Here is a 144179-nt window from a genome sequence, read left to right as displayed (position 1 = left end):
CATGCAGCAGAGACAAGCTAATACAACATTATAGGAATCTAAAGAAGTGGTTTTAATAAGGAAAATTATGGAGACACCACTGGGAAAGCTCAATATTACCATACCAAATGGGATGGCTAACATAATCTTGTCACAATACATTTGTTGAATTATTCTGCTGGAAACCAGACTGTATTTTCAAAATGCATCTCATGAGATTACGGATAACATTATTACAGTGGCCTCACTGCATAAAAGGACGTCTGTGACTCAAAGGTTTCCTGTACAATCTAGAGGAGGGCTGCAAGTAAACAATAGGTACTACGACAGTAAATGATATTACTGTTGCATGAAAAAAAGACTTTAGTAATATAACATACGCATTCAAAGGAAAAAACATTATACTGCCTCGGGCTCCCTCAGTACTCAGGTGTGGGACACAGAATGCTGTCTTCTATAAATGTTCCCGCTGCTCCAGTAAATCAGCAGTGTCAGAGCTAATATGAATAATCAGATCATTTTGGGGATGACAGTTTCTTGAAAAAGGCATTCTCCTATTTGATAACCCTCATAATGCTCCCTGTAGTCTTTGCTTAGACAAGACTTCCATTAAAATCAGTGGCACTGCTGTATGAACCAAAGACACCAGACTGAATCAGTCTCCAAAGTGTGTTCAGATCACCTGATGAAAGGCGCCACGTATGTGCCACATGTGGTTTATAGATTTACTAGGGGTGGCAAGCAACGCATCTTTCAGAGTGCAAGGTAGAGAGCACTGTAATGGTTTGTAAATGATTTTGAAAGGCAAAAATGTGAAAAATAGTTGTTCTCTCTAGCACGGTCTTGCCCCAAGATCTTGCTACATTCATGCCTTTGTGACCGCCCAAAGAGAGCATTCAAAGAGTGTTCAGTAACTCACTTCCAAAAGATATAAGAAAGACCACTAACTTCTCTGCATTCAGAGTTGAACGCAACCCCCATTTCTTCACCCAGGCTTTCCCACAATACCTTCCTTCTCACTGATTCATTCAAGAAAAAGAAAACCACCAAAACCTCCGAGCCCTTTTTGTTGTGGCAGGAGAGAAAGAAAAGGATTACATTTGTTGTTGTCCATTAGAGCTGCTCTCAGAGTACTGAGATACTAGAAAGTGTTCAAGGCCTGTCAGCTACAGACCTGGGTGAATTCTGCGGTTGCACTATGAATGTTTTATACAAACTAAATGAAGAACCAGTTAAATATCCACTAGTGAAGTGAGTGCTGAAAAAAAAGGAGTGACCACCCAAAGCAGTGGGTAGCATGGCAGGGCCTGAGAAGGGGTGGGCTGCGTGCCAGTGCAGGGGGTGGAGCATTGTTCTGCATGTGTACAGGGGTAATAAATCAAAAAGCAGGAACAAAGCAGCAGAAAGCCAGAGAAGCTTTTACAAGTGTGGGCTAGAGAAGAAAGAAGAGACAGAGCTGGTTGGAACACAGGACTAACTCTATAAAACAGTCTTGGAAACTGAGCCAGGAAATTGTCTGCTGCTCTGTTCCCCCGTGTGTAGAAATAGGACTGTAAGCAAAAAAAAAAAAAAAAAAGGAAGGCAGGCAAAAAAGTTATCCACTCATATCAAGATATGCTAATGGAACAATCCTGCAAGGCTCTGCATGTTGGCTAAATACTCAAGACAAGGGGCAGTAGTGTGATGGTGATGGCTGCATAAGTGATTAGACAGAGACCAGGTTGCACTTGCAACTCCCTCAGAAAGCTTCTGTTAGTATAGAATGCTGTTGCCCAGCCTGTTTAGGGTGCTAAATTACAGATATTATACAGGTTGCCCTCAATTTATGCGGGTTCAATTTATGCGAATTTCCTCCTACGCGATGACTCTTTTTATACCAAAATTTGTTATATGTGAGGTAAATTCATTGTTATGCAGTTGACATAGTTGTGCTCCTGCCTCCCCCAAGGAGGTAAGTCTGTGAGTTTGTGAGGAGAGGGAAAACGGCTGTGAGCAGAGGGGAGGGTTAAGAGGAGGAAAAGGGCCGTAGGGCTGGGGCCCCACTCACCGCAGCCCCTGCTGCACCTGCTCTGGGAGTGGCCGATGCCAGTGGCTTGCAGCCACTGGGCTGCACCATGCACCAAACCCCTTGGGGCTCCACTTGCCCTGGGGCTCTGTGCCCTGAACCCTCCAGCACAGCGTAGCCAAGTGGCTGCAAGCAGGCAGAGTCTGTCGCTCCCAGGGCTGCAGTAGAGGTGAGCAGCCGCCTGCAGCAGGATGAGAGCTGGCTGGGGCTGGTGGCAGCACCAGGCTCTTCCGGGCACTCTGGGTGGGCTGCGGCGATAGGAGGGGGGCTGCTGCCACCCCAGAACTTGCCATAGTGCCCCACAACCTGCCCTCCCAGTACCGCTGCTGAGTGCTGGGAAGAGCCTGGAGCCGCCACTGGCCCCAGCCAGCTCTCATCCCACTGCAGGCTGCTGCCTTCCCCTGCTGCAGCCCTGGGAGCAGCGGATGCCACTTGCTTGCAGCTGCTGGCCTGCACTGCGCTGGGGGATTTGGGGCACGGTGCAGGCCAGTGGCTGCAGGCAGCTGGTGTTGGCCGCTCCGGGGCTGTTGCAGCAGGGGCTGTGGTGAGTGGGGAGAAGCGGAGCAGTGGGGTGAGTGGGGCTGCTGCCCACACCGGGCACTGTGAAGAGCCCAGTGCTGTCCCTGCTTCAGCCTCAGGAGCGGCAGATGCTGCCTGCTTGCAGCCACTGGGCTGCGCCTTCCCTAGCCCCAGCCTCACTCCCTCCATCTCACACCATCGTAGGAACGCATCCCTATCTGTTTCATTGCAAACTGGATTCGCTTTATGCAAATCTGATTTATGTGCCATTCCCTGGGAACACATCAACTTCATAAATCCAGGGAAATCTGTATAGGACCTCAGTCTCCCAAGGCTGCTCTGTTTTCCTGTTCATTTTTAGATTAAATTAAAGGTGTTGATCTTAGTCTAAAAAAATCCTTACAAATTTTTTGTTTCTTATTACTCTCTGAGAGACCTATCCCTTGGCTTTACATAAGAGCTGAGATAAGCTAGGGTGCTTTCTCTAACAGACCCCAGTTTTAGACATCTCAGGGCTGAAAACAAGGAATTCATTAATAGAAGACACCTGACTGGATTTCACTTCTTGCATAGGTCTACCAGCACCTGTTTATGCTGTACTTCAGGCATGATGCAAGGTTCTTTTATTCAGTCCAGGCTTCTGCCTTGGGAATGGCTACAGGAAGATTTAAGATGGATTTCCCCTTCCCAATAATGTTAAAGTTTAATAGTATGTTTTTGATAGCTGTTTACAGCTTATACATTTATCCTCCAGGTTTTCACCAGAATGTTTCAGATCAGTGATTTATGCCTATAGTTTATTTGCCCAAATTGTTTGGCAAGTCATTACAGATGGGATACAAACTGCATTTATACATACAGATTGGATGGACATCTACCCTTGCATCTATGAAATCTATGAAACCATGTGGCGCATTCACAATTTAACAAAACGCATTAGGTTGGTGTCTTGTTCTCCAGTCTGGACTATGGCAGTCAGCCACTTTCTTGCCCTACTATTGTAAAGCACCACCCAGTGTACTTCGCAGCTTTAATAACTTCTTATTGGCCTGTCTGTTCTCATATTTCCTATTCAGATCTCTCAGTCTCTCGCCTTCTGTTGTCCCATTCCAGCAGGCTCCTTTCCTTCTGCTATGTTTTGCAGCACCTCAGTACTTTGCCACGGCAGACTCCCCTGATTCCCTGCTCTGCCAACTTTTCTAACACTGCATCAGCAGCTTTTGGTCCTCAACTGTGCTTTGCAGTCTGTTTCTCTGGCAGCTATCTACTGTGCTCCCTGACTGGGAACTCTTAACTGAAGCTATGACCAGGGGTGTCCCCCAAGGCTCTGTCCTTGGACCCATATTGTTCAACATCTTCATTAATGATGTGGACATTGGAGTCAGAAGCGGACTGCCCAAGTTTGCCGATGATACCAAACTCTGGGGCAAAGCATCCACACCTGAAGACAGGAGGGCGATCCCAGCTGACTTGGACAGGCTCAGGAAATGGGTGGATGAGAACCTGATGGTATTTAACAGTGAAAAATGCAAGGTTCTCCACCTTGGGAGGATAAACCTGCAGCATCCTTGTAAGCTCAGCAGTGCTATGCTGGCTAGCACTATGGAAGAAAGAGACTTTGGGGGTCATCATTGACTACAAGATGAACATGAGCCTGCAATGCAATGCTGCGGCTAGTAAAGCAACCAAAACGCTGGCTTGCATCCACAGATGCTTCTCAAGCAAATCCCAGGACGTCATTCTCCCCTTGTACTCAGCCTTGGTGAGGCCGCAGCTGGAGTACTGCATCCAGTTTTGTGCTCCACAGTTCAAAAAGGATGTGGAGAAGCTTGAGAGAGTCCAGGGAAGAGCCACGTGCATGATCAGAGATCAGGAAAACAGACCTTACGACGACAGGGTGAGAGCCATGGAGCTCTTTAGCCTGGAAAAGCGCAGGCTCAGGGGTGATCTGATGGCCACCTATAAGTTTATCAGGGGTGACCACCAGGATCTGGGGGAACGTTTGTTCACTAGAGCGCCCCAAGGGATGACAAGTTTGAACGGTTATAAACTACTGCAAGACCGCTTCAGGCTGGACATAAGGAGGAATTTTTTTATTGTTTGAGCCCCAAGGTCTGGAATAGCCTGCCATCAGAGGTGGTTCAAACACCTACATTAAACACCTTCAAGAAAAATTTGGATGGTTATCTTGCTGCCAGCTGAATTCCTGCCACTCGGGCATGGGGCTGGACTCGATGATCTTCTGAGGTCCCTTCCAGCCCTGATGTCTATGAAATCTATGAAATCTATGAAATCTATGAAACCTCTTCACAAGTCAAACTGCAACTGACCCTTGCTCCTGGATTTCTAGTTTTTATAGTCCCTGGTACAGGTGGAGCCAGAAATGGATGTGCCTGTAGCTTTAAAGAGCTAGGGATGTGTTACTATCCAGGCCCAAGTAATGGAATAAGAGAATCCATTACAGTGAAGTCTTTGCAGTAAAGTTCTCTAGAATTTAAATAAAAATGTTATTTTAATTCTGTGATGTTATTATAAGAAAAGCACTTGCATTTGCCAAGGGGATTTTTGTGTGTCAGATTCTCTGTTGCAACTTGAAAGCTTTAGATGTCTATTGTAATTCACTTATACTTGCAGATGAATGTTGCCTATATACTATGTCTTTTGCAGGAACTAATGATTGTACATAAAGACTGCAGATATAGATTTATGGTCATATTTAAGTGTACTGTAATGGCCAAATTTTTCCCCATGTACAACTCTGCTGATTACAATGCAGTTACATCTACTTGCACTAGAGCAGAATTGTCCTATATATATTGAAGTTGTTGATTTCCCCTATAGATTGTGATGTGCTCTAATATTGAGCATTATATATACTCGGTTAAGCAGTTAGTATAATAATGGGGGTTGCTAGAAAGGGGGTTGTGTCTATTTTACTCATCTTGTCATCTCATTAAGGCTGACATTGGATTAGCATTTCCTGAATGAATTTCTGCAGATTTGAGCATATCTGACTAAAGTGGTGGGTGCAGGAACTGGTGAATAAAGTGTGTATATTACTGTCTTTTGAACTTACTCCTCCTTAGTTTTATAGTCATTCATAGCCTCCACCCTGTCTCTGCACAAAGTCAGGCAATTGGAGGGTGAAAACTGAAAAGAATTGATTGATCAGAGTGAAAGAAGAGCTAGATTTCAAGTCTTGAAGCTTGGCAGAAACAATATAAGATAATTCACTTTCTGAAAATTTCAAACAAGGGAAAGGGAGGTATTCTTGGGTGGGGGTGTTGCTTAGGTTTTTTGGGTTTTTTTGTAGTACAAAGACTTTTAAGAGTTCAGATGTAGATCGATTCATCTTTTTCCCCTTCAGCTAAACACTGAGGCATTTCAGAACTCTGCATTGTGTCTGAAATTAATCTTTCCAGTGTTAAGAACGTATCTGAGAAACAAGGAGTAAACAAAATCCTCTTCTAATTGCTCAGCATGTATTTAAGATACTACAGTAGCAAAAATGTAGCTCCAGAAAGGTCAGGGACACCAATGGATTTACTATATATCAGGTATCATGTACACGTAGCACACAATGCAAAGCTTTGGCCTATACAGATTAATTTATATGTTTAAAACTTATTGCATACAGATATCGCTGTATAACCACGTTACATGTGGATAGTGCACTGTGCCAAGCTATCATATTACTTAATGGATCTCTTTCAAATTGTTTAAATTTTAGAATGGATTTGGATTAGTATCTATCTACATTGGCATTCTAACATACACCAAATGTCATTTAAAAAATGTAAAACAACCCATTGTTAAAGCTGACAACTACAGGCCACCACGCTGGTGGTTTTGATTGTAATGGATTCTTGTAAGAGCATCATTCTGAAAAGTGAAGTAGAAATCTTACTTTTCGTCCTTACAGCAACTTCATTCTGGTACTTTCTGCACCCTAATATTTAGGGTTCTGAATCAATGAACCCTCTGCAAAAACTCATGTGTTTCTATTACCATCTTTTTCTTCAGATACCAGATTATCATCTGTGGTTGCTGACACTAACAGACATAAATCATGAATTTCCACCAGCCAGAATTCCTACCTGTATATGCTCATGCTGCAGTTTTCCATAGAAATGTAGCCAAACATAGGATACCTGTGAAAGAAGTAGTAGACCCTGCATCTTTTCAGTCGATTGAATTAGGTGATCCTTGAAGTCCCTTTCACCACTATGAATACAGGACAGGTAGTTTGATGTCCCCATATATACATAGCGTAAATGTGCCACTGTTCCTGATTGTTTCAAAGTCACTTTAGTGTCATTTTCTAAATGACTGTCTGTTACGCAGTGCAGTGGAGACGTGTGCAGTACTTGAAGAATATGTTAGTGGTCACATAGCTCTATGCCCCCTCCTGAATTGCTGAATCCTCATATGTGGGCCTGTTGAACTTGCTACATATTTTGTATAGTGTGTACATAACCCACAACTATTGGATTCCCTCTTTTGTGGGATCAGGATCTGCCTCAGGAAAACCTATAAGACCTGATCCCCCTTTCATCTGGACAGTTTCTACATTAGTATAATTGTAATGTATTGATTTCAGTTTATTTAATCCTGGCTTACAGCTATGTAAGCATGAGGAAAACCAGACCTAGAATGTGCATAGGCAATCCTCTCTTGTTACAAAGAACTTGAGACTGTCAGTAGGCTCTTTGTGAATTTCCAAAGACCCTACTCTTACAGGCTTTACTTTTAATTTGCCCCGGTGGTAAATATGAACAAACTCCATATCTTACTTGCTTCCAGTACTCATTCTAATGTAGATAGTGCTGATAGTCATTTTATGATACTCATGCCTGGAGATCACATTAGATTTGTTGCGAAAGGGGCATCAAACTAATCCTTTATGTAAGCAAGCCATTATGTGACTGGGTCACATTTTTAGCTACTATTTTTATTTCCTAACCTGCTTCAGTGAGTTGCTTTTATTTTTAAGTTTACTGTTTGTATGTGGCAAAAAGTCCCTGGCCTAAACAATTTAGTCTTGTTTGATTAAACATTTACATTTTGACTCAGAAAAATATACATCAAAAAGTAGTAAATAAAGGCAGTTATATTCGCATGTGTGGGGACTGGAGGACTCGAGGCATTTGTAATGGGATGTAAAGGCTTTTAAGTCTATGTAGGCAATTCAAATTCAATTCAGGTCAGTACTGACTGAAGGTTTATTCTATCAACGGTTAGTCAGGGGCCAATGTGAAATTAGTTGACAGTATAAAGCCTGTTAAAGTCAGTTCCCAGTGGACACTTGTCCACAGTGCAGGAGCCAGTACAACAATCAGAAGCAATGTGTGGGGGGCGGCATGTGCCCGCCAGAGATTGGCTCACTGGCGGGTGAATGTGGGGGGTGATGGCCGGTGCCCACCCCTGAGATTGTGGGGGCACTGAGAGACGCGTCAGTGGCACTTCCAGGTTTGCTGCCAGCACTTCTGGTTTGCCAGCAGCAGTGATCAGACTCCTCCTGGTAGACAATTGGCTGCTGGTGCCCCCCCCAGGATCAGGAGCCACCACTCGCCCATGACAACAACTGACTTTAATTTGTACCTATCTATATAGTTTATATCTGTATTCAATTTGTACCTATCTATACCTATCTATACAGTTTGTGACCAGTGGGAAACTCTGAACCCGCTTGCAGTTGTAGCATGCCTGTCCTCCTCCCTGCTCCGTGTCCCCCACTGCCTGGAGCCCTAACCCAGAAGCTGCCAGCCACATTTGGGCAGCTGTCAATGTGGCCAGCAACTGTTAGGTCCAGGCTGAAGTTTGGGAGTGCTATAGCTGCAGGTGGGCTCCTGCTCCTGCTTTGGCACCTGTGGCAGCCCTGACCTAGAGAGAAAGAGAGAACTGCTAGAGCTGCTGCCTGACCTGGGGCTGGATCCATTCACTTGGTGGGCCCTTGCCCACAGGGTGGATCCAACTAATGGGCAGGCCATATCTGGCCCAGGGCCGTATTTTGCCCACCCTAGGTTACCAAATACAGTTTAATTGCTAAGCAACTTAATTTTCTAATTTAAAATCACATAAAATAACAAAATAAGGTAATGAAACGTTTAACACAAAGTTTAAGTTAATATTTACTTTAAGCAATACAAATTAATATACATATCTACATGTCTTCTACATTGCAGGAACATATTCAAATGAAGTCAAAAACACTGTGCTCAATTGAACTGTGTTTTTGAAAGGTCCTGAAGAACTGGGCTATATATTGGTACAGTGAAGTACATGTACTATATAATAAATGTTATTTTATGATATACTGTTATGACAACATCTAAGTAATCTTTCTAAATATTTAATTGAATTTCACTTCACATAATTTCAAAATTAGTGTGAAATTCTTTTTGGTTCTACTGTGAGACAACACAATAGAATCTTTGTTTTGTTCACAGTGGAGAACAATTCACACACTGTCATTTTGCTAAGCACTTCTTCCTCCAGTCATGTCCTGTTATAGTCTCAGAAGTCTTCTTTTCCCCTCCATAATAATTAAATCCATCGTTATTTAAATTAATCAGTGCAGAGAGTGTTGAGACTAAAAACAAAGCAAAATCCTTGATATAAATTGGATACTAAATTAATTTTAGTTAAAAACAATAAGCCAGACCCTCAGTTGGTATAAACTGATATAACTCCATCCTAGCCTGCAATCTTGCCATGCTGGCAGCAGTGTTTTCAAACATGCTGCACTGATTCGCTTGTATTATCCCGCCCCTTTTATTCCTTTAAACAGGAAGCAGTGCAACCTTGTCTTCATGACACTGAATATAGGCTAAATAATAGGCCTGTGCAAATAAAGAAGTATTCGATTTGGATTCTGCCAATTTGGAGGACAGTGATTCAATTTGGTGATTCAAATCATTGTTCCCATTCAATTCAGCTGAATCACAATCGGAGATTTGGCACTGATTTGGCGATTCGGATCGGCTGGGGAGAGACAGGCACAGCTGGGCGGCTGCAGGTTCTCCCACAGCTCCTCCAGCTGTGCCTGACTCTCCCTGGCAGGGGGAGCCATGGGAGAAGCCCCCATGGCTACCCTGCCCAGCCCTATCATGGGGTGGGGCGGGGGAAGGGATGGACATGATGCAGGCATGGCTCCCTCCAGGTGGCAGCAAGGCATAGCTCCCACTCCCAGCACTACCACACCTGCATCAGCACTGGGAATGGGCACTCTGTCCTGCTACCACTTGCCAGCCAACGCTGAGGGCACGGCATGTGGGCACAACAATGCTGGGAGCGGGGGCTATGCCCTGCTGCCATTTGCCCGGCTGGCATGGGGGGGGCACAATGCAGGCGCAGATTGCTCTGGGCAGCAGCAGGGCATAGTTCCTACTCCCAGTGCTACCACATCCACATCAGCACTAGGAGTGGGGGCTCTGCCCTGTCGCCGCTTGCCAGCTGGTGCAGTCAGGTGCGGCAGTGCTGGGAGTGGGGGGTATGCCCTGCTGCTGCTTGTTCCCTTCTGCCTGGAGCAGGTTGTGCCCACATCCTGCCCACCCCCCCGACTCAGCTGGGCAAGTGGCAGCTGGGCAGAGCCCCTGCCCCCAGAGCTGTCGCACCCACATCCTGTCCCTCCGTCCACCTCCCCGAGTAACATGCCCCTCCACCCTGGTTGGGCAGCTTTTCCCAGCCCTAGCCCCAGCCCCTATCCCAATCCCAATCCCTCCCTCCCCCACACCCCTTCTCTCCCCCCTCTTCCAGCCCCAACAGATTTACCAGCTGGAGGCAGCTGTGTCAGCTGCCTGTTTTGTCTATGGCCAAATCTCTGAAGCGCCCGAATCTTTTTCAAAGCTTTTCCAAACCAATTCTGATGCATTGAATTGATCTGGAGCTTTTAATTGGTCTCCTGATTCGATTCAGATTCAGAGATTCAGTTCCCGAATTCTCCTCTGAATTGAATCACTTACTGAAGCTTCGCACAGCCCTACTAAATAACACTACTGAGTGCCAGTTAGCGCACCTCCCACATTATGCAGATACAGTTACACTGCTTCTGATTAGAGGTAGGAAACACTTTGGGAGCAATGTGGTATATCTGAGGGTATTCCTACTGCCTGGACTATATCCTGGCCTTGATGGAACTGATTTGCACTGGCTGAGGATCTGGCTCAAAAATATAGGAGAAGATTCTGACCTCAGTCACACTGAAGTAATATGATAAACTTTAGAGTGGTAAGTGTAGATTTACACCAGTGTAAGTAAAGTGATATCACAGTCTGGCTTACCTTCTCCTGAATAAGAAACAAATTATGTTACAATGATGCCCAAATATCCAGTTGTGGTTGGGTCAGCATTTTGCTGGGTCCTGCAGATATAGAAATAGCATCGTCCCCAACCTGCAGCACTTGTAATCAAGAGGATCTATTTTACTTCTTTCTTTATTACACTCATAAATCCATCCAGGAGATATATTGCTAACATTAGGATTATGCACTCAAAACATTCTGGAACACATATATAATTCAGACTTAACTGTTCTCCACACCTGTAATTTTGAGTAAGTTTTAAAATCATGTTGCAAAATCCACATTGGAAAATACCAATGACTGAACCTCAGGGCAACACAAGGTAATGTATTTTATTGATTATTGGAACCAGTGTTTAAATAAATTAAATAATGGGATTTTACCTCCATTAGATTATCCACATAAGCAGACCCTTATTTGCCCCCCTCTTAAAGCAGCAAGATAAAAGGTATCTCTAGAGTATGATGTTCATCATTGCCACTGAGCTCCATGAACAAGCAGGGATTTTCTCTATGATGAGTCACATGGTGGCACAACATTGAAAACAAAAAGGATTGCTATAAACTGTGAAAGCTGCATAAGGAAAACCTATGTGGACAACCTAATTCTGATATTTTAGTATGCTTAAACAACTAGAACTCTAGAACCAGGACCTGAAGCATTAAAGAGGGGATGATCTCATCTATCAGTGATGAATGGGTCAGGTATACACTAATACACTAATCATACAACACTGACAATGCAGACAAGTGCAAGGTACTGCATCAAGGAAGAAGGAACCAGCAACACACCTATAGGCTGGAGAATACCCTTCTTGTTAACATGGTGGCAGAAAGGGATCTTGGAGTCATTGTTGACCCAGGATGAACATGAGCTGCCAATGTGAGGAAGCAGTCAGAAAGGCTAACCACACCTTGTTGTGCATATACATATATCTCACAAGCAGGTCCAGGGAGGTGATCCTTCCCTTTCCCCTCTATTCGGCATTGGTCAGGCCACAGCTGGAGTACCGTGTCCAGTTCTGGGCGCCACACTTCAAGAGGGATGTGGCTAGCACTGAGAGGGTCTGGAGGAGGGCAGCTCTCATGGTCAAGGGGCAGCAGGTCAGGCCCTACGAGGAGAGGCTAAAGGGCCTGAACCTATTCAGCTTCCACAAGAGAAGGCTGAGAGGGGATCTGGTGGCTGTTTATAAACTCACCGGGGGGGCCAGCAAGAAATGGGGGCAACTCTGTTCCCCCCCCAGGACCACCCAGGGTTACTACGAATAATGGCCATAAATTGTTAGACAGAAGGTTGAGGCTGGACATCAGGAGGCAATACTTTACAGTTAGGGCTGCCAGGCTCTGGAATGGGCTCCCAGGTGAGGTGGTACTCTCTCCTACCTTGGAGGTCTTCAAGAGAAGGCTGGACAGAAGGCTGGGGTGATATGACTGCAACACCCATTCCTGCCCGGTAGGGGGTTGGACCTGATAATCTGTTTAGGTCCCTTCCGACCCTAAGCACTATGACACTCCTGGAGACCTAATCCAGAATTAAACCACCCTACAATTGCATATCTAATACTTAACAAACTTGAACATTTCCATTAACTATTAAATCAGCACGTGTAAAGTTAATATAATAAGCATAGTGAGGCTTGGGAAAATGAAGATCAAGTGGAAGAAAACTTTGAACAGTAATTCCTGAGATCCAAAACATCCAATCCTGTACTATTTCACACAATTTATGTTTGTGATCTCCCTCTGGGAAGATCCATGGACACACTAAATCTGTTCATGTTTCCCCTTTCTCTCTGTGCAAAACATGTTTTCTGCTTGTTCTTTCAATTTCAGCTCTGTTCTTGCTGTTGGTAAATATCCTCTTACAGAGACCAAGGAAGGGCTTGCAATGTAAACAAAGGTTTACATCACTGTAAGCTAAGTGCTGTCAAGTTAAAACATGAAAAGGTAATTTAAGCAAAACCTACCACTCTCTTTTAAAAGTTTCAGTAAAAGTTAGAGTAAACACAATATTTTTATATTATTTGTTTAGATTAACTGTATGAAGTTTGAAGACTTGTGACTGTGAATTTGCTCATTCAATTATACCATAACTAGGAACCAACTGTTTCCTATGTACAGGAAAAGCTGTGTTAACCAGCATTTTACTAAGTGGAATACTATATTAACCAGAATTTCCTATATCCCCCAATGCAAATCCTCACTTTAGCAACTGGAATCTTTGCTGAGTCTACCTGGCATGTGCATCAAGTATTTCTGTTGTTTATATTCGTTAGTGATGCTGCTGATAGAGGAGCTGCTGGGAGCCCTTCTAGTTGATATCTGCATAGGCAGAGGGGGAAAAAATACTGGGGGGACGCATGTGCATACCCTGCAAGTGGGAAAGTCTGCATGGGAAAGCGCAGGGGGAGGGGACAGGGATCTGTACAGGGCAGGGCAGGCTGCTGCTGTGGGTTGGGGCCAGGGCAGTGCCGGGCTCTTCCTAGCAGGGGTGGCCACACTGTGCTCCTGTCTTCCTTGATAGGTATAACTCTCAGATAACCAGAATTTTTAGATAACTGGAACCCCCCCTTTACCAGACTCATGCCAGATAACAAAGCTTTTACTCTATCTGGTTCCTCTTTAGGCTGTAAATTGTGAAAAAAAATATCACCTACTTTGAATAAACCCATTGAAATCAAATGACACATCAACACTGCAAATGTTAGCCTGTTTGAAATAGTAAAACTTAAACATCATGAGATTTGTTTTTTAAATAAAAAATTGTGCAGCTCTATATTTGCCTTTTGAATTCGTGTTATTAAGCTTTTGTCTATAACCATTTTTAATGAAAACAAAGATTCTCACAGAATCACCTAGGTGCCCTTAAGAAAATATCAACTGTGAGAGACTTGGGGAAAAATTCTGAGAGTTGGCAACTTTTCATGTGTGTAACTTTTTTAAACAGCTCAAGTCTTACACTGAACATTTTTTCTGAGATTTTGTAAAAATATGTAGAAATTAAGCTTGGCAAGCAGTCCTAATACAGGGAAGCTTTTAGTTTATTCCTTCCTACCTTCATACCTTTGGTATTTATGCTGTTTGCTCAGAATTTTGTGTTATTTTATATAGCAACAATTAAAGTTTTTATGTGAGAAAGACTCAGAAATGCTCTAACATATCCACATGCATAAGCATATCCTAGCTCAGTTATCTCATCTGCCTTCAAAGAGCTACTCAATAACATACAAAATATTTAATTGAATAGACCTTTTGCAGACAGTACAAGTGAAATAATGTGGTCTACTTGAGAGAGATTTATCATCCTGTTAATCAGTATCAATGAAACCCAAAACACTAAAAATATTCATGCATGTTTGTGAGTTTCTATCATCTTCTTTTCCACGATACCAGGGGACAGGAACTGCAAAAACCATCATATGGTTTATACCATGGGCAATTTTCCAGTTATATGTATTGTTTATGGGAAGGATATTCATTAGCCAGAGTAAAACAAAGATAAACTGAAAACATATGGGCTTGCCTTTTTGGTAAATAATGTACCACTTTGGAGAATTAGCTTAAATATTACCTGAGCTTAGTACTTTTCCCTGCAGAATAATACTGTGTTCATCTTTTAGATCAATGGATGACCTACCCTTCCTATATGTCCAACATCCCCCTGTAACAGGGCACCCTGGCCCCGACACCAGAAAGCAGATCCACTCCTTTAAGGACAAAACTTTCTGGGCACGGAGTGCTGGTAAGGAAGGGGTTAAATGCTGAGCCTGGCCAGCTAGTCAGCTGACCAAAAGGGGCAGGACTATAAAAACCCTGGGCAGAGCTGGCAGTAGGGGGACAGTAGCTGAAGGGGAAGGAGTGCCTCTGAGGGCTCCACAGAGAAGCTGGGTGAGTGTTCCAAAGGCGGGAACTACGGAAGCTGTGGAGAGATGGCAGACGCACCACAGCAAGGACTGTAGCTGACGGTGGGGAGCTGAAGCACAAACCCTGCGACTGTAAGTTGACATGCTGCTTTTCTTGATCATATTTGCTGGTGGCAATTATCACGCATGGCCAGGACTGTTTATTTTTTCCCTTTTTGATTACTGAATAACACCGGTGCTTTGGTTGAGGCTATTAGGGGAAGGAGGAGGCCTCATTTTTGGGGCCTGCTGCAGAGTGGGGACCTCGGCGCCAGCAAGGGTGCAGCTTCTTGGGGCACAGAACCCAGCACCAGTGAAGGCATGGCTTTTTGGGGGTATCTAGGCCCTGGAGCCAGTGGGGGTGCAGGATTTTGGGGTGCTCTGATACTGGCACCTGAAGGCACAATCTTGAAAGGCTGGGGAGGCCTGGTGCACCTGAGGTGTGATTTTGTTTTGAGTTTTTTTTGGACTGGGAGAGGGCAAGTTTGGGGCTGTCCCCTGGCTTTGAATTTGCAGCCGCCCCTGGCTGTGGGGCTGGTGGCCTTGCCTCGGGGCCAGAGGGGGCCGGGCTTCAGACTGGATCTCAAGACACCCGAAAAGGCTCAAGCCTCGGAATCAAAACCTGTTTGGTGGGTTTTAGACGGGGAGGCCTAGCTAGAGAAAGACAGAGTTCAGGCCCGTGTAGGCAAAAGGCCCCAACGTATAAAATACAATAGGCAGTCTCCCGCTCGCAAGAACATCAACAATAACTTCCATCAAGACGTGGCAGGCGAGTAGAGGGCGGGACATAAGAACTACAAAGAAGACTCCAAGGGCGCCCCACATAAGGCGTGGATTACTAGGAAAGCTGGCACTGAGGAGGGTGACCTGTTACATCCCCTTAGCCCCTTCTGCCAATATGTGTCTTTCTAAGGTGGATGTACTACACTACCTTCAATAGTTCCTCTTCCTCATATGCTTCTCAAGGAAAGCATGAATTGGATACGCTCTATCTTCTTGGGTGCTCAGCCTTAAAATCCTGTTAAACACATAACTAAGTTAAGCATGGAGAATGTTCCCCAAACCTTCAGGGGTACTATTCACAGGCTTAATATTGAACCATTGTGCAAGTGTTTTGTTTGATTGGAGTTAGTGCTCATAACCTGGAAGGACTGAGCCTAATGATGATTGTTCAGAAAGCAGGAGGCTGGGCTTCCACCCAGCAGCCGAATCCAACCACAGAATCTGAGCATCCAGCTCACCAACCATTCACCAACCACATTTCTCAACCTCAAACAGTAAGAAACCTCAAGACAAAGCTGCCAAGTCTCATTCAGAGTTGGAAAGAGACCCGTTTACTTGGACTTAATTTTATGATGCTTTTTAGAAGTATTTCATTCTTGCAAAAAAAGGACTTCGCAATGTATTTTGCTTAGACTTTCAAAATCACATTTATAGAAATTGTCCAGTGAATGACAGTTGTGAAAGGTTTTAGTAATACAAATGAGTGTAAATGTCTTGATTCCTTTTAACTAATTAAACACAAAATTATAGTACTTGTGAAGAAAAGAATGTTCCAAAAATCAGAGAAGACCAGCATAATGTATGATCTTGTCTAAATTAGTTAGATCAATGCCTCAACATACCCATCTGCATAGAAGAAGTGACAAAATGGATTCAATTTAATGTTAGGTTTACTGAACCGATTTGGTGATATTTAGGAAAAGAATTATAAATACAAATATATGTTAGTGAGAATTCTGAAAACTATATTTATCCACTAATGACACATACTGATCAGACTAAACTGAAGGTTCACAGATGTACATATTACCCACTTTCATAGTGTTACACTTTTTTACTAAAACTATATACACAAAAATACTCTCATGAAAAAGCAATTACTAAAAAACTATTTTAAAATATAATTTTTGAGCATATGAGCTAATATAGGGAAACTAATCCAAGTAAGAAGTATTTAATGAAAATCAACTGTCTATGTCAGGTAAAGTTGATTATGACAACATGCAATATGACAATAAGAAGATTTTTCTTTTTAAAAAGGGATAAGGGGGACCCAAATCTACATTGTAATAAGATCAAGTTGAAACCTGGACCCACATCCTGTAAACAGTTATGAAGATACAGTGTATATGTTTTTCTAGGATCATGATCCTAGTGCCACCATCCCATATCAAAAGGTACACCAACCATCCAAGGTGGAACAAGAACTCTGGTGCTATATCTAGAAATGCCAACTCCTACCATTGGAAATAAAAAAAAAAAAATACTTGTTAGTTATAATCTATAGAGTACTCCTTTATATTCTAATTTTTAACTAATTCATAGACCAAAATATATGTGGAAATGAGTGACCATAGCCCCTGCTAAATCAATGAGATTGATTGCCATTGTGTTGGTACCAGAAGGGGCTCTCAACTATCTGCAGGAGATATCATTAATAACTTTGTTTAAACACAAATTCTATTCTTTAAACATTTTTACATGTATATTTTCAAGGAAGTTTAACTGCATGGAATACTTCAATAGACAATAACAAGGCATCTTTTAGTTAGAAGGAGGAAAAAATGGTTAAACAAAAGTCAATCATCTTTTTCCAAATCAGAGCAACGTGGAGAGTCTGAATTTCCTTGGATGTTGCAGAAATATGGTCCTAAGTCTTTATATTACATCTTGTAATTTTCAGGCCAAAATAATTTTTTTAAGCTGAAACTGTGAGGCTTTAATAATAGAAGCTAGTTGCAACCTTAACCATGGATGGATAATGACTGCACCAGAATATTTACATGGAAAAATTAAATGGTCACTATATAAATACAAGTTTTGGAGAGAACATGGTGCGTTAGTGGACTTTCAAGATGTGCCTGTGGAACAGATGGGAAAACCCTGTAACAACACGAGGAAGAGACTTATAAGAAGTTGCCTTAAAATCAATCTTAAATGTTAAGAGATTTCTAAATTAGAGTGAAGCTTGTATATCAAAAGCAACAGAAATAAATGCTTTCTGGTTGCTGAAAGGGATCCAGAGGCTACTGAAAACCACCTGGTTAACAGAAGTCATTTAAAGTAAATCAGGAATCATCACAGATATATGTATTTTAACTATTTTATTGACAGCTGAAGGGAAGAACACTTGACTCTCCTCTCCCAAGTGGCTGAATGGCTTCTGGAGCCATAAAGAAAGGGGGTGATTCAGCAAAGTGTGTGCAAACAAATGAATAGTTTTTTTTTTTCATTATGATTGCTCACCTGCTGAAGAAATATGCAGGTGCTTGGGACATTTTGCTGGACTGGGTCCTGAGGTGAATCAGGCAAAGTTTGTATTTAGTGAAGAGGCAACTGGCAAGATCCTAAGCCTGCCCGCATGCCCAGTTCACTGTTAGGGTTGCCAACTGTGTTGGAGTCTATTCCTGGAGGTTTCTGGAACACAGGGATGCCGGGAACACGCAAGACGAACATGCCCGCGTGCTTATGTACATCAGTTACAGACTGCGGCGAGTAGATTTGATTCCAGGAAGCCAAATGCACATTACTATTACATTTTAAAATCCCCACTGGACTACTGTATAAATCGGATTCAATGTGCAATATTTATTTTAATGAATGCCCTATCATTTATATCCTGGGTGATCCAGCAGGAGACTCCAAGGCAATGCTACAGGGTTGGCAACCCCTATTCACCGTGTTAACAGGAGCGGCCCCTCGTAGTTGTGAATACGCTCCAGTGATGGTAGTGTGGCTCATGCTTTTAAGGTCCTTACAAGGCTTGTCAGGTTCAGATGGAAGTGAAATCAGAAGGAATTTGACCCCTACTTCTTGCTAGAGAAAGACACAGCGCAGCAAGCTCAGCCATGGAGAAGCAGGGCCTGCCCCCGCTGCCCGTGCAGTCAGCGCAGCGCCAAGCAGCCTGTCCACGAGGGCTGAGACAGGCTGCTTCCGCGAAGTGAAACCAGAGGTAACCACAAACAGAGGGGACAAGCCCCGCCTGCGATTTAGTCCCCGTACGGTTCTTTTAAGGGAGCCGGGGCTGCCGAGACAAAAGGACGCGGGGTCCTGCGGGCGAGGGCGGCGGCCTCCCCGGCGCTGACACGTCCTCACGCCTTCAGCACGCCAGGCCCGTCCTCGGCCGCGGCCTCACCGCAGCAGCCCGGGACGAGCTCAGGGCTTGTCCCGTGACGGTGCGCGGGGCGGGGCGACGGGGGAGCCGCAGGGCCCCGCTGCAGCTGTTCCCACGGGGTCTCTCCGCGCCTGCGCAACCGGCTCCGCCGGGGGAAGGGGCCTGCAGGGGGCGCGTGACGCTGCCGGGTGCGCGGGCTGCGTGCGCGGCAGTGGCCGCCGCCGGGGACGCGCCTCGCTGGCAAGTGCGCGCTCCCGAGCGGCGCGTCCTGGGCCGGCGGGAGCGGTAGCGGGAGGCGGCGGCGCGGGCGGGGCAGGCGGCGCGGCGCGGGGCGGGGCGGGCGCGTGCCGGGCCGGCTCTGAGCGCGTCCGCAGCACCTCGCCGCGCCGAGCAGGGAGGGGGAGCGGGAGCGGGACCAGGCCGCTTGCAGCGGGGCCGCGCAGCCCACCCCGGCGCCCTCAGGTGAGTGCGGCGGCCCGGTCCGGCCGGCCCGGGGCTGCCTCCCCCACCTTCCTCCCCCCACGGAGCAGGCTCTGGCGCGGCCTAAGCGCGGCCTGGCGGCTCGGGTCGCGCGCGCGCTCGCTCGCGGGTGGCGAGTCCGGCCTGGGCCTTTGTGCGGAGCCGCGGCCACGTGCGGCCCGGCCCCGGCGCTTTGTGCCCGGGCCCGGCCTCAGGCGGCGCAGGCTGCAGCGCGGAGAGGCCGCCATCTGGGCCCGGTCCGGCCCGCCAGGCCTCTCCCCTCCGGCGCGGCTGCAGGGGGAGCAGCCCCGCAGCTGCGCCACCCCCACCCCGGCGGCCTCCCGGCACGTTCCCGTTGCGGGGGCAGCTCGGCCTCTTCGGGCTCGCTGGGTTTCAGCATCTCCCCGTCCGGTCCCGGCCTCTCGCCTTCCTTTCCCTCAGCCGCCCCTTGCGAGCTGCGGCCGCGGCCCGCTGGAGCCTGTGACAGACCCCGCGGATCTGACGCAGCTGATCCCCTGGCGCCACCGTGTCCTGCTCGCCCGCCGAGGTGTCGGGGGAGGGCTGCGGCTGCGGGGACAGGGCTGGGGCGGTGGGTGCCTGCAGGGCCGAGCTGGAGAAGGGTCCCTGCAGCGCAGGGAGGCGCCAAAGGAGGAAGCCGGCGCCTTGAGGAAGTCTTGCCTTGCTCCCAATCTTGAATTGGGGTCTGAGGGGCCTGAAGGTAGGAGACATTTGCCTGGCCACCCTCCCTCTCAGTGCAGTTCTTGCCGCAGGACAAGCTGCACTGTGCTGTGGACATCACTTGCCACTCCTTTGGGGGTGGTATTTGGATCTTGGCTTCCTTGGCTAGAAAATAAGTTGAGAGAGTAGGAGGGGCCATTTCCTCATGTGGGCTGTTGACTTTTTGTTGTTGTTGACATTCAGTGAATAAATTAAAGGAGTGATGGGTTTGCTGTTTGTTTTATGGTAAAACGTTGGGTGCAGAAACTGAGCTATAGTAAGATACTTGCGTTCACCTATGTGGAAGCCGACTTACCCACTTGTAAAGGTGGTTATAACAATGGAAAATATAGAAATCTTAACTTGGACAGCTAGTAATTCATCTCTTAAGAGAGAGCTTTTATTAGTTCAGGCCTGAAACTTTAGGGAAGTTTTCCCCCCCACCCCTCTTTCATTTATTTTTATTTTTATTTTTTAACTTCCAAAAAAACAAAAAGAGCAGAGAAGATTTTAATACATGGAAACATTGGCCGTAAATTACGATAACTGTTTTGATCATCAAATCTTAAAAGTAAAAGCAACATGTTAAGTGTGTGCTGTAAGTGAAATTTCATGCTTTCTAGCACTCATAAGGAAAGGTTTAATTAGCCACTAAAGTTTGTCTCTTAAATATATCTAACTGTAATGACTATTTCGCATAATTTTCTATTAGAAAGCTGCAAACTTCTGAGGTGTATATATGTTACATCTTTTGAAGAAATGTTCACTTGTCTAGGTTCATGAGGAAAACTTTAATTTTTGCTTTACAGATCAAACAATAGAACTAGACCATGCAAAACAGCACTGGGTAGGTGCATTTCCAGGTAACAGTAAGGTTTACCTGAAATGTCATTCTGTTAGCATGTGTTTGTGGCAAAATTGCTTTTAATTCAGTGACTCATAATGTTCCTTACCTTTCTGGAAAATATCTTAAACCCTTTTGTTCTGGTTACTAGATAGTGTCAGTGCCAAAATAATGGTGATGCATAGTTATCCAATATTTATATAGCACTTATTTTGTAGCAGTTGCCCAAGTTCTAATTCTGACTCCATAGTGATGTTCTTCATGGCCTCAGGTGAGTCATTCCAACTCTGTGTGCCTTATTCTTCATAAAACGGGGAATCTTAGTTCAGCTAACAAGAATGATGTGAGGCTTGGTTAATGTTACTACAGTGTTTTCGGATAAAGTGCTAAATAAATACAGTTCACCCTAGATACAGGCATTTAGTAATGTGGATAGTTTGTTTGGTGGTGGTATCAGAATATTTTTGGGAGTGCTGTATATTGAATTTGAGATTTCTTTATTTCTCCCGTGAAAATGTGTTCAACATCAAAATGGCAGAGTGGAACTTGCTTTAAAACTGGAATTGCTTTAAATATTGTACCTACTGCTTTAAAGCTGGTGCAAAGTGTGTGTGTGGGGGAAAGCAAGCAGTCAGGCAGTAGATGTTGAGACCTGAAGTGAGAGTTTGTATTGGTGCCTGCAATAATTGATGACCTTGCTAAGGCACAAAATAAGCACAGTGGTAACACCTTATATTGCTTAGGTGACATTGATGATGTCATCTGTTTTTGAAAAAGAAACAGAACTTTGATCTTGGCAGGTATAAAGCCTTTTAGTTCACCTTTCAGGGTTCTTTTTTTGTCATGGATGTGTTACTAAATGGATTTTAAGTGTACAAGGGATCCTAAATTGGGTTCTGGGAATGGTAAGACTGCTACAGGGATTAAAATTGGTCTGTTTGAGTGTTTGTTTTGAATATTGCATGCTCTGTGTTTTGGATAATATTGAAATGGAGGTCTCCTTCTGAATGGCATGTCAATGTTAAGGTGTATTTTCATCAATTGATGTAAGCCAGTTGCAAGCCCACTGGAGAAACTGCAACTTGTAGGTGGCCAAGCCTAATTCTATTATTTTCCTCCCCCTCCAAAAATAGTAGTGAAATAATTTTTTGGTAAGAGTGAAAATGGTAATAGGTTTGATCGAAAGATTTGATCTTTATAGACAGCTGTTTATTTTAATATATTGATTTACCCTTTAATTTCTTCTTGAGGCTGGAAAGCCAAGACCTGTATTGGTTACATTTGTATAACGCCATTTTACAACCATGGTTACACAAGTAGAACTGAGGATGTAATTTGAAGACAGGTTGCACAGGTGTGACAGAGGGGTAATTTGTCTAGCAGAGTAGTTGTTATACTGATATATTTTAAGGTTGTAGTGTGACTTTCAGAGCTAAGGTTGAGCATAGGGCTGGCAGAAGAAATATTTCACTTGTAAAATGAACACATTGGATGAAATCCTGATAGACATGATGTCTCGCATACACAGTCTTTGTCCTTACTTTTAGGGCAGAATTCTTAGAAGATATGTCAAGCATTTAGATGATAAATATTTGTAATACGTTGTTCTGTGTGTAGCCTTAATTCTCCTAATGTAGGGGCAGGCAGAATATGGCCCGCAGACTAAATATGACCCACCAGGCCATTCTGTATGGCCTGTGGGACCCCTAAAAAATTTAGAAAAGGTAATATTTATCTTTCCCTAACTGCCTGTCAAAGTTGACAGAAGATGGGGGCAGTAGGACACAGGGGAAGCCACTGGCAGGATAAAGCAACTGCAGAAGCAAGGCCCAGCAGCCCCCAACCCCAGACAGAAGCCCTGTGTGGAGCATAGGCTTCTGGCCTCAGCCCCTGGGTCTGTTCCTGCCTCCCTGTGCCAGAGGGTAATTCAGATAAGAAGTGGGAGAGGCAGGAGAGGACTGCAGGCAATTACCCCAGTCCTAAGTGTTGGGCCAAGCTGGTTGCTGCGGTCCCAGCACTGCAGCCAGGAGCCGTGTGGAGCCAGAATGGCCGACGGGGTGGAGAAGAGTGGTAGTAACTGCAGGCTGGGAAGCTGTGAAAGAGGCAGCAGGCAAGGAGGAAGGGCAACGAGCAGGCACATGGAGCTCAGCAATAGCTGGATAGAAGTGTGGGGTCCAAGTAGTGCGCTGGGGCCAGGGCCAGCAGGGTCTACAGTGGGGCGGCGGGAGCCGGGCTGGATTCCCCTCTCCCTGCTGGCACAGCCTGGCCTGGCTTCCCTGCTGGCCCCTGCCACCCAGCTCTGGGCCGTGCTAGCACTGGCCTTGGCTCACTGCATGCACCCCATGCTCCCTCCTGTCACTGCATTCCGTGTGCCTGCTTGCTGCCACTTCCTTCTGCTTGCCACAGCCACTTGCCTGCTGCTGCCACCACTCCCCTCCACCACCCTGCCAGTCGGTCTGGCACTGCATGGCTGTTGGCTGCAGCACCAGGCCACAGGACGCAGCAGGAGCCAACCCGGCTCCTACGATTCTCTGCTGGCCCTGTGCCATGCTGGCTGGGCCAGTCTGGATTCTGCTGTCTCGGTCATGCAGCTGGAACATGGTTTCGGAGTGGGGAGGGCAGGATGACGGGGAAGTGGCAGAAGGGCAGCTGGGGGGAGGGGGAGTGGCTGGGAGTGGGAGCATGGGGCCATGCCAGTGCCCCGGGGCCAGGAGCCCAGAGACTGGGCTTGGGGCAGGGGGTGGTGGGGAGGCTCTGCCTGCCGCAGAGGTGGACAAATCCTCCCCCTTTACTTGTGCCATAACCCTTTCCCAGCACCCTCTCCCCACAAACCCCATAGCCACTCACACCACATATCCACATACACCCCTATAATATACAAGACTAAAACTTCATTTTAAGCTATTGTACTATCACGCCTATGTACATTGCACAAACACATGTAAATTGGGCCAAAATATTTTTTGAAATCAAATTAATGAATGTTGTAGGAAATATTTGATTTTTAGAATATAACTTTGGTATTTTTCTGGTTCCAAGATGACAAACCCTCCCTGAAAGGAGCACTTCAGGGTGTGGGGAAAAAGAGGAACTTCTGGTGGCAAAGGTCAAGGGCTAGGGGTAGGACTTCCGGTCACAAGATGGTGACCAGGTCAGGACACCTGTCAGGGGATGGGGCTCCCCTTGTGGCCCTTGCCAGCTTGCCAAAACTTGGTAAGTGGCCCTCCGCTCAAAATAATTGCCTGCCCCTGTCCTAATATATCCAGTTAGTCTATTGAATAGAGTAGGATCCTGGAAAAGAGTAACGTGTGATTCATGTAATTAAAGGATGTATCATAATACATATGCATAAGGGAGAAGAATTAAGGTTTCCCAAGTATTTAACTTGTGGCCTATTCAAAAGAAACACAAAACTATTTTAAAAAGTTCCTATGCTCCTTAAAGGAAAAATATATAATTCTTCATATCTAAACAGCCTGCAGTTATAGACATGTCTATAACAGTTTCTTGCATGCATCGTCGCAGGGTTTGAGATCTGTGTTAGCTATCACTAGGCAAAGGTTGTTGTCCCAGATGATACCAAAAATCATCTTCCCATGTGCTTTCTGTGAAGAGTTTGGAGTGAACTTTTAAAAAAAAAAAAAAAAATTGCTTCTATATCTGCTATGGCATCTAGATGTTCCTGGCTTGGCTTGGCTTGGCTTGTCTGCCAAAGCTGTGGTAATAGGGCTAGTCTCTTTAGAGTGGTTGCACTCAGTTTTTACTTTGGACATGTTATCAACATTTTCCTGAGCATTGCAAAAAGGGAATTAAACAGTAGCTTTGGTCAGTTGATAATTCAGCTAAACTTGAAAAAATTAGGGGAGACCAAAATAAAATACTTGCATAGTCCCACACCTTTTTCCCTGATGAATCTAAAGGGCTTGCTTCAAACAGTGCATATGTTAGAGCTTCACAGAGAAAACTGCGGTTATCTTTTGGAGTGAAAAATGTTAGGTGACCAAAATGCCAAGGATACTACTACTACTAGTGTTTTGTAAGAGAGGGTTCTGAATAGGCAGACTTGGCAATTAAAAATCTTTTTGAGGTGGTATAGTTGGTAGGGAAGGAGCTGCATGATGCCTATTTCCCTAAATTGCCTCATGACTTGAAGAGAGAGATGCCTGTTTAAGGCTGAACATAGTTCAGTATCCATCACTATTCAGATCTTGGCTTTTTTCTGACCAAGGGGTATGCCAGCTTACAGCACTTGTAATGAGGATACCTCATGTAGTAGTAACAGGATGAAAACCATCAACTAATTCAGCATAAAACTGGCTGCACCAGCAGATCACCCCTAGGGGAGGAGAGAGGGAGGAGGCAGCCAGTGTTGCAATGTGGAGGAGGGGAAGGAGCAAGAGAACTGCCTTCAGTAAACAATACCTGCCACTGATGACAAAGAGTTAGCAGTACCTTTTGTAAGGGAGGGAAGAGGGACAGCAGGGTGGGCTGTGGGGTGAGGATCACTGACATGGCATAGGACAGGGGAAGGGGATGCATTGCGTGTGGTGATAGAAGCTACAGTTTAGAGATGTTCCTTAACAGAATACTGAGGGAGTTTGGAGATGCTCCCTCACTCATCTAGTTAGGGAGGTTGAAAAACTGAAGGTCTGCTAGTCTGTGATAAACAAGAATCCTGGTTTTCTGTGATTAAATAAAATTGGCAAATTCTCTGATTTAAAAACCTCAAAATCCATGATTAAAATGAAAGCCCCCTTACTCTCCCCCAGCCCTACTAGTATCCCTTGCCCCCCCACCCATAGCCCCTGCTCCTTCAGTCCTGCTGGAGGTGCCCCCAGGTGCCAGGGCTATGGGGCCAGGGACCTGGGTCTGCAGCCCCCTGCCTGTGGCAGGAACAGGTGGCTGCTGCAGCCAAGTGGAGCCTGGTGTGCTGTCCTGTCTTGTCCCCGTCCCCGTCCCCCAGCCCCCCTTTGCAGGCTTGGGAGTGGCTCCCCATGACTGTGCACACTCCTGGGGGGCTGGGGGAACCCATGCCCTTCAGATCTGTGTGTGGGGTGGGTGCATGCTGCTTACTGCGGGTTCAGGCTCCCACCCTGCTGTCTGCCCTGGTGCCTCCAGGGCAGACCTGGCACTGCAGGGCAGAGTGGGGCCACTCAGGAAAGCTGCTTGCTGCTGCCAGTGCTGTGTTGCCTTGGCAAGGTGTCCCCTGCATGCGTGCCAACAGTGAGGGACACAACTCTGCACTGCTCCTACCGTGTGTAAGGCAGTGCATAGGGCAGTGTGAAGCTTGCAGCAGCAAGCAGGTTTCCTGCGTGGCCCCACTGCCCTGCAGTGCCGGGTCACACCTGCCAGGCTGTGGAGGCACTCAGGGAGGGCAGCAGGACAGGAGCCTGAGCCTGCAGCAGGCAGTCTGCCTTCACCCTGCATGCAGCTCTGCGGGGGACAGGTCCCCGCTGCCCCTCTGGGGTATGCGCAGCAGTGGGGAGCTGGCCCTACCCTTAAGCCCCCAAACAAACTGCCTGCAGTCCTATCCCACTCCGTACTGGGGCCGTGCCACTGTGCATTGCAGCCCTGGGCCCTAAGGCACACACACTGCCTGGCTGGGCAGTAACCCCAGCTCTGCCCAACTCCCTCCCTTCCTATGGGGACCTTGATCCCCACCTCAGCTTACCAGTGGGAGCTGCTGTCCAGGCTGCCTGACATGGTGTCCCCTTGCCTGACTGCCCTCTTCTTAGTCCCTCCCAGCTCTTTGCAGGCTGGAGCTCCTGCTATCCTGCAGAGGGCTGTTGCAAAACTGCGAAATCCACAAGTTTCTCTGCTAAAATGAGAAATCTGTGTTTTACTCTGGTAAGGTGGGAAATCTGTGTTTTACTCAGTTTTCCCATAGGAAACAGAAAACCTGGATCCCTGCTGATAAAACTTGTTAGTTCTTCTCATTCTTTATATGTTTATGTTTGTTGAACCTGGTGATTACTGCCTGGTATCAGGAGTGGCAAATGAGACAACTTGAAAAAATCTGTGATCTAAACTGAAAGCAAGTGGAGCAGCTTAGCTCTGTAGAAGGACAAGGGCTTCTGTAAGTGATCTTTCTGCTGTTAGTTTAAGGACATTAAGTCATGGAAGTTTTGCAACCTCCACCTGCTCTTCTGATGTCAGGCAATATGGCAGAGAACTGGAGGGTGTTCAGACAAAGGTTTGAATGGTACCTAGTAGCCACAGGGGAGAAAAGAGAAAGTAACGAGAGAGTCAAATTCTCTGTCATCTTCCATATTGTGGGGAAGGAAGCCCTGGGTGTTTATGACATGTTTATCTTTGAAGAAGGCCAAAATATGCAGTTAAGTGTAATACTGGCCAAATTTGAGGCATACTGCATGCCAAAAAAGAATGAGAATCCTGAAAGGCACAGATTATTTTTATGTGCAAATAAACAACAGAATGAAGTACAATTCAGTATGTTACTGAGCTGAGAAGAGCTGTGCTCTTGGGAACTTGACAGAATTTCTGATTAGAGAGATGATTATTTGTGGCATTGCAAGCACTGTGTTACAAGAAAGTCTATTGTGTGAGGGAACCTTACCCCTAGAAAGACTCTCTGAATGTACTGGGCAGCAGAAACTGTGAAGACCCATGCTGCAGAGTTGAATGCACCGAAAGGAGTTGTCTATATCATAGGTATGAAAGAGTGTTGCCGGAAGAAGTGGCTCATCTATAGATTGCCCTCTAAGGGAGGGAGAACTCACAGGCAGACACACACCAGATGTGGAAAGCAGCATGGCTCCAAATGTTGTGCTGCATTTGGAAAGCTGTGTTTCAGCTGTACCAAGAGGAGCTGTTTTGCCAGGTGTGTTGCAGATGCCAAGCACTAAAACCTCAAGTGCATGCAGTTGAGAGCATCCCAGAAGAATTTTATATCAGTATGGTAGAATCAGGCTAAATGTATGAGGGGACTAAATTTTGCCAGAGACAGTAGAATGAATAGTGGTGTCATTTAAATTGGACACTGGAGCTTAGGTTAATGTTTTTAGCAGAGCATGAATATAGAAAATTTTAGAATTGAAACCAAAAGTGAGTCCAGCAAACATTGGCAATAATTGTCTGTTCAGCAACAAATGTAACAGCCAAAGGAATATTGAATTTTCTGTATTCATGCTCTGGTAAAATACTGATCTGAGGTCCAGTGTCCAATTTAAATGAAACCATTGTTCCTTTTCCCATTTCATTCTACTGCATCTATATACAGTTCCTCTGGCATTGTTACTATCCAATATACAAATAAATATACACAGCATCCACAGCACAAGTAAATAGTATACAATATACAGCTGGTATATTGAGGGAGGTGACACCAGTTTTGGATCTGACAGCTTGTGAGAAAAAACGTGGTTAGGTGTGTGCTTACAGTAGAAGAAGACCCAACATTAATGTGTCTTGATAGTCATCCTCTAGAGCATCACAGCCCAAATCTGGGGCATCTAAGAAGAAACCAGTTGTTCCAGAACATTAGAAGCACCCATGTCCTCATGGAAAGAAACGTACCTCTGGACACAAATGTAAATACCACCATAAAAAAAGAGGAAATTGGCCTCGGTGGCCTGGAGTTAATTAAGTTTGTGCTATGTGTAGAAGCACACCTGCCCAAAGTACAAGTCTGTTGGATGCCAATATAAGGACTCAAGTCTATCTAGACTTGGAGGAAAAGCTTCTCACCAAAAACAAATGAGAAACTGAATCTAATACTTCAGACATGGGGTGAGGTGAGCACAGCACGCTAGTAGGGAGAGAGAGACTGCAGCAAGGCCTAGATAGGTTACAGGGGTGGGCTAACAAAAACAAGATGCGTTTCAGTGCTGACAAGTGCAGGGTGCTGCACTTGGGTGGCAGTAACCAGCGGCACACTTCTTGAAAGCATGGAGACAGAAAGGGGTCTTGGAGTCATTGACTCCAAGATGAACATGAGCTGACAGTGCGAGGTCACAGTTGGCAGGGCTAACCAGACCTTGTCGTGCATCCACAGGTACATCTCAAGCAGGGCCAACGAGGTGATCCTCCCTCTCTGCCACACTGGTCAGGCCACAGCTGGAGTACTGTGTCCAGTTCTGGGCACCGCACTTCAGGAGGGATGTGGACAACATGGAGAGGGTCCAGAGGGCCACCTGCATGATTCAGAGACAGCAGGGCACAACCTACAATGAGAGACTGTGGGACCTGAACCTGTTCAGCCTTCACAAGAGAAGGCTATGGGGGGACCTGGTGACCGTCTATAAACTCACTAGGGGGGACCAGAAGGGTTTGGGAGAGACCTTGTTTCCCCTAGCACCCCCTGGCATAAAAAGGAATAATGGCCACAAGTTGTTGGAGAGTAGGTTTAGATTAGACATCTGCAAGAACTACTTCACAGTTAGGGTGGCTAGGATCTGGAACCAACTTCCAAGGGAAGTGGTGCTGGCTCCTACCCTGGGGGTCTTTAAGACGAGGCTTGATGCCTACCTGGCTGGAGTCATTTGAGCCCAGTTTTTCTCCTGCCCAGGCAGGGGTACAGACTTGAAGATCTACAAGGTCCCTTCCAACCCGACTTCTGTGATTCTATGATTGGTCTGAGAAGAAAATGAAACCTGAAAAACTCAGACTTGTTAAGAGCTGCAGAAGAGGGAAAATAGGAAAGTGAGTGGTGAAGACTTACTCCAGCTTGAAGAGCTAGTAATCTTTCTGTTGGGGATTAATGGATTTGGGGGTTAATTGATTTTTTTTGTGTGAACTGACATTTGTAATTATTGTTAAGATGGCAGTTGAATTGATAGAAGTTAGAGATGCTGCCTAACAGGAGACTGAAAGAGTTTGCAATCTGAAGGTGGTCCCTCAGTTAGGTATCACCTAGTTAGAGAAACTGAAGGGCTGTGGAGGCTCATTTACTGCTTTTCAGTAAAACGTGTTAGTTCTTCTCATAGTCTATATGGCTGTATTTATTGAACCTGGTGATGGCTACACTGGGCTGAGCTGCTTGCCACTGATTTTTTTCCCCTCCAGATTCAGGCTCTCCAGGAGCTGGCTCTGGCCCATGGGCTGTAGGTTGAGCACCACTAGCATAAACTATCAAATGGCAGTAGCTTTTGGTTACTGCTTAACTGGGCCTGTCTTGAATAGGACCTAAAAAGTTTAGAGGTTCAGTTTGTCAATATAGTGAAACATGTAGACTCCTATACTTTTGTCTTACAGTTCCAGTTGCTCTAGCATCTAAGTCTCTTGCAAGGAGGTTCAGATATATAAGTTAAGACAGGAAAGTGTCTTGTCAGTATTTTATTGCTGGGGACCTCAGGTATAGCTGTTTGCCCAAGGTCACACAGGAAGTTTGTGACAGAATAGGGAGATGAATCCAGGTCTCGCAAGCACTGTTATCATTAGATCTTACTTTTAATGCTACTGCAAGAAACTTGTCTGACTGCATGACCTTTAGGTTTCAAGAAATCCTAAAACTTTTCAGGTAAGGTTGGTACTCCTTAGGAGTCAGCAGTTGAGTTTTTTGTCTCCTCTTATTTATGAGGAAATGCTGTATTTTTTACAGCATTAATTTATGGGAAGCACGCTCTGCAACCCAGCAGGCACTAAAAGAGCACTCCAAAAGTAGTGCGCTCAGGACTTAAAAAATCATAGTTACCTGAATAACCTCAGTTTAGTGGGTTAAACAGCAGCCCTGGTAACTCGGAGACAGGCAGCTAGAAATACTAGGTACATGTATGTAGAAATTTTTAAAGGAATGAAATGCTTAAGAATTTAAAACTATCTGGGATGTGGAAATACCAGTATATCCTCATCTTTATGGCAGAAGTGTTCATTTGTTAAAATAGGAATTACTGAAGTGGTCTTGATATTCTACTTGTTGCATACCAGCCAGATACGAAGTGTACTATTTCTTTATATAAGGAAGTATTTCTCTTCATTTCACAGCAAATGCCAACATTTTTTTCAGGTATATTTAGATGTATTAAGGAATGTAGAAATTTATTCATGTGAAGCTTAAAAAAAAGTATTTTAAGAACAAGACATAACCTCGTATTTAAATCTTTCCAATTTGTCCTTTTTCCCCCTCTTTCAGTTGTATGAAAGAAAAAAAGATTTTTAACATTATTTCTAAACTGTTATTTTTGAAGAATAAATGCTCTTCTGAATTGTTATTTTGAATGTATAGGCATCTCTAAAATTATCAGCTAATTTGTGTTATCTTGTTTGGTTTAGATTCTTTTTGTATTCTGAAAATAATAATAATGGCTAATATCTTTGATTAAGAATAGATGTTGATTGCAAATATAAAATATTTAAATGACTTAAAATATTGTAATTTAGATTAGGCTGTGATACTTTAAGCTTGTTTTATGTTAACACCAGTCTGTTGCTGTTAGGTTGATCTTTCCCATAAATCTCGGGATCCAAGGATTCGACTGAGCACTGTTCCTGCTCTGTGGTGCTTGGGTCTGATGACTTTTAGCACCTGGGACCGCACCATCCAGCTATCCAGTTAGACCTATGAAGCAGTGCATTAGTCATCCCAAGTCCCCACTTCCTTCATTACACTCGTCTCAGTGCTCCCTTCACTCTGGAACTACAGTTCATATTTTAAACCTTCAAAGGTATGTGATACAGAGAACAAAAATAAGGAAAAAGGGTTGGCAAAGGAGCTTCTTAAATTCACACACACTTCATTTTTAGACAGTACAGGAGAGAGATCTCTAAAAACTAGTAACAACTGCATGCAGTCTTGTTCTCACTCCTGCCTGAGATTAGTCAGGGTTTTAAGTGGTATCATTCAGGGTCAGGTCCTTCAGTTCCTCCTGCTTAGCTGTCTGGTTCTGGCAATAGTTCCCCTCCTACCCTGCCATTTCTTTGGGCTGGTATATATGTGAAAAGTACTTGGAATTAATATAGGCTAGGTATTTAAAATGGAATAGATATTCTTGAATAACTCAATTTATTCCATACTGAGGTCTTTTTCTGGATTAAGATAGACACTCCTCTGCCACACCCTTAGCCCAAACACAAATATGATGCAATACCGTATGGCAGTTACAGCATACAGTGAAGGACATAATCAAGGTTACCCTCAAAATGGCACATTCACTATGATTTTCACAAAATGAGACGGGGAACACACAGTTCTCAAATTTTCACATCTATTCAGTTTTCTTAATTGAAACTTCCAACTTGTATTATTAGTCAGTAAGAATAGCTTTATGGCTTCTAATTGTGACTTCCAAGAGCAAAGTTTTATATAGTTTGTTCTAAGGCTTACTCTGATTGCTAGTTTGTTAGAGTGAATAAGATATTAATGTATGTTTGTTTGTTTTTCTGATAAACTTATTCTACTTGCAAAATTATTAAGATTCTTAGTTAAAACTGGGTGGAATCATAGTTCATACGTTGATATTGGGGAATCTTTGTTTTGCAATCGTTGCCTTTATACATTGTCATGGTGTACAGATACCCTGTATTGCAACCAACTCTGCCTGGCACTTTGTATGTGGTAACTGTCTGCCTTTGTTTACAGAAATTATTTGATTAGATTTGCTACTGGAAGGTTATCCTGATTTTAATATTGTTATAGCTCTGAGTGCTCAGTGCATAGAGGGGAAATGACCTTTATTATGCGGAGGAAGTTTTAAATATTTTGGAGCAGTCTTTTTTATAAATCTCAGAAGTGTATATTTTTCTCCCTATCAAATTTACCTTGATTTTGGCAAATTTTGTGTGGGTTCTGGCATAGCATATATGGTGAGATTTGTGCCTTTTAGTGTTTCTTGCCAAATAAAGTGTGGCAGCTGAAGATTTTTTTTTTTTTTTTTAAATATGTATATCAAGTTGAGTGCAGAGTATCTGATTGAGTTGAGCACATTTCTAGGGGAATCAATAAGTTATGAACTTTTTGGCTTTACATTAACTTTTGACCAATATAAAGCTTTCAGATTTAAAAGTTGACATCACTTGTCTATTCTTTGTTATGGTTGTCACATTCTCAAGAACTTGGAAATTGGTTGTAAAGCATGTTCTTGTATAAGAAGTAAAAAAACAGATAGACACACAATCTATTACAGAGCAGTGGATGAGGGGAGAATGGGTGAATTTTTATGTTTTGAAATAAATGTGTGCACAAATAGGCTTAAGAATAGCAAGGCATCGTTTTAGATATGATTCGGTAATGTCTTGATATAGAACTTCCTCAAATGAGACAAGTTATCGTCTCAATAAATGTATTGGTCTAATTAAGGTATCACCGTAAGAAATCCTTGCCTCTCACAATATATTGTGTTAGAGTTCATATCAAAGGATAGGAGAACCTTCATAGAACTGTTGATATAATAGAGAAGCTATTGCAGTGCTAGAGGTATGAACCTGTGTTCCCTAAATTTTGCCAGGAGATGCTGAAGAACAATAGAAAAATAGGAAATGGATATTAATATACTAGCTGTCAAGCTACTTGGCTGAGATTTTATGAAAACATTCTAACCATAGGCTGTAATGAACACTGTTTTAAGAAGAGTATGCACCGTGGAGATGTCAGATAATGGCAGTATCCTCACTAAGGTAGTAGGAGAAATACAAGGTGAAGGTAGGTCAATTTATTTAACCTCCCATAACATCCTTTCAAGTGTTTTAAAGGAAATCTTTAATAAATTCTCTTGCATTTCAGGTTCTGAAATAAATTTAAAGTACAATGAATGAAAATACATTTTCTTCCCTCCCCCCTTCTCTTTTTTTGTTTTTTAAGTTGTATTGCTTTTACTGGGTATGGGGTGGTAAATTTAGTTAGGTCACAGACAATATGGCAGCAGATGATCCAGAATAACTTTGGGTGCAAACAGGAGTGACAATTCTTGCCTGATCTAGCCACAGAAAGCAGTTTATAGCTGTGACCAAACACATGTGAACAGCTTCAGAAATGGCTGATGTGGTGAAAATCTGATCCCTCTTTGCACAAGGTATCAGATGAAGACGTTTCAAAATGTAGTATCTTTGTAACTTGTCTTGGGAGTTCCCAGCCTGCTAGTGTTTTCAGAATGGGAGGTGGGGGAAGGGAGCAGAGGGAGTTTAGTTTGAGGTTTTTTCAGCTCCTCTGGAGGGTATGGCAGGTGTATTGGAGCCCCTCTGAAGTGGGGAAGGAGGAGGGCTCCACTTCACCCACCCTACCCTTCAGCACCAGCGGTGGAGCCCCAAGAATAAGCTCCCTGTGCTGTCCGTCCCACCCCCCCCCCCGCAAACTCTGAATACTGGCAGAGAGCCCTGGCTGATGTGGCTCTAGGCTCACAGCTAGATTCTCTTCCGCCCCCCAGAACCAATAGCAAACTTCTGTTTGCTCTGGGGTAACATTACTCAAAATGCTTTGCAAAAATCATTCTGAGTTACAGCTGGGAGCTGCAGTTCTGTCTGCACGCTCTGTAGGTGGACTCTCTTCTTTTGGCATAGAGGGCCATATTCCTTTTTGTTTTAATCCACTTTAAATGGAATAGGTGAGGCCAGGTAACTCCTTATGGTCCTTAACTTTGTTGAGTAAGTGATATAAACAAAGGCTCTTCAGCAGTCATAGTAGTGCTGCAAAATGTATATCCCAATAAAATAGATAATGAAAATTCTTATTTTTCTGAATGTGGGGTCATTTTTGCAGCAAAGTTATTAGTTTGTATTTCCTAATATCATCATATCTGAGCCCCATAAAATCTTGTGTGTGCTTTCTTAATTGGTGTATTGTCCCAGTGAGAGACATTTTATTAGTAAAGCCATATACCTTCATTTGACAGCACTGCAGTTGAAAGTATTTTTTAGTTAGCCATCTTGCCTATATGTTCTCTCTCTACATATAGTTGGTTATGCATAGGAAACTATATAGCTAAGAGAAGAAGTAGAAGTGACAAATATTGATTACTTCAAAAAAATATGTAATAACACATTAGCAAGGATGCATTTCTCTCAGACAAGGGAGAAAATACTTTTTTGAACCAGGTTAACTTTGTCACCATTGAAAATGAAGAATGGAAGTAGTTGGTTAATATTTATTGGGACAGAATTACAGAATTTGTGTACCTTATTTACATATGTAATCTGGAGTCATCACAGTTTTTATCAGGTGTCAATTACCTTGCCTGCCAGGTGCTGCCACTCCCAAGGCAGTGAGATGCAGAGCCCATGCTGCCTCCCGTCCCATGCACAAATTTAGAGGGACACATGCCCCATGCACTGCAGGGAGTTCTGTGCACAGACCCCCCAGAGAAGCAGCGGCCATTGGGCACTTGGGGCCTGCTGCTGGCAGAGCCTACCCCCCTGCAGTGTAGCCCTGGCTGCCTGAGACCCAGCTCTGCCTGTGCCACACTTTGCGGGTCTGGCCTGGACCAGAGATGTGTGCTTTCAGGCAGGACCAAGCTGTTCTTGCTGTCATCTGGGATCCCGGCACCCCATACAGGGGCCATGCACTGGGCTGGGTCTTGCCTCTAAGTGCCCCATACTCTGTCAAGCTGGGCAGGCTCCATGGAGGCAGGACCTGGCCCGGTCTGGCACACAGCCTGTGCATGCTGTGCCAGGAGCCTAAATGATGGTAAGAGTGGCTTGGTCCTGCATGAAGGCACACGCCTTCAAGCCAGGGTCTGGCCTGCGATGTGGCACAGGTGGTGCTGGGTCATAGGCAGCCAGGGCCCCCCTGCGCTGCAGGGGGTTCTGCCAGGAGAAGGCCCTGGGTGCCCAATGTCCTCTGCTGTGGAGGGGGGAGGCGGGGGGGTGCAAGCGATGTGCTGTGCAGGCGGGGGGCCCATCCCTCCTAAGCAGTGTCTCATTTCCCCCCCCACACACAATGGTCCCTATTTAGTGGGGACAGTCCCTGGATCTGGGTTACTGCTGCAGGCTTGTGCAGCTCCTATTTGCTCCAGCACTGGGGCAGCAGGGAAAGGGGGCAGGTATAAAGATGCTCTGGCTGGGTGCCAGACTGTCTCCTTGGAGGTCCTAGCCTCCAGTGCTTCAGGGTATGCTCCAGGGCACCCTGCTCTGCTCTTTTTTCAGCAGGGGCTTTTTTTTTGGGGGGGTTGATACTGGAATTTCCTGGTATCAAATTTAGTCTGTGCTGCAAATATGCAGCACAGGGAACACTTTTTTTTCATTCATGGTGCATCCTACAACATGTTAACTTAGTAGTAATGGTGAGGGTTTGCCCTTTGCACGTTGTAAATTTTAATCAAGTTTGTTTACTGCTTTTTTGTAATTCAGTTACATGGGGTCATATTAACTGATTTGTGTCATGCTGTTCAGTTTGTGTTCACACAGCACTTTTTGTACATCTGTATTTACCATGTAGCTGTGTTTTGCATGTGTGCATTCTGGGAAAATCTGTATCGGTTCTAATTGCATTTCAACAGGATATAATACCTAGAGGAACTATATATAGTAGTATCATCAGTCCATAGTGCAATATGCAGTACTATATGCTATTGGATAGGCAGCTGAGAAGGGTAGGAGTAGCCAAATCGGTTAAATCTGGTGAGGTTTTTCTGACCACTAGGTAATCTCCCTTCCCCTGCAACTGCCACCCAAAAAAAAGGGGAAAAAAACCAGTCCTAGTTGCTTATCTAGTTACAGAAAGATAATGCACTCTTAGGCAGGCTGAATAGCTGGCGTGGTTACTAGCTGATAGCTGCATAGTAGGTAAGGTTTATCCATGCAGCACAAGTGATCAGCCACACTTAGTTAAAATTTGGCAGGGAAATGGAGTTACCTGTTGGTCTTTTCATTAGCCTGCTTAAATGGATGGGCGTAAAATTTACACTTCTGCTGCTGTTTTGGTGTGTCTGTAGAGTTAGTGAAACCTGACATTTGTTGTCCACATTTAAAGAAAGCTTTAACTCCCATGAAAATTTTCAAAGTTGATATTTTATAACAGTTGTTTGGTGTAGGGGAGAGTGGTGGGTCAATTAATAAGGCTATGAGATTGCAGGATACACCAGTCCCAGGAGCAGGTGATGGACCACTCTGTATAACTGGATGAAAAATGTAAATGTTCAAAGTGAATTGGGTAAGTGGTGTGAAGAGGGTGGGAAGTATGTTTAACTCTGGATTATTGTGGATTTTTTTTATATACTGTGGTAATCAGGACCCCATGAGGTTTTTTAGTTTAGTGGGTTTTATTTTGTTTTTTAAATAAAGATAGTGAATAGCATATAGCTGCTAAATTAAGGGCAGAAAGTGATATCCTGAAGGATTGGAAAATTGGCATAGTACGCAAACAAGAAATAATTAAAGATGGCTATGCAGTCTAGATTTTATTATACGATGGGTTAATAAGTCACATTTTGATTGGTATTGTTCTGCTCAGTTTGGTTAATGCGTGGTCAGGTTTCCAGGAAGCCTTGTGAACTAAATCTTTCAAAATAGTTATAGACCAATGCAGTGTTCATGGCAGACCATGAAAAATGGCAGTCTCCTTGAGTTACTCTACTGTCTGATGCGCCAGAGCAGGGATTTTCAACCTTTTGTTTGGTCCCTGGCAGCCAGTCAAAGTAGGTAGTCCCCTGGTGGCTAGTTGACAAGCTGGTGGCAGGAGGTGTAACTCTGGTTGAAAACCCCTGTGCTAGAGCAGTGATGCTCAACCTCCAGCCTGTGGGCTCCCTATGGGTCCAGAAATTTGGTGGTGGATGAGTAGTGGCAGCATTGTGGTGGCTCTGGAAGTTGCCACAGTTATTGCCTCCACTTCCCTGATAAGTATGGCTGGGTCAGTGCTAGAGGCATCATATCAGCACTGATAAAAGGTCAGTTTATATTATCGGCAATGGACTTCTTTTTTTGGCTGATGAAGCCTGTAAATGCCACATGCATGCACACAGCCACAGCATGCATGTGGCCAGCTTGGAGAACAGCGTTCAGCTGTTAAGTCTGTGGGGGAGGAGGGGTGGCAGATCAAGGCCCCCGCGGTGAGTGAGGTAGTGGGGCAGGGGCAGGCGCTGTTTAGATGGGGCGCAGGGTGGAGCTATGAGTGGCTCGTCGGGGGAAACGGGGGGACTGTTCAGGGAAGGGGGGGCATGTACCCCCTGGATCTGTGCACAAGGTGAGGGCAGGCTGCTGCTGTAAACTGGGATGTTCCTTGTGGAGGGGGTTGGGCTGGGGCTGCGCTCAGGGTGGGCAGCAGCAGTGCTGGATACTGTTGGTATCAACCAAAAAAATCTTTATTGGTGCACTCCTAGTCAGTGCATGAGGCTATGCCACAAGGCAGAGTGCAGGGATAAGTTGCTGCATGGTGTCACTCTGGGCTGGTCCTGCGTCACTCATCTGGTCTGTGGGATTGGATGGCTTAGCACCACTGTTCTGGTGGCATTTACTTGTCACAAAGTTCATTGTTTCAGGACAGGCCTGCCCAACTGGCAGCATGCAAGGGGCCAGCAGCCATGTGGATGAGGGGAGGTGCATTGCAGATGCATCACAGATGCCTACATGGTGGGGTGCAGCGCAGCATACTGCCCTGTGATGTGATTGGCGTATGAAGTGTGGACCCTGGTTGTAGGGAATCTGAACAACCCTGTTTTGCACTCTAAGGAGACCTACCAGGATAGCACTAGAGAAGAACTTTTCTCCCCATTTTGAAGTCTAGCTTTTTTATTCCCTAAACTCAGGGTTTTAAGAAAATCCAAATTATGAATAGGAATGATTCTATATATTAAACTGTTCTAGGTGGCAGCTTTCTGAAGCATCTACCTCTAATGTGTTTTAAAGTAGTCTGTGTTTGATTTTGCCCGCTGGTGAGCTTTTTAGAAAATCATGAATTAAAATTTTGGCAGATACGTAGGGCAAAATCTTATTTCACTTTGTGCCCAAATGGCACTTATCCAACCATGTGATTGCCATTTTTGGCGCTTTATGCAGTTTGTGTTCCTGTTCCATGTTGTAGTGTGGCTGGGCAAATGTCCACATAGCTATTGAACATGCACATTGGCTGCACAGTGGACTGGCATGGTCATGTCCACAAGTACCTGAGTCCAAATTGCAAAATCCTTCAAAAACAGAGGATGGACCAGCCAATATGTCACTTGCCCAGGAAGTGGAAGATTTAAGTTTTAGGCCTCTCTCCTCACCCAGATGGGATTTGAACCTACTTTCTCTGGCTTTCAAGTCGATTTGTTCCAACCATCAATGCACAGGTTAGGCATTATCAAATCCCCACTCCAGCCCTGCATTTGAAGCTGAGCCTCTTCTCTTTTCATTTTCTTTTTTTTTTTTTTTGGTGGGGGGAGCGTAATATGTATAGAAAGGTTATGTAAAGGAAGCTTCTGTCTTGCTGGGAATAAAGGCACAGGGTCCCCTCCCCCCCCCCACAGCATCACTGAACCACGCACCTTCTGGCTTCTTTTCTTCCTCCTGGCCCCATGTGTCTTTCTGTATTTGATGTCCAGGGGGCAGTTCCAACAGGAATGCTGGAGAGTGCCTCTCCTAAATAATGCCTAACCTACAGCCTGCTGGCTAGAGCACTGTGCATGTGAAGTCAGATATGTATAGGTTAAGACTCTGGGTGTAACAGGTCCTCAGCTTTGTAATCAAGTGCCCTAGCTGCTAGGCAGTGGGCCAAAACATAGGAGGGTCCTTCTCTGGTATCTGTGTCATCATGGATCATAGTTTTTTCTGGCTACAAATTTAGTCCTTATACTTGATTTGGTGTGCAGATGCAGAGCCTTATACCTGCCCCGCCAGCACATACCTTAGTGCATATGCTCAAGCTGTGGACGCTTGCACATCCATGTTGTGTTTAGAATAGTACATAACTACATAAGTGCATGGGAAGGCTGGGTAAGTGCCATTTGGCTGTAGAGGGTATTTTGTTACCCCGTGCTTTTAGGTTTTGCCAGTTGCTGCATGGTAATAAGAAAGCAGTTTTCTCCTCCTGTTTTTTGTGGGGTTTTTTTGCTTTCTTCAGAAGCATTGAGTGTTGGCTCCAGCCAAGGCTGAGGATTTGATCAGGTGTGCATGATGGTCCTTCTGAGACTAAAAAACCCACAGGTTCCTAGTTTGAGCTCCTTGCTCCTCTACAGAAGGTCAGACTGATTACTATGTTTGGGGTCAGGGAGGAATTTTATTCCACAGTCAGATAGGCATAGTCCAGGGGTTTTGGCTTTCTTCTGTAGTGGGGGTATCTTCCTTGGATTTTTTGAGAGAGTATTTAAAAGCTGTTCCTTGTTGCAGTTTCAGGGCATTGACAGTGCCCTTGACCCCCTGCTTTATTTGTGGCATTTTGGGGATTGCACTTAGGTTGTTTGTGAGTTAGGGAGTTTTCAAGAATAGGTTAGATAAATACTTTTGTAGCATGGTATAGTTGGGAATGGTCCCGTCTTGAACAGGGGTTGGCAGCCTACAGCCTGGGAAGGTCTGACCTGGCCCAGGGGATTGGGTAGCATGCAGCACCAAACCACCTGTCCCCTTAGCAGCGCCCTCCTGCTGCTCTCATGCTTGCACTTCCCCTTGTTGCAGAGGGGCTGGCTATGTACGGCAAGGGCAAGTGCAGGTGGCTTGAGCTCTGTGGGGCAAAGATTTACCGTCTTTTCGGCCCATCCTGTGGCTTCTGACTCCTGGACTTAGTTGACCTTCTGAGGTCCCTTCCAGCCCTACTTTTCTGTGGCTCCATGTAAAGTGAAGTAGGATTCTGTCCATACTCCTACGTCAGGAGTGTACATGATGGTTGTAGTGGGGAAGCTCCTCTAAAGATATTCTGACCCAGGACCCCATGTTTATGGAAACAATGGTGTGAATTTTAATTGGTATTGTTCTGTTTAGTTTGGTTGATGCATGATCAGGTTTTCAGGAAGACTTTTGTTTGACTTTTTTAATGCATATTTGAGAGCATGGTATTCTGGCTTCAATTTCTAGCATGATTTTTCATCAGGTTAATATGACAGGACCCAGCCTTCTTTTCTGCCAGGAGAAACTTTTGTTACATACTTTTCTCATTGAAATGTTTATATTTAGTTTGCTTTTGGGGAACTCGCACTACCTACTTTAAAGGAACTGTCTGAATATTTTGGCAACAGCTCAGAATATGCCAACATCTACCTTACACTCATTTCTTGACTCCTTGAAAAACAGAGTAATTTGTCTGTTGCAAAGAACTCTGAAGACCCCTGCTGTCAGAATGTTTTTGACCCTGTAGATTCCTATTTTAAAATCTTTGGGTTGTTGTGCAGTGATTCTCAATCTTTTTGGACTCTTTTCAGAATTTAGCAGCACTCTATTTTGAAAAGCTATTGTAATATGAATATTTTATAAATTATATATTGATACAATTAATAATTGATTATTTTAGTGCATGATGATATATGCAAATAATATAAGTATACTATGCACCCCCTTAGGTCTCCACAGGGGAGCATTCCCTTGGCTCTGCCCTGCCCAGAACATGTTTACTCCTGTCATGGTGCATGGATTCCCTATATATGGCTTCAGGTCTTGTCTGGGAACTGTCAGGCTAATTTCTCCCCTTAGCTACCCCAGGATAAACTCTAGGTGAAGGGCTCTATCCCTGGGTAGAGCCTGGGAATGCCTGTGGACAGGACCTGGCTCTACCTGGCCAGCAGGGCAGAGGTGCTAGGCTTCACATGTGACAAGTTGGAAGATGCCAAGGGGTTTGGAAAAGAAGGGGATGGGGCAGCAGGACACACAAGGCCTGAAAGGTGGCAGGCCTTGGGGCCTCTGCCTGGGGCAAAGTAAAGAGGGAAGGTTCACTTGGGGGACTGGTAGCAAAGCCTGAATCTGCAGGGGAGCAGGCACTGAACCCAGAGTTTGGTAGTCCATGACTTGCCTGGAGCTAGCTGCTCTGGTGGCCTTGATAGAGTTGATGTGGAACTGGTTGTCTGTGTCTTCAGGGACTGTGGTGACCTCGTCTGGACCTGGCTGGGCAGTGGCAGCAGCCTCAGAGCAGACTGAGGGAAGAATCCATACCACCTTCCTGCCACAGAGACAGACACAGATGCCTGCTTGCTTGGCCACAGATGAGCCACACAGGGGAGGGGCATCTGTAGCAACCTTAAAAGGATCTTGCTGTACCCCAGGGTGCTGTGGAGCCCTGGTTGAGAATCACTGATCATATGTAGTACATCTAATAGTGCTAATATTGAGTGCTGCCCTGTGGCACTTTACAGTGCCCTTAAAAGGATGCCACAGCACCATGGTTGTGAATCACTGTTTTAGTGATCTCAGAGAAACAGAACTACAGGTAAGCAATTTCTTCTTATGACTGTACAGACAGACTGTGAAATCAGAGAGGCTTGAGCAGAAATGTTAACTCTACCATCTGCCAGGTATGTGTTTTTTTTTTTTTGTGTTTTTTTTTTCTGTGTTTCTTTGGGTTTGGTTAAACTTGTAGCTTTAATGTTTTGCTCATTGTTGTACACCAAATATACACATGGTATAAGTTAAGGTTCTGAAGGCAATGTTACTTTTTTGCATGTTTCTTGACTTCTTGAAATTACTTGTCCATCCTTAACATTGTATATATGAGATTACAAGACAACATTCTTTAGTAAAAAAGCTTCACTTCATTAAAAGCAGGCAATATCCAGTTTTGTTTACAGTTTGCACTTCTACTTTGGGTGGTGAAAATCTATTAAATAGTTCACTGGAACATTAACACTTCTGAAAACTGGAAGAATGTTTAAGAGCTTCAGTAACAGAGTAGACTAAGGCCCCTGGCAGTTCTTCAGTTTAAGAAGTGATGGGATCTCTAATCCATGATCCTATCATATATGTGCATGGCAGGACATGTGATTTTGGGTTTGGAGATTAAATCCCAGCACCTCTGTATGAGCAAGATGCAACCCGGATGCTTACAACCATCTGATTGTCAAAACCCCAGATGAAGGGCACAGGCACCTTGGGATTGGTTGCTGGGAATTCGTTGCTGCAGTCCAATTCTGGGGTCCCTGTGAGATGGGGACTAGTAAAAACCCATGTGCTGGTTGGCTGTGGAGCAGACATGGTTGCTTTTTTTTTTTAAGTTGTGACACATGGGGAGCTGGGCATCAGGCTTCTGCACCCTGATACCAGGTTCTGTGTGAATGGGGAACTGTGTAAACCCTACACGCTCCCCAGCTGGGTGGCACATGGGGTTTTTACTCCTTCCTGGAATTTGGTTGCAGCAACTGATGACCAGGTTCCCTTGTGCTGGGATCTATAAAGCCATGTGTAGTGCCGTGCACAGGGTTTTGACAGGTCCCTGGGTACAAGTGGTCACGTGTTCAGTTTAAGGCATGATAGAAATGAACCACAGTTATGCCAGTATCTCTTAAATATCATTTGCACAGTTGAAGAACTATCCCAATGCTTTTTTTTTCTAATGTGAAGTCATAACTTCCCTCTCTTCATTCCTTATAGATAAGTGACTCCCAAAACAGTATCCCTGAAACAGTTTTTCTGTTGCCTGCCTCTTCTGTCTGATTGATGTCTTTTGTACATGGGCCACATGTTACCCTGTTACATTCCTTTAGGAACTGGAAAATTTATTATATAAATACAGCCTTTAACAGTATTTAAATATCAAACTGTAAAGACTGCATGGCCCAACACACCCTTTTTAAATGTTTTCTACCTTTATCTCACTGAAGTTGCTTTTTAACTACTGTCCAAAGTCTTTTGTACTACCAAATTGGATAGCTAAAATGCAACTTTTTTTTGTCTTGAACTTTAATATTGTCAGATGTTTAGCAGTGTACAAGTTTGTTTATATTTGAGTGAGGAGATGGGTGGGAAGGGTGTGTGTATGTATGTGTGTGTTGGACCTCTAGAAATTGCAAACCAGGATTATCTTGGTCTATGCATGTATAAAACTTCCAACTTTGGAGGCACAGGCTATTATCTTTCCTAGCTTGCTTCCTTTTTCATGTTGATATTTGTACTGCAGTTTAGTCTTCAGTGGGAATATTCCATCTTTCTATCCAACCTCTGGCTCCCTCCTACTGTGCATCTGCTTTAACTGCTTTCTCTGTCTCTGACTGCTTCTTTACATGTGAATATATACATGTTTCTCAGTTTAAGGGGAAAAAAACTGAAGTCCAGCTTCCATTTTGCCTACAGTGCCCAAGTGGATCATTTCTGACTTATTTTCTCTCCCTTAGTTCAGTCTCCCATTTGTAGAGGGCTACATTATTGGACATTCATACTGGCCCTTAATCTGGTCCTTTCTTTTTTTTCTTTCTTGAGGTGCATGAAGGTGTGTAGGGGTGTAAGTTGTAGCTGTGATGGTTTAAGGACATAGGCAGGCAAGGTTCTTTGGATAAATCCAGTCTCTTATTAGACCAACTAAAATATCTGGAAAAAAGATCTCAGATTTTCCTGAAGGTCTGTACTGTAGGGTTTTTCTGTTTTGTTTTTGCTTGCTGTTGACCTTTTTTAGTTCAGGGCTTGAAGTATAAAAATGATGTTGCAAAATTAATTATTGAGAAGCTGAAAGAAAAGAGGATCTTTCTAATTAGGCTTTTAATGCCATTTCTTTAACGTGTATCTAACGTGTATGTCTTAACCAGCAGTAAGGGATGAATCTTGAAGCTGTTTGCCTTTTCTTTGCAGGCAGGTGATGTGCTTTTTGTTAACTTTGTCCTGATCAAGTTAATATAACACAATTGGAAAAAACTTGTTTAAGGTCCTGCTTATGCTGGGATTTAAGGTGTGGTATGAACATGTTCTAAAAACCCACAAAACCTGCTGAGGGGCTGTGCATCTCTTCTGGGAGAAGCTGCTTTTATGATGTATTGAAAAGCACAAGAGTTACTTTAAAGAGCTTTTTAATGCATTCTTCCTTAAAGTATATAGAGGATGTCAGGTCTGAGCTGCTCTGGTCTGCTGGAAGGCTCCTTGAACACCGAAATAATTGGCAACTTTCTCAGTCCTTAGCTGAACTGGCTAGATGCTGTTTTCCCCTTCCCTAAGCGTGTTTGGGTGTGTTAGGAGTACAGTATTAATAAAAGCCCGCCCTTCTGTTACTCAGACTTCGCTGGATTAGATGCTCAGAGGTCATAATGTTGGTGCTATCTCATTGGCCTCGGTTTCTTATCACTGGATTGGTCCAGCTTTTTACATCTGGAGTTTTTGTGTCCTACCTCTGAACTCGGGCTGTTCTCTCCCTGCTACTTGGGCTTTGCCTGATGAAGTCCGCGACAGCTTTTATTTATCCATTGATGTAACTCTGGGGGAGGAGAAGCGTTCGCACTGTTCTGGATTGACACTGAATTAGATGAAATGGTTGATGAGGTGGCTGTCCCGATCTTAAGCAGAACTAGGAAGCGAAGGGGGAGAGAGAGGCCCCTCGGTGCAACTGCCGCTTGTAATGGGTGCGGAGTTGCCGACAAGTAGCCGGGCGATGGGCCTCTGCGGCCGCGGGCCTTGTCCTGAGCCGCCCGTGGCAGTGCCCCTTCTCCGCGGCGTCTCCTTAGCTGTGACGGGTGCTCGGACCCGCTGTTTGTTTGCTCGCCGGATCATGTGAGCCCGGCGGGGTGGGGTGGGGTGGGTGCCGCCGCCACTTCTCCCTCCGCCGCCTGTGCTGCCAGGCCGGAGCTAGGAGGAGCTCGAGCAGCGTAGGGAGCCGGGCCGGGCCGGGCCTCGGGAAGCAAATGGCTTTTGCGGCGCGGGACTGCCCGGCTGCGCTGCTCCCTCGGGCTCCGCGGCCCGGCCCGGCTCCCGGCGGGGGGCGGCGCGGCCGGGGCCGGGGGCCGGGCGCCCCGTAGGGGAGGGACGCGGCGGGCGCGGGGCCGGGAACCATTTTGGGAGGGAGGCGGAGGTTGTGCCCGGCGGGGCGGACGCTGCTCGCTGCGCGACTCGGGACCGGCCCGGCTGCCAGGGAGGCCCGTGTTTTTGTTTCTATGGGGAGACGCGATGAGCTGTTTCCCTCCTCATGACGGGGAAATCCGCCTTCAGCTTTCTGTACCCGTGGAAGGGCGTCCTCTCCGCCTGTCTGCCTGGAAGTAAAGCCGGCAAGAGGAAAGGTAGCAGCGAGCTCCGCGGCGGGACGTGGAGCCGGGCAGCCCCAGGCTGCTTCCCAGCCGGCTCCTAGCCCGCTCTCTCCCCTGTAATTGCATTAGGAGCGTTGTTTTTCTTGCTACATGGCTACAAGGCTGTTTGGGCAGATGTGAGATCTTCTGAGACCACCTACATAGCTGGAAAAAATCGTCCTTTGCAAGCTTGAGGCACAAACACCCTTCGGGCGCAGGGCGAGCCTGCTACAGGCAACACCCCCGGCATTTGTACAACTCATTTCTTCCCTTTACTTGCCCCCCCCCCCGCTGATATTAGTTCCATTTGAAAGTGTTTTGAGTTGTGTAGTTTGTTCGGTAGAAACTAGGCAAAATATTTTTGGTGATGACTCAGTACCTCGGTTTGTTGGTGTTGCTTAGAGACTAATTCCCCCACCCCCAGCGAGTGGAGACTCCTGTGGTATCTCATTCACGGGACAAACCAAAATAGCAATTACATTTTTTTTTTCTTTTCACCTGATCCGGATTTGCTGTGCAGCTTAATTTTATATCCAGCCTTGTGTAACTGCAAAAGTTGTTTGCATTTGTTTTCATTTTTCTGCCGACTTGTGGCGGCTTTTCCAGCTGTATTTGACTGTTTACTGCAATCTACAGAAAAATATAGTAGGTTAACAGAAATGTTAGTGCTGGCTAATGGGCTTTCAAGATTTAAGTTTGGGAAAACAAACTTGACCTTCTTGCTCTGTTCATTGTTTTGTATAACTTTTCAGCTTTTTGTAATGGGAATGGAGGTCGGACTAGTTGGGCTTCCATGGTTTGGCCATCAGGCTGCTTCTTGAATTGGAGGCGGCTGGCTTCACTAGTTCCCCTGGAACAAATGTGTTTCTAGGTTGCCTGTTTAAAACAGTGCGGTAGTTTAGTCATCTGTGCCAGCATTTCTCAACCTGTGGGTCATGACCCAAAAATGGGTCTCAAGAATATAAGAGAGAATTGTGAACAAACTTTAATAATGGATTATCCTTTAAAGGAGAAGAGTGCAAGAAACTGTGGGTTTTCCCTTGCAGGCGGGCAGCGTCCCAGCCTGCCAGGGCCTGCTTGGCGCTGCCCTGCCCCGCCCCACACTGGGGGGCTGGGGCCTGGGGCTGGCTACCCATGTTTACAAATGGGTCCTGGTACAAAAGGCTTTGTAACTTTGACTTCTGTTCAGTTTTATGAACTCTGGTTGTGATATGCAGGATGTTTTCTTTTGTTTTATGTTGAGAGAGTTTGAACTGGCTGTGTATCCTGTTTGTGATTGTATACTAAGGCCTGAGAAAGGAAAGGCTATTTTTTTCTCACCTTGTGTATAGCTGAGGAAGGAAGGAAGAGTTGCAAGGATTCACTTGCTAACAACTACCATTTACTGCTCATTTGCTCTCCCTTCATCCCCACCCCAAGAAACTGTGGCAGTGTATGTGTGAGCTCAGCATGTTTGAGGTGTGTAGGATTTCTCCCTGGGGCTCATGACTAAGGTTTGGTTTGTGAGTAATATTGATTCTTCGTGAATGGGGCTGATAAAGGGTGACAAGCTGTTGCAGGGAGACAAGGGAGTTGTCACCTAGCCTGAGTGGTAGCAGATCTCGGGCACATGCAGCTCTTAAGAATAGTGGGAAGCAGAGATGGGTGCTTCATGTTTGCATTATAGATCTGTGACTCTTACCAAGACTTCAGCATATGAGTGCATGCAGGTTCCTTTTACAAAGCCTTTGTGTTTTTCAGCTGTCCAAAGTGGATTTTGGAGGGAATGGATCAAAGCAACTGGGAGGCTTGGAGGAATGGGGTTGGAGGGAGGTTGATGGATGCTGGTTCCAGGGCCAAGATACTGGACTGTGGGCCTGCTTTCAAGAGAAGTGATAAACCTGAAATATTCACCTGAAGTCTTAGTGACAGGCCAGAAGCAGTGATGAGTTAGTTGCTCCATACCAGCAAAGGGAGCTTGGCTACTCAAAAGCTTTCAGAGGTACTGGATTCTCTTGCAGTGAATTGATCTCCATTTAGAGAAAGGAAGCCAAGGTCAGGTTGAGAGATCTTTAATTTCCTTCTCTTTAAGTAAAAGTGCCTCAGTGGGAAAATAAATCCAAATATGTAAGTCTTACGGCTAGCTAATAATAATTATCAACTTAGAGTCCCAGAGATCCACTACTGAGGGCCCCATAATTGTAGTTTTGAACCACTGAGAGACCCATAAAAAGGTAAGGATTGTTCAGTGCTTCATCATGTTAGTACAGTACATATCGGGATCCCAGTTAGTGTCAACCCAAGAAAAGTCAAACAGAACAAGGACTATGGGAGCCGTGTATGTGAATTGGATATGGTGCATGGGTAGCAAGGAAGTGGTTCTTAGATGAGACATTTTCCAAGCTCTGGCTTTGGCAGAGATGAATCCCAGGCAATGACTCTGGCTATCTCGGGGACTTGTTTCCTTGCCTTGTTCTGTCCTCATGGTGTGCAGCTATCAAAGGTGGATACTTGAACATGTGCAGTCCAGACCTCAGTCATGTTGGAGCTGAGTGGGATTGTGATAACAATGCTTTGCTTCTATGTTTCTGTAGACTTCTCTTGCTATGAAAAGGAGGACAAGAATCAGGTTTAAAGGTTAGAGAGCTGATGTGCTGAGTGTTTACCATGAAATGGGCATTAGTGTGAGATGGTCCATTCACTCCCCTTACCTGGTGAGGTACAAGAAACTAGGCTGTCATAGGCGGTTTTTTGTTCTGTGTTTTTCCCACTGTAGTGTTGATTTCATTTGTATGAATACACATTTGATGAAGCTGAAGTGTACTTCTTTTTGTAGGGTAGCTGTGTTGGTCTGAGACAAAAAAGAAACACAAAACACTAAAAATCTTGGTTCAGAGATAATATCTTTTATTAGACCAACTAAGAAATCGCAAAAAAAATTATCTTTGCTCTCCTGTTTGTCCTTTCGTTGCATGCCTTTTTTTATGTTCCCCTGTGATATTGTTGAGTCTCTGAAAATAAGTAGCAGAAACCTAGCCCAATACCTTGTCCAAAAAAAAAAAAAAAGTTTGAATCGGATGTTAACAGGAAAAATTTTTAAATTGGATGGATTTTTTTTCCTGATGTATTAATAAGCATAGCATTTGTCTTGCTGTTCAAGGGTCTTCCTGGTTTTTCTACCTAAAAAATCTATTCTGTGTATATTAGGAAACCTGGCTCATTTAGTGTTTTGTGGGTTGTTTTGAACATTTTCAGGGTAGTCTATTAATATAGCTAGACTGGGTAAGTGCCTTTCCACTGAGGTTGCATCAAAGTGACAAGTTTCACTTAACAAAAGTAAATTTCATAACAAGTGCTTTTGAAGTTACTAGAAATATTTCTGCACCTACCTAAACAAAGAATAGAATTAGTAGTTTTCCTTTTTGACTACTTCTGCAAATAAGGCAAAAAAAAAAATTCCCATTCCACTTTCTGAATGACTTTGGTGTGTTTTCAGCTTGCTGAAATAACAGAACCCAAGAAGACCAGGGAATTTTGAGAGATGGATAGGAGCCAAAGGAAGGCCTAGACCAGTGGTTCTCAAACTTTTAAAACTCCAGGCAGTCCCCAGTATGAGTGCCACTCAATTCACTAATAACTTGTGAATTGAGTGGCACCCCTTATCAAAAACAAATGTGCTTCTCTCCTTGTGGGAGGGGTGTGGCTGGGAGGAGGAGTGACTGGGTAGGAATGTGTCCTTGTACCTTACAGCACCTTTCAGAGGCGCTCAAGGGATCTCTTCAGCTTTTTTCTACCAAATTGGGAAACAAAAGCACTGACAGAAGGTTTGAATATTGAGTTCAACTCAAAACTATTTGTCATGAAAAAGTAATATTATCTATCAAATCTATGATGTTTCTGACAATACAGTCTGCCTGGTGGTGGTGGTGGTGGTAGGAAAACAAAGATTAATAAAGACCTGTTACCAAAGGTGTGGTACAAATGTAAAACTTAAACATCTTTTGGGCCTTTTTGTTTTTTCAGAGTGCCAGTACTGATAACATTTCCTCCTCCTTCTCCCGCTCCCCACCTGCAACAAATGACTTTTCATTTTCAGTCTAGAAACTTTTAATAGAACTTCTGATCAACCTTTTAAAGGGCTGGCTGCAGTAAGAATTCTCACTCCTTCCCATCTACAAATTATAGATGATATTCCTTAAAATGGAAACGGATTATGTTTGCTCCAAATAAAAATTGATTTTTGAAATGCACCTGAGTTTTTCTATAAACAAAACTCTCTCTTGAATCCTCATAGGGAAAACTTAGAATGTGTCAGTTCACCTGTTTTCTGAATAACTACTGAATACTGTTTTTTCCCTTTATTACAGAAATGAGCCGTCAGACTGCTACAGCACTCCCGACAGGTACTTCAAAGTGTACGCCATCACAGAGGGTGCCTGCATTAACTGGCACTACAGCTTCCAACAATGACTTGGCTAGTCTTTTTGAGTGTCCTGTGTGTTTTGACTATGTGCTGCCACCTATTCTTCAGTGTCAGAGTGGCCATCTTGTTTGTAGCAACTGTCGACCCAAGCTCACATGCTGTCCAACTTGCCGAGGCCCGCTGGGCTCCATTCGCAACTTGGCTATGGAAAAAGTTGCCAACTCTGTACTCTTCCCATGTAAATATGCCTCTTCAGGATGTGAGATAACCTTGCCACACACAGAAAAAGCAGACCATGAGGAGCTGTGTGAGTTTAGGCCTTATTCATGTCCATGTCCTGGTGCTTCATGTAAATGGCAAGGTTCTCTGGATGCTGTAATGCCACATCTAATGCATCAACATAAGTCAATAACAACATTACAGGGAGAAGATATAGTTTTCCTTGCTACAGACATTAATCTACCTGGTGCTGTCGACTGGGTTATGATGCAGTCTTGTTTTGGCTTTCATTTCATGTTAGTGCTGGAGAAACAGGAAAAATATGATGGTCACCAGCAGTTCTTTGCAATTGTACAGCTGATAGGAACACGCAAGCAAGCAGAAAATTTTGCTTATCGACTTGAGCTTAATGGTCATAGGCGGCGATTGACTTGGGAAGCAACTCCTCGATCTATTCATGAGGGAATTGCAACAGCCATTATGAACAGTGACTGTCTAGTCTTTGACACCAGCATTGCACAGCTTTTTGCAGAAAATGGCAATTTAGGCATCAATGTAACTATATCAATGTGTTGAAATGGCAATCAAGCATTTCCAGGCCAGTGTTTTAAAACCATTGCATTTAATTTTGCAGAACCTAGGGTAACCATCTGACTGCCAGACAAATTATTTGGTAGATGGAGGCTAGACATACATGAAGGTAAATAAGAGGAAAGGCTGTTAAATTACAGGAAGCAGTTGCATGTAGTAACACTAATATATTTAAAATAAGTTGACAGTAAACCACTGAAATATATACACCCAAAATGGGCATCTTTTGTATTAAGAATTGATTCTACAGGAAATGTTGTAAAATAATTCTAAAAACTTGTTTGTAGATTGATTGTACTGTTGAAAAGGATACTGTTTCGTGTTTTTGTGGGTTTTTTGTTTTGTTGTTTTTTCTTTTGACTGACAAGCCATGTTGAGCGGTCTGGTCTCTGGCCGCTGCTTTTTTTTCCCCCTTTGTAAGTCACTACATAGTATTGCTGCTGTTTGTGTATATTTTTTGTGTATTTGCTAATTTTTATTAACTTCTAGTTTTTCATTAAATAAATATGACTTTTCTGTAATTCAGGTTTTTCTCTTTTTTTGTACCTTTTAAAAATTAATTACAGGTGTCTTATTTGATATGCATAATTGCTTATGGTAAAAAATATAATTCTGTATATTTGGTAAATTTTGTCTCTTTCCAGTAGTCCATTCATTGGTAATACTGTTCTTAATTGAGCTATTTTGTGAATGTATTAAATGCTAAACTAGTATGTTGGAAGAAGTACCAGGAAAAAAAAGCTCCTTTAAAAACAGGTCTAGATTTTTTTTATTTTATATTTTTTTTTGATTTATACTTCCAAACAAAGTAATGAATTATTAGGGGAACATTTAAAAAAAAAAATGAAAATTCAGGCACAGTTTCAGATTTCAAGAAATGTAGAGACTCAATCTCATCCTTGTATTTATTGTTTTTGCAGTACAAAGAAGGCATTGTTTTATGCAGTATTTGTAACTCTAAAAACAGGCCATTTGCTTAAAGGCAGTATCAGAATAAGATGTTCTTGGTCTTTTATAATTGTCATTAAACGAATACCTGGCAAATTAAAAACTCTTGGTTTATTCCTTTAGCACAAATTTGGGTAAACTTAATGTTGTTTCTCAGTTTCTTGTTTTCTTTGGTTGTGGTTGTTACTAGAGAAAACAAACTTCCTTCCCTCACCCCTGGCCCAGTCATACTAAGCTTGTATATCATTTTAGTGATGTGGTGTTGGCATACTTTCAAATGACAGTGTACATGCAATTTGCCTACGTTTAAAGGCGTAAATGATCTTCTGGTCCCTGTGCAGGTTGTCTGAAGTCATGGAACTTATTTCACTTTGACTGTGTATTGCTATGTCTTTATGAAACACCTAGAGAGAACTGATACAGGAAATAACAATTCTTTTCCCTATTATTTAACATTTCAAACTATTTTAAAAGTATCTTGCTAAATTTAGTAACTGTAAACAGCTGCTCTTGGGAGAAATGGCCTTCGTATCAGCTACTTTTTCTAGATATTTACTATGCGTTGTCTGTCTTACCAGAAATAAATGCATTAAGGGGCTTTTGCTTTACTCTAATTATTATTGGTGCAGTGACAACATGATTGGGGTAAGTAGTTCTTTAAGTAAGGAATATGAATCGGCATTGGCTTCAGACTGACCAGATCAGCACAGAAAGAGTTCACTTTATACAGTGAAAGCAGTCAACTTCAGAAACGCTTTGTGGTGATAAACTGTTTGAGGAAGCATCCCTGAGAAACGTACTGGCATCTTATGCCAGTAGGGGAACTTCAGGGTCTGTAATCTACACTATTATTTCAAGTGAATACAATGTTATGTAAAATAAGCAGTTGCCTTATTTTAGATAACTCTTGATTTTTGTCAAAGCAGTTACAACATTGATTGGCAGGTTTAGAATTAAAACCATATTTAAATAATGCCTAAGTAATGATAGCTTTTCTTTCTAAATCTTGCCAAGGTGTTGCTGATTTGCTATATAGCTGGAGTTTGGGTTGAATAACAGCCTAGCTAGTGTAATGAATGCTATGTAATTGTAGGAACTTGCCTAAAACTCTAGAGGTTTTCTAATGTGCTGCTCAAGATTTAATACTTCTCTATAACTGTAGCACTTGAAATACGAGCAAAAAAACATGTTATTTGGAATTTAAGTTATTTTTAATTAACATTCTTGCATGTGCAAAAATAGGAACACACTGGTTCCTAAAGGCTTAATGCATTGCACCTGCAATGACCTGATACTGAGAAAGAGGCACTTCTGAGCTGAATGTAATTGGGGAGATTGTGCAGATCGATGCACTTTGTCTCTATCAGCAGTTACTGAAATATTAAGGAACAATTTTAAAAAGGATTTTTTTTCATTGTATTTTATGGGTAATGTATGCTATAGTGCAACTAATACTGCATGCTAGGTTTTATTAAAATATAAGCTAGTACATACTCAGTGTGGTGTAAGAGCCTACATAGTATATTTCAATGTAATTTATAAGACGGAGCAGAGAATCAGATGCAAGGGACATTTAGACCCCGATTCTCAAAGGTATTTCAACACCTAAATATTTTGAGGATTCAGGCCTAATAAGTGTATGCTTTTGTGATACAGTAAGACTTACTAATGACCTATGTTTAAAACAAGTGTACTGTCTGCTATCTAATCTAAAAATAAATGGTACCTTTAAAGTGCTGGAAATGCTTTACTAACACTGACTTTACTTCAGAAGAGTGTATTATTTTGTTACAGTAGAAAAAGTACTCCATTTACCTTTACTTACAAAATGCTTATTTCAGTTATTTTTATATTTATTTTCATAAACTTTGGGGACAAAAGTAGAATCACTTGTCACTTCCCTTTAAATACCTATTTTTGGAGGGGGACTTTTTAAAAATCTCAAGGGAAAAACTTGATCAAATGAGCCAGTATAACATTTAATTGGCTTCTCTGTTCTGACATTCTGGTGTGCATTTCTTTATTTAGGATGTCAAGTTCTTGGTCATAATATTCATTTCAAACCAAAGTAAATTTACATTTTTTGCACTGTTCCCTGTGATGGTACTATATTTGAAGCCATATTTTAAATTTAACGTTATTGAATTGATTTAATATTTGTTGCAACTTTTCAAATCTAGTCTGATTTGAAACTGACTGTTAAAGTTATGCCATTTTTCATGCATAAGCCGACTATCAGATAATGCAGTTCATAAAATGACTTGAAGTTTGAGAAGAAAAAAGCAGCATCAGTTTGCAAGCCTGATTATCTTGTAGTCTTAAGTCTACAGTCAGAGGCAACTGCATTGTGCAATTTCAAGCATGAGTATCTATTTACAACTTGCATTCAAATAACCCACAGTGCAATGAAGTTATGACTTTGAAAGTCCTTTACTATTCAAGTTGAGACTAGGAATCATATGATAGTGGCAAAGAATGAACAGCTGGGTACTACAGAGCACAGAAAATAAAGTGCAGTGAAAGGTACAGATGGAATCAAGTTAGTTAAATGGGTAACAGCAAAAACTCATAGTAAAGAACTGTTCAAAATATTATTATTAAAGCAAGAAATGCAATTTGGCTCCAAGCAAAGCTTTCTAGCTACCTCCCTACATATAGCCAGAAAACAGTATTTACTCATTCCAAGTTCAAAGAAAATGCTTTTGCAGTTTAGTGTTTGCACAGCTAAAGTAATTGTGTGTTTAAATTTCTTGCCTGGCTCTTCTAAACCTAGTTTTGGCAGTGGAATGCATTTGTGCAACAAGCATAATTATGTATGGGACTCAGCAGAGCATTTAGGAATTGGAAACAGCCCTTCATGTAGCTGTTCTACACCCCTGCCTTCTAAAGCTGATTTCAGCAGCCATGTTGCTACAGAAACTGATATGCCAGTCACCATACTCAAACTCTATAAGCACCTTTTTCATAAAACTAATAGTTGGGCTGATTACAAAAATGCATTATCAGAAGAAGCCAACCCTTTCCCAATTTAAATGGGTAGCTCCTTCAGTACCTTCAGGTTTCATACTGCTCTGTGGTCCCAAAAGTTGGCTCCTGCTAAGATAACAAAAAGGAGCTGAGTCTCAAGGTAGAGTAAAACTTTTCTATGACTGCCCCTCTGGTAGCATGGAGAGAATGTGGAGTACGTAGTGTAGTGCAAAACGTTCTTCTCATCATGGAAATGAGAAACTAACCCATTTTAAATATTCTCTGGCCTTTTGACATCTGCTGGCTTTGCAAAATGTTACAGGGCACAGCCCATTTACTTGGGGAATCCCTTCAGAGGAATGGAATGATGGACCTTCTTCATGTTCTGAAGCAAGTACACAGGTAAGGAAAAGAATGTGTGTATGTTACATTGGAAAGCATTAGATTGTGTACAGCTGTATTCCAAAACCTTAGGAGGGTTTCTTAATGCAACATGAGGAAATGGATGTCTTAATTTCAGCTTAGTTGCAAGAATACTACTGAATCAAAATCAGCTCACTCTGAACAAAAGAAGGCTGAACTGACTCCCTTCTAGCCTGTGCATACATGTTAGCAAACTACAGTGTGCATGCTTCACCTTGCTTGCCAATTATGGAACAGTTACCACCCCATGTAACAAATCTCTCTCAAATTAGACCACTATTGTAAATTTTAGCCACCAAAAATGTATTTCACAACTAGCCAATAAGAAGTAGCTCTAAAAGTTCATTTTCTTTCTTTAAGGTCAGGTATTTTATTCATCTACTGCCAAACAGTGGAGAACAAGTCAACAGCTTATAAATATCTGCATTACTAAAGGAATAAGAAATACTTCCCAACTTACCTTGGATAGGGGGGAAAAAGGCACCTAGTGTGGTATTTGAGACGTGCTACCACTTCCTGGGGCTGGGGATATCAAACATTTTAACTTCCACTTTGAACTGTGTATACACTTTTTCACTATAGTTGGATAAACATTGAGAACAACTTACTTAATTTCAAAGCTCAGACTCATCTGCCTTGCGAAATCTCTCAAGTACTCTGCAAGAGCATCGTGGCTTTTGGAAAATGAGAGATGGCAGAAAAACTTGTTGCAGTGAGTATAATCTTTCCTTTCTTAATGTTAATTTTTAAATGTACAGATAGTCCTTCAACCTACTTTCTACTAGCATGCTCACTTGCAAACTCACCTGAAACTGTCTACCAGTGCATTAAAATCCCTATTCTGGCATGGGACCACATTCGACAGGCCACATGCTGGCTTCAGGGAGGACACTTACCGTTTAAGTAATGTTGAGAGGATGTTATGAACCTAAAAGTTGTTCTGTATAGTCTGACATAACGCCCATCAGAACAGAAGAAAATGTTGGAAACCAGGGACTTTGCTTCCATTCCTAGCCATGCTAGGTGGCTTTAACTTGCAACTCTGAGATCCTTAGATGAAAATACTCAAGTGATGCATTTGAGATTTATCATTTTTCTTATTGGCATAAAAGATATGACTTTGGTAACTGGTTATGGTTTTGAATAAACCACTCTTCCACTGGCCTATTGCTGGATTTGGACTTGCTGCCAGCATCTCTTTCCTTCTGACACTGGTTAACTGTTACCTTCTAGCAGCACCTTTATTCTGCAGGTGTTCATTAAGTGATTGTAACTTGTGTGTTTTGTGTAATTTCTGAGTATGATCACCATCTATATGAATTTAATATCTACTGGCTTTTCTCCTAAGCTATTCCACAAATATTTAAACAGCAGTAAATGTTTTTACTGATCTGCATTTGAAGAAACTATAAGGTCTTTTTCTGTAGCTAAACTTATCCATACTACACTTCAATTATTTTCATGTTGGATATTTTTGTGTTTCATAATATTCGAGAAATTAGGTCCAGATTATTGCAAGGGTAATGTGCCTTTCAGCTGGTGGGGTGTCTTTTTGGAATTGTTTTTATGTATACTCATTAAAGTTGGCTTATTGCTGTAGCTGGTATTGCAACTCCTATGAACAACAGGGGAGTGTTAAAAAAGTTTTAAATGAAGGAAATCTGAGCAGAGTGAAGGCAACTGATTTTTGCTTTATTTTTATCTTGCCTTTGAAAAATTCTTATTTTGTAACTTAATCTTTAGTTTAGAAATCCTTGCAGAAATGCCTAATAAACTTTCAATTTTTTCTGTAAAATTGTGTTATTCTTCAAGAACAGATTTTTGTGATTGTCCATACCCAAAATAATTGGAAATAGGTTTAATTTAGAAAAGTGAAGTTAGAAGGTGCCAATATGCAGCTGAACTTACAGAGAAGTAGGGCAAACCATTCAAGCCTTTTGAAAAATGTCACTATCTACTTGGGTGCACAAGTCGCATATATTAAATTTTATGTGGCAGATGGGTACAAATCTACTCTAATACTAGTAGCCCAACTGAAGACTGAGTTGAGTTCCTGCATATCACTGTTAGCCTCAATTACTGTTTCCATGCTGTGCACCTTTTTTTATTACAGTAGAACACTTGCAACTGGAAAGTTGATCAGCTTCTAAATTTTCATATGCAGGCAATCTGTTTTTAAAGTTTACTATTTAAATGCTCAAGTGCGGTCTTGGCTGAAAATCCCCCATCAAATGCTGCATTAAGAACTTCATCAAGGCAGCCTGCCATAACAAAAGTCAAATCCTGCCGCACATTCACCGCAATCCCTTCCAGATCTTTTTCATTTCTTTGTGGAATGATGATTCTCTTCAATCCAGCTCTGTGTGCTGCTAGGACTTTGTCCTTAATTCCCCCAACCTATTAAAAACACAATTGGGAAAAGGAAAGTTATTTAGGTATGTGTTTCTTTCACCAAAGACATGAAGGGCATTTGGGCTGCTACTTTTAATTTCCTCTAAAGCAGAGGTTCCCAAACTTTCTTACTGAATACCCCCTTCCATATTTACCAGCTGCCTGCTGGGAACCCCTGATCTAAAGCAAATAAGACAGGATACAAAACCTTCCCACTGCCTATATAAATAGCATGTACAATTTTTTATTTGAAACATGTTTCAACTCTGGCTTAAGAGCATAACAAGATAAAAGTACTGCAGTTTAAATTATGATGCTCTTTGGCAATAAAGTGCAAAAATCTCAAACAAGGGACAGCTTATTACCTTTGCCAGGTGAGAGCAAAAGAAATGCTTCTAAAAACTTAAGGTTCATCTCAAACTAATGGGACAAGACCTGAAATATTCTATCCTATGATTCTGATCGAGTCCTATGCTGAACTTCCAAAAAAATTCTGTTTATGTGTCATTAAGTAGTTGCCTGGCTGATATTCTGCGACTCATCTGTCAGAACCAGGGTTCCCAAGTTGCAGATACAGTATAACCTCAATGCTCGGGACTGAGCACCTGCTGGAAATTTAGAAATGCCGGACTTTGGAACCAGGGCAGCAGCAGGGGGGTGGGGAGCAGTGGTCAGTCTCAGAGTGGTGGGGAAGTGCTGGATGTTTGATATCTGGATTTATGAGGTTATCCTGTATCACAAATTCAGAGATCCACCACCACAAAGTTCACACCTTGACTTGCTTATTTCTTTTCCTAAGAACCCTGGCTCATAAGATCCATGCAAACTTCAAGCACATATCTGTATTTGGTTATTCTATTGCCTGCATAAGTAAGTAGAGTTGGTATATAGTGGGTTGTATGGTGTTATTTCCTTAAAAAAAACATATCTAGTTTTGTCAGGCCAGCTCAGGTTATTGAGTTAAATGAAAACACTTGGTCTGGACAAAGTTGGTAACCTTTGTCCTGCTCCGCTGCTATTGTGCATCAGGGAGTTTGTTTTTAACGTGCCTTGTGATCATTCTCCAGGCTCCATGAAGTATTGTGGTATCTAAATATATACATTATGGGGGGAGGGGATTAATCCATACAGAAAAGCGAGGACCAGGCATTCCAGCAAATCAGCAGACGGTCACATCAAGCCAAAAGTGAAAAAAACAATGGAAAGTTTTATTTCGTTGTCAGAACTTCAAGAACATTTTAATTTTGTCTTTTTCCAAAATGTGAGAATTTTACCTGGCTTTTCTTACGTAACCAAAGTTCTACCTGCTGTTCTTTGGTGTAGCTTAATGGAGCAACTTTTATTTATCCCAGGGTGCTGTAGAGCAGATGTTTAAGAAGCATATAGAAGAGACTCTCTGGATACCAATCAAGCCATTTATTACTCAGGTGCTTTTAATTTTAAAAAATTAAGTGACCACAAAGTGGAGCACTCTAGAATCCTAAAATCATAATGTTTAAAAAAGAAAAGGCCCTCCTTTGTTCAAGTAAGGGCAGAGCACAGGATTCATTAGTTCTTTGCTCTGATATTGAAGAATCCTCTTTAATATCAAACAAAGGAGCCCTTGTTCTGTCAGTGCTTGCTGCTTACCATAGTACTTGCTTCATATGACCATCACATGGAAGGAAGAACTGTTTGCAAAAATGGACAAGTGCTTTGTCACAAATTGATTTAATATTGGCCCAGTAAAACATTATACTGTGCCAAATGTCTCCTGTTCTTCAGTGTTAAAAGGTTTTGGAAGTCAAGCCAGCCTACTGTTATGAATAAATGTTGTATTACTCCACAAATATAATCCTTATATCCATCAAAATCCTGCTGCACAGATCCTTCTAGCCTATCACTTTGCCCAGGTCAGTTATTTGCATTAAACATAAGCCCGTGTTCACTTTCAAAACCTAATCTGCACCTCCTCTCATTCAGTATCACATGGTTGACTCCTGCTTCTAACTGGCCCATGATGCTGACCTTAGATTATCTCACACCTTCACATTGCTTCATATGAGAGGGAAAGGGTCAAAGGTCCCCCTAAGCCTAGAAGGCTGTACAGCACAAAGGAGCAACAGGACCAGCATTATGCCCAGCCAGAGACATAACTAGCATGTTGTCCGCCCTGGACAAAACCCTGCTCTGTGTGAGTGCATGCATGTGACAAAGATGGGGTGTGGGGGAAGAGGGGTTAGTCTTACCTGCCCTACAGGATGCAGCAGCCCCTGGGGGCTTTGAAAGTACAGCAGCATTGTGGAGTTTCTACATCCTGCTGCTATTGCTACAGCTGCAGCACCATGGACTCCTGAGGAACTGCTGTCCTAGTATCCCTGGATCCAGCAACTTTTGGACTTCCAGCACAGCTGACCGGTAATATCCTTTGGCATTAATGCAGTGCAAGATCTGAACACATTCTTCATATATATTTTTATATAATACATATATTATCTCCTCTACATAATGCAATGCTTTAACCACTTAAAGTGGTTTTGAGCAGTTCCCTGGAAAATGTCTGAAGATCTCTCATTACCCTGAAAATTGCTATGACTCCTACAAAAACTGATAATGGGTTAGGCTACAATAATAGCACCAAGCAGCAGCTTCTCATTTTTTCTGGGGGCAAGGACTGTAACTGTTCTGTGTACACCTTACCTAGTACAGTATGACTAGGGCTCCTAGACACCTATAGTAATACTATATAATTGATGTTTTTGAACTGTACTTAGTCCAATGACTTAAGGAGGTTTCTGTAGTTGTAAATATCACTCAACTTCATAAAGGACTGAACTGTGTCTAAAGATCCTTGTGGTTGATTAAAGCCAGATTCTTTCTACACTGTGATCAGCAGTAGTAAAAGGCAAAAATGCATTAAAGCAGAACTTTTATAGTGGCTTACATCACAGCTATGATGCCAAAAAATGTGTAGGTGGTAACCACAATAAGCATTTTTGGCATAATAGTTTACCTAGCACAATAGGGCTAATTTGTAAATTGATATTTTGAATGTAGGAGTTATTGGAAAATAAACTGGATTTATTTTTCACCACTACGTGCAGCTTACTTCCCCACTGAAATCATCTACACAAGGGATACTATAAACAAATGTAAATCAGCTTAAGTCATGGAACTGTAACAGTGTACACTTTGATGTTAACTAGGTGTTGGTTTCCATGAAACTGCGTCAATCCTAGGACGATCCACCTAGGATGGAACTAGGTTAACAGAGCCACACTTAGATACATTAGTTCATCATGGATAGCATAAAGGAAAATATCTTTAGACAGGTTAACGCTTTTCCAAATGATACTTACTGGAAGAACAAGGCCTCTTAGTGTAATTTCTCCAGTCATGGCTACGTCTGAACGCACCAACCGCCCACTGAAGAGTGAGGCAAGACAGGTTACTATGGTTACACCAGCAGATGGTCCATCTTTTGTGACAGCTCCAGCTGGGAAGTGCAGATGGATGTCGGTGTTGTCAAGGAGATCAAAACTTCCAGAAGCTTAAAAAGAGGAGAAAATGTGGAAAATTCAAACCTGTGTTGTTCCTGGGCTTTGTTCTAAAAAGACCACTGGAAAACTAGCATTCTTACCAAGTACATTACTTGACAGTATATTAATGCACACCACATGGATCTTAGAAAAAACTAATGTTTGTTATGCCCACAGTTTGCTATCTACACAATACAAATCATTGTGAATAAGTTAACACTGAAGACATTTACTTTTTTTAAAGAGCTCAAGCATTCAAAGTTAAGATTAAGAAAACAATCAGAAGTAGGAAGATGACAACTACTATCCTTCAAGAACAGACCAAAATCCCAAAGAAAACATGCATATTTGCCAGCAAACTGAGCTTACCCTTTAGTATGTGAGAACGGACATTTTTAGCTTGCCCATCTGGGTTATTCATGGGTACAAGGCATTTCTGCAGCAAGCATAGTTCAACAGTAAAACCCACACATATTTAAAGGCAGCCATGTAGTCTATACCTATATAGCATAAGGTTTTGAACTGTTTATTTTTCCATAGGAAATTGGAATAATATAAAATAAGGCCCTGAGGCCTTTACATCTCAAATATTACAGACTGGGGTAGCAAGGGAGAAGAAAAGAGTGAAAATGAACTAGTGGCAAAAGAGCACTTTGCAGCAGTCAATGCAGGTTCTGAACCCTACATACCATTCACGCAGTAAAATCTACAACCTGGATCTAAAAATGCTTTTCAGTCCAGTTTAGTTCACCCAGATTGAAGTATTAGGGTCTGAGCTCTGAGTTTAACTTGGCTGGGAATCTTTCTACTTTGTTTTGCCTGAAGCCTCACTGCAAACATTTGAGTATCCTTTTCTAGTTCCACCTGAAAAGCAGGCAGAGACTCCTACAAAACTGACAGGGAAAAAACCAGTGTCTCAAACAAGAAACATGGAATATGCCCCCAGAAATGAGCTGAATACAGAAACAGTGAGAACGCAATGGGTGGAGGAGCTGTGTTGTGGGAACTTCTACCTTGACTAAGGCTGGAGTTCACATCCAGATTCCAACTACCTTGATTTAATATGCAGTACAGACACTCTCAGGGATGAAGAGAGAAATGGAAAGCATACCATTTTAAACCCTATAGCTATTTTACAAACTAAGGCCACCAACAGAACACTGAACCGAAGCCTCAGCTGTGGCCAGAGCTCAGCAGAAACCAGGACAGAAAGAAGCACAAATGAAATATACTCGGCTGCTGGTTTGCTGCTTTCATCTTCGGCTTTAGTGGAGAGCAGCCCTTTTTTCCTTTTAGGCAAATATAGTTCTGTTCACTAAATAACTGCTTAATAGAAAGGCAAAATACATTTTCATGTTAAATATTCATTACTAAAAACCCAACAACATATTTCTGAGGCATAAGGGAAACACTCAAGTACTCCATAGGAATTAAAACCAATTACTTGTATGCATCTCTGCAGCCAGTGGTCACTGATAGGTATCCATCTCTATGTTGTCTTAGGTCTATACCAACATTCTTGTCTCGCATTTTTCACATACCATTAGTTAGCTGGTATTTCTTCGCATTGCTGCGCAGCCAGCTAATTGCAAGATGTGCTGATTCCTTCATGACATCCCCCAGCTGTCCAGTTAAAGTAAGTTGACCATCTCCATCCATGCGGCTTGCTTCTACAAACATGATCTCACCGCCTAAGGGCGTCCAAGCCAAGCCTATGGCTACTCCCGGTTGACTTAAACGTTCAGAGACCTTTAAAAAAAAAAAAAAAAAAAAAAAAAAGCAGCTCAGGTTACAACAAGGTTTTCAAGATAGAAAGCTAGTGATTTTTATGAGTTTAAAAGCTCCTAATTAGCATTCACAATACTAAAATTCTCTGTGCTCTTCTGAAGGCATCCATAACCCCTTTGGCCTGAGTCCTAGAGAAAGTTTCCAGTCTTCTGTTTAATTCCATCCTGCAATAATTCTCCAAAATGTGAAAAATCCAGCAATAGAGCCTAGTAATAATGGCAGTTCTAGCCTATGGCATATAAATGGACATGTCTACAAAGGTCAATACCAGTCTTTCCTTTGACATCAATAAACTTTGACTCAACGGCAAATGCATTTCTTCAAATATTAGTTCCAGGTTGGAAACGAGCTCCCTGACTTTTTTCATATGCCCCAAGTACATCTGACCTGGCCATTCTGGCAAAAGAGTTTTGTTAGAACTGAATTTTAAGCTTGAATATTATCCAAAAGCCAAATTTCAAAAAATATTCAAAAGGGAATACCAGCAATTTGTGTTATGTTACATGACAGGAAAAGTATCACTATACAGACAACTAACCACAGCACAAATGTTACTCACGGCAGACCTCTGTAAATTCCAAACAGTGAACACATCTAAGAACATTACAATGCCAGCAGACTGTGTAACCAGAGAAAGTACAAAATTTGTCACAAATTTTTCAGTACAAATGGTTTGCCCAAGTGACTTTACTGAACAAGGCCCTGCCCTTCAGGAACTACTAAATGCCTGTGGCCTACTTATCTGAAAGACTGCCTATCTCCCTTTGTCACCCAGCCACTGGCGAGAGTAGTGCAGATACCCAAATTAAAATCACATGCGAGAGGGAAGAAGATGTGAGGCACCTCTGGTATGGACTGGTACACCCAGTCTAAAAGGCTTCTGTTTATTGAACCTGACATGACAGGTTTTCCTGTCCAGAGCTCATTTGTTTTCCTGACCTGAGAGAGGCCAGAAGGACCCTTCTGGGAGATTGTTTTCAATTACTGGGTTGTGCATTTATTACTGGCCAGAAAGTGGATATGGGGATAGTCTCTTTGTGATTTTGTTCTGTATCACGCAGTACCTACAGCAAAAGAACAGGGGCTCTTCTGTATAGATTGAGTGTATAAATATAAGAAATAAAAAATAAATAAAGGAGGCATACAATTTTGCTTTTCCTGTTAATATCCCCCCTCTCTCCAACTCCTTCTGTACTGCCACCAAATACTTAGGGTGACAGCTCTCTCAGCTCCCAAGAGCTCTCGTTCTACACTGCACACCTTTGTGTAAGAAACACTTTTCAGAGGTTTGCTCTCCTCTTAGGGTTGCCACTTCAAAACAAATTGTGGAAATTATAAAGCCCCATGTAGAACAAGCTCTAAGTGTGTCAGAAGGATGTCTGTACCAAATTATGACTGCAATATTCTGTGACTTCCAGTCTGGGTGTTAAGTGCTGTTCATATTTCTCGTAGGACACACCTGGCCAGTCCAGACAAAGCCCTATTCAGAAGCAGCAAGACGTACCTCTCAGAGAAGGCTTGAAATGACACGGTTTCAACCTTAACCACCTCAGCTGGCCCACAGGAACCAGCCTGCCTGTGAAAAGTGACTGAGGTTCCACATCTTCAGTCACAAAACCCATGGAGTCAGAGGCTTTGATTTTGTGTGAAAATGTTCTCAGCAAGCAAAACTACCTGCCACCGCACACCAAAGACCAGACTGGAGAGTGTCTTAAAAACCTAAAGGTAGAAAACAAGTCATCTGGCTCTGCCCTGACCATTAAGTATTCCAGTCTTTTCTATCAAAATGCCCCAATAGCTGTTATAATACTCTCAGGTGTTTCACAGCCTTACTTTCCGCAACAAGAAACAACAAGGTCGTGGACTACTTGGATCACTAAGGATCATACAGTTGCATCATTACAGTTTGTATCAGGTTTACTTGGTGTTAATACAGTTCTTATGTATTAAAATCTTAAATCTTGTGATTAAAAATCCAGGATTTCTAAACAGTTTAAGTAAGATGAAATAGCTGTTATGCTGCTTATTTCACAAAGCAGGACTCCTCCTGTCAATTCAGCATTCAGGCTGGACTCCTGCTCCTCAGAAAAATACAATTAGACTTGAAAATGCAACAATTTCTTGATGTTCAGCTTTCCAAGTCCCCTTTCCAGTCTCAAAAGTGCAAAGCAAATTCCTTTTTGTAAGTGAGAAAGTGCTTACTCTACAACCGATGCCACTGGCTACTGCCAACAGGATACGTAAAATGAAAGGCTGGTTCAGTTTCCAATGCAGTCGCAGCCAGCTCAAAGGTATGATGCAAGCTCTCTTCTACATGAGTAAGAATAAGAGTTAGTGTAAGACAGTAACATACATTTGGGTACTTGATTGCCTTACACAAGCAAACTTAAATGCTCGTGATCCTTTGCAGGGTGCTGTTCTTTCTGGTTTTGTGATGTCTTGTCTGATGCTGCCAGGTGCTCTAGACAGCAGTAGAGTGGAGTAAAAGACAACTCTGCTACTTGAGACTGGCTCCTGCACTACATCCTGCTTACATCTGCAGGATGCAGGAGGTAAACTGGTAGGATGCAAGGGCATAGCACAGTGTTTCCCAGACTTCTGGGGTTTACACTCTACCATAGTAGAGCCAGCCGCTCTTGCACCCGCTGCTTCAGTGGTTTGATGCTTCTGTACGTACACAGCATTTGCACATTTGAGCAGTGCTCTTAGCTGCACTACCCCCTTAGGAACCTTCTTCACCCCCACATGGTGGCACACCGACCTTGGGAAATGCTGACTTAGTGACTTTGGACTGAGGAGAGATGTTATGCTGTTTGCACTTGTGTCAAATGGTTTAAATAAGAATAGTTGCTTCTTTTCTTAGAATGTGGTTTGTACATAAGGAACTTGATTTCCCTTATTTGGCATTATTCAAAGGAACCAGGAGAACAGATTCTGCTGGAAACTCTTCACGATGGAAGTCTAATGGAAGCCTTTCAATCCTTGGAATTCTTTAGCTACAGTACACTATTACTCTTCAGTTGGTATGAGGATACTCAACTTCAAATGTATTTCTTCCCACAGCAAGAAGGCAACTCAACTAATAAAGAACCAAGGATCATTTGATCTCTGCATGGCCTGAAGTACTTAAGAATTTTCCAACATTTAATTTCTCTTGCTCTGGATACAGACCAGCTGTGTGACACTCATGCCTTTGACCAGCTCAGTCATGCCTTTAAGCATCTCAAGCAGAATCTTGCACAATGAAGCAAGAACACTTCTCCCCACCAGCCTTCTCTTTACAGCAGTAGGGGCCAAACTTTTCTGCAGGCATGCCACACATTAAGCCTGTATCCTCTCCAAGTGCAACTCTGCTCCCTCCCTGACCTGCCACGTGCCACACAGGCTGCCCATGTCACTTGCAGGTGAACCAGGGTGCACACTGCTGGGACTAGGAAAACAGAGTTCTGTTCTCAGGGGCTCTACTTGCTGGCACTGACACTCCATATACTTCATAACCCTCATTCCTGAGCAAAGCCTCATACCCTCCCCTCATGCTGAGATAAGCATCTTCTTCACAGTTTACAAACAAGGTAACAGAGATTGCATTACATGAATGTAGGTAGATCTAGGAATAGAAACCATGTCTCCAGCAACAGACACCCCAAGTGGCACCTACTTTTCGCCCACCATCCTTTGGCAGAAGCCAACCACTGACATGACTACGGGAGGTAAACCACCTGCACTATATTCCTGGAGGAGGGTCCTATCCAGATCTGGATAAGGCTCATTGGCAGAACAGTGGGAGTAGGAAGCTAAATCCACGCAATTTTAAACTGAATTTGATTCTGGTTGTTACATTTTTGCTAAAAATGTCACACAGCTACACAAAGCTTGGTTGCTTTGTGGATAAAGACTTTAGCCACTTCACAATTGCTCCTTTTCCTCACACAATGGCAAAGGAATTCAAATGAGGATACAGGTACACTTTCAAAAATAACTGAAATTAATTAGTCTCTGAAATCAGCTCATGGCAAATCTGTTTAGAAGTGGCTGGGCCTCCTCTGGTATTTCAGGTGGGCAAGGGAAAGCCAACTGCGTAAATCAACTTCCTCTTCAAGGTAACTATCCCAGGCAGAGATGAGACCAACCTGTGTTCTAAGCCGCTTGGGCATAACCGGGTTAACAGCCATTACCAGATTGGTTTTGGGCATGTAGACAGGGTGAAAAATTAAAGGTCTTAACATTTAGATGGAAGATTTTTTTGACTGTCTGCAGAGTTAAAGGAGAAGAAACATTAGCAGACTGCCCACAGTTTCATATGTGAAAAAGAAAAGAAGTGGGGGGGGGGAGCACAGGAGCCAAAATCTAACTTCATGCTGCCTTCCAGCAAGAGTAGGAGTAAAGACTAGGTGTGGGTTCAAGAAAATTAAGCTCTGTCCTTTGCATTAAGCAGAAGTATGGAAACCCCTCCGGCACTTAAATCTTTGCTCAAAAAAAATACTGTTGGAAGAACTCAAAGAGGCAATGCTCTGGGAGTACTTGGCTTAAGCGTGACCATGAGACTGATACATTTCCCCTCCTGGGCTTTCTTCCACCCACTGGGCGTAAGTAGGTTGGCCAGAGAAGAGCACTGCCATTGATGCACTATCAGGTCCCCTGAAACATCCTGACCTTTTCAGCACTTTACCTGCTTCATTTCTACGCTAGCAACATGGGCAAAAGCAGAGGGAACGATACTGAGAAAACATATCATTGTAACAACACTGCTGTAGCAGGAATAAAAGTAAAAAGATGAATAGGATGTAGAAAACAACACAATAAGAATAGCACATTAAAGAACAATTTGGACTAAAGAACAATAACCTTGACTCTTGTGTTTGTAAGTATTGCTTCAGTTTTGAAACCCATTCAAAACTTGTCTGGTTACAGCACTCTAAGTAGCCAATGGTTCTTTTCAGCCAGGGATAGTCTCTACTTTCCTTATTTATCCCATAGCCAATTTTTCCAAACGTTTATGGGTCAAAAGCATCTTGTTCACATTTTAAAATTATTTCATGAAACAAAATGATACTATTCCTCTGACTGCCAATTATCCAAATGCAGGATGTACTGTCAACCATTATGTCGTGTGGCATAAATGTGAGAGATGGAACTAAAAGAAAGAGAACTGTTCTCATAATTGCGGGAAAAGTTGAAACAAACTGAAAGGGGTTTGTATCAATGTTCATTCAGTATGTTTTTCATTAGCCAAACAATTTGAGTTTTCGTCTCAGTTAGTTTGGATCAGTGACTTTCCTACTGCGTTGGTGAGACTGCATCAGACCATGATTCAGACTTACGTGACCTCTGACTGAGGTTTTAATTGGAGCTTGAGCATGAGAGATTTCAAAAAGATGTAAATATTAAGCAGCAGCCTTTCCCTTGGTCAGTATTCCCTATAACTAGACTGCTTTATTCTCTCATTATACAGTACTCTAACATTTTCACATTCACCTCCATTTTGCTGTTTATTACCAATGATCTACAACAGGGATTGTGTGTTTTGGCATGCACTAAAAAGTTATTCCACATGCTTAATAGCAGTCTAAATGTGCCAAGAATGCTGAGCTAGCTCCTCAATGGCCAGAGTCTGAGTGTTAGTTACTGAGTACCACCACCAAAAGGATAGTCTGCAATCTATTTCCTCAGGACCTAACTCTAGTTAATAGTACTCAGAACCGTATTAATGTCATAATGTGCTCGAAAAATACTAATGTGCTGAAGAAATTTAAATGCATCTGTATGCTGTACTAAAGACATGATTAACAACCAGATAAAATATTTCTCTTCACTTATTGGAACCAATCTAAGATCCTGTTATGTCTGTATTTTGTGCATCTAAATCTCTTGTGTGAACCGTGGTATACCAACTTCAGAATCTTCCTCAGTTAAAACTGAGGGTAGGATTTGTGCAGGTTGTCTTCAGATACAGAAATAGTTTGGAATAAAAAGCAACAGAGAGTAATTCGAAACAAACTTTAATCTTTTATATTACAAGGCTACTGTCTTTCCTACACTTAGAAGCCTCTATATTTCAAAAAAATGACTTTTATCCCATTACTTTTCAAGTAGAATACACTCATGGAATAACTAAAGACCAGACTAAAACTTGTTTTTTTATTGTTTCACAAAAAAAGCTTTTTTTTAAAAAAAAAACCACACTCAGTCCCAAGGCTGTTTTCTCTTTGATTACGAACCCACGATTCCTGCCAAGACACAGGATTAAATGTAAACAAACAACCTACTTCAAAACATTTTCCATGAAACACTAAGCCAGGGGTAGGCAACCTCTGGCATGGGTGCCAGAGGGTGGCACGTGAAGGCATTTTGCTTGGCACGTGTGCCTTGGGGTAGGCAGTGGGGAAGGGGTTGGGGCTACGCTGCCACAAGGATTGGGCCCCTTGCAGTTCCCCCCATTTGCCTTGGCATGGCAACATCTTACAAATCAAGGTTGAGGATGTTATTGGCACTCTGCCCAAAAACCTTGCCAAACCCTGCACTATGCTATCACTTTTTAGAGAGAGAACAAAAACATACAAAACTGTTTAGAAGTAAAGCAACAGAGAAATACTGTTTTAAAAACAATAAGCAAAGTTAAAAAGCCATTACACACTAACACCTCCCTCCCCTCATTCAAGAGAAGAAATATTTATGTAAAAAAAAAGTTCTTCTGAGGCGTCAATATGCAAACAAACACTATATTGGTTCATGTCACCATGTTTAAGATAACAGAATTCCCACAATTAACTCCAGCATGTCTGATTTACATCAGTGTAGCTGACAAATACATACTGCATTCAAAAGCTTGTCTAAGTTTATCCCAACCATGCACTGAGGATACTAACAGATTCCACCCCAAAAATCCTTGCCTCTTGGATATTTCCTGGACCATCATGGCAACAATATCACTACTGCCATAATCTGTGTGCCTGAGATATTTTCAAATTATTTGTTAACATTTGAAAACTACTTTGTTTCTCAGGAGAGTCTTGATCTTCACCCCTTGCAAGGCTAATCAAACAAGACTTCCTTCCATGCAAAAAGTCATTGTAACATCATTGTCTTAGATGTTTCCTTCAAAAGTGCCAGGATATAGAAGATGACTACCATAAATATATGCAACCCAATGTATTTTTAGTATCTAAAACCATGCAACTTCCATGGTATGTGACAACTTCCATGTCATTATGGCCTTCCCTTCCCAATTCAGTATTCCATCGTTCTACTCACTCCACCCTCACGTTTCCACATCTGCAGAGGAAATAATTTTTCTGGTGAGGTTTCAATTTGACATTGAGAACATTTTAGTAACCAAACTGAATCAAGGGGCGTTTAGGGAAATAAGTCTTCCAAACTGGGGCTCGTGAACATGTAGCAAGAGTAATATAATGCTTCCAAACTTGAGGAATGCTTGAAAGCTCTGAGACTATGTTGTGCTAGGATGCATCACAATGCTGTGCTTTTAAGCTGGTGTTAAAAGTAGTTCCAAAGCCTCACTATAAGGATTTATTCCAGTGAGGTTACTCACCTATGGCACCCTAGGGAATCAAGGTTTTGTTCTTTAAAGGCATTATGCAATGACTGTTTGTTTGTTGCAAATTAACTAATTCTACAATTACAAGCCACGTTCTCTTCTATCCCTCTCTACTGGGAGGTGTCAGCTACAATGACAGGAATACTTTATTAAAATAGCCCTATTTTAAAAAGTATGCTATGCTATGTGGCAGGGGGGGAGGGAAAGCAGATCCATCCAATCTCTTTAGATTTTCAATTCCTCATTGCCACCAACTGACCTAGAGACAGTGAAGGCAATTCCTATTAATCTTATTAGAGATGACAGTGCAGGTCAGTGGTGAAGCTCTTAAGGCCAAGTAAACAAAAATGCACTGTAGGTTGACCAGGCTACCCAGTATGGAATGATTTCTCTGAGAAGTACTACACTTCTTATTACATAGGAAGTCAAGAGTCATTTGAGATAATTCATTAGAAAGAAAATTTCACTGTTATAGAAGTCAAGGGGCCACTTGAGGAATTAAAAGAATAAACATTAAAAAACACCTGAACCAAAGAAAGTATCTAGAAAGATTCTGGAGCCCGCCTAATACTTACAAACCTGAGACGGTTAATGACTGCTAGCCAAGAACACTATCCATTATCTTGGAAGATGATTATCTCTCAGTTACATTAACTATTAGTTTGTTTCATAAGCAGCAACTTGTATGTTTACCAAGGATACATCTGCATTTAATTCAAATTGCATTACATGGAAAAGAGAGAGAGAGACATACACATTCCAGCCTGATTAACGACTTAAAGTTTTAGATTCCTCTCTAGTTCTATGGAGTTCTAGTTAGTTATGATACCTGATTTCCATGTATTTTCTTTTTGTCACACAAAAATTAAACCCAGTTTTTATATCGCCAAGTTGGAGGCTGGCAGATTCATGAAAGGGAGCAGAGGCAAAAGTTTTAACAACTGCACACAAAAGAACATGTGTACACATTCGCCCACTTCACCCCCCGACACAGACAAACATCCCCCCCCCAACAACCCATTTATCCAAACTTACATAGGAACACAACTGCATATCAATATGCAACTGTATCTGCATAGTTATGCTTGTGGTATTAGATGCCAAACTTTAAAAAAATGTACTTCAAATATTTATCCATGAAAAACATAAAAACTTAACACACCTGAAGAAGCTTAAATTGCCAAAAAAGATCCGAACCGCAAACAGAGCTGTTTGCAGCTGATTCCAACTCTAGAACTAGTTCCAAACTGGAATAACCCCTATGGAAGTTACAGGATATGGACACTTCTCTTCTGGAGAAACAAAGCTTCTTTAATGCCATACATTTTTCTCCCCAATCCCTGCAACCCTTTCAGAGTCTGCTCCTCACATTCCAAGAAGAGGAAAAGGAAGGTCAAAGGGAGACCACTAATAAGCGTCTCATCTTTTGTGTAAGTTTCTGCTTTTATCCTTGTTCCCACTTCCCCTAGGGGATGACTCCTTCACTTCTCCCCTCTCCAGAATGAAGGAAGCCAACAGGGCGTTTCACATCCATCACTGTTTGCTTGCCTCTCTGCAGTACAGGACACTGACTTATGGATTTCATAGATTTCACAGACGTTAGGGCTAGAAGGGACCTTGAAGATCATCAAGTCCAGTTCCCTGCCCCAGGGGCAGGAGTTCTATAACCACCATCTGCTATCAAGTCAGTTCACCTGGATCAAAAGGTGAAACAGAAAATGACTGTAATGCACAAAGATGAATCAGTGGTAGTTGGATACCGTCACAGCAGACCATCATGAGGGAAGAAAGCAGTCCTTATGGAACAGGAGGGGAAGCTGTGGTGGTCAACAATTTTTTTGATAACTAGGAGTCAAGTTATTTTAAGACGTCTGAGAACTACTGACATAAAATGGAGTGGTGGTTTTTACACCTACAAAACACTGACTGTTTTTAATTAGGACCATGGGTTCATTTTATGGCTTCTGCCTCAGAGACCAGACACTTGACTTCTACTTTGGGCTTCTTGCCTGAGGAGAGTAAAATAAAATTATAAAAAACTAATAGAAAAACAACACATCCTCACTACAGCCACAGGAAACTTTACTACCATGCAATCATACTATTACATTATTGTACACAACAAATTAACATACTTATTGAATTTCTTTAGGTGGAAAAATAAATCTTATTGCAAGCAGACCAGATCAAAAGATGCGAGGGAGGTGGCTTTGTCAAGGGAAGGAAGCAAGGTCTATCAATGACAGATTTAAAAGAAGTATAAAAACCACACAAAACGTGGGTCACCAGCAATAGAATAGGAGAACTAATCACAATAGACAAGTCTGAATGGAAAGAAATGCTGGAAATGGAGACAATGAAATCTGTTACCTCCATTTCATACATAGGTGGCCCCAGGATATCTTTCAAAGCATGGAAATCAATTAAAATTGGCATTTCAGGTGGAAGGGCCAGATCAGTTGTATCATTGATGGACTCGGTTTTTGCATCTTCTGTGACATGATCTCTGCTGTCTAAAAGAAGAAAACAAATTAAATGAAGGGCATTTCCCATCATATTGCATTTGTCACACACACATACATACTTTAACACACTCTTTATGAGCCCAGAGGAAAACTCATTCTCAAAGGAAAGAAGCACAGAGAAGTTTATAAACAAATCTAAACTATATAAGTCTGTCTGTCATAAATCTTGTTTTGCTAGATTTAAAAAACATTTTAAACAAAATGGTGTGCTCTAAAATGTCACTATTAGGTTTAAATATTTTATAGTGGCTCTTAATCCAGAGGCAAGAACAAGATAGATGCTATTAAAAAAGCACTGCAACAACTAAATGGTTTAATACTTTATATTTGGTATCTGTAGAACGAAATGTATGAGGTTTGCTTTGATTTTCACATTTTTGTAAAATTCACACGTAACAGTACTTGTGAAATATGATCTTTGGGTTCAACTTGTAGAAGCACTGCCCTGAATGTGGAGGTACAGAAGTTGATTTCTTAACAGTACTTTGTAAACATGGTTGAAGCTACATACTATTCCAATCTCTTTCTCAAAGAGGTAAGATCTTGAATGTCTCATGGTGATGCTTATCATGAAACACTAATGAATATAGCTGGAATATTTTGGCCAGTCTTGGACCCACATATTCTTCCTACCTGCCTGCATCAGCCACAACTATCCTATCTTATGTTTGCATTAAATATGATCTGGCTTCGTAAATACTAATCAAGTTTTATGTCATTTGTTGCTCAGTAGCTCTTGCTTCTCTTCTCCTTCACCTCAATCCACAGATTCTATTCCTAACTTTCAAGCAGCCTGCTCAGGCACTGACACCTGCCAGTCAGGGACAGGAGCAGCCTGCTACTTGGAGCACTAGAAAGAAGAAAGCTGCTTCTGGAATGCAATTGGAGCTCATGAGATCTTGACCTGCTAGCTCTCTCACATCATAGGCATTCAGATGGATCCAACACATCTCACCATTCCTACTGCAACACGTGAGTGCTCAAATAATGCTTACTCCTCAGATTCTCTCTCAAGCGACTGCTAAAAGCATTAATCTGCTTAATCCTTCATTCAGAAAATCCACTTCCCTGATTTATACAGTGGCTAGTTGGGCTCAGGGTGCATCCTGACAAGCACCCATGTGGAGGGGTGTATGTTTCCCATGGACAAGTAACAGCATGTATGTACCACTGCTATATGTCCCCACGGCATGCCTCTGCATGTACACTCTGGTGTATGGCAAAGTAACCTAGGTGGGGTAGGGGAGGCTCCGGCAGCCTTACCTGGGATCCTAGGGGCCTCCCAGGGCAGCAGTGGCACAGAGCCAGGTCAGCAGCCAGAGCATGATTCTGGCAGGCCAGGCTCTGGTTTCTGGCACCACAAGCTGTTGCCACATGCGCCGCACCTTTTTTCCATGGCTGTTAGTGTCAAAAAAAACCTACCATGCTGCTAAATAACAGCATGGCGAATGGGTGCATGTGTGCTGTGTGCAGTTTGCAGGGCCTCAAACCTCAGGATTTCAGGCCCTGCAAACCGCTTGTGTGTGCTCATCCAGACTATCCAAAACAATTTTAAAATTACATCAAATCTAAGGGTGCACCGACAGAGAATTTTTGGGCCGATACTGATGGCTGTATCAGCTGATACCAATCCGATTCCGATATGCAGCCAGGCAGCATGGAGAGCAGCGGCCAGCTGGTTAGTCTGTTGTGGAGGAAGGGGCGAAGGGGGAGGAAAGCGGTGGGGGGGGCAGATTAAGGCCCCATGGTGAGGGAGGGAGTGGGGCTAGGGCAGGGGTAGATGCTGCACAGCCGGGGGGGCACAGGGCAGAGCCCTGAGTGGCTTGTCCGGGGGGGGGGGCCGATCCCACCCTTGCACGCACCCCAGGAGGGCATGAGGGGCATGCCCCCAGATCTGCGTGTGGGGCAAGGGCGGGGCGGTGCTGAGCCCTTCCCGGCTGGGGGTTGGGCAGGGCCGCGCTGGGAGTGGGTGGCAGCAGCACTGGGAAGGAGCTATGGGAGGGGCTGCAGCTGCCCCAAAATTTGCTGTAGGCCCCCCATAACCCCCCCCAGTGTCACTACTGTCCACCCCGAGCGCAGCCTGGACCAGCCTCCTACACTGGGAAGAGCCTGGCACCACCCTGGCCCCATCCTGCAGTGGCAGCCTGCCCTTGCTCCATGTACAGATCCGGGGGCATACACCCCCAATGCCCTCCCGGGGTTCATGCAGTGGCAGGAGCCGCCACCCCCTTCCCACACTATCTGCCCCATGCCCCGGCTGAGCTATGCAGCATCTGCCCCAGCCCCATTCCCTCCCTCACTGCTGAGGTCTTGATCTCAGCTCCCACCCCATGCCCTTTTCCTCACAGACTTAGCAGCCAGACCCAGCTGCTCTCCATACTGAGGAGCTGTGCTCCTGTCCACCTGCGTGCCATGCTGCACTGTGGCTGCACGTGCACAGGACACTTTTATCAGTGGCACTATCAGCCACATCAGCTAAAAAAAGCCAATTGCTGATAGTCAATTTTGCTTATATAGGTGCTGATCCAATATGGGACTGATGTACCAGTGCACCTCTAATCAAATCATTTCAGCAAGATACTGACTTGGTTCACTTGGTTTACCTTGTCATCAATCTCAGATCTATTATACCTTTGCTGGATGTTCCTTCTCTCTCCCCAAGTTGCCCCCAGTCAAAACACTTATAAACAAATACTTGAGGAACCAAGAAAAAAGGACTGCTCAAGCTTAGAATTCTAACCTTAGATTCATGAGAATAAGGTGCAATTCCTGTCTTCATTTAGACTTTTTATGTGACATTGGATACGTTATTGCCTCTTTGTAAATGTAAAATAGAGATAATATTTCTCTATTTCTTTGAGATGTTGTGAAGCTTAACATAGCATGACCTGTTCAACCACTGCTGTAACAGGTACCACAATGGCATTGGGCTACATCTACACAGCACAGCACGGAATCCAGCTATGGATGAACTTGCACTGAATGTGGTATATCAGTTGAGGCAAGGTACTGCACTCATGCAGCTAAAACTGTTGCTGGAACCCAAACTGGCTTGCTCAGTTAGCTCTGATACCTTAGCACCACACTACATTTGTGTCAGGTGGACCTACCCAGAGATTGCTCTATTTGTGCATACATTATTATTTGCACTGAGCTGCCTGGATGAATAAGCCAAAGAATTTAAATATAGTAAGTGACATTACTTGTGGTCGGCCCCCACAGACACTTGCACACATAAGTGACTATATGCAGAAAATAGAAGTAAAATGACAATTCCCTATCGAGTTTGGTCCAGATGTTCAAGACTCATTACAATTCTCCTTAGAGCCCTGGGCCATGGTTTAGTAGAACATTTATTAGAAAAACGAAATGCTAGAAATATCTAGGTGTTTCCATGGCACTGTGGCTGAACATTATGTATGTGTTTGTGGCAGTGCCTTCATGCCCTTGGGCTGACAGTGTGCATGTATATATACTGACAACAGCTTTCTTCCGCATAAGATCTCACAGACTAAGAATTTATTTAAGAATATGTGTATTAGCAGGTAGTATAAGGAGTTTCAAAGCCTACCTTACAATCCAAGCAAACTAGTAGCTGTTGCTGGTTTGATAGTAGAATTCTTTATGTAGATCCCTTTGCTCTGAAATATCTACCCTCTCCCATTCAAATGGGCGGGGTTTTTATTGTTGTAGTAAGGGACCTACCGCTCTTCCAACATTAGTGGACTTACATCACTTCTTCAAATATTAATCAAAGCTATATATGAACAGCTCATGGTGAGGGAGGAAAAACAGGCCTAAGTTTATCATTTTCTAACTGCTGACACTTTGTACACAAGCAGCACAGAGTTGGCTCCACACAAATGTTAAGTGGCAGGACAAAGGAGCAGATACTCTATGCATTTCTTGAGCTGTTTGGATGGGGATCATAGTAAAAGGTAATACTTAAGTTTCATATACTCTGCTTTTAAGCACATAAATAATGATGAAGATATATAATGAGGAGGTGAGAGAGACAAATATTCAGGGAGTTTAAATGCAGCTTGTTTTTGTTCTAAGATAGGGTATTTTATGAGAGGAGATATGCCCCCCAACCAAGCAAATATATAATTTTCCCTAAGTGTATTTTTGCCTGCTTTTATTTCACCTAGCTCTTTACATACAGCTGAGGCTGAGAGGCTGCTTGTAAACAAATCACTAGTTAATTGTTGAAGCCATCTGCCTTATCTAAAAAAAGAATCTTCTTTATGTTTAAATAACCTATTTAGGAAGTCCTATTTTATAATCTACAAGAATGACATATGAACTCAACACTTCCTAATCTTCTATGCAATTAAGCTCAACTCTGACCTTCTGTTATTAAACTGAGATTATACATTTATGTTAGATATTCAAAAACATAATTACAAACAATGCTAATATTTTTGCTTAAATGATATCGTCTCAGTTTATCCTCTTAACAATGACAAGTGTGTGCTGAAAATGAAGAATCCCCAAAGCACCAAATAAGATTTGCATTTGTTAGTAACATATGAGCACCCACACAAAAAGGCACAGCTATAAATCATAAACATAGGTCAAATGACAATCCACTTAACTGCCTAGAAATATTTGTTCAACTACATTTTAATAGCTTATTCAAGAGAATAAGGTAACATATGGTCAACATTTCTAGAATTGTAAATTCTGGATGTGTATTGGGCAGAGTGAGGAATTGAGGGAATAAAATAAAAGGCTTTATATAAAAAGGACCTATGCAATAAAAGGGCAAAAGCTACAATAAAAGCTTCAGACTATGCTGAGGCTACACTTCTGTATTACTATTACAGCATTACTTACTTCAGAAATAAAACGTAATGAGTAATTTAACACAAGTTAAAAAAGTCAACCCATTTTAGATTTTTCAAAGCCAAACAAGAAAGGCAGAGATTTTGCTTAAGATTCTTAAGTAATTCTCCTATTACATGACATATTCTTCCTTTCATCAAACTTTGGCTGAACTACATGCAAATAATTCAGTTTAGATGTCCAGAAATTCACTTAAAACCATGACAGAAAGACTAGAATGTATAGTTTATGTATATTGTGTATATTAAATGTATATTAAACAATTCCAGAAAACTAAGAGAAATCAGAGTTCAGTTTTCAAGACTGCAGCTTTTTTCTTGAAGCACAATGAAAGTGGAAGCTGTATATAGCTTGCTCATTCTAAAACAATATCATATCACGTTCTAGTAAAACAACAAGTTAGGACTGAGTATGGCTCAACCAGATTGTTTTAGAAATGGATTTTTGTTTATGTCCACTAAACAAAAACAAGACAGAAAACATAAATATAATTTAAAAATTGTTCTCCCATTTTCATTAGCATGAGGCACTGCTGTAGTACAATGTTACAAAAGACGGGCAACAAAGAAAATGTCAGCATAAAGGAGGTTTCAGGCTTACGTGCAAGAATGGCACATTCCCTTCTCCTTTGGTAATTTACAATATTACCCACAAAAGCCACGGAGCACAACAGACTACAGACTTAGTATACACCCACACTTTTCTACGTTAACTAGTAAATTTACAAAAACTGATTTCTACATGGTAGTGAAAAGCTGAAAGAAACCAGTGGTTCATTTTCTTCTTCAAAATATAGGGAATTTGGTGGGAAAGTAGTTAAAATCAGGGGTGGGCAAAATATGGGCCATGGGCTGCATTCGGCTCATCAAGTGAATGGATCCAGCCTGCAGGAGGGCAGTGGCTCCAGCTCTGGCTCCGGCCAGGGCTGCCACCTGCATGGAAGCGGAAGCATGAACCTGCCCAAAGCTGTAGCACGCCCCACCCCAAGTCTGGACACAGCGGCAGCTTCCAGGTCAGGGCTCTGGGCACAGGAGGGCAAGGTGTGCTACAGCTGCAGTGGGTTCAGGTTTCCATGCTGGTCACAGCCCACAGCTATAGCACGCCCTGCCCGCCTGTGCCCACAGCCCTGTCCTGGAAGCAGCTAGGTGTGTTTGGACAGATATGGACATGGCTGGAGGAGACACAACAGCTGCAAGACAGGTGGACTCCAGCCAGAAGAGGGGGCTGATGCCTGGTAAAGCTGCGGGTCGGCTCAGGCTTCTGCATGGGGGAGGGGAGAGGGTGTGGCCTTCAACAAGTCACCAACACGCGTTAAGTGACCTGTCAACCCAAAGAACTGCCCACCCCCGAGTTAAATACTTGTATGTCTCATAATTCTTTAGCATGAGACTGTTTTACAGGCAATATTCTACTGTATACAGATAAGACAGTTGCACTCATTAGGTATCTACGCAGTTATATGTACACAACTAGTCTCTCCCAAAACCACTCAATTATCTTCTTGAGAAATGTATGTGGTGATATTAGGAAAACGACAGAGATTTAGCTTTGGGAAAATTATCTATCCCAAGTCCTTCACATGCACATGCTTTAAGTCAGGGACAATGTCAGTGTCAACAGTTACCCTAGTACATAAAATGTGTTTGGTCAATTCATTTGGCCAGCGATTCTCAACCACAGTAATGTGGCACCCTGGAGTACCAAGTGATCTGTTGAAGCCTATCCTTAGGTATGAGGAGATAAGCAGATAAAGTGCAGGCTTTGGCTTGCCCCTGCCTGGGTGATCCCCCACCTCCACTGCCTGGCCCCTCTGCAAGGAGATGAGCACTGTGACATAATTGTTTTAACTGGGTGCCATTCAAGTCACAACAATTATGGAGAGGTGCCTCAAGTCCAAAAACACTGAGAACCACTGAACTTGGCATTCTGCACAAATAAAAAGCACTGTTGATTATGGTCAAGAAAGGTGTCTGTTAGTTCCATCAAAAAACAAACTTTTACATTAATAGGATGAATTGTAAGTGCATGGAATGACTCTCTTAGAGAACGAAGGCTTCCATTTCATTCCAAGCCAAGACTATTGTGCAACTGAGACTGATGGCACTGAACTAGGATTCAGATGATCTGAGTTCAATTCCTGTTTCTAGCACTGATTTCCTGGAAGGCCTCAGGCAATACAGTCAGTTTCTTTTCCTTTTCCCCAGTCCTGAACAGGGAGCAGGGATTAACACACTTTATGTGCATAATCCCTGCAGAGCACCACTGGGCCCTACCCTCATTTGACACCTTTAGGGACTACTTTGTGATGCAAGTAAGTGCAATATTTCTAAAAACCAATTCTGTAAAAACAAGTTTTCAACTAAAATACATAAGGGGCGCATCTGCATGTGTGCTTTACTGTAAGTTGACTAATTAGCTCCACAGTAAAGCATCACCATCTATACATACACTAGTATTAGGGCACAGGAAATTAATTAACCCTGCCATAAGACAGTATTGTCAGGGACTGTTGGGCTCAGTACTGTTTTACAGTAGAGTGCTAAACTGTGCTGCAGCGCAAGTATAAATGGTGACAGGGGCTGCCTGGGACATGAGGGTGCTAGAGTGCGGAGCCAGGCAGCAAGCAACCCCCTGCCTTGGAGCAGAATTCAACCCGAAATACATGTATTGCAGATTTTTACTATATACTTCATCTAAGAATATTTTTGGTTTAAACACCAGCCTGAGCTTGTCATATAATAAAGTACTGACAAAGCAGATAACACATTAAGTGAAAAGCAGCTTGTAAACAACCAATGAATGACAGCATTTAGGCTTCTCTGGCCTATAGCAGAACTGCTCCCCACCCCCCCCCCCGCCCCCCGAGATTTGGGGAGCAGGCCAAACATTACATTTCTGCTGATTCATTAAGTACATTAACCACAGTGCAACTTCATTCAAAACACACAAGTGCCTGCAGCCATAGTGTCTTGGGATTTGCTCTCATCAGACTGCATGAGCCAATTCCCCAGCACAGCGTTACGGCAGGCCCTGGGCTGCTGGAAGCATTTTTTTTGGATACCATGTAAAGCAGAGGCCCTAAGTACTTCCTGCAACAGCGAGGTTGTCGTATCACAGGAGTAGGCAACCCCCAGCATGGGTGCTGGAACATGACACGCGAAGGCATTTTGCTTGGCACGTACACCTTAGGGTGGATGGGGGGGAAGGGGCTGGGACTGTGCTGCCACAACAAGGATCAGACTCCTCGTGGTTCCTCCGCCATCTGCTTCTGGTATGCCAATGTCTTACAAGTCGAGGTGTTTTTGGCATTCTGCCCAAAAACGTTGCCAACCCTTGTTCTATCAAGCATTCTAAGGCACCATCTACACTCGCAAAACAACCCTGTTTACTATTTGGGACTCAGATCCTTTATTACCAGGTCAAAAACCACAAACTAAGATGAAGTCGATCACCTAGACTAAATCTCATAATAGTATGCTCTGGCATACAGACAGCAGCTGTGTTACAATGGCATGAGGCAACAGCTAGATTTGAAGTCTTCCTTTCATAACACAGACATAAAATAGCCTTTTGTCAATTAGTTTTGGTCATTACATTCTACCTGCATAATGCTTTCCTTCTAGATTGAATCAGATGAGACAATGTCCACCTCCAGCCTAAACTCTTGCAGAGTACTGCAACACAACTGTAAGCACTTACTGCACCGTGTCCTACAGCAGATGCATCCAATACTCGGTGGCGTGATTCTTACGTGCCAGAGAAGGGTAACAGTTCTTTCTGTGTAAAGAGACACTACATGAATGCAAGAGTGCCTTTAAACAGTAGCTAGATGCTTTTTCCAAGGAGATGCTTGGAAAATGACTGCTTGCTGCTGCTGACCTTAATTTCATTTCAATCACAACTCTCCCACTCTCTAGCTTGGTCATAAAGCTGAGTGGTTGTAGGAGTGAGGAGACAATACCAAGTATTCCACCCATACCTTTCTAGAAAGCTCTACATTTAGTTAGGCAGCATCCCCTTCCACCAGCTCTATGAGTATCCTCCATTTTCATGCTAAGTATATACAGTCAAAAAGCCTGAGGCTGAATCAATTAAATCTTTGCAGGTTTCTCTAAGCTTCATAGACTGAACTGATAACAAAGTGAACTAACGTTCACTTCTGAATCTGGAAAGGCAGCCAGATGCTTTCAGTGGCCCAGGCTGGAAGCTGGAGGGCGCTAGAGCACAACTCCCAGCCTGCCAGCCACTGCCAACTGCACCTGAAGGCAGCCAAATGGGGCCCATCCCTGACTGGCTGCCAGTGGGGGGGAAGGGAGAAGCAGCAGTCCCTCCAGCCTGGGGCCCAGCTGGCACAGGGCCTCAGCCCATGTGGGGGGGCCCCCACACCTCAGCAGGGGTTCCCCCGCCCGGGGTAGGGTTCCCTGAGCCCTGCCACTGGTGCAGAGAGGGAATTCCCCATCCCATCCCATCCGTTTGCACAATCGGGCACCAGCTTGGCCCTGGGCTGCAGAGGAGAATTCCCCCTCTGCACCAATAGCAGGGCTCAGGGGACCCTACCAGGGCCAGGGGAACCCCCACTGGGGTTTTGGTATGGGGATTTGGGGCCAAGGGAACCTCCCCACCTCTCCCATCTGCATGGCTCACGTGGGCCCAGTGAGGGAAACTCTAGCACACTCAGGGCCAGGGGGAGGCAGGCTCTGTTCCTCTCCCCAGTGGGCTGACAGGCGCAGGCAGGAGCAGGGCTGCAGAACAGAGGCTTTGCTGCCTCAGCTCTGTGACAGCTTGGAGGCACGCCGAGCCCAGCCCCGCTGAGCTGAAGTGGACAGTTTAGGCCAAGGCTAGCCTGCCCACACTGCCAGGTGGGGCGGGGAGATGCAAAGAGGGACTGTGAATTGACTTGAGTCTGGAGGGGATCTAGGACAGAAGTTTGGTAGACTGGTTTAACCTAAATCAGTTTTGAAACAGGTTTATGTGCTCTGAACTTCTGTTCTGTTACAGGCTTAAACTGGTTTCCAATCACTTAAACCAGCTTATGTGTAATGTCTGTTCCCAAGACTTTGAGTTTAACTAATGAAATGCAATTCTATGCATTAAAGATTATTGCATGTGCACTGCCTCAGTGAGGGGAACCTAAAACATACACTACTAATATATATTTATTTTAAAATTAATGACATGTACTAAGAAAATACAGTTGGGTATACATATATTATCTGTATAAATATTATAAGGGTATAAAAGTACTATTTTATAAATGTCAACACTTGCAAAGATTAACTGTAAGCTCCACCTGCCTTCTAGACTCCCTTTCATTACACAGTGTTTGCCTGCTGCCAGTTTAGACCTCACAAACACAGAGAGAACTGTTCACAGTTCAATACTTTTGGGCCTGCTCCAAATTGTATGTCAACCAAAAATACTAGAGTTTCACCCCGTTTTGAAGCACTTAGCTTGCAACTACTTTTCTAGCTGGCAAGAGTTGCAAGACCAGCACTAGTTTTAACATAGTAAATAACTCCCTCACCAGATTACTTGAACTTTCTAACACAGCTCCTTCTTGTTCTCTATTTTAATAGTAAATAATTCACTTTATGATACAAAGAATTCTACTATTAAAGTATATTTAACTGTTTCATTAGAAGGCTTATGAAAATACACTGAAACTTTATTCCTTCACTCAACTATTAAAATAGTACTTTAAAGCATATTAAAAAAATCATGTGGCGATTTTTTAATGTAAAGAGACCCTAACAACAGGACTCTGCAGGAACAGATACTTGATCTAATTTTAAGAGGCAATACAACCTGGTCAATCTGTCATTCCCAGGGTGACAATGATTAATTATCTGACACTGACTAATTATCAATATTTAACTTTTTTTTTTTAAACTTTTCACAACTATATTTTGCATACTGTATGACAACAGGAAAGAAGATTTTTACATTCATAACCAAGAAAAATATATTATAAATAATTCTGTGGACAAAATTCCTGTGTCAGAACCCTAAGATTATACAGATAAATAATTAACATACAATTTTTTGCTACACAAATTCAGAGCGTTTGGTCTGCAAGAATTATATTATTATGATGGAATAAAATATTCTGTCACAGACTTATGCTTTAACTCATCACTATAACAGAAGATTACCATATAGAAAGGAAATACTGATAATTTATCTCTTGTTGAGCCAAGAAAAGCCAAATAGCTATCCAGTGTGTTTTGAGTATCACCTCGCTTGACAGGCATTTTTGAGAGCATAGGTCAATATTTTTAAGCAGATTAACTGACAGGAGAAGTCAACTCAGACTTAGGGGGCTGGATAACCCCTAGGAGGCTTAGGGCTCCTGAGCTAAGGGACTGATTTTTATTAGAGGCAAATTGTGGACCCATGGTAGGGAGTCCGGGGACCTGGGTACCATTTCCAGCTCTGCTTACTGGTTTGCTGGGTGATCCTAAGCAAATTTATCTAATTTTTCCTGTGCTTTACGTACTCACCTGTAAATGGGGATAACATACTGACATCTGTAATAGCTTGAAATAGCATGAGGACAAGTCCTATAACAAAAGCTTGCTATTGTGTGTATAGTACACCCTTATATATTCTTTCAGGAATACAAGTATGTGGTAAAAACGAAAGGTGACAAAAAAGCCACACTGAACAGAATACATCCTAAACATCTGGCACTTTTTAATAAGTTTTCTACTACAGCCCAACTGGAAAGAGAGAATTCTACATGGAGACAGGATGCTTGTTTCCAGTTTCATCATCCCATCTTGCTGCACAGAAACTCAACCTCTCTCCCCCTCACAGTTATCAAAAGTTGACACAAAACAACAATACAAAACAACTTTAAAACACAAAATGAGAGAGAAGCCAGACACTCAAAGAAAGTTTTGCAGGGGCTTGTATCCTGTGTTTGTTTATTTTGAGAGAATGTGGCACAATGCCTACAGCTGGCAATAGCTATAACAACATCATTACTGCCAATGGAAAACGAAGCAGAGAAAAAGCCTAGAAATGAGGTAAAAGTTCAGGCACATTGAGTCACTTAGACTTAAATTACAACTATAAAACAGCGTTCTCTTGCCTCCCTCCTTGATTGTTACGGTTTGCATTTGCTACAGAATGGTTTCTCCTCTACGGTTGCTGGCAGCTCACCCCCTTAACTGACCAGATTTTATATTTGGGATGAAATAAGCAAAAAGGCTTGATCCCAAATAAAGCTTAGGGAAAAAAAAAAAAAATCACCCCAGCACAGCATTACTGTTATAGGCTTGCAAGGTTCTCTTATCAGAAAAAAAAAAAACAACAGTAGATTAGGTTGGCCAAAAACAAAAAGGCAGGGGTACACTTACTAAAAAAGGGGGCCACCGGGGGTACACATTAAAAAAAGGTTGAAAACCTCTGCTCTAAAGAATGCAAAGAACAAATCAACTGCAGTGAAATCTTCTGAGTAAAAGGGAAGGGCCTATGTTGTTAGAATCCTGAAAAACAGCAATGTACGGGGAAAAGCCCGTGGCTCTCACTCAGAGCAGAATGACACAGAAGCCAGAGTTTTTCTATAAGCAAGACTATCAACTCATCATATTATAGCTTTACCATTTATACAGATCTAACAGGGCTTTGGTAAAAAATACCTACCCACACTTCTCTTCTGACCTCTGGAGAATCATTTAATATTGCTAGACATGAAAGACCAGTTCTTTAATCTACTGAACCTGCTAGCCCCTATTTTACGTTATTTTATGCAACATGAACGAATGAATGAACTTTTCCATACCAAATAAAAGAAAGGGCGGTTAAGGGAGTTAAACCATATTAAAAATGTGTCTTCTGTTCACAAACAGCAATAACTTATTGCTGCAGCAATAAGTTAATTGCCCTGAACTTCCATGCATTTTAGTACAGCAATAACTTTTCACAAAGGTGCATTAAAACTGATTGTTAACAGGTTTACAGTGGTCTGGGTCACAAGGAACAATAAATCATCATCTTCTGCTTACAGGGGGAGGAAGTACTGACTCACTCAGTGGCTGCATCTACATATGCGCTTAACTGCAGAGCAGACTAATTAGCTGCAGAATAAAGTCACAAATGCAGTGACAGTACCATCTTACCCCAGGGAAATGTATCGTGATTACATGCACATGTAGACTCTGCCTGAACGCAGCAAGTTCTAAAGAGTTACTGAAGATCTAGGGAGATCAATATGGACTGGTACTTAAGGTCTGAACAACAACAAAAAGTCCTAGTACTTACAGAGCAAAGGAATGAAATTTCCATCCCAAATGTAAGCCTATGAGAAGTAATTATCTCTAGATTTCCAGCTCTTCCTCCAAACAATTAAAATCAAGCGCGAACTATTAATGAATGATCATTTCTTAGGACACTATCTGAATTCATTATTCATAGGAACAACCCTCTAAATTCTTCACAATTATGAAGTCTCCTTGGAGAAGCATACAAAAACCCTAACACCTTTCAATGTCCATAAGCATTCTCATATTTCAGCACGTGACCATACAACAGTGCCATTGAGAATTAGCTAAGACCTGGCAGAGAAGAGACCTGGAAGAGAGGTGGGGCCAGCTAACGGACAGCCCTCGCAGTCAATCAGCTGTGAAGCGCAGGGGTGATAGCCATCTTGCTAGCTGTGTAAGCCGGCCACAACGGCTATGAAAACTGCTGGCTCCCCAGATGGAGCCAACATTTTCCATTCAGTGAGGTCCTTTCTTTTCCAGTATGCCCACCAACATTGCAGAGCCTGCCATTTTTTGTGGAGCCTACCCAAATTCATGGTTTCCATGAAAAGCATGCAATCACAAATTTAGTAGGTCCTTATATATAATTAAGTCTGAAAGGAAAGAACTATGTCTTCTGATCTAACACCCTAACAAGGTACGATCACTTACTACAATACATGTTCTAGGGCACTGATTCTCAACCAAGATGCTACAGCACCCTGAGTATCTTGTCTTTCAAGCCTGACCTCTGGTGTTATATTATGTTACCACCGTTAGGTTTGCAAACATGATGCACATGATCAACCCACAGACTTCAAGCAGGAATTCATAGTGTTAAAATATTTTGACTTGTTGGGGCTTTCTGAGTTCTTTGCAATAGAAGAATCACTCTTATTATTTTTCTATAATCAAAATAAGTGAAAACTAACAACTGGAATTTTCTAAGTCTAAAGAGATCAAGAACCACTTTATTAGAGCAATGACAGGCCAGACTTTTTGCTTGACAGGCCAGATGGATGGCATCTGGTTCATCCATGGGCCAGATCTAGCTGGGCCAAATTCAGTGTGCAGGGGCAGGCACGGCAGGGCCCAATCTGGCAGTGTGGAGGGGGAAAGGGGCATGGCCCAGCCCAGACCTGGCCATGCAGCTTTGGTACTTTGGGAGGGTGGGTGAAGCAGGAGGAAGGGTGAGTAAGTACTAACTGTTGTTGCTCCCCTGCCACTAAACTGCTGGACCTATATGGAACCCCACAGGCTGGATACCATGGTTACAGAGGCCAGATTTGCTCCTGGGCCAGGGCTTCAGCACCCCTGTTCTAGAGATTGATTCATTAGGATTAATTTAAGAGCTGTTACTCTACAGAAGAGCTTTGAAAAGCAACACAGGTAGGCAGAAATATCGAGTAACGGAGTGATGGATCAGGCTCAGTATTGAAGAGACTTTTGCAGCAAACACAGCTCACTTTTAATAAAATACATTAATGGGAACACAAACCTTCTCCTTCCGTCACTTCAGAACGATCTGACTTGGTTTCCTTGTGCTGCCCTTCTGCTACTTTCACAGCCACTGCTCTGCAAATCGCTCCAAGCTTCCGATCCAAAGAGCGGACCCCTGCCTCTCTAGTGTACCTACCAACAAAGAAAATTTGAAGTAGATATAGAACTGAATAAATTTAAATTTAAAAAAATTCTCTGCGTTTGCAGACTATTGCTACTGAAAGGTAGCTTAGCATTTCAACAAACTCTGGTTCCACACACCTCAATACACTTCCAGTGTCTTCCACCAGTTCAATGGTTGGCCCTCTTTAAAACCATGGCAGCAGATGCTGACAGCATGTACAATACTTCTAAAAATGATTTTACTAGTAAGATAAGGATTTAACATAGGTGGCGGCCATCATTCTAACAATTTCTCTGAATTAAAGTGCATGTATATAAAAAAAAAGAAAAGTCACACTAGTTCCTTTTTTTTTTTTAATCTACCATCGAAGAAGTCACTGGATCCTGACAGACTCAGCATCTGGGGCTCTATATTGGAGAGAAATACCCACAAACAGGAACCAAGTAAGACCTGTTACCCCTTGTTTTTGCCACTTTAAATTAGTATCAGAGAAGGTAGGGAAGTAACTTTTCCAAGATATAGCAGGTGGTTCAGGAAACATGTAACAAAAACATGCAATAAGTAATGAATTTATATAGTGATTCATAAGGATGACATTGACAAGCTGTTCCTAATCTATATATAAAATTTTCATTAAAAAAAGAAAACACTGTTCTGCTAGATAACGAGTATATAAACAATGTGCATACAGTATCTCTGTGACAGCTGAACTGAGATATACCATGCCTGTTGCTATTTAGGTTACAAGGATCCCCCTACTTAATGACTCCTGGAGAAACAATCTGTACTGTTAGCTTAATAATTTACTAGCCTGTCAGAAAAAAGGACCTAGAATCTAAGACGAATGAATGCAGCTTTACCTGGTGATGATATCCAGGGTAGTTACTTGGGGAATCTGGATCTGCTGAGGTGTCAAGCCATGCTGTTCTAGCTGCTTAGGGATCAAGTGTCTATGAGCAATTTCTATCTTCTCTTCCTGTGTATATCCTTCAAAATAAAGCATTGTGTTCATTTTCTTGTCTATTCCATACCAAACGTCTCACTAATTATATGTGCATGATATTTAAATTATATGTACAAACTATATTTTCACTCCAGTAGTTTGACTACACTTAACTCTAAACGATATCCTATAAATAAATCAACACATTTCTAAATTATACCCTAAAAAACCCTCAGCTTTAGAGTCCAAAGCAAAAAAACAATTTCTGTGGTAAATTCATATTTATCTACAATACTTTATTGCTGTTTTCTTGCCCAACAAGGAGCATTTTTTAAACTGACTATATTCAAGTGCAATTTTTTTTTTTTTGGGGGGGGGGGGAAGCCTCTATTTATGTAGGTATGGCTAATTCTTAGTGAAATTATGCTTGTACTGCATTTTTGCAGTATGATATGTTCTATAAAATGGAAGTAGAGTTAGACATATAACTATCTATTTTTCAGTTATAAATAGCAATTAAATAGTAAAGGCTGGTAGAGGTCTAAAGAATATCTTTTTTAACCCATTCAAAATTAGGCTTTGATCCTGAAAAGATGAAAAAGTGGAACTTGGATGAATAGTTTCACTGAAGCCAAGGGAACTATTTATGTGACTAAAGTTAGTAAGGTATGCATTTCCTAAACTAGTCATAAATTTTAAGTATCAGAATAAAAAACATAATAGAAAAACAAATTATCAAGATAATCCTGTCCTCTTAAGAACTAAGGCACACTCAGGAAAACATTAAGTGGTTAAAGCATTGCATTATGTAGAGGAGATAATATATGTATTATATAAAAATATACATGAGGAATATATCCCTTCAGAATTCAGAATTTCAGAACAAGAGATACAATTTCAAGCTTTCCAAGCCCAAAACCAAAAGTTCTCTTTCCAAGAACTTGAGAAGGAGTTGTTAGCAAAACAGGCTGGACACATGAGAGTTAATTAAACCACATCAACAGTGTCCAAGATATTGTACTTCCATACAAGCAGGCCTAGAGTTTCAAGGAAAATGTTGAACTTTAACTCCCATCGTTTTTAAAATAAGGACCTGTTACAATGTTTCAGTATGGACAGCCAAAACTGGAGACACCCAATTGGTACTTTTTGAACATTTTCACAATGGAGTCTCATTTTCCCCATGCTTGTGTTAACAGAAATGCATTGTTAAGGGAAAAAGGTACAGGTTCAGGCCATACCACAGTCATCTTAGCAAAAGCACTTCAGTGTTACCTGGAACCTGAATGATCTCCATTCTATCAAGCAGAGCAGGTGCAATGGTAGCTGTAGTGTTGGCAGTTGCTATGAACAGAACTTGAGACAGGTCAAAGGCTACATTTAAGTAGTGATCAGTGAAACTATGATTCTGTTCCGGATCCAGGACCTTAAGGGAAATGAATACAAATTGTCGTCATTGCTCCACTGATAGTAAAATGCACACACTTTTCTTTAGTTATATCTTCTGTGTTATTTGTATTTACAGTATATAGTTTTATAATCAAAGCACTGATGCCAAGATTTGCCCAAGGAAGGCAGGCAACATCAGGCCCTAAATGTAATCCCTCATCTCCAACATCCTGTCCAGCTGTTTTAGTTATTTGCTACTGGATTCTACATTGCATGGAATGATAAATTTGTACCAGAAATCCCTTAATTAAAACTCATGCCTAGTTTAAAGTAATGACAGTGGAAATTAATCCTTTCCAGACACACTTTCAGTATGAACATAATCAGATAGTACAAGAATGTTAAACACCGCCAGTATTCTTCATCCAAAAAATAGTAATATAATTTGAAATTCCTGAAACATGATACTTTCTATACAACACAAACAGTGTATTATGACTCTCAACCCACTGTAAACATATTGAATTTACAGCTCAATTCTCCTGGAGCTTCTAGTAACTTACAAAATTAACTGATTTAAAATCTCATATAAAAGCTTTCGTATGCATTAGTCTTTCACTTCCTACTTGGCTTTTTAAGACTGTTACATAATCCTCAAATCCTCAATTTTTTCCCTTAAAGTTGATGCTGATTCTGCCAAATTACACAGTGCCAGCAACAGTTCCAAGTATTCTAGTGCTCAGAAGCAACCGGTTCCCAAAACTGAACCCCACATTAAAGTGACTGCTCCACTACCAGTCTCCCATGTGACCTAGCTATCTTTCTTCAAAAGAAATAAGATAGGAGCTATTAAGGGCTCCAACAGTGAATTTTTCAGACACTTTGGACAGTTTGTGGGTGGACTAAAGGAAAAAAATAGGTTATTTTAGTAAATGGTTTCCCAAGTCTTTCCCAGACAGTTTCAGCCTTCAATAGCAAAAATGTATATGCTTCCCCCCAAAAAGTATACTTTTCCCCAAAAAAGTCTAAACTAGGTGCTAGTCTCAAGTCTCAGGACATAAGCATTTTGCATCTAATGCAATTTTTTTGAACAGAAGAGTAAAAATGTCTTCAATCTGCTCTATATCCATTCAGGAATATACTATTTGTCCATTAAAATCAGGAGGGCCATAAAGAAAGGTCACACTCTGCACAGCCATTCTATGGTTCATAAACCAAGTATTGGGCCCAAGTTTTTTTCTGATGTAAATGGGAATTACAATGCTGACTTCAATGGATTTTTTCTGATTTCAATAGAAAAGAATTTGACACACTATTTTATAATTAGTGGTGACAAAAAAATTGATGGACAAATAATCTTACCACAACATTTACGATTCCACTCCTAATGGTGATACAATGCAGCATTAAAGCTGTTTAGATAAGCTTTACATTGTCTTTGCACTCCTTTGAATGATTTGGGTTTTCTTCTAAAGCAGTTTTACTTTTTTATTTTTTTTAAGCAAACTATTTGTCTGGAGGACAGGGTAGATTCTTGCAGCTGTAACTTTAACATACATGGGGGGGGCTAGAAATTTCCATAAATTAAAAAAAAATCCTCCCTTCTGGGGGTACCTGTATTGCTTTCAAACCAGAATCAGCAACAGTCGTAAACTAGTCTAGGCCTGTAGCAAAACAATGACGATCCCTTTTCCCCTCTACATACAAACTCCACAGGACAGTCTACCCTACCCACTTCAGATGTGCATGCATTCAGATTTGCCCAATTCATGTTTTATAGCATACATGTAACTAAATGGGTAACTAGATTATACCAGCTAGTTCCACCAGACTTTAAACTGAGAGGAAAATTCAGCTTTTTGCCTCAGAGCAAATCTCTACAGAAATTTTGTGTGACTTAAATTCCAGTGACAATGAAAATTAACTTTAGTATGTTCACTGATATGCCTTGCCATCTCTTTTGAGCTTCACATGCCTGGCCTTTTGTAAAACGGAGAGCAGAGAGAGGTCACTGGTTCTCAACCTCATTGGACTCAAGGCACCCCCTGGTAGACTCAAGGTACTTCTAGGAAAAAAATTTTAACTATAAAAAAAAATAATAGAGCAAGAAGTTGGTCAGAATATTCTTTACAGTATGAATTCCTATTTCAAATCTGTCCTTTCTAAAGGCCTAAATTTCTGTCCAGAAAAATACCCTAATAAAATACTTCAATGTGGAGAACTGGAAGAATTCTTCTGATGCCTCCGCCTTGAGGAATATTTCCACAACCAAAATGAATCCACTTCCAACAACAACTGATCCTCTGACAACATTGAGGAAAAGATCAACCCCCACAAAAACATCAGACTGGACACCTCACAGTGGATGAAACTCTAACCTTGACTGCTATATTGATTGCTTCAGGGAAAGAATGAACAATGAAATAATCAACAACACATGCCACCATAACAACCTCTCCCGATCAGAGAAAGGCCATTGATGAATCTCTAAGATCTAACCACCAAAGAATAATAAAACCAGCAGATAAAGGAGGAGCCAGTCATCTTTAACCGCGAAGACAACATAAAAGAAGCCAAAAGACACCATCTACTACAAAGAACTCCAGGAAGATCCTACTCCGCTTTTAACCTTGAAACTCAAAAATACCATCAAATCCTTTCCATCAGAACTACAAGAAAAACTACAGACCTTGATCCCCACCCCACCCCCACCCCACTACCTAAGCCAGGGACTTTTTACATGCTCCCTAACATCCACGAACAAGGGAACCCTGGCAGACTTATCATACTCAACCACAGAACCCTAAACTAAGGAAATATCAGGTTTCGTCAAATCAATCATAAAACCACTTGTCATCCGAAAAACGAGTTTTGTCCAAGACACTAGACTTTCTATGAAAACTTAAAAATATAGATCACCTTCCCAGCAACACACTCCTAGCCACTGTGGATATTACCAGCTTATACACCAACATCCCACACCAGGATGGCATCCAAGCCTGCCTTACATAACTACAAGGGCAAGACGACAACTCAGAGTACAGACCCAAAGATATTACTGACCTTATACACTTCATCCTCACACAACAACTCAGCTTTTAATAACCAACACTTCTGCCACACCATGGGCACAGCTATGGGCACCAAAATGGCCCCATAGTATGCCAACCTTTATATAAGCCACCTGGAAGAAGAATTCCTCAAGGACTGCACCAAACCCTTGCTACACTTAAGATATATCAATGACAATCATCCGACTACCTCTTGAATACTCCAGCACCAACATCTCCTTTTTAGACATAACGATCAGTATCCAGAATGGTAAAATACAGACCACATTATACAAGAAACCCACAGACCAACGTACATATCAGCACAGAACCAGCAATCACCCTAAACACACCAAGAAAGCTGTGATACATAGCCAAGTCCTTGGATACCACTGAAATTTGCACTGAGAACACCCAGAACTGCCATCTCACAAATCTTAAAACGGTTTTCACTTAATAAGGACACTCCTCCAGAGATAGACTGCGAGTGTGAAAGAGCCACCAGAATACCACATAAAGAACTGCTGCAGTAACAGAAGAAAAACCCCCACGAATCACACACCGCTGGTTATGACATACCAGCCCTCCCTTGAACCTATATGGAAAATCCTCAAACAACTGCAACCCATACTAGAAGTAGACCCGATTCTTAAACAGATCTTCCCAGAACCACCCATCCTAGTCTTCAAACAAGCACCAAACCTCACTAACCTCATCACCAAAAGCAAACTTCCTATGGCCCAAAACACATCAAATGGACCCAGACCATACCAGGCCAAGAAATGCAAAACCTGCCAACACATCTTTACCACCCCCTCCACAATGACTATACTGCACAACAGACCCATCAGCATTCCTGGATCTTACAGCTGCACCTCCAGAAATGTAAACTCTCTCATCCAGTGCACCAAATGCCCTGATGGAAAATACACAGGAGAGACCACACACCAACTGCGCACCAGAATGAATGCACACCAGAAATCTATTAAAAACAAGAATACCCAATTACGGATGGGGGCATGTTTTTCACAAGAAAACCACTCAGTTCTAATCCTCAAAGGGAATTTACAAAATACCTTCCACAGATCAGCCTATGAACTTCATTTCATCAACCTCCTGGATACAAAAAACCATGGACTAAATATAGATGCTGGGCTTGACACATTATAACCTCCCTGACTTCTGAGTCACCAGGTACCTCTCCACTATTTACCTGCTACATTCATCCCCCTTCTATCCCTTCCCCCCTACTCACCCAGCCTGTCTCTCACCCACCAACTCCTCAATTTACATCTTCACTGACTGTCTGTCTTGCATGCATACCAGTCTCTGGCTTCTTTACTATTCATTCCATCCAGAAAGAGCACACACCAAATGCAGATGCTTCCTCAGCCTGACAAAGTGTTTTTAAACCCAAAAGCTTGCTAAGAAAATTGTTTCCAACTATTTAATTCGTCTAATAAAAGATATCAGATTTACCCAAATAACCTTGTCTGCCTATCTGAAATCTCTGGGTTTATTTTATGAAGCATGCCTGCATATGTAACAGCACTAACTTTGTGAGGCCCCCACATGAGAATCACTGATATAGATGCTAAGGTAAGTTCAGTCACCTGCCTTTCCTCAGTCATAGCAGGGAAGGGAGCAAAACCACAAACACTCTCTGGAAGTGCAAGGGGACTACACAAAAGGGTATCAGAATTGGAAGAAAGTTCCTTACTTCCAAATACCTGTCAGCTTTGTGACCTGAGTAGCTGGTGAACCACTTGGAAAAATGGTCCAGGGATAGCACAAGGTGCATACAAAGAGTGTGTATCCACTACAGCCCAGCCCACAAAGTTGGAGTACTAGTTAACATAATTTAAGGCAGCATTAGCCTTCTCTGTGCATTTTATGACCTTCCAACAGAGAGGTCACAATGAACAAATATCTCAGACCACAGAGTAGTCTACTTGCCATGCTGACAGTACCCAAGACATAATTAAGCAATGCAGAAAAAACCTGGGGGCATAAAAAAAAAGCAGAGCCTCTATTTACACCTCACTAGGTGCATGTGATATTTATTTTTCTGCATCTATTCCTTAGGTTTTCACAGGTATGCAAATAGCTACTACCATAAAGCCCTCAGAGAAAAAACAAAGAGTCATCTATCCTGCACAGAAACAGTCTCTATTTTTTTCCCTGAGACCCAGTGTAAAATAATAGGTTTAAGTGCTCAAGAAACTGGAGTATTGGTGTAATATATCAATGATCAAAGTCTGTTTGGATTTCAAACTTTCAGGAGGATGCACTAGAGAACTAAGCAGGCCAAAGAGACACTGAGATAGGCAAAAGGATTTCAATCACATGCACACAGAAGGAATGAAATTCAACCACCAGGCTTTTATTCCAGTTGAGTGGCTGTTAGTGGGGATCTCCATTAAGGACACTGCAGAGAGAGGAAACTAAGGGTAATTTACAGTTCATTACCGGATAAACTCGGGACACAGACAATCATTCATAGCAGACATGCACAACTCTTACTTACATATAAAAATATAGGCAGAATAAAATTGGTGACACTGAGAATTTAATGTTAATTAATACTAAATTAAAATGGAAAACAGAATATTGCAATTTTAATGGTTCATAAGCACCATTAGTTCAGTAAGCACCAAAAGAACGCCACTTACTTTCAAGAGAGCACTCAGAGCAAATTATGAGGAAAGGAATTAACTTCTTCTTGGCCAAACTCTCATTTCTAAGCATAAATACTGACATGCCCAGAAATTCTATCCACCGCAGCACCTAAGAAACTGTGTTACATACCCAGTACCCTCAATAAACTTTAATATCCATAAAACATATACCACAGTATGCACTCTTTAGTCATGCCAAACCAGGAGGTACCCAATTTTAAGGCTAGAGTCTGAATTGATTCAACCGTCGCACATTAGTTTAACCTGCCTAGGTTGAATTGGTTTGTAACAGCACAAACGTATGGACAAATGCCTGCAGTTGCTCAGGCCAGGCACTGGGGGCGCTAGAGCACGCCCTCAGCTGCAAGGAAGCTGTGCCGGTGGGTGTGATCAGTTTGAGCTGAACCAGCCAGAGCGGGGTTTAATTCCCCCTTCCCTGTCCCACCAGCAGGCACCCAAACTGGGTTTGCTGAGCACTCCCCATCGCTGCTGCAGCACTGGGCCCCTCCCCTCTACCCCCACTGCCTCTGGGGGACAGCAGCTGGGTCTGCCTGCACGAACTGCCATGGAGCAGCAGAATAAGTGTCCTCCTGTCCCCTCTGTCAGACACCAAAGGGAGAGTAAATAACTCCCATCCCTGCTCCAGCCCACCTAAGGGGCCCTACTGCCTGGTGTCTGGTCGCGCCAGGTTGGGGCTGGCGGAGGAGCGGGCTTCCCCGGCCAGCTTGGAGGCGCCAGTGGGCCCCTGTCCTGTGCAGCACCCGGGGATGCAGCTGCACAAGCAGCTGCAGGCTGGCCGGGGCAGGGAGCTATTCTGTCCCCAGCTGCCACTATCACAGCCACGCCGCAGCACTCTGGGTGGGGGGGAGCTTCCGCCCTGCATGTGGAGCTCCAGCTCCAGCATGCCTTGGAAGGCAGAAGGTGCCCGGATGGAAGGCTTCAGTCCAAGGCCTGCAGCCGGAGCTCCACATATGGGCTTAAGCCGCTGGGCTGAACCCCCCTTCCCAAAGAGGCTCAGCAGTGGCAGGAATGGGAGGGGGAGTAGCCACAGTAGGCAAGGGGAACCTGGCTTAGCCCACAGGGCTGTTTTTCTCCCCTTGCCTCCAGCTGTGGGTCCTGCTGTGCCATGCAGCGCCACTCAGAGCTGGGGGAGCTTTCTTCAGCCCAGTAGCTTCAACCCCAAGTGACACTGTGCGGTGTGGCAGGAGCCGCAACTGGAGGCAAGGGGAGAAAAACAGCCCTGTCGGGCCAAGCCAGCTTCCCCTTGCCTGCAATGGTTACTCCCTCCCTCCCATTCCTGCAGCTCCTGAGCCACTCCAGGAGGCGCTGGGGGGGTGGGAAGGGAAGCTTTAGCCCAGCAGCTTCTGCCTTGCATGTGGAGCTCCAGCTGCAGCCTTAGGACAGATGCCTTCCACCTCGGCACCTTCCAAGGTTTCTGGGAGCTGGAGTCAGAACTCCACATGCGAGGCAGAAGCTCCCCCGCCCCACGCAGTGGTGCAGCACCATGTGGCCGTGGCAGCTGAGGACAGAACAGCTCCCCACCTTGGCCAGCCCGCAACTGCATGTGCAGCTGCAGCCCTGGATAATGCACAGGGCACGGGGTGTGGAGGCAGCACCTTCCAGGCTCAGGGCTCACCAGCAGCTCTGAGCTGACTGGGCAAGCCCACTCCCTAGCCAACCCCCACCTGGGGCGGCAGACACCAGCCAGAAGGGCCCCTCATGGTGGGGCAGGGAAGGGGGTTATTCCCTCTCCCTCCAGCATCTAGCAGAGGGGACAGGAGGGGACTTATTCTTCCACTCTCTGGTGGTCGGGGCAGGCAGACCCAGGGGCAGTGGGGGTAGAAGGGAGAAGGGAGGCCCTCTACTTCAGGGGGCCACACTGGCCATCCACTGCAGCAGCAACAGGGAAGTGCCAGGCAGACCCGGATCAGGTCCCTGCCCGTGAGACAGAGACGGGGGAACTAAACCCCTCTGGCCAGACCTTTGCCCCTGCCTGTCCCTGCTCCAGCTGGGGAGCAGAGGGGCAGAAAGAGCCCAGCCCAGAGACCATACTGGGATGCTGGAGTTCTCTGGTTTAAGTTAAACCAGGAAGAGGTCTGGGACAGATATTGCATAAACTGGTTTGAGCCAAATCAGTTAAGTCTGACACTACATTCAACCAGGTTTCTCTCAAACTGGTTGTGGCCATTTTGAAACTGGTTTATGTGCACTGAACATCTGTTCTACTACAGGTTTACACCACTTTCTGATCATTTAAACTAGTTTATGTGTAACGTCTGTCCCTAGCCTATATCAAAGCAATTTAAGAAAGAGTTTTTAGTACTTTAAAGTGTACTTGCCTTAGCCTTGCTGCCAATTTGGTGGTTTTACAATCATGTTTTCTTATTAGCCAAGCTGTCTCTCTTTCCCATGTTGTTCTGTGAACAAGGCAAACACTGGAGGAAGACAGCAAAATATTGTCCAATATACAATGTAAACAAATTTTAAAGGCAGACCCTTTTCTCTGATATCTTTTAGTTAAAGTTATTTTCAATATTGTAACCAGAGCCTTGGGTAAAGGGTAGGCTCCGAGGTTCAAAGGAAAAAAGGGCTCTGCATCAAGAAAAAAAAAAGTCAGGCTTTCCAAAGTCTCCTAAAGAGACAACAGCAACAGCACTACTTTGAATTTTTTATTTAAATATCCAAGCTCTAAAATTCACAGCTCAGCTGTGGGGTTCTCAAGGCCTACCAGCTCTCTCTACTGCAGAGCCAAAACCAACCCCAGCTAAAGTTGGGGCCCCCAAAGTTGGGGCAAGGAGTCTGGATATCCTGGAAGGACTGGTCTGAATTATGATAGGAGTTCACTGAAGAAAAGGCACATCTACAAAACATTATTAGCTTAAATGAACTGACATTTTCCGGAGGGGAAAAAAAACAAACTTGGTTTGTTAATAAATTTCTAGTGTAAGAACAGCAGACAAGCAAGTCTCCTGACAGAAGTTTTACTAACTATCATTTACATTTCAATGGTATTTTTTGCTTGACAAAAGTATGCAGGATCAGGGACGACATAAATACAGTGAACATGAAATATTTGTATCCATTTATGTGACCTGAGCATGCACACGGAACACTTGAATTACTGTACGTGGTTCTATGAAGATAGTCTCCTGGAAGTGTGTATTCTATTCTAGCAAAAGCTTACTAACTCTATGTATAATTTTGGCTTGCTCCAATTACAGAAAGAACACCATAAAAAAAAACAATGCACACATGTGTATGTGTGCCACTAATCTAACTAAACCAAGTACACTGTTGATTACCTGCTCAAATGTCCAATTAATCTTAAATCAGTCTTCTCCAATTTGAGACAAAAAAAAATGAATGTACACAGATATTATATGCAAAAGTAGACAGCTGCACACACAGTTCAGGTAGTATGATAATCAGCTACCCAATCTGTATACTTAAGAGGTTCATTCTACCAGAGAACGTGCATCTGGCTCACTGTATTTATATTAGTTAAAATACCTAAGAGTCATCGTTATACAGTGACGTTAAGCACAACAATGAAAACCACAATAAATTACCACTGTTATGAAAGTAAAACTAAAGACTTAAATAATGAAGTGTTGGCTTCCTATTGCTATTATTACTTCTTAAGTGTACTAGTGCAACACTTACAAGTATTTAAGCTGTCAGTGAATGAGTCATTTTTCACTACTAGATGACAACTACAGTATTTACATGGATCACTGCAGTATTAACGTGCTGTCCTCCAGTTTCTGAATTGTGTTTGAAATTAAAAGTTCATCTGTTGTGTAATAATCCACATCTGCCTCCTACCCACACCTGTCTATTACCTTCATTCCAGCTCTCCCCTTAAATTATTACTGTGCTTTTTCTTCCCGCGTGATAAATTATCTATGCTATGTTGACATGAAAAGTTCTCATGTTACACATAACAGCACCCATACAACTCCTGAGCAACTGCATATTGCTGTCAAGATAATTTATCCCTCCCATTATGGAATGAATACATCCCTTGTCCTAGCAACTTGAATTACAACCATAAGCAGTGTTGATAATTAAAAAAAATTAGAATTTGAACACTTGTCAGGAAACTGACTAGCTAGAAACTACTCAGAGTTAATTTTTGTTATTATAAATCCTTTACAGTTTTTGAAAAACATTTTAGTTTAAAAACACATCCCACTAATTCTTTGTGATTGCAGGTCTACTCCAAAAGGAATAACAGAGTAAACTTGCAATATAAAACTAATTGTTTGGTCATTGTAGATTTTTATTTGTTTAGTATGAAGAAAATCTGTAGAAACTATTTAGATCATTTTCATATAATTAAATATGCTTCCAAGTCACAACTAAAACGTGATAAGGAAGGCATGTTTACAAGTGCCAATTTAAGGTACTTTAGCAATTTTTAAGGCGCATTAAGGGCACGGGTCTGCATGTGTATGCCTTTAATGTGACTTTAAAACTGGCAATTTTAGGCTATTTGCACCTAAAATTTGATACCTGCAAAAGCATGCATCAAATTTAGGTACAAATAGCTGAAGTGCCTTAATCCACATGTAGACACACTAAGGCATGATGATTCTGTGCATGTCAACTGACTTGGGACTAACTTTAGGCAAATGCACATTAAGTTAGGCACTTGTAAAAGCACATTCCTGGAGTTTCATATATAATTGCTGATTTAATCATTGGTTATTAATTAGTGCCCTTGAATGGCAGTAGAGCTGCTTTGCCATAGTATCTACTAATTTCTACAGTACAGGAACAACAACAAAAATTTCACTACTAGAGAAAAAAAGATCTTATTTCCACTGGCAGCATTGGTTAGAGCTTACAGTTAAAGCTTTCAAAGCAGCTTCCAGCCCTTGATTTTTCCTATACAATCATTTAAGCCTGCAAGTATTTTAATACACTGGGTACATCTACTACACATGTAATTAATGGGAAGCAATAAACTCTGAAGCAGTTCGAGCCGGAGTAAACTACTCTGGGGCGCAATGTTTACAAATGTGCCTGGGAGCAGTAATTTGAGCCAGAGTGGAGAAGGCCTGGACTGGTAGGGGACATGGGGAGTGGGAGAGGTCTGCCCTGAGCTCCGAGTGGCATTGTCAAGCAGCAGAAGGGCTGGCTGCGCCACAAAAGTGTTGAAAGCGCGGAACTGTGTAGCTAAGCAGCAGGCAGGAGTATGGCACCCAGCTGGCTGGGTTGACTGGGTACAATTACATCTGCAGTCAGCATCTACACATGCTTTTAATCGCAGTAAATTACCTCGGCATTAAGACAGTGCTGTTCCCAACAGTACTATCTTGCGCTGACATTCATTAGTTTACTATGGCCTAATACCTTGCAAGTATAAACAGTTATACTTTAGTTTGTTGCTAATTAGTCTAGTCCACAGTAAAGCACACGTGTAGATACAGCTACTGTGCAGAAATATAAAACTATGCACCCAGGTAGGCCTCACCTCTGAAGTATACATTATATTCTTTTGAAAATAAAAAAGCCATGGGATTTTGAAAACATAGTTCCTAAAGGCATTTGCAGTATTAGTTAAAGAATCTTTACTGGGCTTTAAAATTCATTTAAGTACACACATCAATCCTCCTCTCCACCCTTGCCTGTAAGCACATCTCATCAAATGCTTTTTACGGTTAAGCTATCGGCAAGCATCTTATTTTCTAAAATAAAGTAAAATAAATAAAATTGTGATTTTTAACCACATTTTTAATATGTAATGGAGGCTGTAACAGAAGATTCAGTTATATATAAATGTGAAATTAAAAATCAGCTTATAACATTTCAAGGGGTTTTTCTGTCTGCCTTTAACAATCATCTTTTCCCCCATTAGTAACTCTCCTTTGCCATGTTGTGCATTTCTAAAAAGCCACAAAAGCCAACCCTACACTTATGTACTTAGAACATACAAGGCTAACAAAATACACTCTAACAATACATGTATATTTCATATGCAAAATTTAAACATTTCCCAAGAAATTAGAAAGTTGGAAAATAGATAATGATAAACCCCCACCCCTCCACCCACCAAAAATCTAATGTTTAGGAACATACATGTCTTGCTAGTTTTCTCACATATATAAAGAGGCTTCCCTGTCCCAAAAATTTTATTAGCACAAAATCCAGATTAAGTCCCATTAATGTTTAACTCTGCCTATGCATTCAATCTGATTTCTCTGCTTACAAACAAACACTCGCTATCAAGCATTTGGATCCATTTTTATTTTCTTCAGCTTTCAACAGAGGTCATCTAAATTTAGAATAAATGTTCCCTCGTTGACGAACAGTAACTGGAAATAGGAAGACATTCTGTTTTGCTTAAGTAATAACTCCAGAGAAGCACCAGGACTAAAAACATATCCAGCAATTTTTAACTTGCCTTCAAGTGTTGGAAAAGGGCACTTTTCATCTAAAATTTACCCCTCTATACTAGAACCACTGAGGATTATCACTATTATAAACACATCTAAACATTAAGATGTTTTGGGGGGCTATTTCAGGTTAGCAATGGCAGCTAGCCAGCACAGAAATGATAGAAATGAGTTTGAAAAATAGATGCCCTGCTTAGCTGATCATTTCGTACATAACAGTCATACTCATCATTCAAAATGGACCTTCTAATACATACCAAAGCAGATTAAAAAAAGCTGTATGTTCTGTTAGAGGAGATAGAACATAAACTTTAGAACTTTTAAGTATCTGTGCTGGGTAAACAGACTTAACAGGTCAGACAGGGTTAAAACTGATCATCAGATCAGTTACTTCTCCAGGTGCAACTTGGGTCCCTGGCAAACATTACACTTAAGATGTGGTTAACCGGTTAACCACATCTTATGAGTCACCCCTAGCCACACGTTCATTCTATTAATGGTGCAATAAAACATGGAATAAGCCACAAAGTTGTTACACAAAATACATATTTTGTGTACATAACTTTGTGGCTGGTTCCCATTACATCTTAAACCGAATGTGTAGCCAGGCCAGTGAGCAAACTAGTACTCACAGCCTCAGGAGTGCACTGCAGCTAAGGGCGCACACAGCATGGCAGAAGGTGCGACTATTGGGATTGTGGATAAGATCCCAATGAACCTTTAACTGAATGCCTGTAATGGGGTTAAGTGTACAACTACCAATACCTGGCATGAAAGGAAAAGGGGTAGCAGATGGAGGTAAGGAATAGACTTGAAGTTCCTAACCCAGAGACAGAAAGGAACCATAAAATGAGAGTACAAAAGAGGGATTATCAGAGCATACCACTGGAAAAAATTTACATTATCAAGGAAAGAAAGCCCATGGAAGTAGCAAGCAATTGTTAAGAGCATATGTTAGCTGCTTAAAACAAGGTCCTGGGACTGGAACCTGGAGAATATGGACCTGGGTTCCCCTAACTCCTTCTCTTCAGGTGGAAAAATCTAGCCTTAAATATAAGAGGACATGGCCAAGTGAGCCCTCAGAACAAAAAGGGACTGAAAGCTGGGCACATATCTCACTACTGGGATTGTGTGAAGCTCTGGCTCAAGAAGGACAAGACCAGAAATGCTGCTTTTACAGACCTACCCACAACAGAATGCTTCAATTCCTGACATCCATAGTCATTCATTCAAAATGAAAAAAAGGTGAACATTCAGGACACTTTTACACCTACTCGGGGGGGGGCATACTTTAATTAGAGTGCAGCACTGTCTCCTGTATCAGCATCCCTGCACTTCAAAATGGCAGTGGGGGTGTTTTAACTAAAGCTCATTGAAAGAGCTTCCTTGCCACTTTAGTTAGAGTGGCCCCATTGCCATTTTGAAGTACAGGGAGGCTGATACACAAGATACAGAGGTTGGATGAATCGCGTCTGCTCCAACACACTGCAATTACAGCGCATCGGAGTAGACTCCCAGCATGTCTACAGACACCCTCAGGCATGAGTTTTCTTTTAAGACAGAACATCAATCTCCAGTTATTTAAGCAGTATACAGACTTCACCCCCGTAAGTGTGTTATAAGTCTGACAATGCCATTCATAGATGCTGATGTCACTTTGGAAAGAAACGAAGAAGCAAGATCACTAGGAAACAAGTTAAAGATGTGGTAGTGAACACAAACTTAAGGATATAAGAATTTCCATAATGGGTTTGCATGGAGAATGCAGCTGAGAAACAGATTTTCACTATTCATTTTTTTAAAAGTCAAAAGGTGCACATTAGAGTCAACATCTAACTATCATCTGAGTAAATAATAGGGTAGAACAGACACTGAAACAGAAATAATTAGCACACAAGATCATTCAACCACACAACAAAAAACAGAGAACTTTATTTCAAAAGTCATGGAACAGTTCACTACTGGTAGTTCAATCTCAAATGGCACAACAGCAATTTATAGCAGACAGCTACAAATCACCTTGAAACAGCATAATTTCTGTAGTATATGGAAAATGCTAACTAGTGTACAAAAACTATTCACAGTCTTCAAACAAGAAATGTAAATATAGAAGCATTTGTATCCAAGTAGGTGTTCACTAGCTTATGCTACCCTTCCTATCCAGGGCCACTTACCTTGTAATGGAATTAGCCTGTACCCACAAAAGCCTTACAAATCGCATAAATAGTTCTCAGAAAAACATCCAAGAAAATTCCAGCTATTTATTGCGCAATGCATACGAGTTCTTCCACTTCAACTAACACTACATTAATAAAAAAAACTTTCCATTCAAAGACTTGTATGATCTAATACACAGTACTTGTATATTTACCAGACTTCCTTTTTAGCTATAATTAAATTAAAATGGACTCTTCTACAAAGTTTAACACATTATGTTAAAAATAACATTTTTTTCTATATGCTGAAATCTACAGAAGGACTAACATTTAAGCACAGATCACTGATAACAAAAAAATCTATTCAGTACTCAGCAGATAGAGTTTGCACTGTACACAAGACACTGAAAAAGTCCAGCTATCATCACAGATTAGCAATACAGAAGCAATTTCAGCTTCTTTTTCATTCAGTAAAATTCTCCCTACCCCTTCTCCAAACCTACCCTCTTTCTTCTTGAGAACAATATTTAAACCCTGATAATCCAAAATGAAACAATTCTTAGAAGTGACAGAATGAGACTCAATGAAAGGAGGATTGTTTTATATCTCACCTCAAGCAAAGCAGCTGCAGGATCTCCTTGCAGACTCTTCCCCAGTTTATCAACCTCATCTAACAGGAACACTGGATTGTTAACCCCAACAGTCTTCAAGCCATTGATTATTCGGCCAGGCATACTACCAACATAGGTACGCCTATGAGAAACAAATGGAAAAGAGTCTGGAGTGTGAAAGGGAAGGGGGGAACAGTAAAAACTAAAGATCAAGGAAGCAAGCATAAGAATAAACTGCCTTATAGCAAAGTTTGTATAAAACCCAACTGCTTTAACTAATGGGAAAAAAAAACTATTCATGCTTTCACTGCTTAATATATGCAACTTATTGTAGCTAATAAAAGATGAGGTTCCAACCACTCACTGAAACATTTGGTCCAGGACGAGAATGCATGCCTAAAATTCACAGGGTATAACCATTACATGCAGTTGTAAGGATCTCCCCCTACCCTCTGCCTTCTTTTCGACAATGAGCCCCTGACAGATGTTGAAGTAAAGGTGCAATGGGATCTGATGTGGGATCCCAAAAATTAATTTTCCTGTCATGCCACATGCATGGCAGGAGGCATGACTGTGGGATCCCACATCAGATACAACTGAACCATATTGCTGGTGCTGCGGGACCCTGACCTCAGTAATTAGCTACACTCCCAGGGTGCCATACACTCCCCTAGCTGGGAACTCCAGTCTGCTGACTAGGGCTACCAGCTGCAGAGTGCAATCTCCAGCTGGGAGCCCTGATCAGCTGAGGGGACTCCCAGGCCCTGGAGCCCAGCCTTGAAAGGCTCCCCTATGCTCCACAGGCTGGCCACTGGCCACATGCTGAATTAAAGGTCTGATAGGAAACCAGTCACAAAGTCACATATTTTGAGTAATAATGTTGTTTATTCCTCATTTTATCATGCCATTAATTGACTGAACTCGTGACCAGGTCACTAAAGGCATGATTAACTAGTTAATCACATCTTAAGTGTAACATCTGTCAGAGGCCTAAGAAACAGATTTCAGAACTTTGTATCATTCTTTAAGGTTTAAGGACCTAAAAAATAATATACACTGTTATACTGACAAAAACAAGAGCATGTGATGCAGTCCAGTAATGAAGTGAGGGCAGCATTCTACATATGCTGTACATTGCTGTACAGTAATGAATGTACATTACATTAAGTATGCTGTAATGCCTACTTAAACTGGCATCCAAGTCAAAAGAATTTCAATTAATTTCTGGTCAGATGTTATAAAACATTTCAAAAACTTAAATTAAATTAGAATAGCGTACATGGAATGAAAAAGACCCTTTCTATTTAGGAACACAAAGTATTTTTTTTTTTTATAGTGCAGCTAAGGGAATTATGATCTATATACATGCACACACATCCTGCTTCTGAATTTATCAGCCTTTCTACTTGTTCTATAGGTAGATTCAATATTGAAGGTAAAAAGGAGAAAATGCTGATGGCTCAGAAGAAACTGATACATGATGTGCTGAACTGAAGTAGCTCTCTCATGACCCCCACAAAATAGATATGCAGAACAGGCCTAAATGCCTTGTCACATGATCTGCATTACGCTGGCCAGAATAAACAGGATGACCTTTGGAGAGATGCATCTTAAAAACCATGGGAATAGTTTTAAAGCTACTGACAGCAACTTGAATTCTTTGAACCAAAGAGCAACTAGCACCACATCCTATGAGATTGTCAGAGTCTGTATTATAATTATCTGAAGGAGACAATATGATTCTATAATTACTTAAAAGGCACGTGCAAGGTTATAAATGTTATAACAGGTTAACTGCTATTCTGTAGGCTCAGTAACTGCTGCATATATTCAGGCTCTTTAATCTTGGAAGAAATAGAGAACTGCACAGACTGAGATTACAGTTCATCAAGATGCAAAAAGCTGTGGTAAAAAAAGATTAATATGGAAGCATCTATAAACACTTATGATAACTCAGCTTTATCACCATCTTAACAAGTGCTGCTTTACGAGTCCCAGGAAGTATGTGTCCTGAAGAGACAACAGAAAACAGGCAAAAAGAAGTGACCTTAAGCAAAAACCATAATGAGAATATTTTGTATCAGTTCATCAGTCTATACACGCAAGACTTTGAATGAAAACTCTGGTAGTTGCACAGGGGACTTGCTTCTGTCTCTCCTTAAGTAGGTCTAGAGCTCAGAAAGGGTAAAATGGATAGCATGGGCCTTGTGAGCTATTCAGGGGATGTAGGATCCTGTTACTGCCCAAAACTTTTAGGTATAGGTGAACCTGTGGCAATACAAATGCAACAAAACTGTTTCAACTTCAACTTTGCTTCATCCAGCATCAAAAAAGGGTACATTCAGTTCATTTGTATTACAGGATCACTCAGACGCAGCAGTTACAGTATAACAGCAGCTGTGAGCTCCTAGGTGACAACTCTCCCTTCCCTTTTAAAGTGGCTACAAACTAAGTTTGTGCACAACAAATGCTGGTACCTAAGTCTCAAATCAGCAGGGCACTCAAACACATGCAGAAGTCCCACAGGATCAAGGTCTAAATGCTGAATGGTTAGATAGGTGCCCCATTAAGTTTTATAACCTGTATTTCACTACTACTCCTTTCTTCACCACTACCTTTTTAACAATCTTTAAGCATGCTGAATTAGTTCATTAACTTCAACACAGCTGTTTCTAATCAGTGTATTAAATTCCAACTTAAAACATACTTGCATTTATTTACATAATTTGATCAGTTAATGTGAAAGACTGCTTAAATTTACAGCCTAAATTTAACAGATCCATGGATATCAATTTACTCTTTGCATGCATTATTAGCTTTCCACAGAGAAAAGTAGATAGTCTATACTTCTGTGCCACAAACTCCCATCATTACAGCTGGACTACACAAGCTGGTTTTTTTACTGTATTGACTTGACAGACATGAGACCTAGAAGGCTGACACGTTATGCTAGCTGTGCAAGATGTTAATACAGAAAGAGCAAGATGTTAATACAGAAAGATAGAGAACAAAGGCATTACAGAAACTAAACGTGGTATCGCAGAAAGATAAACAGCTCAACAGTATTTTTTTAATTACAAATATGAAATAGATGCCCTTATCTTTTATAGACATAACTCGCAAAAACCTCATGCCTGGGTAAGTTCTTTGCCATATATGTACCATATAGCCAAACAAGCCTTTCAAAGGTTTGTGCTACAAATTATTTACATATGTAACTTTGCTCATATAAACAGTCTTAAGGAAAACTAATGTAGTCAAGTTGCTCACATACGTGAGTGTTTGTAGGATAAAACCTTTAACCTTTGCTAGCTGGTCTACGTGTTTTTCATGATGGTCTTCTGCAAGAGTGGCGGTGGCTGGACGCAGAGCAGGGTGGGGCTTGCACGTGGCAGCAGTGTGGGGTGGTAGATGGTGGCAAAGGCCGCCACATGTGAGCTCCCTCCCGCATCCAGGCAGCCCAGCAGCCCCTGTGCAGCCCACAGGGGGGAGTCACCACTCTTGCCCTCTCTCTATCCCCGAGACCTGGTAGGCGGCAGCGCAGGACGCTGAATGGTGGCACTCCATCCCTACCTACCCCTCCTAGCCCTTTTCAAAGTACTCCTGGGGGTACGTGTACCCCCAGTTGACAACCCGTTGTAGAGTGTGTCTACACAAGGACAGCTCTCTCTAGCATAAAGGTGCTCAACCCCCAGCCCATGGACCAGTTCTGGCCAATGGAGTTGCATCTTCTGGCCCACAGGGCTCCCCACAGATCTGAAAATTTGATGGTGAGGGAGTGGAGGCAGCATTAATTGTCACTCCCCTGCTGCCAAATGTCCATAAGGAGCCCTGCAGGCTGGATAGCATGCCTCTATGTTCTAGATTGGGATGTTCTAGATTGGCAGTGTTGGAGTGGCACAGGACAAGATCCAGGTAGCTCAGGGCTCAATTCAGACTACACAGGGCCCAACTCTGTGTCCCACCCCCATGGACTGGCTCCATACTACTCATCCAGTTTGTGGGGCCAAACACTGAAGCACCACTGCTCTAGCACCATCCACTGTGAAAACATGTCCAGTTCTTCCTGCTTCTATGCATGCCTCATGGCAGAAGAATACCACATAGTAAGTGTTGACACAAACACAGGGCATACCCACTACCAGTCCAACCATGGCAACATGTTTTCCATATGCAGTGCACACAGAACAGCAACAAGCAAAAGGGGCATGCTTTCAGTGAAGTGCTCCCTAGCACAGTGTGTAGTAGACATGGCTCATGGTTAAATCTCCTCTGAAACGTGCATCTCTGAAATACGATGACAGGCCTGAGTCTTCCCTGACACAGCACTTTTATATTAGTGCAAATCCTGAACTGCAGAGCTTAATTCCTAATTGACGTTGGTAGGAGGGGAAATTGGGGGCTCTAGCCACACATTACACAAGCCACTTTATGATCTTGTTTCTCTGACACACTTTCAAAACCAGGAAACAAAACATGTACCTTGCTGTTTAAAAATGCACTTACAGTTCCTGGAGATCTCTCACTAGTACAATAAATAATAATAAACCTTAGAACATATTCCTCAGAATGTCTGAAACTAAAGAATTTATTTACAAATATGTCTGGTTAAAAAAAATCCTTAAGACCAAAAAACTTACTATGTAAGATTTATTATTGACAAATGCTGGTCTCATTATCCTCGTATGTGTTCTCTAATCTGCTAAGGATTTATTCATGTCTACAGCACCAAATATAGAGCAACTTTAAGGAATATGATATTACCATTCAAAGCAAAGCTTCATTCTACTCTTGAAAGTCTTCTACATACAGTTTTGAAGACAGTAAATGTATTAAAGTGCTCTTACCAACAGGATTGCTCCCATTCAGGTATGTGGTTCAGTAGAAGATTTAACCATTACAAAAGGAAACGGTAAGTTTTGCAGGCAACTTAAGATTTAAAGTAGTAACAAAGATATAAACATGTTACCAGAACAGATTTAGTAGACTGCTGGATAGAGATGTATTTTGATTTTTAAGGTTTGTGGCAGACTACTGTGAAAAGTTTAATCAGATTTAATCAGACACACACAGCTGCTTGCAAAATTTGTTTTAATTTCACCCACTCTGGCCAAGATGACACAGTATTATTGGGGCGGGGGGGGGAAGAGTATGACAGTGTTTTGCCAAAAATGCCTGCCCCAGTGGTGCATAATATAACTGAGTGAAGATTATAAGGGGGATCTTTTACTATATGACGTACTTACAGCATGCATGTCAAAATACATCTGAGTTGAAAGATGGTTTAGATTTTAGACAGCTTACAAAACAATTTTGCATTTCAGTAGTGAGATATATTTAACTAAATCTGCAAATGCTTCAAAGCATACTTCCTATAATTTCCAGGTGGGAAATTTTTTAAATGTGTAAGAGCTAAATATAAAACTCTTAGATGAAAACAGGTCCTGACGACAACTGAAATCACTAAGAATGGGGAGCTTGTCTATGTCACCCCTGGGCTGTACCTTGCATTGCCCCTGTGAAGCAAACCCTGCCCAACTGCTCCAATTTAACATATGACAATTCCCAGGAATGAGGTAACATAGCTGCCTTAGTGCTGTCCTGAGTATGCATTCGGCCCCGCTCTGTCTCTCATGTGCTTAGTGGCAGACAGAGTAGGAGTGAGTGGGTGACGTTTTCTCCATATCAGCAGCCCCAGCTGTGACTCAGAGAAGCTACAGGGCTTAGCTATTAGAAATTGTTCCGTTCAAAGTTTGGATTAACATACAAAACAGTTAAGTGAAAAAACCAAACAGATCAAAGAATAAGAGGGTTAATTTTTCCATAAGCAACTTTCACAAAAAATTCAGTTCCCTTGGAAAAATTAAGGTGTTAGTTTAGTGCATATGAAACACCACCTATTCCAGTTTCCAGAAACAAAAGCCATGTCCATGCTACAGACATGGGATGTCTGGCATAGGAATACTAGTATACAGTACCAGGAGAGGTCCTAGTATGGATGAATCTATACTGAAAAAAACTGCAGTATGTACCATTATCAATAAGCCACACATCACAAGTCAAATGAGCTATATCAACAACAGTTCAGCTTTTCTAATTCTATACTAAGGGCTTCTGTCTGCATATCTACATAGGTTAGTGATCATGCCTCTTCATGCAGTGGACCAAAATAGAATATGCCAGCAGAAGATTACAAGGCCAAGGACAGAAGTTACATGTAAACTGGTTTAAGTGATCAGAAACTGGTTTAAACCTGTTACAGAACAGAAGTTCAGTGTAAATAAATCACTTTCAAAATGGCCAAAACCAATTTAAGATAAACCTGGCTGGATGAAGTATCAGATTTAACTGATTTACGTCAAACCAGTTTATGGAACGTCTATCCCAGATCCCTTCTTAGTTCAAGTTAATTCACAATCCCCCAGCATCCCAGGATGCTTTGCAGCTCTGGACTATGCTGTCTGCTCCAGTGGAGCAGGGACTGCCCCTCCCCTCTGCTCCCTAGCCCATTTCTTACCTATGTCCATCAGCCCGTAGGGAGTGGGAAAGAGGGGGCAGGGGAACAGACCCTCAGACCCCTCTAGCCAGGGTCTCCACAGCACATAGGGGAGAGCCCCTGTGGCGGGGGTTTCTTGACTCCTGGCAGCCCAGGGAGCGGAGGGGGGGGGAATCCCCACCTCTCCCTCCCCTGCACAACTGCTTGCCACAGGAGGGTGGTGGAAGGCATTCCCAAGGCCCTGGGGGTATGGGCACCAGAGAGCCCCCAGTCGCAGGAGAGTGGAAGAATTTCCCTCTACTCCCTGAGGCTGTCCCAGGCTATCCCTGAAACTCAAAGGACCGAGGCAAGCAGCTGTGGGGTTCAGGAAGGGAGGAATTCCCCTCAGCTCCCTGGGGCTGCCCTGAGCTGGGGTGGAGGGGAACCTCCCCAGGGCAGGGGCTCCCCAGTGCCCCCTTGCTAGACTGGATGAGCAGACACCTGGCCGAAAGGACAACTCCTCCCTCCTGTGGCAGTTAGTTCAGTTGGTTATTGGTTCAATCTAGGCAGCTCAAAAGAAGCTGCCTAAACTGAAGCAATTCACCTCATCTTTTTGACCATCTCTACTTAGCCTAAATGTACACCTGACCAGAAGTGTATTGCTCATGAATAAGGGGTGATGCAATGTCAGTTAGACTACTTGCATGACACGTAATTAAAATAATGAGTTGGTTGCTGATCTTGCTTGCATCAGCACAACTAAAACAAGACTCTGTTCTTGTTTCAAAGAAATATAAACCAAGAATGTAAAGCTATGCAACCCAGACATTAGACAAAGCAAACAGTGCAGAAGCAACTTAAAAAAAATACATTTTTTAAGTTTCTAGTAGGTCTTCATTTTCCCTGTTTAAGAGAGAAGTTTTCTGCTTTCACGTTTGATGTAAATCTTTACATATGGAGTATATGAGTGATGACAGATAAGGACAGCTGGAAGATGTCTGATAAAGCAGTTGTTTTTGTACAGCAACGCTGACTTCATTTTGAGACTACAGAACAGTAGCGGCTACTCATAGGATAATGAAAAAAGGATTCACATGGATTCCAGCTGCAAGCATGTGATCTGTGCTTACATGGTAAAAACTAGGTGTTTCCATACTGCCACATTTGTGCATCACATGGAACTGCACGCTCACCAGAACACTTCTGATGTCCAAACGCTGTAACTACTTTTTTTTGCTGCTAAATCAATTCAGTATATATCCTTCTTCCTGCAAACAATCAGTAGCCCAAAACAGTGATTGATAGTTTAGATTTTTTTAAAGAACAAAAACAAAAGTGATTTTAAAAAATGGATCTTTTAAAAGTACTAAAGATACACAGACATGTTGCTGCCATGTTAACAAAACTTTCTTTAATGATTTCAGCATGGTTAGAGGCCAATAGATAAAACACTGGCCAGATGTATTAAGAATGACGCATACAAGTAATTTCAGTCTTATGTGTCTTTCAGCTTAAGCATCAGCCTACATACTATTTTCTACAAAGCAGCACACATCTCTCTTCAGCTACTCCTGTATCTCTTTTCTCTTGTTTCGTTATCTTTAAAATTTATTAAACAACTCTACAGGTATGTTCCTTTTGCTAAGTAAAACATACTGGAATACAGTTTACATGAAAAGTTATACGGTACAATTTTATTCCAACCCTGATCCTGCAATGGGAGCCTCATGGATTGAGCCTTTCACCTGGCTACAGCCCCAGTGAAAGTACCGCATGGATACAAAGACAGGTTAAAATGCAGAATCAGGGCCAATTTAATTGGAGGTCTTTATGGAAGCTAATCATGCATGCATGGAAAATAAAGTGGACATATCTGCAGAAAAGTAACGTTTTTTACTAAATTGACATGCAAATCTGACACTTACAAAAACAGTTATGTATTCAACAAAAGCAGGGAAATTTCAAAGCAGATTTACCAACATCACATTAACCCATCCTATTGTGTGTATGCATTCCCTAAACACCTGTCTTAACATTACACAAACGTCCCTGAAATGCTGGTAAGGAAGGACGTTCAGATTCAGCTATTAACTAAATGGATGACTAGTATATACACATTTTTTGGTCTTCAGCTATTTATTTCTTACCTTGGTGTTGAGTTACATTAGAAGTACTTCCTTCTTCCATCATGTAAAATATTGCTAGTCAAACATTTTTCAATCAGTCTATTTTAAGAATATTTATAGTTAGACTAGCCAACTGCCCATCAAGAATGATGGAGGGGAGGATGCAAGCAGGTATGAAGCCCCATGCCCCGCCCCGCCTGGGCCCACTCCCTGCTTCTTGGGATCCAGGCCTGCTCCTCCCATCCCTGCTGCAGTGGCAGGGGGAAGGGAAGAGCCGGACTGGCATGGCAGGGGGCAGCAGTGGTCCCAGGATGACCTGGCAGTAGCAGGGGGACAGGAAGAGCGGGCCTGGGCCTGAGGATGGGAGGAGGCTTGCTCTTCCCCTCCCCTAGCTGCTGCTGCATGGGGCAGGGCTGCTGCTCCCCCCTCTGCCATGGGAGGCCAGCTTCTTCCCCCAGTCAGGCTCGCTCCTCCTTCTTCCCCCCCACCGCGTCAGGCCCAGACTTACCCCTCCGACCCTGATCCTCCCCACTGCCACCTCAAAGGAGCAAGGGAGGGAAGGGAGCAGAGAGGTGAGGCCAGCTCTGGTGGCCTCGTCCCCCTCCCCCCACTCCACTCCATTGTTGCTACCTACAGGGAGCAGGACAGGGGGCAAGGACAGCCGTGCTGGCCTCACCCCCCCTCCGCTCCATCCCCTGTACCCCCACCATCATAGTGGTGTACTGCCACCTGTCCATCAGCCAATCAGAGCATGAATAAAGCATCATGGACAGACAGATAGATTAAGGCTTTTATAATTTAGAATAGTTCTCTTTGTAAAGCTTCAATTTAAATAATGCATATAGAATAATATCTGATAAAGGCCCAAAGTATTTCATTTTAAAACTGTATTAAAGGTCATTAAAATAAAAAAAAATAGTGTTGCACAATAAGGATGAGCTGAAGAATATGAAATAAGATTGATAAAACTGTGACTAACTGTTGGTAACTGAAGAAGTTACTGATGACTTCAGTAAATAATGCAGGCAGAGCACTCCCCTGGAAACTGAATACCCAGACTGAAGTCCTATCCCCAACTCCCTCCTGACAAGTATGTTACTTAGCATCTATGCAAACTTCTTTCAGTAGTATTTAACAGCCTCTAGTGGTTCCAGTTTGAATAGCAATATGCAACAAACTTTTAATTCTGTATTTAACAAGTGCAAAGTCAGCTAAAACACCTGAATTAAGAACATACTTCTATATATATGGAGTCGTACCAATGCCTGAATAATTTGGAAACATGGTAAGACTTTAAAAAAGTCTAGTTTTAGCTGTATGTCATATCCTCCCCCGCCTCCCAAAATCCACAAACGCCTTGGGTTAGCTATAAACTGCATGCTGTCACTAAAACATCTACAGGATTCACTTTTCAAAATGTAGCTCTCAGTGACAGGAGAATTCTAAAATTCCCTCTGAAACCAGAAGCTTAATGTCAGTAATATCCATTTTGGTAAACACACATATCATGGTGGGACATGCAAGAACAGAACATTGCTCAGTCTAAACAGAAGTTTATAAACAGTTTCCAACCTGTTCTCTGCTCTTTGAAGCACATCAGTTTTTTTAAAAGAAAAAACCCCCCAAAAACAAAACAAAAAAACCCAACCCACTGTTCTGGATTTAATGTTCTGCTCTAACAAAGCTGATCTTGACATTAAACAGTAAAAGTGACAGACAATTTAACTGACTTTAACAGAAAGAGCTCAAATTATTTTAAAAACAGCTACTGCACAAAACAGTATGAAAAACATCTGTAAAAAAAGGGAGCCAAGATGCAATGTACTGCATTTGGTTTGACTCTTTTAAACTTCTCTGGCACCTTGAAGCATTTGCACAAACACTGGATATCTCATACTAAAAACATGACGCTCCATTTTGAATCTACCCCTGAAAACCAGTGTAACAAGTTCTTTCATAACAGGAGTGCTCAACCTCTAGCCTGCAGGCCAAATGTCGCCCACAGAGCCACGGCATCTGGCCTGTGGGACTCCCCACAGGTCAGGAGATTTGGCAGTGGTGGAGCAGTGGCAGTTAATATTGCCACCCTTCCCACTGCCAAACCCCACATATGGGTATATGACTGTGGGGGGAGGCAGTGATATGCCCAGGCCCTGCCCCTATCCCTCACTCCCAAGCCACAGTCCGCCCAGCCCTGCTGCTCCCCCCACTCCTGACCCACAGTACCCTGCCTCCAGACCATGCTGGTAACCTTCACTCCCAACCCTGCTGTCCCTGCTGATACCCCTCACTCCTGACCTAAAACGCCCTGCCTCCCCCAGCCCTGCTGATACCCCTCACACCCGACCTGCAGCCCCCTGACCCCTCCAGCTCTGCTGATGCCCCTCACTCCTGACTTACAGTCCACTGCCTGCCCCCTCTGCCCTGCTGGTGCCTCTCACTCCTGACCTCAAGCCCACTGCTTTCCCCAGCCCTGCCTCCCCCCTCACTCCCAACCTGCATCTTACTGCCCAGCCCTGCTGCCCATGCAGCTCCCTACTGCCCCAGAAGAACCCCTCCTCACCCACCCCCTTCCCCTGCCCTGCTGCAACCCCAGTGCCAACAGGCATACGCACGCGCACGCACATACACATGCACCTTCCCCTGATGCCCCTAGCCCCAAGCAACTCCTTGCTGGGGCAGAGGCAGAGCAAAATCCTGGACATTTGCTGATATTTTAAAAAACTGCCCTGATGGAAATGGGAGGATCCAAAAAGAAGACATGTCCAGGAAAACCCAGCTTGGTAACCCTAGCTTTCCCCGCCCCCACCCTTGCAGGGCTGCTCTGGGACTGGGTCAAGCCTCCTTCCTTCCTACACCATGGGGATGAATTGGGGCTGGGCCCTGCTCCCTTCCCCCATGAACGGCTGGATGGGGTCCCAGCATAACCACCTTGGGAGCTGGATCGGGACAATGGGCCAGATCCGGGCCATGGATGGAACAAGCACCGCCCATCCAGCTTTTTGGCTAAAGAGGTTGAGCGCCACTGTTCTATACACCAAAGTCCATGTTTAACTCTAGAAGAAAACAAACAAAATACAGAATTGCTGGGGAGCCAAAAGAAAAAGCATGGTGTCACTAGTAATTAAGGAAAAGATGTGGCTTCTAGGTGAAATCTTCTGTCTATTGACACTGATCAAATAAGCGGATGAGGTTGTGGCTGGGAACTTTTGGTCTGCTGGAACTTAGAAACCAACGGCAGGCTACATAGATTTCATAGACATTAGGGCTGGAAGGGACCTCGGGAGATCGTCGAGTCCAGCCCCCTGCCCAAAGGGCAGGAAGTCAGCTGGGGTCATAGGATCCCAGCAAGATAAGCATCCAATTTACTCTTGAAGATGTTCAATGTAGGTGCTTGAACCACCTCCGCTGGCAGACTGTTCCAGACCTTGGGGGCTCAGACAGTAAAGAAATTCTTCCTTATGTCCAGCCTGAAACGGTCTTGCAGGAGTTTGTGACCGTTCGACCTTGTCATCCTTTGGGGCGCTCTGGTGAACAAACGTTCCCCCAGATCCTGGTGGTCACCCCTGATAAACTTATAGGTGGCCATCAGATCACCCCGGAGCCTACGCTTTTCCAGGCTAAAGAGTCCCATGGCTCTCAGCCTGTCATCGTAAGATCTGTTTTCCTGACCTCTGATCATGCCTGTGGCTCTTCTCTGGACTCTCTCAAGCTTCTCCACATCCTTTTTGAATTGTGGAGCCCAAAACTTGATGCAGTACTCCAGCTGCGGCCTCACCAAGGTTGAGTACAAGGGGAGAATGATGTCCCGGGATTTGCTCGAGAAGCATCTATGGATGCAAGCCAGCGTTTTGGTCGCTTTACTAGCCGCAGCATCGCATTGGAGGCTCATTTTCATCTTGTGGTCAATGATGATCCCCAAGTCTCTTTCTTCTGTAGTGCTAACCAACGTAGCACTGCCGAGCCTATAAGGATGCTGCAGGTTTTTCCTCCCAAGGTGGAGAACCTTGCATTTTTCGGTGTTAAACACTATCAGGTTCTCGTCCGCCCATTTGCTGAGCTTGTCCAGGTCAGCCTGGATCACCCGCCTATCTTCTGGCGTGGATGCTTTGCCCCAAAGTTTGGTGTCATCGGTGAACTTGGCCAGTCCACTCCTGACTCCAATGTCCATATCATTAATGAAGATGTTGAACAGAATGGGTCCCAGGACAGAGCCTTGAGGGACCCCACTGGTCACAGGGCACCACAATGAGTGACTGCCATCAATTACAACCCTCTGGGTCCGACCACGGAGCCAGTTTCCCAGCCAGCAGTTCATGGTGGAGCCAAGGCCACAACTGGCCAGTTTGGCCAAGAGGTGATCATGGGATACCAGATCAAAAGCTTTTTTGAAGTCAAGATATATGACATCAATCTCTTCTCCCTTGTCCAGGTGATAGGTCACCTGGTCATAGAAGGAAATGAGATTGGTCAAACAAGACCTACCCACAACAAACCCGTGCTGGCTATCCCTTAGGATGTTAGCCTGGGCCAGTCCATCAAGGACGGCCTCCTTAATAAACTTTTCTAAGATCTTCTCCAGGATAGAAGTCAGGCTAATGGGCCTGTAGTTAGCCGGATCCACTCTCCTCCCTTTCTTGAAGATCAGCACCACATTGGCCTTCTTCCAGTCTTCGGGCACTACACCAGAGCGCCAGGAGTTTTCAAAGATCCATGCCAGGGGCTATGACGCTTGCCAGCTCCTTGAGTACCCTGGGGTGCAGATTGTCAGGGTCGTCAGGGCGAGCTGACTTGAAGGTATCCAGCTTCTCAAGGTGTTCCTTCACGAGGTCAGCATTTATGGAGGGTAGGGGATCCCCATCACCCGGATCTCCCTGTCCCATAGCAGGAATGGGCGTGCCATGGGACTGATGAAAGACTGACACAAAGTACCTATTTAATAGGTTGGCTTTTTCCTGGGCGTCAGTTGTCAGTTGCCCCATCTGGTTTAGCAGGGATCCAACATTGCCCTTGCTTTTCCTCTGGCTCCCCACATATCTGAAAAAGGACTTTTTGTTGTCCTTGATGCTTGAAGCTAGTTGGAGTTCAGTTGCAGCCTTGGCTTTCCTAGTTTGCTCCCTGCAGGACCGGACCAGTGCAGAATAATCCTCCTTGGAGGCGAATCCCGTCCTCCATCCTTTGTAGGATCTGCTAACACAGCTATCCAAGGCCGACTAGTATGCCTTATATTTCAGGTCTTTTTACTGTATTTTACTTGTGCAGACGTTGTTTCTGTTCTTCTCTAAATGCAGTAAACATGAAAGCCATCAGTAACTACAGCTACTACCAAACGCTGGGAAAAGTGTTATGCCTCAAGGTGAAGAAACTGGTAAGAAGTGAATAGGTAATTTACATAAACTAAAGGGAAAACATTAAATACAGTCAACATTTATTAAGAAATAAGATGGAAAGGATTCTTGTTCACATTTAAAAAAAAAAAATCAAAAAAAAAAATCAGTTCTTTTGGATTCTTCAAATTCAAAATGAACCACTGAATAAAGTCTTGTTGAAATAAAGCTAATGATACTGAAAACAAAATATTTCCAATTCCACAAATGTTACAGCAATAGCCAAATTCCCTTTTTCCCCAGCATCAGTTAAGCATTGGCTTCACTGGATGAGGTGTGCATCCTTATAGACCTGACTAATAAAAATCAGTTGGTGTTCATCTGGTATTTCAATTAATAAAAATATTAATGGAGAGAAGAATCAGAGCCACCCAAAAAGAATAACTGTATGCATGACAGTTTCTCTTGAAGTTCAGTTTCAAGCTGCCTAAACACAGGAGATGGAAGTAGCCACCCCACTGGGAGAAGAACACCCCACTATTCTGTTGCTTTGGATTTTCTATCTTCATTTCCTCCTAATAACAGTGATGTGAGAACTCCCTCCATACCTTATGAGAAAGTGTCCTGGGATAACGGGTAACAAATCAACTAAAGAATAATCTTTGTTGATTATCAGAACATTTTTCGCTTTATACCCTTTGGAAATGCACTGAATTTCATCCTGGATAACAGAATTTTCAGAACTGTCCCCTTCTCCTCCACGTGACATATACTGGCCATGATTAGGCAAAGAACCTTTTCCACTATCTTCAAGCCTGTAAGAGTTTCAGATCAACAGATTCTTAGGGAGCTACCTAAATTGCATTGAGTGAAAGGGGATTTTGCAAGCCCAGAGCCGATTTTACAGCCTTTTCACAGCGAGCCCACCTCTCACCGCTGACTGGCCAAGGGGTCCTGGTGGCCCTGCCACTCACCACTGATTGGTCGAGAGAACAGTCTGTTACGTGGCCAAACCCTTGCTACTGATTGGTGGAGAGGGGCGGGGTGATGTGACTGGCTGCCCTCTCAGCCAATCAGCAGTGAGGGGCGGGGGGGAGGCAGAAAAGGCAGGGCTGCCATCTTGGCTGCTCCCCTTTGTACTGGCAGCTTCCCACTTCCCCCCAGCAGGCTGCAAAGCTGAGCCACAGTGGCCATGTGGACTGCTGACACACTGGGGAGCCAGCATGTTATTTTTAGTACGTGTTCTTTTGGGGGGCGGGTTATTTTGCAGATCTTGTGGACAATGCCCAAATTTCACAGCTTCCACGAAATCCACAAAATTGCACATTAAGTAGGTTTCTACACATTATATACTCTACCACTAAAACAAAGAGCAGCAGCAGATAAGGTTAAAAAGCCCAGTCACTCTTAATATTAAACATCCTTCAGTATTATTATTTCCTTTCTCTAACATTCATGTCACAACTAGTGTTTTTAGAAGCATTAATTACACTAAAGATAAAAGAAGTATCAGAATATACAGTGGAAAACTTTAAGCGCAGAAGGAGGATAAAGATACCTGTGGCCTCGAATGTCTGACTGGTCGCATACTCCTCCTAAGGCAATCCTGTGGAACTCTCGACCCAGAGTCTTTGCAATAGATCTTCCCACGCTAGTTTTACCAACTCCGGGGGGACCCACAAAGCAAAGAATGGGTCCCTTTAGGTTGTTTTTCAGTTGCCTGACAGCTAAATACTCCAATACTCTCTTCTTCAATTTCTCCATGGCATAATGGTCATTATCCAGAAGAATTCTGGCTGCACGAATATCCAGCCGGTCTATGATACACCAATAATAAGGATATCAGCATATTTTCTTTTAAATGAAAACATAACTATTTCTATATGGCAGACAATGTTTACTATTGTATGTGAATGGCAAAATCTTAAGTGTCCCTAGAAGCACCCACCAAAAGAAAGCAACCTCCAAGACTGACGGCACAATATTCAAACCACTACTAATTAAGTACATCTCTCTCTTCCTTAGCCTGTATGACTTGACTATATAGTTTGGTTTTTTTTACCCCCTTGCCAGAGTTTTAGAATCTCATGTGGGTGAACAACAGGCATACATTGGTTTATAACTAATCTGCTAGCACTGATTGGAAATTAGCACTGATGGTGATTTCATATAGATCACCATTCTTGTAGCAAATCCTAACAGAAAAAAGGATAGTGTTTCCTCCTTCTAACCTTCCCCAAAAGATTGCTTTTGATGGCCTAAAAAGGTTCACAGATTGGGCTAGATCAGGCATGCACAGCAGTGTGGGGCCTGATCCTGGCATGCAGGGCTGGGTGGAATCTTGATCTGCAAGTGGCACCAGGCAGAGGCAATATGGGGTCCCAATCCCAGCATGTGGAGCTGGTGCAGACTACAGAACCCAATCCCTACAAGTGGGGTCAGGGGAAGATAGCAAACTAACTCCATTAATATCATCCAGACTGCTTGACTAAAAGATAATCTTTCAATCAGGAAGAACCAAACATCAAATTAGCACATCAAGGCAGTTTTTGCTGCCAGACAAAACTTCAAGAGCCAGACCCAAGTACATACAGCAAATGTCAAATGACAGACTTCTCCTGGAATTTCGGCATAACACATAAGAAGTATCAAAGAAGGCTAAAATGCACTCACCTTTTGTACTTTTGTTCCACGGAAGTTCCACCATAAGTTCTAAATAATTCCTGGTCAAAGCATATTCTGGCATTGATTGAGGCATCTTCTTTAATCTAAAAATTTAGATTTAAGCTCAAGATGAGATTTCCTTCCCTGTTACAAAGGTCCATTCCTGGCACACTTAAGTCCACAGCATTCCCTACTACACTGAAAATGTTAATGCTATGAAACAATGCCCTACTCATTTTTAAGATTGTAAATCACTGAATTAAAAGAGCATGTGCATAATTAGCATAAAATAGCAGCATCCATTCTTAACATGAAAATGACATGGCTTATAATTAAAGGTGCAGCAATATACTGGATGCATATTGGATCAGCACCGATAAAAGAAAAATTAATATTATTGGCTATTGGATTTTTTTGGCCAGTGTAGCCGATAATGCCACCGATAAATACAATATACCTTCTGGCCAGGGCCCCACATGCATGCACATGGCTCAGAATGCAGTCAGGCAGCGTGGAGAACAGCACCCTGCAAGTAAGTCTGTAGAGGGGAAGGTGCGCTGGTGGGGGCGGTCAGATCAAGGCCCCTACAATGAGGGAGGGAGTGTGGCAGGGGCAGAGGCTGGGGATGGGGGCACTGCCCAGCCAGGGCAGTACACGGGACCCAGGGCCAGGGCAGGGGTGCTGTGTATGCTATCTAGCACTTGAACTAAAGCTCATTGGACAAGCTCTAGTTTAGTCTCTGCTGCTGCCAATTTTAAGCACTGGGACACTGATCCCCATGGCTCTGCCCCAATCTCTGCCTTGCTGCCTGCTCACCAACCTCGCTGGACAGCACCCCCTGCCCCAGCCCCACTCCCTCCCTCACTGTGGGGACCTTGATCTGCCCCCACCCCCACACTCCTTCCCTCCCCCACATCCGTTCCCCTCCAGACTTACCTGCAGGGAGCTGCTCTGTATGCTATCCAGCTACATTCCCGTAAATCAGTTATTGGATCGGTATCAGCCAATTTGGCTGGTTAATAATCGGCTATCGGTATCAATCAAGAAAATCTTTATTGGTGCACCCCTAATTATAATTTCTTAAAAAAAATATATATATATATATATATAAATAAGGCTAACCTCTTTATATCAGATTTGTCTCACTCATGTAGGTATGCAAGTTTCACATGCTGCATAACATGTGCACACGACCCCTAAAGCACTTTCCTAAATCAAACTGGATCATTAGCTCTTCACGTATTATTTTACATGATTCACTTGAAAGAATATGACACTTTAGTCTTCATTTAAGACCTTCCTATATCATACCCATCTTGGATTTGTTTTTTAATAACTGCAATGGTAATGCCTTGCAGTATTTCCTGACAGCCCTTCCATTGCTTCACTGCTCATTGTGTTGAATAATTTCTTCCAGAAGCTGGTGTTAGTTCCCTGTATTAGTTATAGAAGACTGTGCACAAACCAGCACTTGGGCCTCCAATGACCAGATTATGTGTACAGCAGACCCTCGCCATTCGCGGGGGGATACGTTCCAGAGATCCCTGCAAATGGCGAAATCTGCGAATACTGACAGGACTCCCTGTCAGACCCCACAGCTGCCCCCGACTCTCCCCCTTCTCCCCATTTTTCGCAGGGCTCTCCCACAGTGCCTGGGGACTGACCCCCCACCCTGAGTGCCGCTGTGGCTGCTCCGAGGACTGCCATAGCTGCCTCAGGCTGCGGAGAAGATGCCACTGCCACCGCCTCCCTCTCCATCCCCAGGGTTCCCCTGCAGCGCCTGGGGACCAACCCTTCCCCACACCTGAGCGCTGTTGCGGCTGCCTCCAGGGGAGAAGATGCCACCACCTCCCTCCACATCCCCAGCACTTGCTCTCCACCCACCTCCTGGCTCTACCCCCCCCCACAAATATTTGAATCCACAAATCCAGAGATCGCGAATAACAAGGGTTTCCTGTACCTCTTTTTGCTTACGAGTCTGTACAAAAAGTGTAAATGCAAGGAGGCAGCAGAGATTTAATTCCCTTGAAATATACCTCTAAAATTTCTCACTTTATTTCTATTTTGGTAATTTCAATACAGAGAAAAACAACTAGGTCTCAGTTTGACCTGATGGTTAATACACTACTGGAACTCATAAGACCATGTCAGGAATGTATCTTTTGTCATCTTCATGAGAACCTACCCAAAACTGGCCAAGTTCTAAGCCTCTGAAGACTACAGCTTGCCAATACTCAGCAGAAGATTCAATTTTAACAGCTCACAGCCGCAGACATTCCATCCTCACTCCATCCAGTAACAACTCTTATTTAACCAGATCATATATATACCACCCCCACAGACCTCTTGAACAGCCTCCAGCCTAGGCAACTGGGGTGTTTATAGTGATGGGGGGAGGAGAAGACGGAGTTGGCTGCAGCATGGCAGGTAGAGTTAGAAAGTAAGTGGCTATGAGGGAAAGTAAATAACAAAATTAAAATGATCTTTGAACTCATAATTTGGCCCTCTTGCAAATACACATTCTGATGCTCTCATTACATGATCATGACTATTGTCTCTCCAACAAGCCTTTTTGTGGTTATTATTAACCAAAAATGCTTTTTTTTTTTTAAATAAAGGAAAGCAACATTTTCTGTCATCCAGCAGAACCTGCGTCATGCGATCAACACTAATTTCATGATAGCGTTCATCCCTTTTATTTTAAACCTTTTAGCTATTCAGATTGTTTAGGTTACAGACGTATTTTGTATCATGGTGCCAGAAAGGTCAAACTTTCCCTACTATATATTTAAAGACCGAGCATGTTATCCATTTTCAGACGTATAAGGAGGCTTAATGTTTGTACTGTAATGTTATACCCATTTCTAAACATCACGTGCTTTCTTAATTGTAGGCACTCTAAAGAGATGAAATACCAGGCATAAAAACAACTATTTGTCAAAATAATTAGCAAAAAATAACATCAAGAAAAAGAAGTATATGGCAAGACTAGCTAATTTAAGTCTTACAGTAAATTAATCAATTGAAAAAGGTGCTATTTTAGAGGCCTTATCACCTACCTCTTCATTTCTTTTAGACATACTTTAAGAGCTTGCTCTGACATACTGGATGTTCTAATTTTCTTTTCTAGCATGACAACGTCATCATGATCTTCCTCTTCCTCCTCTTCCTCTGCAGCACCTGGAATGTGATTGAGTCTTCTAATAGGACGAATAGCTACAACCTAAGAAGCAGAAGAGACGTACACAGTTGCACTTCAGTATCTTTTTCAAAAAGTATACTATAAATTGAGGTCAAGAGAAAGAAGCATAAACTACTGCAAGAAGTTATTTGATCCATGTTATGAATAAGATCAGATCTGAATACAATTCATAAACTTATCCAATACGTAAGAGCATCTATTAAAATGAGCAGACAGGTCCTTTTGAATCTATCTACAAAGTACACTAAGATTCTAGATGACAAGAAAGAAATCTGAAGGTACTGTTAAAAATGCTTTTAAAATCTCTGTAGTACATTCTATAGTAATTACAAAGGTCTGACCTATACAGTTAGGATAAAGTAGGACATGACACAAAACTTTCAAGAAGTACATGTCCCAGAATCAAAGAGGTGTACAGAAGGCGCGTCTACACATCGCCCTACAGTGACATAGCGGCGCACTACAGCGACGTAGCGATCATGCAGGTCCACATGCAATTGCCAGCTAAGTACTAAAGCACGGTGACATGTAGACAGGCTCATAGAGTCCCAGCTAAAATAATAATTTGTTGTAAAATGTCTTAGAATAAGAGTTGAAGAAAAATCAAACCCAAGAAATAAGAAACAGGTAAACAAGAAAGAGAAGTAATTAGAGAAGAAAACCCTGTGTTTTTAAGGAGCCACATTTAACCTGCACCTCCATGCAGCTTGCAAACTCTGGTTTGACCCCCTTCACCCTCTACTTCCCCTGAAAGTAATTACTCATCATTAGCAAATATACATGGCTGCATATATACCAAATCTTGTGATGTGATCAGATTATCATGTTTTGGCAACCTATAGATCTCAATTTCCTTCATGGATAAACCATTACAAATTTTAATTCTAACACTGAAACCTAACAGACCATATTCTGAAAAAATCTTCAGTGTGAACTTGAAAGCTCTATTCAAATTTCTCACTTTTAATTTGTGCATGGGACAACACTCAATATGCAAAAAGAATTTACAAAAGAATTAATACCTTTGCTGTCAATTTGTATTTGTAATGGATGTCAAAAAGTGAAAAGCATAACAAATGTTACAATATTTTATTTATCCATCTAGAAAACCATTAAAAATTGCCAATTTCTGTATATTATGTAAGTCAGATGTTCATACGAGTATGTAAAATTACTTCCACAGATTAAACATGAATAACTGCAGGTTCAATTTTTGGAGGCCACTTTTGAAAAATGACCTGACATTATTACATTTGAAAATCCTGTATTTAGAGGTCTGTTACCCTTTTATCATCATCCTGTTTGGGTTTTCTGGTTTTCTGAAGCAGCTTCAGACCTTCAATCTGTCGAACAAGCAATGGTATAGTCATCTTGAATCGTTCCTCCAAGCTAACAGCATCCAAAATCTAAAAGCATGGAATAAAAATGAAAATAGTTAGCAGCATTTCCCTGTATCATTTAAAGTTTAATTCCCAGCAAACAGTAACTTGCAGATTTCCTTTGGATTACTAATACATTTGATCGGAGTCAGGGCAGGCACTTTCCAAAAAACAAAAACAAAACCTGCAAGGGTGCCCATTAACAGAAGAATGGAACACGCGGTATGTGAAATGACTTCAGGGTTTGCATTTGATGTTAAACCAGAGCAAAGGCAACTGGAAATATTCCAACCCAAGAACTGAAAGAAAATAAACTAAATATGAGAATCAAAGGAAACCTTTGAAAACAGAAATAGCCCTCTTTCTAATCAAGATTAATGAATATGTAATACCTTGCTTTGCTTTACTGGCAGAGAAATGCACTTGCCTTAATAGAATTTTGCAGAGTAAGGGTGGAGAAATCTGGGGGCCATAATGGCTAGTTTTCACTAGCCATTTGTATATAGCATTCATTACTGAGCTTCTCAGGTATTTGATAAAGGTTTGAAGTATGTATAATATTGCAGGACTGGCATCTAATACCCTCAGAAATGGTACTGCTGTTAAGGAGCTAGGAAATTAAAAGCTAGTCTAAGCCTACTTCTTTTTCTAAATGCACCTCTTTATTCTAGGTGTGTCCCCTGCAGGATTCATTTCTCAATTAAGCTTGATGGTACAACCCAGCCATCTGAGAAATCTGTAGGATGATCTCCTCCAGTAATCCCGCAATCCCCAACTTCTGTCCCTGATTTTTCCTATACTTGTGTATGTATACATATATACACATACACACACACACCCCTTCACTTTTTATACCGAATTCCAAATCTGTTCATATTAATCACGACATTTAGACAAAGAATCTGTTATTAGGCAAATGAAACTTACTGTGGTTTCCTGCCAAGCAAGCGACAAATAATTTAGAAAAGGAAAAAAACCCCAGAGATTTACACCAACAGCTGAACAGCTAATGGTGGAGGCACTATAGTCATCTAAGTCAAGTAAGTGTTATTCTGAAGTTATCTAATAATGCATTAAAACACAAGTACCAAATCCTTAACCCCCTCCTTGCACATTAAGAAGGCAATACCTGAAGCTTCTCTTGGTTGGTTGTGCGAATGATCGAAGTCAGTATATCAGGCAAAGCTTCTCTAGGCAAATTGTCTAAAAGTCGTCTCAGCTTAGCAACTGCAGGGACAGACATATCCAACATCTCAACCAACTGTAAGAAAAACAAAAAACAAAAATCCCAACCATCAGTATTTTCCTTCACATGTCTATTTGATGGAGGAAAAAAAGGCGTTCAGACTTCACTTATGTAAATATTAAAAAAAAGACGATTAAGATATAATTGCATCTCTAAGAGGAAAAGTTTTTATCACCTAGCAAAATAACTTCTTTACAGTCCAAAAAACCCCCAAGATATACTCATTTTCATTCCAAGGCCAGTCAAAACTTTTGAGTTTTTTCCCTTCTTTGAAACCAATGTTAAAACAGTATCAGTGTCCAAAGATTTCTACAATCCTGATTTTTTTGTTAAAAGGAAAAGGAAGGAGGCAAAAAAGTTTTCCATTCACATTGTAGAAGATTTTTCTGATCCAATGATGTGTAAAAAGAACAACTCCTTTGAATTTGTACACCCTTTTTGAGAAACAGAATTTCAATATAGCTTGGGGACTGAGCAAAAATAGATTTTTACTTGCATCTGAACTGAACCAATTTTCCCCTAAAATATGGTTCTATAGGTTACCAAAAACAGTTATTATTTCTCTAATATTTGAAAGTGCAGTACATATCACAGAACAGTCTCATCAGTCAATGAGCTACATCCTTCCTTTCAAATGTTTTTGTCCTTACTCCTGTCTTCAATTCATCAGTTTTCCATTTTTTATCTTCAGCTGAAGGTGGGTTGTCCTTCTCAGCAGCTGAGGGCTGGACAAAGTGCCTGATGGAGATCTGGAAGCCCCACACCTCAGGAGACACTCCCCCCTCAACCACCCCAGCCCTAGTCCTGCTTCCCACCCACTGCATGTACAGCCCAGGCCAGCTCGCTCCCTCTCCCTCTCCCTTCTATCCCTGCTGTGTGCACAACCCAGACTAGCTTCCCCCTTGCCACATGCACAATCCAAACAAACTACACATCCTCCACCCCCACACAATCTGGCCCTGCTCCCTCCCATGTCATACACATCCCAGCCCTCCCTAACTCATGCACAGCATCCCCACACCTCTCCCTGCCACCCACATTGTGCAGGCAGCCCACCTGAGCAAGCAGCCCAGCATCCTTCTACCACACATGCAGCAAGGCTGTGCGAAATTTCACTGTTTCATTTCAAAGCTGTTTCAATGCGTTTCAAGCTTAAAACAAAGAAATCAAAATGAAACAAAAAGATTTGAAATAGCTTTGAAACTGAATGAGGGTACTTGAAACATTTTGAAAGTTTCGAAACCTTTCAAGTGTCGAAGCAGCCCGGTGGCAGGAGGCAGGGGAGAACCAGGGCTCCACAGCCACATGGAGTGCAGCCCGGAGGCGGGCAGAACCAGGGCTGTGCTTGGATCGGCTCTGCCAACCCCATGGAGCTCAGCCCAGCGCCAGAAGGCGGGCAGAGCCAGGGCTGTGCTCCATCTTCCACTGCTGTGCTGAGCTCCATGGGGCTGCGAAGCCACTCGGAGTGCAGCTCTGGCTCTCCCCTGCCTCCCAACACCAGGCCGGATGACAGGAGGCTACTGTTGCTGCCTGGGGCCAGAATTAACATCAGTCTTCCCTGGTACTGGGTGCAAGCTGTGCCCAGCGCCGTCTCAAGCAGCAGCAGCAGCCTCCTGTCATCTGGCGTAGATCCAGGGGCCTGCATCCCCGGGAGGAGTCTGGCACAGCCCCACAGGCCTCCCGGGGGTGTGGGCCCCCAGATCTACGCCAGATGACAGGAGGCTGCTGCTGCCAGCAAGTGTCACGAGTTTTGCTTTTTGAAGTTTGAGGTGGTTTCCGAGAAACCTCTGCACCTATCTCCTTGAAACTTGGCAGGCTTCGTGCCCTCAGAAGGGGCTACTATCCCTGCAATTTAAATCCAAATCAGGGAAGAAATAACAAAGTTTTAGGCATTTTCATGATTCCCCATTATAGCCTATAGGAGAAATGTTACAACACATCAAAACAACAAAACAGTTTCAATGAAATGAAACCGGACAGTGCTTTGAAATGAAACCAAACATCGAAACACTGTCCCTTCAAAATGGCGAAACATATGTCAAAATGAAACAATGATTGTTTCGCACAGCCTGGCCCCTCCCCACTGTGCTGCTTTGGCCTCAGGAGCAGAGGCAGAAAGCAGAAGCCAGAGGAAGGCAGCCTGGCAACCTGGCCACTGCCACAAGTGCAATGACTGGAGTGGCAGTTGGGCAGGAGCCTGGGGGCCTCAAATGGACCACCAGCTGGACAGTCACAGATTACATTACAATGACATATACCACAGAAAGCAATTAATCAACCTGAAAATACTTTCAATACTATGCGTCTGGAGGACTGAAAGGTGGTCTCAATTGGGGTAAGCCTCAGTTTCTTCACCCTACAAGCCCAGGAGAACGGAGTCAACAGAACACTCCTATGTTAGCCACTCAATACTGTTACAGAATGATCTGAAGGAGCTATCACACACCATTATGAGAAAGAGCCAGGGGAATAACAGGGTCAACAGGCCTGCTCCAACATATATTTGTTTAGCAGTGCTTGAGGCAAAGTTCACAAAGCATGGCACATGTAAAAAATGTCTTTCAAAGCAGGTCTGGTATCTACCTACCAGACTTAAATGTCTAAATCCAGACTCACTACTGAAAAGGAACACACACCCACAACAATTCTTCTATTTGCAGCAGAGGCAGAATTATTTCAAACAGCATTTCCAATGCACCTTACAGGGACACTGCAAAAGCTGGGAGACAAAGTTAAGCCTTTGTCTTCTATCTAATTCTGTGAAAAATTCTAATAACCCATTTGGTTACTTTGTGGGTCAAAGTCTTTTTAGTTTTCTCATTCAGAAAATCTACTCAGGATGACTTCTCACCTTTTATCAGAACTTGTCATGCTCCACCACTCACTCCATTCAAATCCCTCAATGGCTATTTCCTCAGCGTTCACAAAAGTTAAGTTAAAATATGACCACATAAATCAAAGGTGGGCAAAGTCCAGCCCATGGGCTGAATCAGGCTCATGTGGGACTCCATTCCCCAGCAGCCCCTTCCTGTATCACTGCAGCCAGTTTCCATGGAGACCCCAAGAGTAGGGGAGCTATAACACCCTGGGGCCAGGGTTTCCATGAAGACCAGCCCCAGCAGCGGTGGCAGAGTACACAACTGGGCAGGGAAGCTGTTCTGGAGCTGGAAACTTGCAGTGGTGACAGTGTGGTCCAGAACTGGGACAGAGCAGATATCTACTGCCTGCATGTCCCAAGCACGGGCATGCAAGCAACAGATCACAGCTCTGCCCTGGCTCCAGACTATGCTGTCACCACTGCAGAGCCTTAGCCCTGGAGCAGCTCCCTGCCCAGCTGCATGCCCTGCCAGTGCTGCTGGGGCTGATCTCCATGCAAACCCCAACCGTGCACTGTCACAGCCCCACAGCTCCTGGGGTCTCCATGGAAACCAGCCTCAGCAACCCAGGCAAGGGCTGCTGAAAAACAGAGTCCGGCCACTGGCCAGATCCATCATTTTGCACCCCGTCCCCCCACCCCCAATATAAATACTACCAGCAGGGATACAAATTAGGCCTTTCAGTGGGTTTGCAATGTTGCAGTAATTTGAAGACAATGGGATCATATGGTCACAACCAGAGGCGTAGTTTGCTCTGCAGATCCAGCATTACTGCCATCACACAAGGAGATCAAAGAACTCAGCTTGACTCTTAGGGTATGTCTACACAGCTTGATGCAGTGCAGGACAAAGCTAAACCAAGCTAGATGGAAATGTCCTCTCTCAAATATTTAGTTTTTGTGGCACAAAGCCATACCATTCAGTCATACCAAGCTCAGTGATGGTTTTGGAAATAGACACAACATAGCTGCATTAGTGCACTCCTACATGTGAGCTAACAGGCCAGTGGTTTACAACCCATGCTCCAGAGACCCCTGGGGATCCACAGACTATGTCTAAGGGGTCTGCGAAAGATGACTATAACCACTCAAAAGTATGTAAATACCCACGGTTACAATTCAAAGGGGTGTTCACCTCCATTCAAAATGTTTTGGGGTCCACAAATGAAAAAAGATTCAAACCACTATGCCTGGCCTTTTTCAGTACTGCTCTAGCCCAGAGGATCTCGACTGTGCTGCCTTTTGCCTCACAGACAAACCCTTGGAGCCAGAGGAGCTTTGAAGACAGAAGAAAGGGAAGCTTTTACTTACAAACTGAGAAAGTCAAATGGGGGAATCTAGACAGGAGCCATATCCTGCTAAGCCGTTTCTACTTTTGGTTTCCACATTCCCTTTTGCCTTACAAATGTGCCACTAGGCTACTTCCTCCCACCTCCGACCTACCCAAACCCACTAGTTCAGCAGAGCTCCCTCACCCACATGCTGACCACACAAGATAGGCAGCAACAGAAAAGCACCAGCTGGCTGGAAATACCTGCTTGGCCAAGGACACCTGGATCCCACAGCCAGTTCCGGGAACGCAACAAGCCATGGCCCCAGTTCAGGGAACATTCAAAAACCTCTGCAGCAGGGCCAGGAAGCAAACAGCAGCACCCACAGCTAGAGGAGACCCCCCAGTCCAGCCTGGCCCAGGCGAAGGCGGCTGACCTGCACGGCGTACTTGTAGAACTGCTCCGACAGCTCGCCCAGGTCCTCCTCGGCCTGGGGCCGGCGGGTGAAGTCCTCCAGCCGGTCCAGCTGCTCCACCTCAGCCACTGGGTACGGCTTCTCCTTCAGCAGCTGCAGGATCTGGAAGCGGCAGAGGCCAGTGACCAGCAGCGTGTAGTGCGGCTTGGGCCAGTTGCTGCCAACCACCTGCACGGCCAGCGCCGCCGTCCCGATCCTGGGGGGGGCAGCAAGTCAGGCACCGGCGCGGCTCCCCCCCGGGCCCACCCGCTCCCATCCCGCCGCACCGAGCGGCAGCCCCGCGCTCCGCCGCCCAGGAACCGCCGGGCCGGGCCCCACCTGTGCAGGGAGGGCAGGTCGTCGCCGTCGCTGGCCGGGTCGCTGGTGTTGGGGATGACACCGATGATGGTGCTCTTCAGCGACGTGCCCTTGAGCAGGCGGCTGCGCACCAGCTGCATGTTGCGCGGCGAGTCCACGCTGGTGCGCATAGTGGAGCCGGGCAGCAGCACGCCCTCGTGCGTGAGCAGCAGCGGCAAGCGGCTCGGGATCTGGATGGCGCTGCTGGACGCCATGGCGGTGCCCCGCCTGGCCGGCCACTGTCAGCCGCGCCCGCTACGGGCCGCCGACCGGGACAATCCGCCTCGCCGCGCCCCCTGCCGGCCGCCGCTGCCCCTGCGGGCTGCTTGAGGAGGGGTCACGTGACCGGTAGCAGCGTTTCAGCCCATGTGTAGTGTAATGCGCGATCAGTCCTAGCAAAGCTGGTCAAATGCACGATCGTTTTTAAGGATGCTTTTTGGAGCCGTGCTGGTCTGAGACTAAAAACAATGCAGAATTCTAAAACTCTCATTCCAGAGATGATACCTTTTCTCAGAACAAATAAGAAATCCAAAAAAAAAAAAAAATCTTTCTTTGCAAGCTTTTGGGCACACGTGCCCTTTTTGGGGCAGCTCATTGGTGCAGCCTAGGCAAAGCCCAAGTCTTAATCAACTTTTGGGTGTTTTTTTTATTAATTAAATTTTCTATATTCCAAGCCAAATTAGCCAAAACAAATTCCAAATCCATGAGTCAGTCCAGAACCACAGGGGGTGCTACTACCAGCAAACATCCTCCACCCTGCTCTGGGGATTCAGATGTTTCCAGAACCTTTGGCAGGAGTCCTACTTGCAAGCCAAGCCTGGAGGCTTGGAGTTTAGATGCCCCAGAGTCTTCCATGCCCTCAGCTTTAAGGCTGCAGGAGCAAGCTAGGGAGGAGGCTCCCCTTTCCATAAAGTGGGTATAAAGCCAAGACCTTCCTACTCCAGCAGCTATATACATTACCTTCGCAGGTACTATCCCTGTGCCAGGAGAGCAGTCTTCCCTGGGTACAATTAGAAAGACCACCTCAGTGGTCACAGTGTTTCCATTGCCAGGTAAGCAGAGAGCTGTCCTTGATCTGAGCCCACAAGAGGCTGAGACCAACTTTTGGGCTTGCTGCCAGTATTTTCTTATGACTGCTTGCCTCCAAATAAAGAAATGCTTTAACTTTGATGACCCAGTCCTCACTCACTGCAGATTTATAGTGAGCAATATAAAGTAAGTGAGAATGCTTGTTTGCATGCTTAGTTGCAGGGGGGTTTTTTGCATATTTTTCAGCGTATGATAGTTTTTCAGCAATATAATAATTTTTGATTTCCAATACAAAAATTTCATATTTAAGACCAGGTAAAACTGCATGTGACTGCCCGCACCCCCAGGGTTGAGCAGGGCCACAGCCCAGCCGCACAGCAGAGCAGCAGGCGTTGCAGCGCTACATCACTAGGAACGGTGCACATAGCCAGTGCACAAGCCCGAGGGTCAGTGCAGGGGGTGGGGGTGCTGGGGCAGGCAGGGCCTGGATGCTTCACTCTCCGGACTTGAACAAGGCAGAGCTTTCCCATAAAGCCCCAGCAAGGCTTGTCCAAAGCCTCCTCCAGGCAGTGAGGTCCTGGGGAAGAGGGGACCTTGGCTTCTAGGCTCTAGCCTAGGTCCCCCCTGGAAGTGCCATGAGCCCTGACCGGTCACTTCACCTGCCTGGGCCCGTCTCCTTCCCCTCACACTGCCTGGCTGAGCTCAGGCTGGCCCTGCAGCCCACTCACATGGCAGCAGCAGGACCTGGGTTGGCCTGTGTTCAATCTAGTGAAGAAGGAGCCTGGGGCTGAATTGGAGCATCATCCCCGCTGCCTTGTCTCTTCTGCTCCTGGGAGCCCAGCCGGTTATCCCCACGTCAAGGTTTTCCTTTTGTAATTCAGCAGCGACCTGTCTGCCCCTTGGCCACTGTGAGCTGCTCTGTTTAAGTTTTGATGGTGATGCCTGCTTTTGCTTGGCCATGAGTGTGCACACCCCAGTGTAACTGCCCACACAGGTCTTCTCCCAGGCTTGCATCCCCAGAAAAGGTTTCTTGCCCCCGGTACTCCAGCATTCACAGTAGAATTAGGGAAGAATGTGCTAATGGGAAAAAAAAGAAATGGCACGTTGGCATGGTCGATAATACCACAACCGCACGGGGAAAACACTGCAGAATAAAGTGCTTCATTTTCCATGTTTGAATAGGTGGGTGCAGCACTGATGCTTGCCAACTGCTGCTCCTCTTGAAACTGCCTTTTGACTGTTGCTATGGTGACCTCAACCACCAGATGTCAGGCCAGCCTTAACAATGAATACATATTGTCTCCATTAAAGAGACAAGAGGGGATTATACATTTAAGGCTTACTGCGAGGGGGTAAAGTGTGTAGGAATAAGTTATTTTCACTAGTTAAATGTGATGATTAGTAGCATAGGGGCCGATTTTTATTTTTGCTGGGGGGGCATAAGATGATGCCCCTCCCTCTCCTCCTGGTGGCATGGCCGGAGCAGAGTCGAGCAGAGCCTGTGGGAGGGCAGGGGTGGATGCAGGCTGCCCTGTGCGGCGTTGGGCCCCCTGCCCTGGTGTCCTCTCCGCAGGAGCCCCACACTGGCTGCACCGCCATGGCCAGGCTCTCCCTACCTTCCTGGCAGCAGCAAAGGGCACAACCCCACATGGCTGCCAGGCGGGTGGAGGGGCCATGGCAATGCAGCTGGCGCAGGACTCCTCGGAGGAGGGTAGCAGGGAGCCCCAAACCCAAACCCACAAACGGGCAGCCTACATCTGTCCCCACCCCATGCCCAAATCTGGGGGACACATGCCCCCATTCCCCCTTCCCCAGGAGTGTGCGCAGTGACAGGGAGCCAGGCCCCCCATCTCCCCCAGACAAGCCACTCATGGCTCTGTCCCTCTGCCAGCCCTGGGCCCCCTGCACTGCCCTGGCTCGGCAGCGGCCCCTAGTCCCTACCCCACTCCCTCCCTCATCATGGGGCCCTTGATCTGCTCCACCACCCCATAGACTTACTTGCAGGCAGCTGGGGTAGCTGTTCTCCACCACTGCCTGGGGCTGTATTCCTGACCATGCGCATGTGCACATGCACACACATGGCGCCTCCTGTGTCCCACTCCCCACAACCTCTTGCAGGCTGGAGGTCTGCCAGCCTGCAAGGGGAAACCCGCCATTTCCCGCATTATTCCACAGTGAATGGAAAACCGGATCCCTGCATGATACTGGGAATCCAGGACAAAGGCTGTCCTGGAGTCATGCAGCCCAGGACATGGAGCCCAGGACTTGATGTTCCCATTTCAAAACTGTCCTGCTCAATTAGCACTGGGTGGTCACCCTACCCTCTTCTTGAGGGGGCTCAGGGCCCTTGGGCTCCGATGTACTCAGCATCTATGATTAGTAGGTGACTTCTGGCTCTTTTCCATTTTACCAGTTGTGGTGTTTTTCTCTCTCTCTCTTATTTAAAACCTTCCCTACAGCTTCTGTGCTGATGAGCCAAGGATGTAGGCTCTTTTTACCTCGTGCAAGTACCTGGGCAAAATATCTGCAAAGTGATCAAGACTGGAACCCCATCCAGAATATGTGGAAGCTGCATCCTGCCCCACATATTCTGGATGGAGTGCCAATTCACTGATTAGGCTTCCCAGTAAGTTAGAAAACATAAGCTAGGGGAGAATGCTTGCTGTTACAGACAGAATCAGCAGAGTATTACACTACAAGTATACATCCCTTCAGCCTTCCCCATCAAATCTTGAACTAGTCAACAAAGGGGATAAAAGCATTTGTGCTCCCCCTTTCTGAGATAACCAGGCCATGATTTAGCTATAATTGATCACTGAATCAAGCATTGGCCTCAAATCTACAAAGCTCAGTTAAGAAGAAATGTGATCTCCCTAGCCACAGGACTCTACTCCCTCAAATCAGATTGCAGGATTGGACCATTGAAGCTTCTCTTTCCTCATTGGTATAAAAAATATCCAAAGTTCATATCTGACTCGTTGTTAATGACTAACTTTGGTGATGTACTTTGAGCAATTTCAATTTTGTACAGAGGTACAGCCTCAGTGGTAAAAAAAATGTTTATACTTGTTGGCATCATAATGTGCTAATATAGCCACGGTGAAAACAAACACTAATTCATGCTGTTTATTACCAACTTGATCATCTTGCACCTGACTTGGAAATACCAGATCATAAATTTATATACATACATACAAAAAATTACTACACCTGAAAAATATTCTTGCCCTTAAGGGGAAATTCCTTCCCCAATACTCTCTTCACAGGCCAAAGTTGGGTATACAGTTTTTGTCTGGGTGAAGGAAAGAAGGATTTAAGATTCAATACACTGCTCACTCATTGTCTTCTTGAAGGTTGATGATGTTTATAGAGGTGGTTTATTTACCTGTTATAGTGTACTGTTTAAAGTGGTATTAGAAAACATGAATGTAAAAGGGGCACATTACATGGAAATATAGGAAATGCTTTGTGAACTTTCTGGCATTAGATAGAATTAGTATGTAAACATATTTTTAGCACTTACATTTTTAAGCTTCCCTAATGATATAATTTGGAATATGAAGACAAACTAAACAAAAGTGTTGAACATTTGCTAGTAGGAAGGGTTTTTTGCATCAGAGAAGACCATTCCATCATTACATTACTCCATTAAAAGGAATTTCCATATCTATCTACCTATCTATTATGCTGCCTATCCCTTCCCTCCCATTTTTGTCTTCCTTTCAGATGGCCAGTCCCTGGGCTAAGGTAGAAAATCTTACTCCATTTTGGGAGTCTATCAACACTTTCAAGAGGAGGAAAATTCCAGTGAATGGAACTAACATCTTTCCTTTCCATAACTCTTAAGAGCTTAAGGATCAGGATGATATTTTACAATGTAGTTGCCTAGAGGCCCTAGAACAATAAGGCTTCAATCATACTTCGGACCTGTAGGTACTAACGTACGTCTGACAACAAATTATAATAAAACAAATGCTTGTTTAAATAGGTTCATAGCACCTTTGAGATCAGTTTCTCTGAAACTCTTTCTTGTCTGGTCATCTACATTATTTAATATGTGAAAAATTAAACAGCACATTAAACTATCAGAGTACTCCCAGCAGCAACTCCACAGAACTTAAGGCCAGAAGGAACAATTATCATCTAGTCTGATCTCCTGTATAATACAAGCTATGGAGCCTCACTGGTGATTTCAGTGAGCTGTTTGTGTCATTGCATAAACACATTCAGTCTTGATTTAAAGACTTCAAATGATAGAGAAGTCATTGCGTCCAAAGATAATTTTTTCAATGTTAATCACCCCACTGAACATTATTTCTAGTCTGGTTTTGTCTTTGGCTTCCAGCTATAGGTGGATTAACACATGGGCCAGCAAGGCCTGGGCCCAGGGGCCCCTGAAAATCAGGGTCCCCCTCGGTGCCTGGGTTCCCACGGGAAATGGCAGCTTTTTCCTTACAGGTGGGCAGCTTCCTAGCCTGCAAGGGGTTGCCGGGAGCAAGATGCAGGGGTGCTGTGTGCTTGTGCATGGCCGCACGCATATACACATGGCTCATAGAAAGGCAGCATGGAGAGGAGCTCCCCGCAGGTAGGTGTATAGGGGAAAGGAGGACGCGGGGGGAGGGGGGACAGATGGAGATCCTCACAGTGAGGGAAGGAGTGGGGCAGGGGCTGGGGGCACTGCACAGCCAAGGCAGTATGTGGGACCTGGGGCCAGGATGGGGAGTGGGACAGAGCCATGGGTAGCTTGTCCACAGGCTGGGGGGAGCAGCTCCTCACTGCTGCCCACACCCCAAGGGGAGGCATAGGGGGCATGTGCCCCCCCCCCGCCACAATTATGTGTGAGGTGGATGCAGGCTGCTCGGAGTTCTCCAGGGCCTTTGCTGCATGTCCCCTGTCCACCCAGCACCACTGCAGGTGGCAAGTTGTGCCTCCTGCTGCTGGGCGGGAATGGGATATGTGGCCCCCAGGGCAAAGGCAGCAGGGTAGAGAGCGCTGAGCCTGCAGCAGGCAGCCTACGTCTGCCCTTGCCCCACTCCGTTCCACTCCGGCTGTGGTGGTGGTGGGGCAGGAAGCAGGGAGGAGAGGCAGGCATGTGCCAACCCTCCCCCAGCCCAGCCAGGTCCACCCAGCCTCCCCTGTGGGCAAGAGCGGTGCCAGCTTCTTTCCAGTGAGGGGTGGGGGCCAGGCCAGGTTTGGACTCAGCCAGGCCAGGAACTTGCAGGACCTATAGCCACAGCCATGTTCACATTAGCACCCCTAGCTACCCCTCTCAGCCCTGCTTGCCCACCCCATGCAGCTGAACACATCCCACTGCCCCCACTCTGAGCCAAGCTCTGGCCCAGCCCCCCTCCCCCACACCGGGAAGAGGCTACTCCCACCCTTCAAGAGTCTGGTGCACTCCTTCACCTGGGAGTGCCAGTCAGCTGATTGGTGCTCCCAACCTCAGGAGCACGCTAGAGTCTTGAAGGGCTTTGGTGCACTTCTGTAGAGGGGAGGGTGCAATAGGGATCTGATCCCTGCTCCCACAAGTATGCTTCCTGCTACACTTACGATTATGGTTCAGCTGTCTCATGTGCAGTACCAAAAGTTTAACAGATCTGAAGATCTGAGCCTAGGAAACTAGTCCAAGCTGCATATTGAGAAAGCAACAGAACTGTGAAGAGAGCCTCTGCTTTCATTACGACCTCAAACTCTTTATTTCCTTTATGTACATATATTCCACTATTTAAAATATAAAAAACCCTAGTTGTATCTGGTTCATAGATAGGGACCTACTCAAATCACAGTTTCCCTATTTTCCTAGAAACCGAACAGTGATTTTCATGATTTTGCATGGAATTGCTGGAAAAAAATAATGCTAAAAAGAAAATGCTGGCTCCCTGCTCCCCAACAGGGACCAAGAGAAGCCATTGGTACAAAGGGGAACAGTGGAGATGGCGAACATTCCCTCCCCACTGATTGGCTGAGAGGGCTGCCTTTCATGAAGCCCTGCCCTGGATGAAGGGCAGCTCTCTCTTCCAATTAGTGGTGAGGGGTGGGGCAGCTGGGGCCCCTCAGCCCCTCAGCGGGGAGGGAAAGGGCACCAACTCCTCGCAAAAAGACTGCAAAAATGGCACTGGGTGCTGCAAGCGGCCCCCGATTTTTCCTTTGCCTCAGTGCACTTTAGGTTGATCTCTATTCATAGATCGAACTAGACTTGAGAGTTCAAAGTCAATAGAATATGCTTTCCTATGAATAAACAAAAATATCCAGCCTCCAATACTTCCAGATGGCTCTCACAAGGCTCTGATTAGGCTTTTATAAACAAAAAGACATATTTGGTTATATTGCTGCTTTAGCTGGAATCACTCAGAATGGTTGTCTAAATTAACCTAAACTTTAACTTAGACAGAAAAATCACTACAATATAACCATATATAAAAAAGCATTGTCACAAGAACTTGGGTCATTGGAAATAAGTTTATTCAACAGGACAAGCAAAGTACTTGCTATTCACATGACAGTGTAAGAGTAACTGTTTGTTTTGTGGGATTTCATAATATATGTTTTGTAAACATAATTTGAGATAGATGTAAGGGTATTATATAGCAAACTGCATAAGAAAAGTCATAATTAATATTACACTCTCAATCAGATGCAGACAGATTTAAAATGTTCTGCCTTAGAACAGTTAATTTGTTAGTTCTGAAAAGACATTAGATATAATGAAAAACCTATATTATGCAGTAATAAAACATGTAAATGACAACAGATAACATATTGTGCAACATTTCCACCCAATTTCTTTTTAAGTACCTGCTAACTATCTTGTACACATTTCTACTTTTGTAATATTACTATTAAACATAAGCATTTTAATAGAGAAGGTGACATGAAGAAAAGTATAAAGTTTGTTTTAATATGGTAATATGTTAACTTAAATAGATGTATAGGCATTTTAACTTGCTATTGGATTATGGTAGATTAACGAGTGTCTTGGAAAAAAAGAAACAGAACCAACAGTTAAGTTCCTAATTGACAGATATTAATCCAATTGTGATAATCTTATTTTACTTATTGATTAGTAATCCTACTTTTTTGTGTAAATTTACTCTTTATAATCAGGCTGCCAGATTTTCTGTTTGAGAAAAGTGAATCTGAGTGTATGATGAAACAATGCTTCAGTTTTATGAAGTTAGCTGTTCCCTAAGGTCCACTCTCTGCAGGCAGTCACAAATGTAACCGATTATTTATTAAAGATATTGCAGTGTGAGGTCTCTTTCCATCCCCAAGTCATTTCTGAAGTTGTTGCTGTTCCTATTCTAAAGATAAATTTCTTCCTTAATAGCCACTGTGGAAAGCCTAACTGCAATGAACTCTATGCAGAGTGCTACTGTGCAGAGGTGGCAGCAGGACTGGGTCCTAAGATAGTAGGGGCATCCCAGCTTCACAAACCCCAGCATTATGAAATATGAATATAAAATATTTTATTCCAGATGAAAAATATCCTTCCCCACCTTTTATGAAGAGGTTCACACAACACACTCATATCTCTCTCATACCTCAAACCTGTTTCCTGTAACTTTCAATTCTCTGATGTATTAGACACTACCATGCTTTCTTTCTTCTTCCTAAACCTTCATCTTACTTCTAGTAAGTCTCCCAAAACTTAACCATTTACTACCATTTCCCCAAACTGAATCTTTTAGTTTATTCTGTGTAGCTATTTGTCACAAACAAGCACCCAAATTATCACCAAAATTTCTCCCTCCCATACTGTCTACATCTTAGTTGTTTTGTCATGAGCTGCTGACTCTAATAGTCTCTGATTGGACTGTATTTTTCTCCAAGCTCTAGATCGGACTGCTGTGTCCATGTTTAGGTTCAGATATTTGCTCCTCTACTTCTCAGTCTCTGCTATTTGTAGGCCGAGGGGGCGGTTCCTCTCTTACTAGCTCCCAATCCAGGAATGCACATAAACATGTTCTTAACTTTAAGGGTCTGAGTAGTTTTATTGAAATCAACAGATTTCAACCCCTCTTTACATCAGTTGGTATAATCTGATCCATGAAGAATTTGTGAATTGTGGCATGAAGGACTTACTGTTCTGAACCTGGAACAACCTCATTGCACACAAGTGATAAAGCCATGTAAAATTATGTACAGCTGCACCAACCATTTGTAATGCAAAGAAACAGAGATGACTAGACTATTCATCAGACTATTTTCCTCAAGAGTGTGGTACTTAATCTTCTCCAAATATATAAAAATGTAATGTATTTCACACCACCTGCTATATAGTATCAAGTCCCAACAAATCATTAGAATATTGCCAAATTCACATCAGGTTATTCAATAAAAGAATTACTTGTGTTCTAAAATTAATCTTTTTTTATGTTGCTCTTCCTACTTACTGGGAGCTTAGAAAGCAAAAATTTAAAAAGCTATTTTTCACACACAGACTATGGATTAAATAACTTCAATCATTCTTCTGTCCTCACATCAAAGGATATCCATTTTCCTGTATCCAGTTTGATTAAAATACTGCCAGTTGGTTCTGCGAGCTCAGCACATAGAAGGCTTGTCAAGAATTGCTGGCATTACCTCCCTGCCAAAAAAGAATGAGTTTGAGATCTTTTAGAGACTTTCAATTCTGTGTGGGCTCATTTCATGGTGACTGTGTACCGCAATATTATCAGAATATTTGCTAATTCTTGTCTAAAGAAACCCAACAAAATTCATTCAGAAATTTGAATTGCAGAAGTATGAGACATGAGCCCTGGAGGAAGAGGGCAGCAGTAGGCAAAACAAATTTCAGTCTTTCCAAATAGGAAGCTGGAAATGGGTGGGGAGAATTTGAGAATCACCAGCCCAAGGGAGAAGATCAATGGTTCCCTGACTACCCAGGGTTTCAGTTTATATGCAAACTTGAGCACTAAAAATACATCACAAAAATGACTCTGATGCAAAGGAAATTTAAAAAGGGAAATAATTCTCATGGGAAATAAATGGGATTAGTTGGGGTTATCAACCAGATTAATACTAAGCTAGAATTGAACTTCAGAAGTTTCAAGAGTATGTCTGAGGCAAAGCTAACCTGGTTTTACTTCATACAATGTCATTCCAAATAGGAAAAAGCCTTTTTGTGCTATTCTGCATACTGCCAAATCCACTATTTTTAGGGAACTGCTGGTGGAAGATAAAAGAGTGTTTCTTTGGCACCATTTAGCTGCATGGAAAAGCTGAATGGACCAGGTTCCAAGTTCTTTAATGTGCATTTGTAAAGTCTGCCCTTGTTATGTTAGAAAAGAAGGAGTTGAGCTTTAATAGCAAATGCCAAATAAGAAGAGTAAATATTCTTTTGAACCTGCCAATATTCTGCCAAAGGAAAGAAGAACATGAAAAATAATGGAGTTATTGGCCTGACATACATAAGTATTTCCTTACTAAACTAGATAATAAAAACCATGTATAGTGACCCATAGCTTACCATTTTGACGGACCTACAAGGGTAGTTAGATCACTTTAAAGAGAAGGGAACACTTATCTTCTACATTAGAGCACATGAAGATTTGCTTGGCTTTGGTGTGCTGGAATCCAGGTAGATTTACTAAAGCAATGAGTATTGAGGCAATAATTTACCATGAAAGATTATTTGCCTGACTGACCCTACATGTTGTATTCAGATGGCCAATAAGAGTACCAGCGCAACAGCTTAATACACAGGTGGTATTCACATTGTTTGACTCTTGTGTCTTTAACTGTTGGTTATAGAAAACATAGGTCAGGATCCCTTAACTGGCTGCTGACAAGGAAGTAATCCCTTCACTGCCACATTATTGCAGAAGAATGCTAAAGAAACTGTCTTCTTACCTTTCTCATGTGTGGGCTCTAAAGGAGGGGTGGGAAACTTCAGCACCAAACCCCCAGCTGGTTGGTCCAGGCCTGATGCTGGACTACTGAAGAGGAAGTGCATTGACACAGTTGGGTTAACTTGCCTTTTGGGGCAATACCAGTTAAGCGTGGTCAGTGGATAACCCCACAGTTCTTGCATCCAGCAGTGGGAGGGAGCTTGGGGCGAGGTGTCTTGGCTGGAACGGGGGAAGGAACGTTGGGGCCGGAAGGTTCCCGGCGGGCTGGGGTGACAGTTGGCCTGGGCAGTTGGTGAGCGAAAGGTCTGTGTGGCGGCGGTGACTGAGACTGGAGAAATAGCGAGTAAGGAAGAGGAACGCAAGGGGAGGGGGATAGCGAGAACAGGATGAAGTAGCAACGTAAGGAAAATGACAGAGACAATAAAGAAGGGGTTCAAGAGAGACAAGCGCTAGTGCCTTGTGTGGCACCTAGCAGGGATTTCCATCCTGGACCTCATTTTCTGAGCACTCACAGCTCATGCTGACTTCAGCTTAGGGTGCTCAGCCCTTTTGAAGCCTTTTACAGCTAAATGAAACAAGGGCCCCACAGGTAAATGAATAGCTATAATGGCCATGTGTTGCAAAGGTTGTTGGGTAGCTAGCAAGGAGGAATTAGGAACTGGTAAAAAGGGAGAAGTGCACACCTTTTGTTACAGCTTTTACTTGAGAATGGTCCCACTTAACTACATGTTTGCAATTTTTATTTTTTTTTGGTAGGTATCATTGCTAG

The 144179-nt window shown here is 43.2% G+C and overlaps 2 protein-coding genes across 7 annotated transcripts; one reads left to right on the top strand and one right to left on the bottom strand.

Annotated features, from left to right (window-relative positions):
• The first annotated feature begins 19054 nt into the window (after positions 1 to 19054).
• Positions 19055 to 51614, top strand: SIAH1 (siah E3 ubiquitin protein ligase 1). Of its 6 annotated transcripts, XM_090063735.1 has the most exons (4): positions 19192 to 19346; positions 31299 to 31526; positions 33403 to 33499; positions 50228 to 51614. In XM_090063735.1, the coding sequence occupies exons 3-4, from the start codon at positions 33409 to 33411 to the stop codon at positions 51076 to 51078; spliced, it is 942 nt and encodes a 313-aa protein (XP_089919861.1). In that variant the 5' UTR covers positions 19192 to 19346; positions 31299 to 31526; positions 33403 to 33408; the 3' UTR covers positions 51079 to 51614. The 6 variants fall into 6 exon arrangements, with proteins under 6 accessions (XP_089919865.1, XP_089919863.1, XP_089919861.1 ...); XM_090063738.1 differs by lacking the exon at positions 33403 to 33499; XM_090063739.1 differs by lacking the exons at positions 19192 to 19346; positions 31299 to 31526; positions 33403 to 33499 and adding an exon at positions 19055 to 19124.
• A 5488-nt stretch (positions 51615 to 57102) lies between these two features.
• LONP2 (lon peptidase 2, peroxisomal) lies at positions 57103 to 132807 on the bottom strand. Its single transcript, XM_090063734.1, has 15 exons — positions 132513 to 132807; positions 132156 to 132390; positions 127457 to 127588; positions 126232 to 126354; positions 124806 to 124969; positions 121756 to 121850; positions 120641 to 120899; positions 105155 to 105296; positions 90145 to 90295; positions 88787 to 88913; positions 87801 to 87934; positions 73054 to 73196; positions 62882 to 63089; positions 61161 to 61351; positions 57103 to 57828 (listed from the first exon to the last, which is right to left on the bottom strand). Exons 1-15 carry the CDS (start codon positions 132743 to 132745, stop codon positions 57607 to 57609), a joined length of 2559 nt encoding a protein of 852 aa, XP_089919860.1. The 5' UTR covers positions 132746 to 132807; the 3' UTR covers positions 57103 to 57606.
• Positions 132808 to 144179: the final 11372 nt, after the last annotated feature.

The sequence above is a fragment of the Crocodylus siamensis genome, chromosome 9, assembly GCF_052110815.1.
Source record: "Crocodylus siamensis isolate JL-2025a chromosome 9, ASM5211081v1, whole genome shotgun sequence".
NCBI lineage: Eukaryota > Metazoa > Chordata > Crocodylia > Crocodylidae > Crocodylus > Crocodylus siamensis.
Note: the sequence above shows the minus strand (reverse complement) of the source record. Positions and strands in the feature narration are given on the sequence as shown.

What these genes read in the sequence shown, in the direction of transcription:
- SIAH1 (XM_090063735.1), top strand. Translation starts at nt 33,409, where the DNA reads ATGAACACTGTTTTAAGAAGAGTATGCACCGTGGAGATGTCAGATAAT. An exon ending in AGGAGAAATACAAGGTGAAG is followed by an intron (nt 33,500 to 50,227) that starts GTAGGTCAATTT and finishes CCTTTATTACAG; the next exon opens with AAATGAGCCGTCAGACTGCT.
- LONP2 (XM_090063734.1), bottom strand. Translation starts at nt 132,745, where the DNA reads ATGGCGTCCAGCAGCGCCATCCAGATCCCGAGCCGCTTGCCGCTGCTG. An exon ending in TCTACAAGTACGCCGTGCAG is followed by an intron (nt 127,589 to 132,155) that starts GTCAGCCGCCTT and finishes TTTTTCTTACAG; the next exon opens with TTGGTTGAGATGTTGGATAT. An exon ending in AACAGGATGATGATAAAAGG is followed by an intron (nt 124,970 to 126,231) that starts GTAACAGACCTC and finishes TCTGCTTCTTAG; the next exon opens with GTTGTAGCTATTCGTCCTAT.